Consider the following 143144-nt stretch of genomic DNA (forward strand, 5'->3'; position numbering starts at 1 on the left):
TGGGGACGGTTTGGATCCTCACATTTGTAATTAGATAGACACATTAATGGCACAAATAAAATTAAACAGGTACAATCTACAGCCAATATAGTGACATGGTTGCAATGAGACATGTGTTGAGAATTAAATATTCCAGGATACAGGCAGTCCCCAGGTTTCAACAGGAGAGCGAGCAGGTACGGGTAGAGTGGCCACCAGCCAGCCTCACTGACTCAGCGCTCCTAGCTCTGCTCGGCTCCACTCAGCCCCGGTTGCTGCAGCTCTGGGGGTGGGGAGAGAAGGCAGGCAGAAATGCCCCATTCCCACCCAGCAGGAGATGCCTACAGTCCCGCAGCAGCCAGCAGATCCACCCCCATCCATTCCGCTGGTTTCCCGACGCTCGCTTGTATTACGGGGTCCATGAGTTTGGTGTGGTTACCTGGGAGGACCTGGCCAAAGTCGTGGCCAAATGGTGAAGAATGAAGGGTAGTCTGAGGCTGGCCTGGGAGCCCTTACACACAGGTTACCAAAAGTTAACATGCAGCTACTGCAAGAAATTAGGAAGGCAAACAGTCTGTTGGTCTTATTGCAACTGAATTTGAGTGCAAGAGTAGAGACGTTTTGTTCCAGTGATATAGGACCCTAGTGAGACTGAATCTGGAACACTGTGCACAGGGATGGTCTCCCTTACCTAAGGCAGCATGTACTTGGGATCAGGGGCTTGTCCAATGAAGAAATACACTCCAGAGTTTTGAAATTAAGAGGTGATCTCATTAAATCAAAAAAATTCTTATATGGCTTGACTGGGTGGATGTTTACCCAGGAAGGGCCAACTCAGATGAGTCATAGTCTCAGCGAACAGCCGTTCAGGACTGACCTTTCTTCATCCATCGGGGGTGAATCATTGAAATTCTTCACCCAAGAGGGCCACAGAGGCTCAGTTACTGACTGCATTCAAGACAGAGATCGATTGATCTTTGGATATTAAGGAAATCCAGGGATATGGGATTAATGCAGGAATTGGTGCAAGATCAAAGTGAGGTAAAAGGTCAGTAGCGCAGGCACAAAGGGCCGAATGGCCTACTCCTGCTTTTACTTTTTAAATTCTTATCAATTGGATTAGGTGGGTGAAGTTGGGATTTCTTAGTGGAACTGGGATGGGTTTATGGAGCTGGCATCACCGGTTGCAGTTGTTGGTGTTTGAGTGAAGCTGAGATTAGTTGTTGGGGTTGGGACCACGGGTTGGTGTTGGGATTGTTGAATGACGTTGGGACTTTGGTGGGCTATAATGTCTGCGTGAAACCCACCACAGCTCCTCCTTTCGCTTCCACTCCAGCTAGGACCTACTGAACTATCTCAAACTATTGGTGCAATAAGATATCAATCTCACATTTAGCCTAGAGCTCAAGAACTGAGCAAAGTGCTCGGAGGTGGCATGTGGAACTGCATCCAAGACTAGTCAATGTGACACAGGCAGGAGGAGAAATGTGCAAGCAATTCCAAACAATGGATTTTAAAAGGCATAGAAGCAGACCATGTTCCTCAGTAGCACCCACCTTGGTGAGTTCTGCAGCCTGGACCAGTCTGTTTTTACTCCCAGCGTACATCACATGCTGTTGGGGATTACAGCCTGTAACTCAAGGTAAGAGCAGTTAATGGCGTGTTCCAGGATGGACGAATGTCTGGTGGGACATATTAGATACCCAGAGGCCATAAGAGTATTTGTTGGGGGTCACGCCAGCCTCCCAATGAATGAGAAGTGGCACCTCCCCAACTCAGTCACAATCCTCTCCTCCCCACCACTCAGATCCCCTCTTCCAGCAGCAGGTGACCAATGTCCCAATAGTTCCTCGAAAAAAGGCAAGTAACAGCTGCTCTCCGAGGCTACAATGGAAAGGAAGAATTTACAGGGCAAGTAGTCCTCAGGGTCTTAGCTCAGGGCTTCAATGAATTACAAAGAAAGTTCCTAAATTCTGGAACCCCCTTTCCAACAGAACTTGTGGAGACTCGGTCACTGAGAATATTCAAGGTAGAGATGAATGGATTTGTTTAATATTAGGAGTTTAAGGGATGTGAGGTTAGTGCAGGAAAGTGGTGCTGAGGTAAAAGGTTAGGCATGGTCTTATTGAATGGCAGACTCAAGCGGCCAAACTGCTGCTTCTAATTCTTACCTGGTCTTAGGCTTTGTAATATCTCACGCTTATTTTGGACCAACCACCCAATACCCAAAATTGGGTGCCAGGATCCCACAAATCCTCCCCCTCATGTGTAGAGTGGATGAGTAAGGGTTACAATCTGACAGTCACACACTGCCCTAGATGGCATTTGAGAAGAGGTACGCCATTGTAAATAGGAACTAATGAATGAAGGACGTGGATTTTGCGAGTTAATTCTAACTTTAAGGAGACGAGGTTTGGTGTACGGGAAATGGGGGTGGCACACTGACACACCCTGGCTTGGTCAGATGAGAGATGACATTCACAGACAGCATGAACATAGATCCTCATCTCTCTGTTGCTTTATCTTTCTCCGGACAGGAATCCCAACCAAGAGCCAACACAATTGCAAAGAGCACTGAACACAACATCCCAGTACACAGTGGCAAAGTGACAAGTATCATGAGATAAGCCTGATGAGACGGGGCTTCAATGAGGTAATAGTTGGACAAATGGCCCCCCTAACTCACCTTGTGGACTGCTGAAGATCAGACACATTGGGTAGGACACTCTCTTGTCCTGATGCACATACTTATAGCTGTAAACTATAAATCTGATCAGCTGTTAAGAAACATAAAGGTTTACCACTGTTTGAAATGCAGGGAATAATAACTGATAATTACGGAAAGTGAAATGATTGGAAATGAAATGATACTGGCAAGGGTTTCAACTAGTTTGGCAGGAGGGAGGGACCAGAGCACCGGGTCAGAAAGTGGAGGGGTTGAGAGGAAGGTGGATGTTAGGGCCAGTAAAACAGGCAGGAGCAAAGTAACAGACACGATGGGACGGACGGTGTGAAGTGTGTGCGTTTCAATGCTGGGAGTATTATGGGTAAGGGAGATGAACTTAGAGCATGGATCAGTACAGGGAACTGTGATGTTGTGGCCATAACAGAGACGTGGGTGAGAGAGACCAGGAATGGGTGCTTAATGTTCCAGGGTTTTGATGTTTTAGAAAAGACAGAGAGGGAGGTAAGAGGGGAGGGGGGGAGGAAGCTGCACTACTGATCAGGGACAATGTCACAGCTGCACTCAGAGGGGACATCATGGAGGCTCGTCCACGGACTCCATATGGGTAGAACTCAAAATAAGAAAGGTGCAATCACTCTGATGGGATTATACTACAGACCCCCCCCCCCACACACCCCCCCCCCCCCCCGATAACCACCGGGACATTGAGGAACAGATATGCAGGCAGATTAGGGAAAGGTATAAAACTAATAGGGTTTGTTGTCGTGGGGACTTCAACTTCCCTGATATAAACTGGGACCTCCTTAGTGTAAGATGTTTAGATGGGGCAGAATTTGTTAGGTGCATCCAGGAGGGTTTCTTAAATCAATATGTTGATAGTCCAACGAGAGGAGGGGTCGTACTGGACCTGGTGTTGGGTAACGAGCCTGGCCAGGTGACCAACCTTTCAGTGGGAGAACAGTTAGGGAACAGTGACCACAACTCCTGAAGTTTTAAGATAGCTATAGATAAGGATAAGTATGGACCTTGCGGGAGAGTATTAAATTGGAGCAGAGCAAATTATGGGAGGATTAGGCAGGAACTAAGGAGAATTAATTGGGAACAGCTGTTTTTAGGCAAGTCCACATCTGACATGTTGAGAGTGTTTAAAGACCAACTGCACAGAGTACAGGACAGGGATGTTCCAGTAAGGAGGAAGGACGAGGACGGCAGGGTGAGGGAACCTTGGATGTCGAGAGAGGTGGTGAATTTAGTCAAGAAGAAGAAGGAAAATTACGTAAAGCTGAGGAAGCTGGGATCAAACAGAGCACTTGAGGGTTATAAAGAAGCCAGAAAGAAACTCATGGGAATTAGGAAAGTCAAGAGGGGCCATGAAAAGTCCTTGGCAAGTAGGATTAAAGAGAATCCCAAGGCATTCTATATATACATCAAGAGCAAGAGGATAACTAGGGAGAGGGTAGCACCACTCAAGGATAAAGGAGGGACATGTGATTGGAAGCAGAGGATGTGGGTGAGGTCCTTAATGAGTACTTTGCATCAGTATTTACCAAGGAGAAGGATGTGGAGGACAGTGTGGAGCGTGCTAATATGCTGGGGCATTTCGAGATGGAGGAGATAGTGTCAAGTCTCTTAAAGAGCATTAAGGTGGATAAGTCCCCAGGGCCTGATGGGATATATCCCAGGTTATTGAGAGAGGCAAGAGATGAGATTGCTGGGGCCTTGACCAATATCTTCACGTCCTCTCTAGCCACAGGCGAGGTCCCGGAGGACTGGCGAGTAGCTAATGTTGTTCCATTATTCAAGAAGGGAAACAAGGATTATCCGGGTAACTATAGACTGGTGAGTTTCACATCAGTGGTAGGGAAGTTACTGGAGAGGGTCCTTTGGGATAGGATTTATGAGCATTTGGAAAACCATAGCCTAATTAGGGACAGTCAGCATGGCTTTGTGCAGGGCTAGATGTACCTTACTAACTTGATAGAGTTTTTTGACGAGGTGACGAGGGTGATTGATGAAGGTGGAGCTGTGGATTTTGTCTACATGGATTTTAGTAAGGCGTTTGACAAGGTCCCTCACGGGAGGCTCACCCAGAAGATTAAGATGCATGGGATCCACAGTGAATTGGCCATTTGGATTCAGAACTGGCTTGCCCGTAGAAGACAGGGTACTGGTCGAGGGGACTTATTCTAGCTGGAGGTCTGACTAGTGGTGTTCCTCAGGGATCCGTACTGAGACCTCTGCTGGCTGTGATGTATATAAATGACCTTGGTAAAAAAGTAAATTTGCGGATGAGGCAAAGACTGGTGGTGTTGTGGATAGTGCAGAAGACGGGCAAAGGATATAGCGGGACATAGATCAGCTGCAGATATGGGCGGAGAAACGGCAGATGGAGTTCAACCCGGCCAAATGTGAAGTGTTGCACCTCAGGAGTTCAAATGTCAAGAGACAGTGTACTATTAATGGCAAGACCCTTAATAGTGTTGATGAGCAGAGGGATCTTGGGGTCCAAGAAAGTGGCTACACAGGTTGATAGGGCTTTACAGAAGGCATTTGTCATGTTTGCCTTCATTAGTCGAGGCACTGAGTTCAAGAGTCAGGAAGTTATGTTGCAGCTTTATAAAACTGGTTAGGCCACATCTGGAGTATTGCATTCAGTTCTGGTCGCCCCATTACAGGAAGGATGTCGAGGCTTTGGAGAGGGTTCAGAAGAGGTTCACCAGGATGCTGCCTGGATTAGAGGACATGAGCTATGAGGATAGGTTGGACAAACTTGGGTTGTTTCTGGAGCAGTGGAGGCTGATTGAGGTTTATAAGATTATGAGAGGGATAGATAGAGCAGGCAGCCGGTATCTCTACCCCAGGGTTGAAATGTCTAATACCAGAGGGCATGCGTTTAAGGTGAGAGGGGGAAAGTTTAAAGGAGATGTGTGGCGCAAGTTTTTTTTACACAGCGAGTGGTGGGAGCCTGTAATGCACTGCCAGGGGTGGGGGTGGAGGCAGATACGATAGGCATGTTCAAGAAGCTCTTAGATGGGCACGTGAATACGGGGGAAATGGAGGGATATGAACATTGTGTCGGCAGAAGGGATTAGTTTAGTTGGACATTTTATTATGAATGTAATTGGTTCAGCACAACATTGTGGGCTGAAGGGCCTGTTGCTGCTGTACTGCTCTATGTTCTATGTTCTATGTTCTAATCAATAGAAGTCATAAACAAATCACAATCAGTAGGGGAGAATATTCAGAAAGAAAGGAAGGTTCTGAAGGACAGTAACCATTAATCAGAAGGAGGAAAATAACTTGTATTTTTACGATGATTTTTACATATTCAAGACACCCAAACAGAATAATTACTTTAGAATTCTGACCAAGAGGGGTTAATTTACAAACAGCTTGAGATAAAAAGCCAACGAATGCGTTTTTGTGCTGCAGTTTGAGAAAAGCCACACCATCTCCTCCCAGGACAGGGGCGGCAGGGCTTGGGTACAGAGCTCCCTCTGCACTGCCCACCACTCTCACGGCAGGTAGGGCATTACTCAGATACCGAGTTTCTTCCTGTCAGCATTCCCTAGATGAGCACAGCTCACATTAGCTGCAAATCTCCCTCTGAAATGTCTTACTGTCCTATCCCCGGAACAATATCCCTTACAGCACAGTCTGGTGTTTCTCCATTTCCCACGCCCTTTGCTGCTTTGGTCACTCTGACTCCGATGATTAATTTGTTCCCAACTTGGGGCCATGCTGTACACTGGTACCACACCCGCTGTGTAGTATGTGGAGAATTCTCAAACACTAAGGGCTTTTATAATCACCACAGAGAGAGTTTCAGCTTCTCTTTCTGAATTGGATTCAGTACCAGTACAGAGGAGTGAAAGAACTGGTTTAAGACCCATTGAGCTAGCAGCTTGCCTTAAAGAGACACTAATATCCAAAATAAATTCCATCAAGTTTACAAAGTGGGGAATTGAAGCTTTTACACTGGTGATACATCAGCCGTACACCTGGTGGTCAGATCTATTGCAATATTGGGACCTGCTAGGTGTCACAGTCACACAGCAGAGAAACAGGCCCTTCAGTCCACCACGTCCATGACAACCATCACATACCCATCCACACTGATCCCATTTACCAGCACTTGGTCCATAGCCTGCTATGCCTCGGTAATTCAAGTGTTCATCCAGACACTTCTTAAATGCCTCTTGGACTCTTTAGATGTTTGAATTCTTGAACTGTACTTTCTGGAGAGAATTGTTCTGGTCACTGAATGACCAACCTCCCCACAACCACAGGACAAACTGGTGGTCACCTGAGCCACACATCACAGGAGGTTCCTGGCTGCTCAGCAACTGCTCTCTTCCTCATTATGATAACGAGATACTCCGTGATGGCAGGAGGGGCTCATATCATCCAAGAGGGATAAGTGGCTTTCATTGGAGCATCATGGCAACATGTTCAACCTTGTCTCAGGATGGTGAAAGATTAACTAGAAACCACATTAATCAGAAGTGTTCATGTCCATCCCAAACACTGAATCTAATCCCACGAGCCTCCTCTATTCCTCAATGCCTCACTTCCATCCCTCTGCCCTTCTCAAACACCCTCAGAACCCATTCCCAAATGTTCTGTACTGCTGAGGGATCACAATCAGTCCCAGGCCTTGCGGATAATTGGTGGCTTGGCTCCATGTAAGATGTTGCTGTTGCTTAGCATCATAAGAACTGCGATAAGGATCTATACTCCCTCCACAGATGCTGCCTGACCTGCTGAGTAATTCAAGCATTTTCTGCTTTTATTTCAGATTTTCACCATCTGCATTTTTTCACTTCCTGATTAAAAAGGATTAACTGGTCCTTCTCACTTTGGTATCTGTGGGAGCTCGATATGTGCCAATTTGCTGACCACATCACATCATTGATGACATTTGATAAAGAACATCATTGTCTGTACGGCAGTTACCAAGTCCAGAGACTCTGAAAGCTACAGTTTTATAAATACCAATCTCTATCTCTAAGTAAAATTGTTTTACTAAAGGATATCGAGGTTGCCTGTCTGGTAGTTCGTTTCTAAGTGAATCTGGAGAAATGTCCTAGAAGGAAAGTACATTGGTTTAACAATGATTGGCACTCCGTACAGACTGAGAATAGGTCTGGTAAACTCTCCATTCTGCACCTATCCTTGCATTGCCAGCTTGCGCCAGCTTCATCCCCTATGAGTATCACCACCAATGCACACTTAGTTATGGGGCAGAGTGTGATCCTTGGTTCAACAGGCCATGTGACTGTCCTGTCAGTGAGTGGAGGCCCTGAGCACCACAGGATTGGGAAAATCCCCAAGTCTGATTCCCAATCTGTGCTCCTCTTGACCATTCCTGACAGACTCATCACCATGGGTAGGTGAGTCACTGACTGTCATTCAGCGACCTCTGTCCCAGTGGAATGTGACATTGGATTGAGAAGGGATGAGGTTCTGGGCTGTGGAGGAAGATCTATTATCTATATGGGAGTTGTAGTCAGGCAAAATTTGACACAAGCCAAATAAGGTGTTAGGGCAGGCGTCTGAAACTTGGTCAAAGGGACATCTTAAGGGAGGAGAGATAAACACAGAGAGGTCTCAGGAGGGAATTTTAGCAGTAGGCCACTCAGCCCATCAATCCTATCCCATCATCCAGTACGTTCATGGCTGATCAGAAAGATCCAGAGAGTTGAAGCAGAGCTACCAATAGTGGGCGGTTGTATTTAGTGGGAGGGTGTTGGGGGTGGGGAGAAGACCAAAACTGGAGGAATGCAGAGATCTCCAAGAGTTGTAGGACTGAAGTGGATTGCAGGGATATGGAGAGCCAGACTGTGGGGGGATCTGAAGAACAAAATTCATCACTGAGATTGTACTGTAAGGCAGGCCACATGCACAACTTGTCAGGAACCTGTCTGTGAGGGACTCACCTCATGCTCTTCCTCTATCACCATCTTCTGGCTTACTTTATCAACTTTAACTAGAAGATGAAAGACAAGTGAAATGTTAACGTTTGAAGAAAGGCGAGAGGTTCTTCCACAGGGCTCAATAATTAAAGACAACACTGGGCATGTTAATTCACTGTCGGAGTGTGACCCTCTCTGTCAGTCACCAGAGTGAGTCACCTCAGTGGTTATGGCTGCATCAGAGGGTCATACTTAGGTCCTGATGAAGGGACTTGACCCGAAATGTCAACTATTTCCCTCCATAGATGCTGCCTGACCCGCTGAGTTCCCCCAGCATTTTGTGTGTGTTGCTCTATCTGCAGAATCTCTTGTGTCATATGTAGAGCCTAGACTGGGTAAGGCCAGCATTGTTCCTTCCTTGCAGAAGGTGCATGAGCCATTAACTTACAGGAAACTTAAGTGCAGCCAATGATCTGGCATCGGTGAGGGGACAAGAGCAGTTTGGGACAAGCTCCTGTACAGGGAGGGGTGATTCACAGTCTGGGATGGTGGCAGATGTATGGTCTGATTTCCCGTCTCCACTCTCCCTCTGAGCCCACACCCCCTTCTGCCAGGAGCCAACTCAAGGGCTATTGGCCAAAGCCCACTGGGATTTTGGGGTCTCCCCCAGGATTTTGCCTCCTATTGAATCTGTCAATGTGTCCTGTTGAAGGGGTAGTGTCTGGATTACTCACCCACTCCTGTTACATTGGGTTAGAAGGATTGCGCTTGGGATCCATCCACCCACCAGCCCTTTCCATGGACGATGCAACAATGTCCCAATGCAAAGGGCAAGATTGTCAAAGACCAGTCTTCTGTCCCACTCCCTGGCACTGGGGATACCCAGGAATCTCCAGGGAGGTGAGGGCAATAGGAAAATGATCTCATGAAGGGAGGGGGGAGGGAGGGGCGTTCATCACTCAGCAGCCCCATTGCCACAGCTCTGGTTCCCTCACTCACTGATGATGGCAGCGTTGGTTGTCTCTTTGCGGAAGCGGAACTTCTTCAACCGGGCCAGGAGCTCAGAATCCACGTCACACACAACCAGCGAATCCGACTGCCCAGAGGTTGGAGGTTGGGGAATGGAGCAGGAGAAATAAAACACAGAGTCAGCAACGATGCATTGGAGTGGTGGGAGGGGTTATCTACTTTAATGGAAGCTACGGAGGAGGAGGCATTATTCACACTAAGCACAGACTACAGTCAGAACAACCCCATGTCAGTATGGAAGTGCTCGTTGAGTGAGGAACATTGGCCATGACAACCTTCTCTACCGACACCTTGGGATCATTAATGTCCACCTCCTCAACCAGAGGAACCACTCTGGGGCAGCCCCACATTCACCCAGGGAGTTCCTAAAATCAAGACAACTTTTACCAATATTCCAAGAATCATGGGGTGGAGGGGAAGTTTTCCTGAATCCTGTGGCCAATTCTGATCCTCAACTGATCACAAAATCAAACGATCTGGTCATCTTCAGGCTGCTGCCTGTGGAATCTTGCTGTGCACGGATTAACAGCTGAGTTTCCTGCAGCAGGGACCAGCAGGGAGGCGATGAAGCATTCTGGGCCGTCCTGAGATGGTGAAAGGTGCTGCAAAAATACTTTTAATTCTGACAGGAAATTCAGGAATAATGGATAGTTGGGAAGAGGAAGGGTCAGTGGTTGGTGGGAAGGGACCATAGTGGGAGAAGGCAGACATGGGTGGGGAGTAGGGGTCACTACTGGGACAGGGGTGAGAACTGGACAAACACCGATTAAAGGGACCGACATGAGGTGATTTCCCAGTGCCAGACACCACAACCTGCCCCATGGAAGAGTACAGCAAACGGTCAGCCATTATCTTATTGAAGCGGAGCAGACAGCAGTGGGCAGGTGGCATCTTCCTGCGCCTGTTTCTTGTAGGACCCCTAAAGCAGCCTCCACTTTCAACAGCATGGGCAGATGACATTCACAGCAGTGGAGTTTAAATGGGTTGTGAACTGCACAAAGCAACAACCCCTGAAGGGAAGTTACAGACTTTCTCTGATTTTCCATTTACACTAAAACTGATGCATTTCAAGCTCAATAAACTTGGCACTGCACAATCTGGTTTTGTAAATGGTGGGAAACTGTTAAACCCTAGTGTGTAGAGGGACCATTGGGAAGCAAATGGAGTATTGACCTTTGAAGGGACCCCGGGATGTTCAAACAAGGAACAAGGGTTTGGTCTGGCTCTGGGAAATGTGCGTGGATGAGTTGGTGTGACAGAGCTAAAACTAAGTAGTTGCACCCTTAGACAGCAAGGCTGTTGTACACTGCACCCTTCATACTTTAGTGTATTCAAGGCCTTCCTTTCACCAGTGCAGGTAAGGTCAGCTCTGGATCATAAGGAGGGGGATGTGGGACAGGAAGGCCCGGAAAGGGAGAGGTGGTTCACTACCTGGGAGTCAATAACGGGGCATTGGGACCTGGTGAATGGGGCTGGATATGGGAGAGGTGGTATGGCAGAAGGCTGCAGGGAGATGGTGAGGGTTGGGGTTCTGATCGAGGACAGGACAGAGGCTGATGGTTGGAGGGGGTCAGTTACCAACAGGTGGCAAAGAGGGTCTGGCGATGGAGGGGCAGCGCGGGAGGAGAGGGTTGAAGTCAGAGCACAGGGACATTGACTGGTGGGGAGGGTTGGGGGGTCTGCAAGGGAGAGTTGTGGCAAGGCCAAGTACTTAACCGAAATGTGGGACAGGATCCCAGTGGCAAAGGTGCCCATCCCCAGCTGCCCCTCATCCACAACACTCCTCCCGCTGGTTCCCCTCCCCACCTCCCTCCCTTTATTCTGCTCCACCTTCCTCTCCTATCAGATTCCACCATCGCGTCCACCTACCACCTCCCAGCCTCTGTCGCTAACTCCACCCTACCCTTCCCCATCTGCCTACCACCCCCTTCACCTGGATCCACCTACCACCCCTGCACCCTCCCCCTTTACACTGGCTCTCTCCCCTCTATCTTTCAGACCAGATGAAGGGTCGCGACCCGAAACATTGACTGTCCATCTCCCTCCACAGCTGCTGCCTGACCCGCTGAACTCCTCCAGCAGTTTGATTTTTGCCCCAGATTCCAGTATCTGCAGTCTCCGTGTCTCCAGGCTGCTCAGTCTGTTCCCTGTGAACTAACGCTGTGTGAGAGGGCTGCCTCAATCCCAGGCAACAAACACAGACCACAGTCATGCAAGGGGCATCCAGCTGTGCATTGCACACATCTGGACACCTCTGCCCACAGCTGGGCCGTGTATGAGTCCAAAACATGGAGAATCTGGGAGGAAAACTGCAAACATCGTGGAACATTACAACTCCCAACATCCAGCCCGTGGTGTCCAAGCTGGTTCACAGCAGAGCAATCGCAGAAGTCCTGTTCCCTCTTGTTTCGCTCTACCCCTGAAACTTATTCATTGTCATATCTACCCCCCCATCAATTCCCCTTTGATTATTTGGCCACTTAAAACAACACTTCGGATGTGAGAGGAGACCAGAACATCTGCTGGAAGCCCAGGTGGTCACAGGGAGAACGTGCAGACTCCACACAGACAGCACCCACACGGGTCCATGAAGCAATCAGGCAGCAGCACTACCTGCCGTGCCACCACTGTGTTCCAATTCACAGCAGGTCCCTGGTTTTACTATTCCGATTTTTGTTTCGCTGAGGTTGACTCAAGGATCACACAAAAAGGTTGCATCAGGTGGTAAAAGTTCTCGATCAGGGGGTCCTGCCGCAGTTCTACATGACTCTGGAGAGACCACATCTGCAACAGAGTGTCCAGTCTCTGTACCTACCCAAGGATTGCCTGCAAATTTATCCTGTGTTCATTGCAGTTCTGTGCCTTCAACAGCACTGAACTTTCAAGATGGAGACTTCACTGTAGTCTCCTTACAGCATACAGCATGACCAACTGGAATGAATTTTGAGCCAGGTATATGTACCTTGGACTTGGTGCAATAGGATTTATTCATGTTAACATAGAAGCAAGTGTAAGCCAAATAGCCTCTCAAGCCTCCACTGCCCTGCTAAATAACCAGATCATGGCTGATACAATTATAACCTGAACTCCACCTTCCCATCTATCCTGGGTAACCTTTCATTCCCTCACTTACCAAGAATCTATCCACCTCTGTCTTAAAAATATTCAAAGACTCTGCTTCCACTGCACCTTGAGAGAGTTCTGACAGAAAGAGTTTTATCTTAAATGAACTGTCCCTTATTCTAAAAGTGTGACCCCTTGTTCTAGATTCCAGATTGTTGTTCTAGATTCTTCTACACAAGAGAACATCCTCTCCAAATCCACCCTTTCAACATCCCTCAAGATCTTATATGTTTCAATCGTTGGTCAGCATGGACCAGTTGGGCCAAAGGGCCTGTTTCCGTGTTGTATAAACCTCTAAGTCTCTTCTCAGTCTTCTAAACTCCAGCAGTTACAAGGCAAGCCTCCCAAACCTCTCCTCATCAGACAATTCTCCCATTCCAGGTGCTTGCTTTCCCTGAACTGAGCCAAAGAGATTGAGTGAGGCTGGTCTGTCCTCGTTGAAGTTTAGGTGAGGCCTTCTCATTTCAACCATGTGGGATTCTGAGAGAAATGGACCAGGTGGAGGATAAGAGGCCATTTCCTCTGGCTGGGGATCCCCAGGGTGAGGGCTGGCCACATAGAACCAAGATCTTCACACTGAGGTTTGAGAATCTCTGTCCTGGAGGATAGCGGATGGTTGGTGGATCCAAGACTGAAACTGATGAGCGTTTGCACTCTAAGGAAATGAAAAGAAATGGAAGAGTGCAGCGAAAGGTCAGCCATCATCTTATTCAATGACAGAGCGGGTTCCAGGGAGCAAATGGCCTCCTCCTGCCCCGATTTCTTATAAGAAGAAGGAAAGTAAAAAGATTATAGAAGTAAAAGTAAAAAGATTATAGAAGCAACAAACTGAGTATGAGGGAGAGTGGATGGGGTGGGCTGTGGTGGAGTGTGACTGAACCGAGGCTGTAGAAGGAGGATGTTGTGAAAGTGAAGCCCAACTCTGCAGAACACACTCAAACCATGTAAGGAGATGAGAATGTTCAACAGGTCAGGCGGCATCTGTGCAGAGGGAAACAGCTGAGTATTTCCGAGATTTTCAGTTGGTGTGTGACTTTAGAGGAAAAGGAGTTAATTTCTCTCCCTCTCTCCCCCCCTCTCTTTCTCTGTCTCTCTCTCTGTCTCTCTCTGTCTCTGTCTCTCTCTCTCTCTCTCTCTCTCTGTCCCCCTCCCTCTCTCTTGTTCTTTCTGTCTGTCTGTGTGTGTGTCTCTCTCTCCCTCTCTTTCTCTGTCTCTCTCTCTCTCTCTCTGTCTGTCTGTCTCTCTCTCTCTCTCGCTCTCCATCCTCTCTCTCTCTTCCACTAAACACACTCAGTAACTGACTAGAACCAATTATGGACACAACATCAGTAAACCCCCCTATAGTTCAGCCACTCGTGGTCAGACGAGTCACAGGAGCAAGGTAGGGAAGGGTTGGTGCTCATGGGCTGAGTATAGCGAGGGTAATGGTTTGTGGATAGGCAGGGAAGCACAAGGACAGAGTTAACGACCGGAGTTTGTGATCAGAAACACATTGCCATTGAGGGGCAGAACCAGTCACTTCCGTTATTCACGGAGCCATGATCATCCCGGAAATACTGGAAGTAATTTTTCAGCAGTACGATAGACACAGATTGCAAACGTATTTAAAAATACAGGTTGTTTAGGATTAGAGTGCAGTTAATGAGCATTTCACTCTGCACGAGGTAAAAGGTCAGATTATAACATGGCATCTTACCACATTTTCTGCAACCGTGTCAGCCAGCAGCAATGACACAGATCTTCAGCGGGACAGTAAATTCAAAGCCTTGGATTTGCAAGTATCCCCCTCCTCAATCCCTGCCCCTCACTGCTGCACATAATACCGACATGGGTGTGAAGAAAAGCACATGAAATAACAAAGGCCTCAAGTTATTCCTGCCCAAGAGGGTAGTGTCAACACAAGGGGAATTGAGTGACACATTTTATTTCAAAACATGGAAGAAAATGTCAGATAAACCAACAATTTACAAAATGCAAATTGCTTACCATGATGATTCCTCCGTACAGCCGTAGTTAATCAAGCTCAGTCTGGTCTTGTGACAGGACGCTTGCACTGTTAGTTCCTCAATAATGATGACAGCAGATAATGTGTGCCAGAAATTTGCATAAAAACAAATTTTTAGCTAAAAACAAAATCTTAATGACAATCTTCCAAAACAATCCTATATTTAATGTCACTCGGGAACTTGCTCTTTGCACTCTGGAAGAACATATGGCTCCTGTCTGACCCTCCCTGGTGAGTGCTTCTGAAAGCAAGAACCAGGTACCAACATCCTGTTCAGCTCACCACAATGCCGCTTCGAAGAAATGCAACGGAACTCTTGCTGATCTAACTGCTGATGGGGAAGTCACTGCTCCTTTATGTCAAACTGAGTTTTAAAATGAAAGTTTCTCTTCAAACAAAGGAGGAGATCGGAGAGCAGGAACAAAATGCCTGTTGTCACTAGCAAAGGTCTTCCTCAGTTGACTTCTCATTTGATCAGAGTCTTCTCTATCCAAGGGGGGAGAACCAGAGAGGAGACTAATTCCCTGTCGTGACCAACAAAGAATTTCCTCAGTTGAACTAGAGAGGCTTCATCAAACTATGGTCTTTCATCCAAGTTGTCCTCATTTGAATTCATTTTGTGCTTCTCAACATGTGACACATTCCAGCCCTGCAATGTCAAGTAAACCCATGCTTTGGCAGGGAGGATGCAAGAGGAAATTAAAAAGAGTACAACACTGAAACAGATGTGGAAACAGAAAGCACGTGCATGAAGTTTTGAAAGTGGCAAGTCAGGTTGAGGAAGGGGTTAAAAAGGTATTTGAAATCCTGAGTTTCATAAATAGAGCCAGGTACAGTGTCAAGGAAATAGTGGTGAACCATAAAACACTGGTTGGGCCACAGCTTGAGTATAAAGTCCAATGTCGGTCACTTTATTTTAGGAAGGATCTTCAAGTAGAGGACATCTTATTTTCTCTGTATCTGTGCATGTGTTCAAAGTCAAAGTGGAGTTTATTGTCATGTGCACAAGTCCATGTGTGCACAGGTGCAATGAAAAACTTACTTGCAGCAGCATCACAGGCACAGAGCATCAAATAAGCAGCACTCACAAGAAAAACATAAATTATACACAATTTTTACAAGAAAGAACACAATTAGAACAAAAAAACAAGTCCATTTTAGTGCAAAATGATCAAAGAGGTCATAGTGTTGCTAAACTGTAGTGATCAGGGTTGTGCCGGTTGGTTCAAGAACCGAATGGTTGAAGGGAAGTAGCTGTCCTTGAACCTGGTGGTGTGGGACTTCAAGCTTTTGTACCTCCTGCCCGATGGTAGCTGTGAGAAGATGGCGCGACCCAGATGGTGGGGACCTTTGATGATGGGTATTCCCTTCTCCGAGGCAGCGCCTCCTGTAGATACTCCCGATGGTGGGAAGGGATGTGCCCGTGATGAATTGGGCAGAGTCCATGACTCTCTGCAGCTTCTTACGTCCCTGCACAGACAGCAGAGCTGTATAGCGTGCTCAAAATCTGTAAAGGTTTCACTGACAGTGTAGGATGTTCAGCTTGTACCAAGACCTTAGAGGCCCAATTATGTAATGCGTTAGGGTTAGAGTTTATCCTCTGTTTTTGAGTCTCAGTGCATTCATGCAGACAGCACAGATGTGAAGACCTTGGAAAGGACGCAGGAAAGGACTTACTGGAATGACTCCAGGAATGAGAGAGTTGTGTTAAAGGGAAAGTGGAGAAGCTGGGACTGGTCTCAGAAAGTTGAGGAGGTATTCAAGATAATAAGGATCTAGATAGAGGGAAACATGGAGTCTTTGAGCTGTACAGCACAGAAACTGGCCCTTCGGCCCACCGGGTGGGCTTGTTTGCCCATCTCGTCCCATTTATCTGCATTGACCATATCCTTCTATGCCTTGCCTGTTTAAGTGTCTGTCTAACTTTCTATTAAACGTAGTACTTGTATCTAATTCCACCACTGTTGTTTGTGATAGATAGAAATCATAGACAAAAATGTGGATGGGTCAGTTAGGAAGTTTGCAGATGACACAAAGGTTGGTGGAGTTGTGGGCAGTGAAGAGGACTGTCAAAGGATGCAGCAGGACATGGATCAGTTACAGATACGGGCAGAGAAATGGCAGATGGAAATCAATCTGGGCAAGTGTGAGCTGTTGCACTTTGGGACGTTTAATGTAAGGGGAAAGTATACAGTTAATGGCAGTATCCCTAAGAGCATTGATGTACAGAGGGATCTTGTGGTCCAAGTCCATACTTCCCTGAAAGTGGCAGTGTTAGTAGACAGAATGGTAAAGAAGGCATATGGCATGCTTGCCATCCTTGCTAGAGGCATTGAGTATAAGAGTCAGGAGGTCATGTTGCAGCTGTATAAAACTTTGGTTAGACAGCAGTTGAAGTATTGTGTGCAGTTCTGGTCACCCCATTACAGGAAGGTTGCAGAGGCTTTGGAGAGGGTATAGAAGAGGTTTACCAGGATGCTGCCTGAATTAGAGGGTGTCAGCTATAAGGAGAGGTTGGACAAACTTAGGTTGTTTTCTCCAGAGTGTCGGAGGCTGAGGGGAGACCTGATCGAGGTTTATAAAATTATGAGAGGCATAGATAGGGGAGACAGCTAAAATCACCTTTCCAAGGGTAGAGATGTTGAGTACTAGAGGGCATAGCTTTACAGTGAGAGAAGAAAAGTTTAAAACAAATGTCTTGGGCAAATTTTTTACCCAAGTGGGTGCCTGGAATGTGCTGCCAGGGGTGGTGGTAGCAGCAGATATGATAGTGGCGTTGAAGAGGCTTTTGGACAGACACATGAACAGGCAGGGACATGGATCGTGTGCAGAGAGAAGAGATTTAGTTTAATTTGGCATCATGCTCAGCACAGACATTGTGGGCTGAAGGGCCTGTTCCTGTGCTGTACTGTTCTATGTTCTGGCAGCACGTTCCAGATATCACCCACTGTGTAAAAAACTCACCCCTCAGATCCCCTTTAAAACTCCTTCCTCTCACCTTAAAGCTAGGCCATCTGGTTTTTGACACCCCTATTGTGGGAAACTGCTCCTTTGGTCAGGGAACAAGAGAAAACAGATGATTGACCAAAGGTGAAATAAGAAAGTTGAGTTTATTGTCATCTGCACAAGTCCGTGTGTGCACGGGTGCAATGAAAAACTTACCGCAACAGCATCACAGGCACAGAGCATCAGATAAGCAGCATTTGCGAGAAATACATAAAATAATCATAAATTCTACACAATTTTAACTAGAAAGAAACAATTAGAACAAAAAGGAACAAAGTCCATTTTAGTGCAAAGTGATCAAAGTGGTCATGTCGTGATTAGGATTTTGCCGGTGGTTCAAGAACCAGTTGGCATCTGCAATGTACTGCCTGCCTGGATGCAGATTCCCCATGGCTTGGAAAAGGGACTCAGAATGACACTTGAAAAAAAGGTCGCAGGGCTATGGGGAAAGGGTGTGGGTGGGACAGAGAGTGAGAGTGGACTGGACGGCCCAAATAGCCTCCCTTTGTGCTGCTATGATTTTATTCAATGATCCTAAAACGCCATGCCCACTGATCTCATACCCCAGGCTGTATTCTTCTCTCAACTGATCCCTGCCAGAAACAGATTAACAAGTAATTTGTCACAGCGTTTGTGGGATCTTGCTATGCACAGCATGTCAGTGGTATCACTCGATTCTGTGGTAACTATATTCCTGAAATATTCCCCAAACCAAACCAAATGGGTACATGAGGACTAATATTCTCTATTCAGTGAGTTTTAATGATCGGGGATGTGTTTGCTGAAGGGAGGTCCAACAAGAGCTTTCAAAAGAGGACTGGAAAGTTACCAGCCAGGACAACATTACTGGGTTCTCGGAAGGATTGGGGGAGTGGGCAAGTGACCTGAGTGGCCTGCTTCAGTGCTGCATTACTCTCTGGTTATCTTCAAGTGAAGTTGCTTGTGGCATTTCTCAGACATTTGGACAGATACATTGAGAGGAAAGATACAGAGGGATATGGGCCAAATGGGGGAAAATGGCTTAGATGGGCATCTTGGTCGGCATGGACCAGATGGGTCGAAGGGCCTGGTTCCACGTTGTGTGACTCAGGGAAGTGCTGTTGTGTCTGAAAGCATTTCTGTCCTAAAGCATAAAGTTATTCAGCAGAGAAACGGACCCTTCAGCCCCCGAATCTACATCGATCATTGCATATCCATTTCCACTAATTCCAGACTCATCCCATTTTGTTTTCCCCACTTCCTGCGGGAAGGCTGTTGGTGTCACAGGAAGAATTCCAGCATCTTTGGAACATAGGAGAATGAGGGGCAGGCTTATAGAAGTGTTTAAAATTACAAGAGGCATAGATAAGGTGGACGGTAACAGTCTTTTCCCCAGGGTAGGGGAGTCCAAAACTAGGGGGCATAGGTTTAGGGTGAGAGGGGTAAGATTTAAAAGGGACCTGAGGGGAAACCTTTTCACCAGAGGGTGGAACAAGCTGCCAGAGGAAGTGGTTGAGGCGGGTACAATAGTATCATTTAAGATGCACATGGAGGGGTGGGGCTTGGAGGGATGTGGGCCGAATGCAGGAAATTGGGACCAGCTGGGTGGACAATGTGGTTGGCATGGACTGGTTGGGCCGAAGGGCCTGTATCTGTGCTGTGTTGCTCTCTGATTCTATGTTGGAATGGCCACATGAACAGAGTAACTCAAAGACATCTCTCCCCAAGGCTTGAGTGGCAGACGCTGCTTTTACACTGTTTCCAATTTATCATCTCACCCTGCCACCTTGGGTAGTTAGTACCAACAGAAGTGCTCCAGCCAAAGGTTTGTTTGACATTCTGGAGGGTCGCGCAGGTCAACTAATCATTCTTGTCTACTTGACTCACACGGTGTTGCAAGCTACCTTTTTCATACACTCACTGTGTGTCGCAGTATTAAATAACAGCACTGGTTTAATCAGGAGAGAGCAAACACACACCCTACAGCAGATATATAACCCCCATTACAACCTTTAATTACAATCCCTGCTGTTTGTCACCTTCACTTCACTGCCACACCGCCGTTCCATTTACTTCCATGTGATTGGTTTTGTTTACAAGCCTCTGTGCTTTCCTTTTCTCTACCTATTCCTGTTCTGGAGCAACAAACAATCTGCTGGAGGAACTCAGCGGGTCGGGCAGCATCTGTGGAGGGAAATGGACAGTCAACATTTCGGGTCGAGACCCTTCAACTGGACCTGAAACATCAACCATCCAATTCCCTCCACAGATGCTGCCCGACCCGCTGAGTTCCTCCGGCGTTTTGTTGTTGCTTCATTTTCCAGCATCTGCACACCCTTGTGCCAGCTGTTTATGCTCTAGCTTCCTCAGCCACCAATCATTTTATAGAACATTGAACATAGAACAGCACAGCATAATACAGGCCCTTCGGCCCACAATGTTGTGCCGACCTTCAAACCTCGTCTAAGACTATCTATACAATTTCAATTATACAATTTCAATTTTCTCCTCAATTACATTTTCCAGGGCAACATATTCAGGTGAAGTCCAGGATCAGCAAGGCCAGACTGGGGACAAAAGTAGAATAAAGCAAAGGCTGCAGGAGAACCCACCACTGAGCACACACTGTCATAGAGTCATACAGCACAGAAACAGGACCTTTGGCCCAACTCGTCCATGCCAGCCAAGGAGCCCATCTAACCTCATCCCAGTTGCCCGTGTTTGGCCCATATCCCTCTAAACCTTTCCCATCCATGTACCTGTCCAAATATTCTTTAAGTGTTGTTATTGGACCCACCTCAACCATTTCCTCTGGCAGCTCGATCCACATGTGCACCACCCTCTGTGTGGAGAAGTTGCCCCTCAGGTCCCCTTTAAATCTTTCCCCTCTCACCTTGAACCTTTGCCCCCTAGTGTTTGGTTCCCTTTCCCTCTGTGCATTGCTGTGAGCCCGGTATAGAACGCAGAGGATCTGACTATGGAGATAGGGATTGGCACCAATTAGAGAGGGTGTGGAGCGAGCTTTACTCCAATTACTTTCTCAGTTTTTAAATAACTGCATTAAATGCAATATAGAACAAAACCTCAGTTTTGTGCCCAGGATATACTCCAGCCACTGTGGCACCCAACGGTGGTGAAGCAGCTTCCATTCCCCCCTCTCCCCTTTGTCCTGGGTGCACTGGAGCATAGAGCTAAATGCAGCCAAACCTTGAGGAGCAGCTCCCTTAACTATTCAAATGGGGGCTGCAGTGTCTCACATTCCACAGGTACATGGAATGTGGACTGATCCAGCCCAGGGAGATTACAGGCAGCCTGGGAATCCATCAAACTGTTTAATGATCTGTTGCTCCATGTGGAATCCCCATCGCATGTCCCCCTTGTACAGGGTGTAGGTTCCAGATAGAGGGACCCCCACTGGGACCCCCCCCCCTCCCTCCTCACTACCGGATGGTAAAGCAAGTCTGGGTGGCAAAGGAGAGTGAAGAAACGGACAGTGTGCAGGAGCAGCCCGTACAGGAACCCCTTCCATTTCAAACTGCATTGGGGCATTTTCAAAAGATAGCTTAATTTCTGTGGGACCAGCTCCTGAGGATGATTTCAGGGACCCAACGTTACCAGAAAAGAAATCAATTATTTTCTTCTGCTCTGCCCCTGAAACCAAAGTAACCAAAAGGGATCGCATTGTTGAGGCTACCATTTACTTTATGACCAGTGCTTGGTTAAGTACTCCGAACTCCCTGGCTGGGTGGTGCCTTTCACCTCCAGTTCCTGCCAGTTTCCCAGAGAGGCTTCATCTGATGAGGCTCAGGTAAACTCCCAGGAAGAGGAGATGCATGGTGATCCATGCAAAACATCTCATCACTTCCAGCAGAGAATCACTGACCAATCAGAAGTTGGGACTATTTCTCACAATTCATCCTTGTGGAGGATGGAAGTGGAGACCTACTAGTGCTCACACATCGTCACAAGTCGAGGAGCACGTCATCAGTGGAAACTGAGGACAACCTCCATCCTTAGCTCATCCAGAGACAAACTCATCAAACTCCTCTAAAGAAGAAACAAGAATAGCTCCATGCAGATGGAATATAATTGGCTGACACCAAGTATTCATCTCCCAAAGCAAAGGGGCACCACCAAGGACCGATAATTTAACCAGACATTCTTGTTTATTCACTTTTCTATGGTCTTGTCTCTTCCCTATCTCTGTGATCTCCTCCAGTCTTATAATCCTCAGAGATCTCTGTGCCTCTCTTGTTTTCACCTCTTGATCATCCCAGAATTTAATTGTTCAGCCATTGGCCGACATACATTCGGCTTCATGGTCTGGCATCTGGAATTCTATCCCTAACATTTAAACCTTCCTGTGGTCTCAACATAAGGCTGGTCATTCATGGCAGACATCACAAGTTCTTTACCCAGAGGTACAGAATCTTTCAAATTCTCAACCCAAGGTGGCTGTGGAGGTTCAGATGTGAGTCTATTTAAGATTAATAGATTTTTGGATATCAAGCAATTGAGTATAAAAGTCGAGAAATCACGTTGAAGATGCATAAAACTGTGGTCAGGTCACATATGGAGTATTGTATTCAGTTCTGCTCACCCCATTACAGGAAGGACGTGGAGGATTTGGAGAGGGTGCAGAAGGGGTTCACCAGGATGGCTGGATTGAAGAACAGGGAGACCTGATGGAAGTATATAAAATTGCAAGAGGCATAGATAGTGCAGAATGTGAGAGCCTTTTTTCCAGGGTGGGAATGTCAAGTACTGGAGTACTTTGCTTTAAATTGAAAGGGGTCAAGTTTAAAGGAGATTTACCAGGCAAGTTAATTAGACAGAGAGTGTCAGGTGCCTGGCATGTGCTGCCAGGGGAAATGGCAGAAGCACGTTCCAGGCACCTACCACTCCCTCCACTGGCTTCCCTCGACAGCAACAGTTAAGAGGCTTTTAGACAGACAGATGAGCAAGCAGGGAATGGAGGGATATAGACCATGTGTAGGAAGATGGGATCAGTTAAATTTGGCATCGTGGTCGGTACGGATATCAGGAGCCAAAAGGCCTGTTCTTGTGCTGTACAGTTCTATGATATATGAGTTAGTACATAAAAGTGACCCTGAGATAAGATGTCTGTTATGATTTTGTTGAATGATGGAGCAGTGTCGAGGGGTCAAATGTATTGGTATTGGCTTATTGTTATCACTTGCATGTCTTGCAATCCGTTCATACAGATCAATTCACTACACAGTGCATTGAGGCAGTACAGGGTAAAAACAATAACAGAATACAGAGTAAAGTGTGACAGCGACAGAGGAAGTGCAGTGCAGGTAGACAGTAAGGTGCCAAGGTCATAACAAGGTAGATCGTGAGGTCGAGTCCATCTCATCGTATAAGGGAACGGTTCAATAGTCTAATCACCGTGGGGTAGAAGCTGTCCTTGAGCCTGGTGGTACGTGCCCTCAGGCTCCTGTATCCTCTACCTGATGGGAGAGAGGGAATGAGCCGGGTGGGTGGGGTCTGTAATTATGACCTACTCTTGCTCCTATTCCCCATGTCCCTTAATTAATTTATTAATTCCTGTCTCTCTCATCAGACTTTTGATCTCCCGAAGTAATTATTTCCCTAAGCGGCTTTGTGCTTAATTATATCCGATAATACTTCGGTGAAAGGCCCTGAGAGCGTGTAATTATCTTAGGTCGCTAGATAAATGCACATGTTGTTGTCTCTGTCGCACCAGAGCACCATTCAAGGCAATGAACTACAACCCCCAGCATACATTGCGAAAATACCATCCTATATCCGGTATAATTCTATGTCATATCCTGTCTCTCCCATTCCAGTGCACCCACAACCGAACGTGCTGATGGGCCCTGTTAATTGACAGCGCAATGACCCAATTGGACAGGAGGGCAGGAGGGAGCGGCATGAGGCGGCCAATGAGCGGGCGAGCAGCGGCCGATCAAGTTAGTGGGGCTGGAGTTTTCCTCGGCGGATTTTCTGCCGCTGTCGCCGGGCCTTGGATCGGACCCCCTCCCCCCAGGTGAGGGAGATCGAGAAAATTCGACGGCGGGCGGGTATTTTGTCGTCCGCCGGGGGTCTGTGACTGGATGTCGGGAGCGGGCTGTCGAGTGGGGCCGGAGTCGGGCCGATTGGCTGACGTTTATTTTCCTGAGGGAAGCCAGTGGAGGGGGAGGTAGGCCTCGGCCGTCACCTGGGGGCGGGCGGCGAGGGCTGAGGGGTAGGGCCGGGGCCGGGGCCAGGGCCGGGTCCCGGGGGTGAGGGTGGTCGTGTGGAGGGAGGGAGAGGAGGAGGAGGAGGAGGGGGGCAGGAGGCAGCCCGAGGTGTGCCCGCCATTTGGGTGTAGGGGCGAGGTGAGGGGATTAGGATTAAAGCCATAACCCCTCCCCGTCGGACAGAGGGACGGGCAGAGCTTCTGCTTCGCGTCTCCCGATCTGTCTCCCACACACTCATCCCCGGGAGCCCAGCCCAGCCCCTCCACCTTGCCAGCACTGGTGTGTACCAGCTTCTCCTTTCTGTCTGCTCCCCTGCACTTTGTCTCCTGTCCCCTTTACTCACCGAAATCCCCGAAGATTGCAGTTGTTTCATGTTGTTTCTTCAAAAATTTGACATAATGGAGTGGAGTCTTCTGTGTGTGACAACCTGTTACAGGGATGACTCATTGGTTGAATTTCTGTAAATAGACTGTACGATATCCAAGACATTTAGTGAGTATGAATGCCAGCTTCCTGAGACTATTTTCTGTCAAATTTTATCTATATTTAATCTCCATTATGCTGTTCACCTTCTTTTGGTATATTTTCAGTCTTTGCTTTGATTTGATGTTTGTAATTTCTGCTACATCATGTCAGCCTCTTAAATATCAATATGGTGTGTTGTGAATACTTTTGGGGATTCTGCAAAGAATCTAAAAGTTGTACCTTTTAACCAAAATGTTGTGCAAGTGGGGTGTTAAATATGGTGATCTTGCATTGTAAGTGATAGGTTGATATTTGAGTTGAAGAGTAATGAAGAGAGAAAGCTATGGATGCGGTATCTTAAATAACATTTATGAACACTTGAATACTTTCTTTGACGTTGACTGAAGCTAGTGGGTTACCTGTTGCTATTGCCCACCGTTACCTACCTGTATGGATTGGACAGTTTGAGAAGTTACCACCTGAAGACTGTGTATGCTAGTTATGTTCAATGTTTGAATGTGTTGCAGGAAATACATTGTGAAATCATAATTATTCTGGAGTACTTAGTGACTTTGAAAGGAATTTTGGATCCACACCAAGGATGATGCTGGGTGATCCCATATCTTCTCATTTTGGTAATCGCATGTCAGTGTCAAGCAATTGGAGGTATATTGTAAGTCTTCCTCTGTACTGCCTGAACAGTGCCTGTCAGCCTCAGAAGCTGCTTGTCATTTTCCATTTCTCCGTACCAACTGTCCCATGGCACTCAAGCTAAGTTGAGTTGCTGTGAGTCCCTGGTTACTAAGAGTTGTTTGTATTGCCTTAAACTTCAGTTTGATGTGGAGTCCTTGCAGACAGTCATTTTCTGGCTTGTGTTTGAGCTGGAATTGCAGAAGAAACCTATTCCTATTTAATGATGGCAGAGGATTAATGTTTATTAACCTAGTGTATTTGTTGTGACTGATAACTTTTTTTGCTTATACCCCTATGTGATCTATCCCAATTGATATTGGGATAGGGTACATAGCTGTATTTTCTTTGGCCTAAACCAGGTCACCAAAATATCTGGAGGCAATGCCCCAAATTAGAGGGAGGGAAGTGTTACAAATGTCATTGGTTGTGAAATTAATGAGATTTTTGGATGATTAGTTGAGACATGGATGAAACTGATGAAATTCCTCTGACTTTTTCAGCATGGATGGGGGGGGGGGGGGCCTTGATGGTTGTGAATTATGGTGCTTGGCATCTTTTATGTTTACTGCTCTTCCACCCCTCATCTGAGGGATCAAAACTAGTTGCAGCATTTTTGTTAGCTGTATTGAGATCTATTCTTGAACAATTATAATCAAATCTTGAACACTGGCCTTTTATAGCTCAGTCGCATAACAGGCTAGTGTTGTAGTAGCTAACCGTGTGTGTGTTTTTGCTGAATATGTGGGGAGAGTTGATATTTATTCGGGGTTACATATAGATGAAGAGGTATTTGAAGAGTGACATCTTGCTCAAATTTTAATATCTAAGAACAGCAGAATTAAAAGTTAAAACTTTGAATCTGCAGTGGCTATTAGTGCAGACTGATTCATTGATATAGGTTAGTAATAAAAATGAGTAGAATGGTGGCAGGAGGACTGATGACTCTAACCAGTGATTCATAATGCACTGCTCCTGTGTCATTCACTAGATCATCCAGTCCTGAAGATCACTGGTTTGATTTTTTTCAGTCTGTGCTATTTGCAATGTGGGTACCACAGTTTGGTCATTGGAAGGGAAAATTCAGTCATGTTTTCTACTTGCATTCATGTCACTTGCCATTGCTGCAAAATGTGTACAGAAATATGCACAGTTTTGAATAATCTGTTCTCTGAGCTGGATAGCTGATGGTTGGGGATTGTATTGCAAAAGAACATTATCTAATCCCTTTCACAAATTTAACATCCCAAAACACTTTTTTCCATCAAATAATTTTTGAAGTGCAGTCACTGTTGTAAAGTGGTAGCCAGTTTGTGTGCACATTCTATGTGATCACATCTTGCTGATGTAGGTTGAGGGGTCGATGTTGACTGGGCCATTCATCTTTGAGTAATGCCATGAGAACTATTAACTAGTTAAGGAATTAGAGAGAGCCTTGGTTTAACATTTAAAATGAACAATGGTGCCGCCATCAACATGTTACCTCAGTACTGCATTGAGAACGTCTGCATTTAAGTCTTTAAAGTGGGATGGAGTCGTCTTAGGAGAGTGTTTTACCCAATGACCTTTGGCATTAAGAACAGACTAAAGAACTAGTTAAGGTTGAGCAACAGTATTGGTGTTGATCTGACTGTGGCTTTTTCGACTTCTGTCGTGATTAAAAATCCTGTATCTGAAGGCATGAAGTATGCTAATGGATGTACTGGGACAATAGAGAATTTTGCCTTTTCCAATTAGGAGCTTCACTTTGACTGCTGTCTTCATCCAGTTTGGTATTATACTTCTGGCACACTGGTATTATCATTTCCTTTTATAGCATCTGAATCAAGTCCAGTAGCTTCATTTTGTTAGTCACCCTGCTGTACAAAGAAATACCTGATGTCTGTTTTAAATCTGCATTTTGCAAATTTGAATTTGTTCTGCTATAGTGTGCAAATTCCACTTTTTCCCAAGTGGGCTTAACCTTGGATAGCCCACTCAGGATCCCTCTTGTACATTAAATTCATTCATGATCATGACTCTTGTGAAGCTGAGACTAGGCAGTTTTCTCTTGGGTCACAGTGTTTTTAAAAATGGGTATGAATATGCCAAAATAGATGTAAGTCAGCAATATGGACTAGGTAGGTGAGATAATTTGGATGTGAACCTCTTGTGTTTTGAAGGATTTTCACCCAGTATCTGTCTTCTGGTGCTCATCAGCAAAACCCAATGAGCATCTCTGTCTGTTATTTTCTGTCTAAAGAAGTAAATTAGTTGCATGCACCGTCTTCTGGTCTTTTGAAGCACCTTTTTGAAGATGTGTAGTTTCACAAGCACCAACACATAGAAACATTCCCAAATATGCCAGCAATGGTTAATGTTAGACTAATTAGCAATAGAAATACATGACAGTGTTGGAGAGGAGATCAGGCATGGCTCTATGTATTCTCCTGGACTGGATCCTCCTAGTGTTTTAATTGTTCTTGCTTTAATGGAGGATTATTGAGGCTGTCTGGGTAGCTGATGTCCATGCAAGCTTGTGCTGGCTCAATTCTTCATTGGTACTGTTAGATTTCTAGAAATAAATCCAGGAAGAGATTGGAAAGCAACTGTGAGACTACACTAAGCATTTATTGTCTTGTGCTGCCTTCCCTTTCCCTACCTCTGCCTCCAAAAATTCTGTGGCAGGAGAAGTTTGCATGTTTTTGATAGGTGAGCTGGTCTTTTCTCTCTTTGGATTAGGAGTTTTTATTAGCTATTAAATTTCTTTCTTCTTTTTCTGTATGACAACCATTACAACTTGATCTGTTGGGCAGATGATGCTTTGTTCCATTTTGGATATCTAACTCGGCCCCTACTGCAACTGTTGGGGGAGGTGTTCTAATGTCCAAAATTTAGTTTAGCCTGGTGTATCGCTTTGGAAATACTCTTTGGGTAGGAGAATGAGTGGTGTACATTCATCTGGTTCCCTTTTGTGAATTAGGGCTGCTGACCTTGATTACCACACTACACCAAGGAGGAGAAAATACACTAGTGTTCTTGTTGTAGCTCTCTTGTGAATTACAATGTGCCATCAAAGGGCTACAAACAAGTGTCTACTTATGAAGTCCATATCATCAGTTGCTGTGATTTTTGTTTTGTTCAGTGTAACAATTGGATTTTCCATACTTGGGACTTCCAGACACTTGGTTGGAGATGTATAATTCGTATTCATTTTGTTGCTTGGAAAGCCAGACACAAACTTGTGTAGCATTCCTACAAGTGCAGTAAGTCAAAGCATTGTACACTCAATTAATTTACTTCTGTAAATTTTCACTTGTTCAAATTTTCCATGATTCCTTAACATTGGGCATTCAGCCCATTGAGTCTTTGCCAGCTGTCAGAGCAGTCCTGTCAGTCCCATTTCCTCACATTTCCCTATAACCTATTTTCTTTCGAAGTGGCTCCCTCCAATCCCCCTGCAGTAGGTGTAATTTAGAGTAGCCATTTGACCTACCTACCAACTAACGCCCCTTTGGGATCTTGGAAGGAACAGGACCACCCAGGGGAAACTCACGGTGGCATGGAGAATAGGTGCTTCTTGGAGTTGACACGCAGTTAGGATCAAACCTAAGTCTCTCGAGCAGTGTTGCAGCATGACTAACTGCTGTGTCACCCATTTTTGAGTGGAGTTGAGCCATAAATGAATGTAGGCAATTCACTTCTCTTGATGAGATATGAGCATTGGTGGCACTTTTATTGCCCATCTCTAATTGCCCCTAAACTGAGTGGCAAACCAGACTGTTTCAGTCAGGAATCAGCCACGTTATTGGGTCTGGAATCTCATAGTTTCCTTCTGTGAATAACCTTGGTGAACTGGATTATTATAAAAAGCTATGTGGTAGTGTTATGGGCACCATTACTGAGACTACTTTTTATTCCAGAATTGAATTTGAGCTCCTTAGCTGTAGTGTTGGAATTCAGCATTTCTCTGGATCATTAGTCCGGGTCACTAGATCATTATTATGCCATGTTCTTAGAAGCATATACAGCAGAAGCCCAACTGACCTCTGTCCAAGGACTAAGTTAGAATTAGGTTTATTATCACTAACTTATTTGACATGAAATTTGTTGTTTTGCAGCAGCAGTACAGTGCAAACACAAAACTATAGATTACAAAATAAGTGCAAAGAAAAAGGAATAACAAGATAATTTTCAGGAATCTGATGGAAGAGGGGAAGAAACTTCCTAAATTGTTGAATGTGTGTCTTCAGGCTCCTATACCACCTCACCAATGGTAGTAATAAGAAGAGGGTGTGTCCTGATGAAGGGTCTTGACCTGAAATGTCAACTGTTTACTTCCCTCCTCGGATGCTGCCTGACCTGCTGAGTACCTCAAGCATTTTGTCTGTGTTCCAGATTCTAGCATCTGCAGAATGTCTCCTCTCCTGGATGGTGAGGGTCCTTGGTGATGGATGCTGCCTTCTTGAGGCACAGCCTCTTAAAGATGCCCTTAATGGTGGGGAGGGTTGGGCCTGTGATGGAGCTGGCTGAATCTACAACCCTGTGCAGCCTCTTGAAATCCTGTGCATTGGAGCCTCCATTCCGGGCTGTGATGCTACCAGTGAGAATGCTGTCCACTGTACATCTATAGAAATTTGCAAAAGTTAGAATCCAAGAATAAAAATCTAATGTCTGTGCATAGTGCAAGACTTGCAGCTAATTACAACTTTAATTGGTGCCATTTTCCCTTTGGGTCAGCATTATCTCATTTTTATTTGGCTTTCTTTGTAGGAATTTAGGAAGGTGGTCTTGAAATATTTTTCTGGAGCAATGTGGTGACTTCCACTTGGCTTTTCCCTCATGGATGGTATGGTCCTTATTGTCCTATGTGTAAAGTCATTGGAAACAGCCTTATTCCAATATTCAACAAGACATTATACACCACATTCCTTTGCATGTGCAGGCAATTTGTATTGGTGGTACTCATCCATTGTTGTGCAATGCCTGTGTTACTGTGCACCAATGGATGAATACCATCAATACAAATTGCCTGTACTGTCATACCCCAGTTCTGCATTGAAATGCTTTATCAGTCATGTTGAACCAAGGGTAGATGTTTGCTCTTACTTGGTTAAATGGTCCATCATTTATAATTACCTGGTGAGTCCTGATTTATTTCTAGTATTTCATCTCTACCAATGTCAAATTATTCACTACCAGTAGACCTGGCAGCCTAATGTGCTTTTGCCCTCGGCTGATGTATTTGAACACTTTTCTCAAACAGGATTTATGAATCTGAAGAAGAAACTCTGAAAATTTGTACTTATCTCATGGATACCCAGGCTGTTGGCTTAGCTTCCTTGTAAATTTCCCCATTCTGACTACCTAACTTGCCTCAAAGTAGGATTTAGCATCAACATTCCTAATCTGTGGTTTGGTACAACACTATGGTGCAATTGTGCTCTTGAAGCAATGTCTTTAAGTTACAGCTATATTGGTGATGTAAAGTGGTTTATCACTTATTAGACAGGCAGTATCTGTGTAGAAATGTCCAAGCATGTGTCACTGCAACTAACTTAGCAGTTTGTTTGCTGAGGGAGCAGTACTTTTGAGTCTCTACCTTCATAAAATTCTCTTTTGTATACAACTGTTTCAGGCTCTGTAGGTCAATAGAAATTCTTATTGTAGCATTGTTATTGACTAGTGAATCTGAAGGACAGACTTGCAGCATGGGAAGGTCTAAATAGACAGTTTATTCTTGAAGCCAGTATGGTTTTCATGTTCACAGAGATTCATCGTTCAATGAGACAATTTGAAGAGCTGTGGCCCATAAAGCAGGAAAGTTGTATGTGTTTTTTAAAGGTGGCTTTGTATGTTCTTCCACCCATACCGAAGTGCTTGCTTTGGAATGATGTAGTTGTCCACATAAATTGGCCAGTAGGAGTTATGCTGAGACACAAGAGATTCTGGAGCAACATGCACAAAATGCTGCAGGAACTCAGCAGGTCAGGCAGCATCTATGGAGGTAAATAAACAGTTGACATTTCAGGTCGAGACCCTTCATTAGGACTGAAAGGAAGAGGGCAGAAGTGAGAATTATGCTGAAGTGGTTTCAGGTAGTTCCTCTGTCAGGTGACTAAATTTGAGAGCTTCCATTGGAAACAACTATGGTCAGCCTGCTCTCTAGTTTCCTACATCCTTCCTTGTGCTACTGTCCGATTAGTACCAGACATCTACCTGGGCATGGCACTAAATGATGTCAGCTAGCTGCTTTGAGTGCAGAGCACTTCATAGTCAAGTCTGGTCCCTGTCTCATGCAATCCACCAACCCTGAGCCACTTCTTTGGACCATGAAGCCAGTTATAATACAGTACCTCAATTGTGACCAGGGGTCAAACATTGAATCTCCTGGACTATGTAGTTCAGTCTGTTGTCTGAGCAATTATGGAGTTATTGTAGTGTAGTTCAAAGTTCAAGTGAAATTCCTAATAACAATATAACTTTGAAATAGTCTTTTTCTGAATGGTCAGGTCCCTGATCAACTGTTCTGTTTCCTTTTGTGGAAACACTATTGAAATGATTTACATTTTGCAGATTTCTTTCTGTATCCAGTATGTGCCAGCACTGAGTGCTCTTTGAATGTTAATGAAGTCCAGATGTGGGTGGTTTTAGGAATGATGTCATGCATTGATGGAACTTCAGTTCTTGGCTTATTAACTGCTCCAGATGGGACTGGCTGGTGGATTTGGGGGTTGGGGGGGGCTGCTGCTGTGGCTTGGATTCTTTCTTGGGAAACATTCTGACTATCAAACTGTTATATCTGTAATCTGGGTAATGCTGGAAGTGGGTGGGGCAAGGGAGGCAGGCACAAACTGCACTGAATGACAGTGGACTAATTCACATTTTTTCACTCTAGTTCCCTATCCCAGACCCAATAATCTGAGAAAAGTGAGAGCATTTTCCAGGTTGTTAATAATTATTTAATGGTTTGTTCAGAATGGTATTTGCAGATGCCTGAAATCAGTGAAATAAAAACTGTCCCCAAGAGGATGGGGAAGGGAGAAAGATGTGGAAAATTTCTGGGAGTGTACTTAAATTGTATATTTGATATATTTATTTTGCCTTTCTTGTCTTTTTATTTTAGTGACAACATGAAGCCCTAACTGCAAGAAACAAGGAAAAAAACTAAGCAAGTGCTGAGTTTACAACGGTCTCCTGTCAGAAGTTGCCTGAAGTTGTTTCTCTGTTCAGTTTCCAGTGTTGAGAGTAGTTCTCACAGACTATTGTATCTGGGGGGAGGGGGTGGGTGGGTGGGGGTGTGAGGCAAAGAAAGGGGGGAAATATTTTGTAACCCCCTTATTAAAACAAAAATGTTTTGACAGGAAAGACACCAACTGTTTCAAAGACTATAATCTTGCTACCCAAACTGAAAACATGTGACGTTCTCCTCTTGGTGTTGGGTGCCCGAAGAAAACAGACAATCGTGCAGGCTTGCGATCATGATGTTTCGGGATCAAGTTGGTGTGTTAGCTGGGTGGTTTAAGGGGTGGAATGAATGTGAACAGACAGTAGCCTTGCTGTCTCTGCTGAAGAGGGTCAGCCGGACCCAGGCTCGATTTCTTCAGATTTGTTTGGAGCACTCGCTGGCCGATTGCACCGAAATCCACATACTGGAGGGAGAGGCCAATGATGCTGGTGAGTCAGTTGTACCAACCTCTCCTTGATGTAAAATTTGTGTCATTGAAAGTCTGATTTTTGTATTAATAGGTGAATTTTAATGAGCTGAGCACTTCCTTGTGTATTTTGCTGCAGGTATTACTAGATGATGATTGTCAGTGGGCCATTTACAAGGATATAGAATATTACTATTGTATAATATTACTAATTAAGAATAGCTAGCCTTCCTAGTACTTTCCATTAGTTTAAACATTGAGCTTTCTGACAAAACTGTACTGCACATGTCATTGGTAAGCAGGATTTGTCCATTACCCCTGAGCTTGCTGACCTACTGTGCTAACTTTTAAGTACCTTATTATTTTTAAATTGCTCCATAGCCTTGCTCCTCCCTTCACTACTACCTGTAGATCTGAGCTTCATTTGTGGGATCTTGTTCTTGGCTGAATTGTTCTTGGCCCAAACGCATAATTCCCTCAAATCTTTACCACTACTCTTTCCTCTTTTTAAGGTGCTCCTTTAAAACCTAACTTTGATTAGACTTTTGGTCACTTGCTTTGATTTTTTTTGTTAATCATTTCTGTGGAAGGCCTTAAGGTTTTATTTGCTTCAATAATTGTTACCTGTATAACAATCCTATTGAATTTGCAAAATCAATTTCTATATTGTAAAACTGTCCTGATTTGTAATGGATTGTGGAGTCTTTAGGTGGTTTATTTTTGCATTGATGAGTGTTTTTGTTCTATATTCTTACTGTACTATCCCTTTTGTTTGGGAGGGGGGAAGAAAATAACTTTAGGGTGGATTTTAAGTGGAGAGTTGATACAATGTGACTAAACATCCTAGTGAATTTTGAATATAATTCCTTGCCGAATTGAGATTCTTGTGGAAGGTGGATAGTCTTGGCCCTTTGCTTTCCTCTTGGATTCATCCAGTTCATGATTATTTTGGTGTCACATGCAAGGTATTCAACATTGCTTAATAAAATGGTGTTTTGAAGCATTGTCCAATTTCACCCTTAAAATCAGTCCTACTGGACACTGTAGAGCTTTAGTTTTTGCCATTCTTGGTAGAATTGGACAGAATTGCATAATGGTATGCTGTCTACTTCAGCTTGGTCTTTCATGCATATATTCCATCCAATCCCATTATTAAATAACTAAAGAAATTAATTTCTCAATTTAACTTATCCTTGCTGTAGTTTGCTTTTTGCCTAACTTTTCTACTGTTTATTTTGACATTTTCCTTTACTAGGTTGTTCCAGAGGTGCAATTTTCTTGAAGCAGTGGCCCCCTCTGAGGCTAGTTGAGATTTGTCAATTGGTACCCATGTTAATGATGTCAAACAGCATCATGTCATAAGTGGTTGAAGACCTCGGCATTGGGTACCTTGATCATGCCTCACTGTTTCCAGGCGTGCTTCTAAACTAATGTTTGGTTTTACAGGAGAACAAGGGTTCATGTAAATGAGGAATACATCTTTTCATACTGGGATTTAACATTCAACATTATGTATTGATATATAACTAGATACCTATTTATCAGCCATGTCACTGAAAAAACATTATTCTGTGCTGCAATAAGGGCATCATTCATCACATTTAAAGGTTTTAAGACCATGCATTACTATAGGAAAAATTACAGAAGATCTTGAAAACACTGAGCAAGGCAGAGTAGCAACCTAGGTAGCTTCCAGTGCATTTGATGGGAGGCAATGTGAAAGACTGTAGGGTCTAGACACTGTCAACACTTCTGTCATAGAGATACAATCTGCTCTATGAACCTACCCTACATTAATCCCACTTTTTATTATTCTCCCCACATTCTCATTACCTCCCCCAGATTCTACCACTCACCTACACACTAGGGGCAATTCACAGTGGCCAATGAACCTACTAACCTGCACACCTTTGGGATGTGGGAAGAAACTCGTGCAGTTAGAGAGAACATGCAAACTCCACAGTCAGCACTGATGGTCATGATTGAACCCAAGTCTCAGGTACTGTGAGGCAGCACAAGTTCTCAGTACAATGGTACATAGAGTGAATGGATGTATTTATTTTGGATTACATGAATACTCACAGGGATGTACTTTGGGCTGAAATCCTGCTCTATGGGCTACTGTTAAGTGGGGTGCCAGTGTACGAATACCTGGAAACTTGGGGGGAGGGGGAAGCGGAAGGCAGGCAGGCACATGGTGACTGTTCACCAGTTCCACGCTGTGCTGAAATGGCAAGCTGGGTTATGAGCTCAAATGTCCTAGAGTTGACTTGAACATTTGACCACCTGACTTGGGTAAAAGTAAAGCCATTGAACCATGGTTGATGCCCTTTTAGTCTTTATTTAGCCTGACTTTTTTTAAAATTCTCCTTTTAGAGTTTAAAAAAAAATTTAAAGTTGCTTTTTTAAAATGTTTTTAATTACTGTAGGGTTTGGTAATCTGGAAGTGCTCATCAGTAGATTTAATATCACACTTGATGACCTGGTAGTGGAAATGTCATGGTCCTCATAATTTAACTTTTCTTTCTCTTCCCATGGCTGCTTGCTCTAATCTTGTAGTGTAATAAAGTGGAAAAAATTCTCTCTTCAGTCAATGCTATGTTACCTGATCTCAACTTGGAAACACCTAGGATTAAAGGGCAGAAAAATAGGTCCAAATTCCAGTGCTTTGCCATCTGGTGATTTAAGACTAGGGGAAGAAAATAAACATGGATGTCAAACAACTCAAATCAATTTTTTTTCTCTAAACAAAACTTCTCATCCCTTCCTGTACGGTGAGCCAACTTGAAAAGTTATGATTAGCTTCTCAAATCTTAGTATAACTCTGATTCAGCATGCTTGCAACTTTGCCAGACTGGCAGATTTTCCAGACTAATGGATGTTGTTCTAATACCCCAATGTAGTTTTAATTTACCTTCCTAGATATTACACACTATTTCCCTGTGAGCCCAGTAAGTTTAAAATGCATGCAGGCCCTAGTAAGTTCCAGGGAGCGTGGGAATCATTGAGTTTTCCGAATAGTCGGGTGACAGATTATTCAAGTCTTAATCTTTTTTGAAATGGTAAACTGGTTTAGATCCAATGGGATTAATGCAGATGTCAAAAAAAACCTAGAATTTAAAGCCAAACATCCCTGTACAAACTTATTCAGAGCCTTGCTTGCTAATGAGATGATTGTATGTCAAAAGAGTGTTTGATGTGTTGTACCCCAGTTCCTTGTAAAATGATAAGTTCTTGCATATTACATTCTATTTCTTTTGATTATTCATTCTAATGATGAAGGCTTTGCTGCTTGATACAATGCAGTTCCTGGACAAGGCAATCTGTATGCAAAAGCCTCTGGGTGTCATTCATAAGCCTAATAATAGGATGACTTCATGTCGTCTCCTCTTCCTTTCTTTTATTGTGTCATTTAATGTTAAAAATTTATGCTGATGTTGAAACTAGCTTAATGTGCTTTAATGTGGTAAACAGATAATTTAGAATTGGGAGGTAGTAGTCAACTTGATGCAGGAAGTTTTCCAGATTCTGACAGGGTTCTGTTCCCAGGAACTGTTCATAAGCTGAATTGTTTAAGTCGGAAATGATCAAAATCAGTGTGTGGAAGAGAATCATAGAAATGGCTGAGGTGGGAGGGCGAGCAGGCATGGAAAGAGCAGCTGCCAGCTGGTGTCCCTGACTCAGTGAATGAGCGAGTGACTCTGCTCAGCAGACTTGGGTGGGGAGGGAAGGAATGCAGAAATGTGCTCTTCCCACCCAGCAGAAGATGCCTGCAGCCGACAGCAGCACTGGTCTGCTGATTTGCTTATTTGTGTGTATGTGGCATTCATAACCTGTGGAGGACTTGTACATTAACTGTCTATAATTCAAGTAGTGCCTTTTGGATATCAGTGGGTGTGATGTCCTCCTTGAAATGTAGCTGATATTGCCAAAATGACAGTCAATTTGGACACTACAGATTCCCAGAAGCAACTGCTTAAAGTTCAGGTAATCCTGCTTTGGTGATGTTGGTTGAAGGATGAATACTAGGCAGGTGGCTAGGTGAGCTGTTCTTCAAAATAGTGCTGCGGGATCTCTCTGGAGTGGAACAAAGACTTGTTGAAAATTGCTGTTGAGGCTGGGGGTTGTTTTGAGAAGGCTGGAATTTTGTTAGGCAGGGCCATTGAATATTACAGAACCAAAGAAGGTAGACAGATGCAGGGTATGGAGCAGCCATGATCTAATTAGTGACTGAAAGTGCTCAAGGCTGATTTTGCTTCAGTTGGAACATAAGAACTGGAGTTAGCCAGAGTGCTGCACTAAGCTCTGGCTGATGGCTGAAGAATTGCAAGGCCAACTATTTGAGTACGTTGTACTGGAAAAGACCATTGTGGCCTATCTGACATGTATTGTGTTTGTAGTAAGTTCACTTTGGTGTATGCTATTCAAGTGCAAACTGCACTAGTAAGTGTGTTTTGGCCTTGAGGGCCTTCATGATCAACCTTGACCCAGTCCACATATTTGCATGTGGAGATTGCTGAACAAAGATCAGGAGAGACATCCTAGCAATGGTGACATTAATTGGAGAACTCCCACCACATTACTGCTGCATTTAAGATCCCCATACTAATACAAGTAAATGATGAAACTTTTCTGATCTGTATTGTTTGGACAATCTTTGACAATTTAATCTAGCTACTGGAGTTTCTTCTGAAAATGGTTCTTGAACTTTAAATCTTGGGGAAATTGTAGTTCATACTTTGCTTATTAAATCCTTTTAACCTGTCATTGAGGCTGCACCCTAGAGGAAAGCAAGTGGGTAAATATTTAGTATGCAAAATGAATTCTAAATTGAGTTTCATAATTAAAGCCTAATATCCTGTGCCAACATCTGACAGCAAGTTGCTGTTTTAAGTGAAGAATATATTCTGATTCCTTTATTTCCTCTACCCCCCCCCCCCCCCCCCCACAGCCATTGGTAATAAATCTTTTTTTAAATGCTGACAGTTCAGCTATATAGTTCCAGACATCAATCTTTCTACTTGAGACTTTCATTATCTGCTGTCCTCCTCTTTCCAGGGTCTCTGTATATGGGATATGGTACTGAGGTAGATTAGTTATGAACTACAGAAATAGACTTCTGTAGATTATCTGGCTCAGAGCCAGATGGCCTCCTATTTTTGTCGTGTCTGGAGTGAGTTCATTCTGCTGTATGATGGGGAAATGCTTAAAATTATATTGAGTAACACACCAATTTTAATGCTATTTTTCCTATAATTGTATATGCTGAATTTGGCTTGTGGTTTTTTATGTGAATAAAAGCATTTAACAAGAATCAGAATTCAATTTTCATTCTTTTCAGTTGCTAGTTTTGTCTATGAACTATTGATGTCACAAGTTTTCCATCTCCTGATGTGGCACAACCTGGTTTTCAAAGATCAAAAATACTTAACCTATAATGTTGATTTTGAACATAATGTTGGAAAGGCAACAGAAATTTATGTAAAGTGAACCCACCTACACTTGGAGCTGAGAATTTGTGTTAGATCCCTGAGTAGTAAATGAAGCCTTTATTCCTGTTTGCCTAGTTTATACAAAGGATTTACAGCTTTCAAAACATCCTATTTGAGCTTGTGGCATTAGTATTTTTATTAGAGTTGTTTCTTGTATCAAAAGGTTCCTTCAGTAAAATCTGGACTGTCTTGTTGCATGTTACAAAGTGCAGTATTCAGCTACTTTAATACATTTTTACTCTGCAAGTTTAGCTCTGTACTTTGTAAGATGTACTTTATGAAGATTGTAACAATTTAATTCTCCTTTGCAGTTTGTAATTTTTTATTCTCTACTGCAGAGGACGAGATGAAAATTTTCAGATTGAATCAGTGGACAATGATTGTACTAACCTGCATACTGCAGATAGCTGCAGAGTTCTCAGTTGCTGACATGGGGGGGGGGGGGGGGGGGGCGGAGAGATTTTGCAGAATAGAACAGTATGAATTTTCATGCAGTGTAGAATTGTCAGGCATTTTGTAACCTCCTGGATACAGAGAGTTGTCATTCTTGCCATTGAATGGACTGATGCTTATAAATGGATCACTCAACATCTAAAAAGGGAAAAGCCCTTATGTCTCAGTTAAGATTTTATCAAATTTTGGTTGAATCACTCTCTCTCCTTTGCCCCACTTCAACACTTAATGTTGTCTGATGGAAGTAGAGCTCTACTGTCAAAGGTATTTGCATTCAAGTGAAATGGTAAACTAAGACTTTGTCTGCCCAGTGTCAGTGTCACTAGAAGACTGAATGGGACTGTTTTGAGAGACAGTTTTTCTGGTCAACAACTTTTTTCACTGAAAGTACCAAGGAGACCAACCTGATTCAAAGCTTAATTTTTTTCTGAGTCTTCTCTCAGAATGGCACATTTATTGTGTGACAGTCTTAGTATTCTATGGGCCAAATAACACTAGCTGGAATTCATCTGTCTGTTGAATATTTGTTCCATTTCTTTTTTCAAAAAAAGCACCAATATCTCAAGTATTAACACTAATTACTTACTGTTCCCAGCCATGATGGTGAAAAACTGATACTTATGCCAGCATTTCCTCAATACACACAATCACTCTGTTTTCCATATTTCCTCGCAACATGGGGATCTCTTCAGCACATCAAGTCCATGCTGGCTTGCAGAACAATCCCATTTTCCCTTTTAATTTTCCCTATAACCTCCCCAAATTCCCTTCTTGCTCTTTCAGTTTCTACCATTCGCCTAAGGCAATTTAGTGGCCAATTAGCATACCACCCCACACATCTGAAATGTAGGAAGATACCAGAGTGCATGGAATAAACCCTCATGGCCACAGGAAGAATGTGCAAACTGAATTCAGCACCAAAGGATAAGATTGACCTGGGGTGCTGGATCTGTGAGGCAACAGTTCTACTACCTGTGCCACCCAGTGTAACAGTAGGTGCATATTCTGGGCAGCTCGAGCATCAAAACAATAGAAAACCATATACAGGAAAATGTAGTGTTTGGTATAATCCATGGCTTACTCAGGGAACACTTTCTTTTTCCCTGAGTTTTGTTGTAGGATCAATGCCTCCACTTCCAGGGACATCTGTGCAAAAGAAGATCTAGGCTGAGATTGCATGGTTGGTGAGATACTAAATCAAAGGTCTTTGTCTTTCCCTCTGGGCTTTGAATGATCTTCAGCTGTTTCAGAGGATCAAGAGGTTTCTGTGACCCAGACCAGTATTAATTCTCTGGTCATTGTCACCGTCTGGTAATGTTGCTGTTTGTTTGCAATTTTAAAAAATTGTAGAAAATAAAGCAACACTAACTGCATTTCAAAAGTACTCCATTGGATGTCCAGCAGTAGTTAAGTGCACTGGAAATAAAATCTTATGGGAGATTTCTCCCACTCCCCACTTTCTGTGGCAGAGGTAGTGAAGTCCATTGTAACTTCCTCTGCCCAACTCTTCCTTGCTGCTGACCCTTGTAACCCTCCTTAAAACCTCCCCATCCCCCATTTCCCCCATCTCAATTAGGTTCTTGATCCTATATGTTGTCATTCAAATCACCAAAAGAAGTTTAAATGAGTGGGGGGGGGGGGGGGAGAATAGGGGAGGAAGAACCTGTATACACTGAAAAGAATAGTCAGCAGGGCTGTTTTTGTTGTACATTGTTCAGAAATGTACAGTAGCTATCCCCAGTAGTTCGGCTCTGAGAATTTTTTCCCAGCAAGGCCATGTTTCTGTATGCTGACAATGTGTGCACGTACTATATCACAATAGTCACAATGATTCAAAAGCCTCTTCAGTTTTGAAAATACTAGTACAAATTGGGTGCTCTCCCATTCCATTCTGTAAAACTGCCTGGATTGCAGAGTAACTTTTTTTGCCTCAATGTACAACAATGTATTGATACAAAGACAAAATGCTGGAAGTGCTCAGGTCAAGCAGCATCCATTGGTTTACAGTTGAGAGAAATTGTCTGTTTCACATAAATGATGAAAGGTGCTTGACCTGAAACTTTTTTTTCCCTCTTGCCTTGAAGCTTGCAGCATTTTGTTTTTGGATTTCCAGCATCAGCAGTTTTTTCTTCTAACAGTGTATACTGTTATGAATACTCTGCCTTGAATACTCACCAACTTGTCAAGTCCTCAAATATTGTCACAATAGTATTACCTATCATTCTTCCAGACCTCCATGAATATTAGACCCATTCCACTTTCTGTCTGCCTCTGTGTTCATTTAATTACTCCCATCCCAGACAGATCCTTGTGATCCTTTGATGCCAAAACTGAACCAACAGCAACCTATGTGTGGACTTGCCAAAGCCCTACGAAATTGGCAACAAAACTCAGTAATTTTGCACTTCAGCTTTTGTGATGGAGGCTAATAAACAATTTGCCTTCATGATTACTTATTAACTGCTATTAGCTTGTTAACTATTTGATATGTACAAGGGCCCCAGATCCCCTGGAACTTCAATTACCAGTCTCATTCCTTGTACTGAAGAGGATAATCGTACACTTCTTCACTATTCATCACTCCCTTTTTGACCAACAGGATTTTTTTATATATACGAAAGAAGAAATTTGGTAGGTTGTAACAAATATTTAAGTGGTCATCCATCAGTGATCTGTAGGATTGCAGGTTCTTATTGTGAAGGTGGTTGAATTTTTTTTTTACATGACTGCTCTTTTCCATGAATGGTTTTCATAGTTGGAGTTTCTCATTGCAGTTGCAACTTATGAGTGAGAATAATAATAAAAGATTCTAAATTCTCTAGTGACACGAGTTGTAAGATGCCAGCAGTCATTTATTGGATATTTTGTAGACACAAGGTTGTTCAAACAACAAAAGAGGCTCAGGAAACTTGGTCTCATCTCAAAATGTTGACTGTTCATTTCCCTCCGTAGGTGTTGCCTGATCCACTGAGTTCCTCCAGTATTTTGTGTGTTGTCAGGACTTTGCAGAATTTTGTCCTCATCCTTGGGCATGTATTGCAACAAAAGCAGGAATCCTTGAATTTTGTACTTCCCTAGCCTAAAGCCTTGAGTCCAATGGCAATATCCTAAGCTGATGGATAACTTGTCACAGGCCTGATTTTTATGAAATTACCTTGTATTGTTTAGTATAGAATATGATGGACTGTTATATTGAGTTCAGTGTAATTTTAAAATTGGTTATGGACCTCCAATTTGACTTTTAAGTCAAAGATCCAGCTGCTTTGGTATTGACGATATTTTCAGAACATCTTTTTTGGGAAAATTGGATAATAGATATGTGGGTTTCTGTTAACTGGCTAATGCAAGAGGAAAACTTAAGCTGAATATCCCAAGTAGGATGTTCTCTTTCCTAGAATATCTTTGTCCTTAAAACAAGTAAGCAACTTGGTTGGTACTGAGGTGCAAAAGTACGACATTCCACTACTATCCAGAAAGAAAAGTTGCAGATCCTGAGTGGATTGTGTCATGCAATTTACAGCTGAGCTTATTTACAGAAGAACTCAAATAGCAGGAAATTTCCATTTGGACCTTCGTGCCTGCTTTGCCATTCAGTAAGGTCATGGGTGATCTTTGACTGCTCGTCTTATCTTGGGTATCATAGTGCTTTTTAACATTATGGGAACCATTCTGTCTTGAACATGCTCGGTAATTCTCCACAGCCCTTTTGGGTACTAAATTCCAAAGACTATCTTCTCTCCCTCATCTTTTCTGAATGGCTGACCCTCTTTTTAGAGACTGACTCCTGGTTCTAGACTCCTCAGCCAAGTGCTGCCAACCATCAAAGAACTTTGTGCGCTTCTATTTTTATTTTTCTGAATGCGAGTACAGGCTAATCTCTCATGGATGAAAGAATGATAAAGGGGTATGTGGGAGGGAATGGTTAGATTGATCTTAGAGTAGGATAAAAGGTCGGCACAACATCGTGGGCCGAAGGGCCTGTACTGTGCTGTAGTGTTCTGTTTTCCTTGTGACAAGCCTGCCATCCCAAGAATCAGTCTGGTGAACCTTTGCTGCACTTCCCACAATTGCAAGAGTAATCCTTCCTCTGGTAGGGAGACCAGGTTTGTAGTCAATATTCCGGATGTAGTCTCACCTGGGCTCTATATAATTGAAGCATGGTGTCTCTGCTCCTGTACTTGAATCCTCCTGAAATAAAGGCCAAGATGCTGTTTGCCTTCCAAATCACTTGTTGAACCTGCATATTCATGTTGGAAGGGCATCTAGGACTCTGAAAGCAAACACCTTTCAATCTCTTGCTGTTTCTTCTTTGGTAGAAAAAATTTTAAAAAAAAAGTTGATAATCTCCATTTTTCCATATTGTATCCATTTCCCATGTCTTTGCCCCCGATAAATTTAATCCCCACCCCCCCATCACACCTGCATTTGTCTCCCAGCTAGCATTGCCACCTAGCTGTATCAGCAAACTCTATTGATCTCTCCCCAAATCATTGATGTAGATTGTGAGCAGCTGGACCCCCAACTTTGATTCCTGCAGTAGCCCATTGGTCATGGCTTCCCCTAAACTGTATGTGAACCATTTATTTCATAATTGTTTCCTCCCTGTTAGCCAATCTGTGGTTACACCACTGTCCCCTCTAATGCAGTGCACTCTAACTTTGTTTAATTTCTTGTTTGGCATCTTTTCAAGGGCACTTTTAGGTCCAGAAATGCCACAGTAACTGGTTAGCCCTGATCTATTCAGTTAGTGACAGCCTCAAATTCTGAACCTGTCAAATGATTTTCCTGTGTAATCCACTCTGTCTAGTCCTGTGATTTTTCCAAGTACCCTTTTGTGACAATTTTTGTGGAACTCCACTGTCAGCTTGTCAGCTAGAAAGCTGATAGTGTTTATTCACACTCTGTTGTTCTAGAATATAGAACTTTGAAAGAAAATGATCAATGTCTCCACCATTTCATACCTCCACCCTCAAGACTCCTGGATGCAGGTTGTCTGGTCCAGTCCTAGGGATTTGTCAGTTTTCAATCCCATAATCTGTTGATACAGATTCTCTTCCTTAACCCCTCACCCTCCCCACCCCCCATTCCCCCAACTTCTAGGTTCTTTTGAGCTCATTTACTTCAGATCTGCAGACCTCTTCTTGCAAAATTTTCTGCCTTCCTGATGACCTGCAAAATATTTGTTTAATTTCTGTGCCATTTCCTTATTTCCCTTGTATAATTTCTTTAGTCCATAGGGACATTAGCTAGCTAATCTTTAACTGTTTTTAAACATATCTATGAAACCTTTTACAAGCAGAGATTCAGAGGATGTTGCCTGGAATGGAGGACTTTAGTTACAAGGAAGGATTGGATGAGGTGGGATTGTTCATACTGGAGTGCAGGAGGCTGAGGGGTGACCTTGTAGAAGTTTGTAAAATTGAGTACAGATTGGGTAGATAGACTTTGCCCAAGGGTAGAGGAGTCTAAAACTGGAAGACATGGGGTGAGAAGGGAAATATTTCAAGGAGATATTGAGGGGCAAGTTTTTCTGCACAGGGTGATGGGTATATGGAACGGTGATGGTAGAGGCAGGTACAATCAGTGGGTTTTTTTTAAAGCATTTGGACAGGTACATGGATAGAAAAGGAATAGAGGAATATGGGCCAAATGCAGGAAAATGGGATTAACATTGATGGGCATCTTCATCGACATGGATAAGCTGGTCAAGGGGCCTGTTCTCATGCTCTGACTATAACTTTTTGTACTAGCCTACTAATCTATTTCAGTTTTATGCTCTGGCTTGAAATTGAATTGTTTTCTATTGAAGTCTGTTTTCTCAATTGATCTTCTTGCAGTGTTGTATCCATTTCCCCTTTGATCTAATATTTTTACCTTGTTTGCAATGACTGGACCACTCTAACTTTTTTGCTTGGTGATATAAGCAATATATATTGCAGACTTCGTAGTCTGCAGATGCTCTAATCTGCAGCAAGAAACAAACTGCTGGAGGGACTCAGTGGGTCAGGCAACTTCTGTGGAGGGAAATGGGCAGATGGTGCTTTGGGTCCAGATCTTTCATCTGGACTAAGAGTAGAGGGAAGATGGCCGGTATAAAAGGGTGAAGCAAGATCTGGCAAGTAGTAAGTGGAGGAAATAAAGGGCTGCAGATGTCATCTAATAGGAAAGGAAGATGAAACAAACAGGTGGAGTGGACAGATGGGAACAGTGGGGAGGAGGGGACCCAGAGGGAGGAATGTGAGAGTGATGGGCAGATGGAGGGGAAAGAAACAGTGATGGGTGTTTGAGGGGGGGGAAGCTGAGTAGACCAGGGGGAGCAGGTTACCTGAAACTGGAGAATCCCATGTCTATGGGGTGCTGTTCCTTGACTTTGCATTTAGCCTCGCCCTGGCAGTGCAGGAGGCTGAGGACAGACCGGACTGTGTAGGAATGGGGGAGGGGATTTAAAATGGCTTGCAACTGGGAGTTCCAGATGTCAATGTGGACCGAGCCAAGATGCTCGGTAAAGCGGTCGCCTAGTCTGCACTTGGTCTCACTGATGTAGAGGAGGTCACATTGAGAGCACCAAATGTAATAAACAAGGTTGAAGGAGGTGCATATGAATTTATGCCTTGGCTGGAAAGGGTATTTAGGTCCCTGGATGGTGTGAGGAAATAGGTGTAGGGACAGGTTTTGTACCTTCTACAGCTGCAGGGAAAGGGGCCTGGGAAGGTGGAGGGATGGGTGGGGAGAGGTAGTGAACCACTGAGTCACAGAGAGAGTGGCCTCTGTGGAAAGGGGTAAGATGTGGTAGATCACATTGTAGCTGGCGAAGAATGCACATGTTGAAGAATGATGTACTGGATGTGGAGGCTGGTGGGATGAAGGGCAAGGACCAAGGGAACGCTATCCCTTCTCTGTCTGGGGGAAGGTGAGGTTAGAGCAAAAGTGCAGGAAGTAGAGCAGTGAGTGTGGGGGGAGGGGGTGGAAGGAGGAATGTACAGTTTTCTGGGGGGAAGAAAAGGACATGTCTGATGTCCTGGAGTGGAAGGGCTCATCTTAAACAGATGCAGCAGAGACAAGGAAACAAAGGAATGGTGTCCTTGCAAGAGACAGGGTTGGAGGAGGTGTGGTCTAGGTAGCTGTGGGAGTCGGTGGGTTTGTAGTAAATGTCAGTGGATAATTGGTCTCCTGAGATGGAGACAGATCAAAAAGGGGGAAAGAAGGGCAGGGTGGAAGTTGGTAGTGGAGCTGATGAAATTGAGTTCTGCACAGGTGCAGGGGGCAGCACCAATTCAGTCTTTGATATAGCAGAGAAAGAGTTGGGGAGTGGTGTCTGAGTAGGTTTGCAACGGATTGCTCAATGTAGCCAACAAAAAGGCAGGCATAGCTGGGTCCATGCAAGTGCCCATGGCTACATCTTTGATTTGTAGAAAGTGAGAGTAATCGAAAGAGAATTTGTTCAGGGTAAGCACAAGTTCTGCCAGGCGGAGGAGAGTGTTAGTGGAGGGAAACTGGTTGGCTCTGTTTATAGAAAGTAACAGCCCTAAGGCCTTCCTGATGTGGAATGAAAGCATATAGAGACTGGCATTCATGGTGAAGATGAGGCTATAGGGGCCAAGGAATTGAAAGTTCCAGGGAATTGTTTAGTATATTGGTACCAATAAGTCATGAGGCGAATTACTTCAGCCATTCTTGCAGCTGAAATTTCTGCCGGCATTTCCATTGTGAAAGATAGAGCAAGTACTTGATAGAAATCAAATTACACCATGTATGAGCTAACCCTAAAGGTTTGGTAAATTGGAGGCGTGAGGAAATCTACTTGAAGGCAAAGGGCATGACTGAGGTACTAAATGAGTACTTTGCTTCTTTCCAAAGATGACATTGTTGTAATCTTGACAAAGGAAGATGCAATTGAAACTCTGGATAGACTAAAATTTGATGATAGTAGTTACTAGAAAGTTTAACTACAGCATGGCTAAATTGCCTAGGCTGCATGGGATGTATCCTAGACTACTGAAGGAAAATGTAAAGACTCTAGTCATAATCTTCCAAACATTTGTAAGTTTGGAGAAGTGCTTAAGGATTGGAAAATTGCACAAGTGACTTCTGCAAAATAAGTTTAGTAGGTTAAACCAAGTAGCAATGAATCAATCAGTTTAGCAATGGTGATGGGAAAACTCTGCAAATCAGTGACAATTAGCAGTCACTTGGACGAACATTAGCTGCTTAGAGGGTTTGTTAGAGGCAAAATCTCTTAATTTAACAGTTTTTGGTGAAGTAAGAAGGGTGATGAAGGGAAATGCTGTTGGTGTGCATATGGACTACCAGAAAACACTTGATACAGAGCTGCATTTAGGCATGTCCTCAAAACTGAAGCATGTAACTGTACCTTATTTACAGATTAAAGTCTATGCCCTAGTTACAAACACACAGACTGGTTGCAGAGGAGCTGTAGCTTCCATCCTTATGGATTATAATTTGTGATTGACACCTAGGTTAGCCACTGAAGCCTGCTGTGGCATTGTTAGATCATGGTTGATCTGTATCTTGATTCCATTTGTCCACAAGTTTTGTGTGCCTGGGTATTTTAGAAACAAAATCTATCCTCTAAATTTTAAATTCATTCAGTACTGTCACTGCCTCTAAATGCTATTAGCTAAGGGAGTATCTAATCTGTAGATTAAAATAGATTGGTCTGTAGATTAATTTGAGTTGTTTCAACCAGTATGAAAGCTGTATAGGGGTTCCCCAGAGATGTGGGGGGGGGGGGGGGGTGGGCGGGGGTTGTTTTGGATTTTGTCAAAGGTTGTGCATTAAGGTGATTTATTGTGCAAAATAATTAATTCACTCAAGCCTTTGAGACCATTATTAAAATGTAGAAGCAAGTGACCCAATGTATTGAGATGGTTAAATGGATTTTACTGAAGCTAGTCTTAAACTTTGATCATGGAAGTAGATGATTTTTGTTTGTGGAAGAGGAAAGTTGCAGGTTGAATAAAGTTGGATATTATAGTCACTTTGCTAACACTTGATTGATGAATAGTGTTAAAGTATTCCTGCATTTTTTTTCAGTAAAAGGTACAATCTTCTTGCACAATAGCAATGCTAGTGGAAAAAAAACTACAGGTACTAGAAGTCTGAAACAAAAGCAGAAAATGCTGGAAACAAGGATCTTAAACCTGAAATGTTAACTGTTCCTATTCACCTAACCTGAGTGTTTTCTGCATTTCTGCTAAACTTGTGTCAGTACTTTTGAGACTTTCATAAGTGATTTTGTTTTGCACTATCACTGAATCTTTTCTAGTCCTGTTGCAGTAACTTTTGTATCATCATGCTTAAAATGAAATGTAAATCTCCAATTTGCACTATCCACTCTCCAGAATGTCTTTTAAAACTTGTCCATTGAATAAAATGTAATTGCTTTTCACTCAAGCACACGCCTGTGCCACATGCACTTGATTTCAGTTATTTTTTATCTTTTGACCTTGGCATATGACACATTGATGTTTTTTAAATACTATTTTTACTGATACCTGCTTCATTGTGGCAATCACTTTTCTTTTAATTTGTATTCAATGAGTTACCACTTACAGCAAGTGATTTATGGTAACATTTGATTTCTTGTATGTTTTCAACCAGAAATATTTTGTTTTATAGAGGACCCTCTCCATATCATTGGTTGCTGTAACTCCTAGACATCCTTTTGGTTTTGCTGGAGATGTACCTGAGTCCAAGGGAGGGCAGACTTTATAGTAAGGTTGTCAAGGAATTTGGAACAATCCTACAACAAGAAGTCGGGCAAGGAATGTGATTTGTTGATTTTCAATGCAACTTTGAAAAGGAAGTGGTGTTCAAAAGTTCCACCTGAGGGTTTTTAGGGACTGACAAGATTCATGAAGGGAAACCAATGTGTATTTGGATTTTTAGAAGTCCATTCGCGATGTGTCTTATGAGATTGTTACATGAGATTAGGACTTGGGGGATTGGGTGGGGTTTAATATTAGCATAAATAAAATATTAGCTGATCTTGATCAGCTGAGTAAGTGGGCTGAGGAATGGCAAATGGAGTTTAATTAGGATACAAGGTGTTCCACTCCTTAAGGTAATCAAGGTAGGACTTTCTTGGTGAATGGCAGGACTCTGGGGGATGTTGTAGAACAGAAGGATCTTTTGACTACAAGTACATGCTCCACTGTAAGTGGAGTCAGGTAGACAATGTGGTGAAGAAGCCTTTTAGCATGCTGGCCTTCATAAGTCAGGGCAGTGAGTATAAAAGTTGGGAGGTCATGGTGTGGTTGTACAGGATGCTGGTAAGGCTGCACTTGGAGTGTTGTGTTCAGTTTTGGTCACCCTGCTATAGGAAAGACATTATTAAATTGGAAAGAGTGCAGAGAAGATTTACAAGGATGCTGCCAGGGCTTGAGGCACTGAGTTATAGGGAGAGGTTGGACAGGCTAGGACCTTATTCCTTGGAGCGTACGAGACTAAGAGGTGATCTTGTAGAGGTCTATAAAATCATGAGGGGCATAGATGGAGTGAATGCACTTGGTCTTTTTCCCAGAGTTGGGGTATCAAGAACTAGAGGGCGCAGGATTATGGTGAGGGGGAAAGATTTAAGAAGGACATGAGGAGTAACTTTTTTTTTGCACAAAGGGTGGCATCCATGTGGAATGAGCTGCCAGAGGAAGTGGTTGAGGCAGGTGCAATAACAACTTTTAGACAGTTGGACGGGTTCATGGATTGGAAAGGTTTAAAAAGTTTATGGGCCAAATGCTGGCAAATAAGGCATCTTGGTCAGCAGGGACCAGTTAGGCCGAAGGGCCTGTTTCTGTGCTGTTTGACTCTGACTCTATCTATGACTCTATTGGTTAATGAAATGGGAGTAACCTGGTCTCTTGGGATGGCAGATTGTATAAATAGAGGATTGCTGCAAAGATCAGGTCTTGACTGTTTCTAATTTTTCTCGGTGACTTAGTTGAGGAGAACATGTTTTCTTCCAAGTGGGAATGTAACAATGAGGTGCCTGGGTAAGATGGTGGTAGGTGAAGTATTGTGAGGAAGTGTGCACATTCACTTTGGAAGGAAGTAGGAACAAGAATCCTTCCTCTGGAAAAAGTGGCTGGTTTCTTTGCATTATTATAGACCTCCTGAAATACTGTGTGCAGTTTTTGCCTTGAAAGATGATGCCTTGGGATACAACAAAAGAAATTCCTCAGCAGAGGTGGCTATTCAATGTTAACTGTTTAGAAAGTGGAACCATTAGAACATGGAACATTACAGCACAGTACAGGCCCTTTGGCCCATGATGTTATGCCAATATTTTATCCTGCTCTGAGATCTATCTAACCCTTCCCTCTCACATAGCCCTCCATTTCTCTATCATTCATGTGTCTAAGTCTCAAATGTCCCTAATGTATCTGCCCCCACAACCTCTGGCTGCAGTTGCGTTCCATGCACCCACCACTCTCGTGGGGTGGGGGGGTGGGTGCGGATGGAAATAACTTGCCTCTGACATCCTTCTTTTCCCCCCCCCCCCCCCCCCCCCCCCCCCCCCCCCGATACCAAATACCATCCTCCAATCACCTTAACATGTTGGCCATTTTCACCCTGGGATAAAGTATCTGACTGTCCACTCGCTCTCCATGCCTCTTATCTTGTACACCTCCCAAGAACTTGGTCTGGGTGAGGGTGTGTGTTGGAGTTTGCTGTGGGGTTTTAAAAAGTGGCTGTCTTGTTTCCTACATTAAGTTCTTTTGAAAAGTCCATTGGCTGTATGGTGCTTTGGGATGTCCTGAAGGGAAAGCGAAATGCAAATATTTTGTTGTTGCATTCTGGCCTGTACAGCTTGCACTGTGTTCTTTTACCTTTTCTACTCTGGCAGACCTTTCTGCATTGATACAGTCAAGATCACTGCTTTACAAGAAACACATTGTCTCACACCATGACATTGTATCACCTTGTTTAAATTCAAACTGTTGAGCTGCTCGATACTAAGTTATGTATTTGAAACAATTTGGCCAATGTGTTCAGAGATGTGCATGTTCTGACCTTGACCATGCTGATGTGATTCGGGGGGGGGGGGGGGGGGGGTGGGTTGCTACAAAGATTGGGTTTGATATTTGGATACAGAATTTCTATTCGTACTTGCCCAGAACAATCTTTGCCCTTTCTATGTCCCTATTTTAAATGTGAAATTTGTCTGATTGAAACCTTGCAGCATAAGATCTTTGAATGGAAGTGCAGAATCAGGATTTAGTTAAGCTTGAATCATAAGTTACTGCTGAGAAAGACATTTGACCTCTTCAGCTTGCACTTAGTTTATGAAAGGGAACAGTCATGCTTAGTCACACACATTTTGTCCGTTACACTCTCATCCTTCAGGATTTGCTGAACTCTGGAATTTTTTTATAACAAATTACAAATCGACTATTCCAGATTCTAAAATTGGTATGGCCATGTTGCTTTACAAACCTTCTCCACTGTGTAAATCAGTTGCATGTCTGCATTCCAAAGCACAGAATGATTTGTTTGAGAAGTGGCACTCAGTAGTTCCAAGCTGTATTGTAAAGTCTGCTATGTTTGTAAATTCTTTTTCTGTACACTTCCCCACTATAGAAAATAGTGACTCTCGAAGTGCAGTTCCAATGATGAAAGCAGCACTTGTTTCTATAGCATCTTTCCTGTACCTTTTTTAGAATACCCTAGAGTGATTTGCAACCAAAAAATATTTTTAAAGTAGAAAATGCTAGGGATTCTCATAAATCAAGCAATCTCTGGGGAGAGAGGTGCTCAACATTTCAGGGTACTGAACTGTAAACCTTCAATACCCTTCCTCTTCTCCAGATGAAGGGTCTTAACCCAAAACATGAACTGTCCATTTTCTTCCTTCCTCCCCCACCCCAAATGCTGCCTGACCCATTGAGTTCCTCCAGCAGTTTGATTTTTTTTGTTCCAGCATCTTGTCTCTCATAGATGATGCCACCTATACCAAGTGTTTTGTTTTCATGTTTCCAGCATTTGCAGTTGTTTTTTTCTTTTCTGAGTACTTTAAAATCCAGTCACTGTTCTAATGATGGAAACCTGGATGCTAATTTGTAAACAACAATCCCACAAATAACTGTGAGATACAGAATTGACATGGAAATTGAGTGAGTGGTTAAATATATTTCACCAGTTCATTGTTATATTTAACTGTACTGATTTGAATGCAATTTTCTTGCCATGTGTTGATAATAGAATGTACAAAGGTGGCCAAGCGTGGGGTGGAGTAGAGGAAGGTTGTTGCAGAATCTATAGTGCTCCAATGGTTGTAGAAGCCAGTGGCCTGATTTGGCTTGGTGTTAAATAGACCTGATGGCAATGCTTCAAGTGCCAGTAGGGATCCAGTAAAATTTGTTTAATGCATGTGCCAGTTCCAAGGCATTTAGTACATCTCACCATTGTATCTTGAGACACGAGACTGCAGGGGCTGGAATCTGGAGCAAAAAATAAACTGCTGGAGGAACTCAGGCAGTATCTGTGGAGGGAAAAGGATGGTTGATGTTTTGTGGTCAAGACCCTGCATCAGGACTGAGTGTAAAGGGGAGATGGCCAGTATAAAGGGGGAGGCAGGAGCTGGCAAGTGATGTGGATCTAGGTGAGGAGGGCTTGATGGGCAGATGGAGCCAGCTGGCAGAGGGTGGGTGGAGGCAGTGGCAGAGACTGGGAGGTGATTGGTGGAGACGAGGCAGATTATGGAATCTGATGATAAAAGGTGATGAGTGATCCCAGATAAAGGAGGGGTGCTGGGCATTTAGGAACAGTGGCGGGGGGGAAATAAAGAATGTGGGTGATGGGTAGATGGAACCAGCAGGGGAGGGGAAACATTGGATAACATGAGGCTGGATGAGGGAGAGAAGGGGTTGTGGGTGTGGGTGGATCAGAAGAGAGGAACAAACGGTGCAAGTTACCTAAAACTTGAGAATTGTGTTCATGTCATTGGGTTGTAGACTACCCACGTGGAATAAAAGGTGCTGTTCCTCCAGTTTGTGTTTGGCCTCTTCCTGGCAGTGGGGGAGGCAGAGTACAGACAAGTTGGTGTGGGAATGGGGAGGGCAGTTGAAATGGTTTGCAACCCGGAGCTCAGGATGGCTATTGCAAACAGCACAGGTGCTCTGCAAAGCGGTCGCCCAGTCTGCGCTTGCTCTCACCGATGTAGGGGAGGGCACATCAAGAGCACTGGATGCAATAAACAAAGTTGGAGGAGGTGCTTGTGAATCTCTGCCTCACCTACAAGGGCTATTTAGGTATTTGATGGTTGGTACAAATGTTACATCTGCAGTTGCAGGTGAAGTGTCTGGGGGTGAGAAGGGATGGGTCTGGAGGGAGAACCAGGGAGTCATGGAGAGTGGTCCCTGAGGTAAGCAGAAAGGGCTGGGGAGGGGAAGATGTGACTGGTGGGATCGAATTACAGCTGGAAGAAATGACAAACTGCCTACCACCCACACAGTCTATCCACTTTCGCCCCTTCCCCCTGCACCCCCCTCCCCCCATTTCTGCCCACCACCCCCCCCCCCCTTATCTGGTTTCACTCATCAGATTCCACAATCTGCAGCACCTGTCTCCACCAATATCACCCAGCCTCTGTCAATTTTCCCCCTCACCTCTTTATACTGGCTATCTCCCCTTTACACACTCAGTCTTGATGAAAGGTCTTAACCTGAAACATCAACAATCCCTTTGCCTCCACAGATGCTGCCTGACCCTCAGAGTTCCTCCAGCAGTTTGGTTTTTGCGCAAATGTATGTTTAAATTACATTGAATATAGTGGAGTAAGCCTGCTGGGCCTTGTGACCCATTCTTCACTAAAGTTGTTGTTGTATTGAATCTTGATTCTTAAGTTGCACTAGATTCTGAGTCTGTTTTTACCCCTGTGCTAGCTGTTTGGTGAACATTGATGTGAAGTGCAACCAAGTTGAACATTTCTTGCCTGCCAACCTTCCCTAATAAGAAACTGGATACTAACCTTTCCCTCAACAGGATTTAAAGGTTTGAGTTCACAAGGTAACCACTGACCATTAATCACTCACCTGGGTTGATGTATTTAATTTATGAAGGTAAATGAATGGAAGCATAAACTTGTTGAATGGGAAATGTTTTTTTTCTCCAGAAATTTTACTAAGTGTTTTTTATTTTTCAGCTTTCATCAGTCAATGGCATCAAGACCCTAAGGAAAAGGTTGTTTTACAATTGCTTTCCCATCTTCCTCTACTTCAGCCTGGAAATGTAGAGGCAAAGTCTGAGTACATGAAGCTGCTGCAGAAGGTGCTGGCTTACTCCATTGATAGCAATCTGTTCATAGAAGAGAGTAGGCAGCTCCTATCCTATGCACTAATCCATCCTGCAACCTCACTGGATGATCGGAGTTCTCTGGCCTTATGGCTAACTCATTTGGAGGAGCGCATGTCGAGCAACTACACTTCACAGAGCGTGGGCCGGGCAGACTCTATTTACACAGGAGCATACAACCAAAATCAAAGACAAAACGTTGAAGACAAGCTAAATGAATGGCAGAACCGAGCGGATAGTGGCATGTGTGTCACTGTTCCTGCTTGGCAGGACAAGCCAATGACATGTGAGAATGGACATCTGCCTCTGCATACATCTGTGTCTGTGCCATCTGCAATGAACAACATTGGAAGCAATACTAGTACAGGTAAGGTAGACATTTAACTATCAAGTTTGGACAGAAAAGTATTATGCCCAAGTCCCTGTGATTTGTTTCTGGCATTGTTGAAGGAGTTTGTTGCAATAAATTTGTTAATTGGAGTGCTAGTTAACAAAAGTGAACTTTGCATTTATTTCTTGTCCAAATGTGCTGTCATAATTACCCAATCCTGAAGCTTTAAAGGATCAAGTGCAAGTCTGTTGATGTTACCTTGACTTGCACATAAAGAGCTGGGCAGGTTCTACAGGGTGATGGTACCTCAATGAAACAGTTAATGCTTTTAGGAAAGGAAGGAAAAATGGTGTGTTTGCTTAGCTTGAATAATCTCAAGGCAGCCTGTTTGTGAAGAGTAACAAAAAGCTAGAAATGTCTGACAGCTGTGCCATGATTTTAAGAACTGTTCACTTGTTCCATCAATTCCTCCTGAGGTATTTTAGCAGTAGAAATATTTAGTAAGTGCAGTAAACTAACAAATAGTGTCAAAATAGGTTAGAAATTTGCACCACACATTTCTGAACCTGGCTACGTCATTTGTGATGGGGGAAGGGCAGAGAAAGGAAGAACAGAACTTCCTCGGAAAGATAAATGGTCTAGAAAATCACCACAGAATGATGCATTTGATTTTAGTTCTAGTGTGGCAGTAATAGAGGTGTGAGAGCATCTCAATCACCCAGCTTCTTGCTGAAGAGCAATGCGTGCATGGCTCAGGAAGGGGGGTTCAAAAGGAGGGAGAAAATAACATCTCAAAATGTCTGTTGCAGATGTTGCATAATAGAAAAACATGTGCATTATAAAGCTACAAAGAACATTCAGTACTCAACCATGCCAGTGGCGTCAGTCTATATATAGACAGGAACAAAATGTCTGAAGGCAGTACAAATCTACAGCTGTTTTTCTCCTTTGTGCATTCAATTAAAATTATACATAGAGGCCTATCTGTGAATGTGAAGCCAATAGAATAAATGATGGACTTCAGTTGGGTATGGTCAGGTGTCACTGTCAAATTCATTGGCAGCAGCCCAGTTCTGATTAGGCATTAGTCTGGGAAATAATGACTTCTCATTTATACATTGAAGTATGGCCCCTCAGGGTGGCTTTGCTCCCTTCTAAAGATATGTGGCAATAGGAAGTGACAGCTGACATCTGTCTGCCATTTTATTCTTGCTGTGGACAGGCCATAATTTAATTTTCATGTTGCTTTCTTTATGACTAGGTCAAGAGTCACAAATATTGTAGCTCATTGTTAGAAAATTCACATTATTAGCAAATTCACTGAATATTATAAACCAAGCAGATTTAGTGATAAATCATCTTACTGGCATTATGATATACAAATGTAGATTAAAGGTACATATGGAGGGGTCTAACTACCATGAGAATAGTCTCTGTATGTTCACACTATTTAATTTTCACTAACGATGGTAGGAAATATGGAGCAGAGATCCAGTTGTTTTGCTGCTGTCTTTCCTAAAGTTTCACTGGATATTCAGTGAAACATCAACTAATATGAAGTAAATAGCCTATTTCAGTACTGTAAATGAATATTAATCTTGCATTCAGAACTTGGTATTTTCCTTATTAAATGCAGATATGTAGAGTCACAATGCATGTTTGTTACTCGTTATTTCTCCCCTCTTCAGTTTTTCATTCTGGAAAGTAATTCATCCCTTGTGTTCTTCCCTAGTTGAGAATTCACCCATTCAACTGGTGCTCCTTTGGGAATCCACCTCCCTTTTCAACAGCATGCTCCTGACTGACTTGTCAGACATGACGTGATCTTTTGCTGTGATTAGGGGATGAGATGCACGAGCACTCTCATTACTTTGCCGTTACTGAAGCTGTGCTGGATTGCACTCTTATCCAAATGTATTTTTTTTTAGGAAATGTGTACTAGGTGGTTGTAAATTTTTTTTGAATAAGCAAGTCATGTCGGGGAAGCTTGATGGTAACAGACAAACCATTCTAGGCATGGCAATCTTATCTGGAGATTTTATTTGGTGCCCCTCTCCAATCTGAACTATTTTAATGATTCTCCTGAACAGCTGTGCATGTTGCAATAGACTTTGTCATGTTCATCTGTTTTCAGTAACTGGGTTTTTGTGAAGAATTTGACTTGGCTATGTATTTACATTTGTAATATTTAGTGATTTGTCCTTAAACTTCATTTGCACACCTTCCAAAAAAAAATGCTGTATTAGGTTAGCTGGTCCTTCAGGGCTGCTTAATATGCTGTGTTCTCTAGAAATAGAGGTGGTTGGACATTCTTGCTAGTGAAAATGCTTCCCTTCAGAGGCAATCAGTTGGGATATATAAATGAAAATGCTGCTTGGGGAATCTTTCAGTAATTGAAATGGTTAGCTCTCTAACACTATTTTTGAGTTTTCCCACCATCCCTCTGAAAGAATTAACAGTACAGTTTATAAAATTTCAATAAAAGGGAGCAAACTCAACCTCAATTTGGGAAGGGTTGAAAGTGAGACAAATATATGCCCTCACACAACCCCTTTATTAGGATTATTTAATCTGTTCTATTTACTTGTAGGTTTTTATTATAAAGCATTTACATTTCTGCTAGTTGGGAAATTGTTCAGCTGCTGCTTTGGAGTAGTATGGCTATTTTTGGTTATGAGTGGGAGGACATTTGCTGTTAAATTGGGGGTAGGCTGGAATTCAGTGGGAGGCATGCAATACTGAATCAGCAGATTCACTGAAAAGCTGTAGTCATGCCCTTGCCCAACTCCAACATAAGGGCAAGAACAAGAGACGGAAGGCAAAGCAATGACAAACAACGCCACCTCTGAGTCTCAGTATAACCTCCTTGAAATCCCGAAATTTGTTGTGCCAGAAACCTGCCTCGGCCTTGTGATGTTTTAATTTGAAGTTTTATTAGTTGGAAAAAGTGCAGATTTAATTTTTGGAGTCTTTCATTACTGAAGAAATGATCTCCTTATTTCATCTTGGCATTATATGTGGGGTTTCATTACTGACACATTTAAATACCTGCAACAAATTGATAATTTACACATTTTACCAGCATGAGTGATTGCAAACAGAACACCCCAAACCAAATACTTAAAGAACCTGGGGAGAAAACAGTGCTATTGCAGTTTTGAACTAATGTGAACTAAGATGGGGAAACCATGCTCTTTTTTTTGGTAAAAGATATGATTTTACTACAATGTCCAGGCAAACTCCTCTTGCATGATTAATGTTAACATTTCTCACAGTTTACTTTTCTGTCTTCCTGCCCAAATCTTGCCATCATTGAACAAAATATTCACATTTGAAAAATAATTGAAATTATTAACATTGGGACAGGATGACAAAAATATTCAACAATGAAATGCCTCTGGGTAGTATGTTTTTCTTTGCTATTGTGATGGAAGCCCATTCAGTTCTGCTGTGTCATTATTAGCTCTGACCCCTTCAGCAGGTTGCGGATGTAGTACCTCTTACCAACAGACTAACAATATTTCTTAAAGAGATCAATTCCTGACCCAAACAGTAGTCAGACGTAGCCACGAGCTTGTTCTGGGAAAACATCTGGTCCAGTGCCACTAGAAACATGGTGGCACAGGATGGTCTGCGCTAAACTTCTCCCCTCCATGTAGGAAACCTCAAAAACCAATATTCAGAGGATGCTGGAATTTTGAAATAAAAACAAAATGCTGGAAATACTCTGGTTATGTGGCAGCTGTGTGGGACAAAAGTTAATGTTTCAAGTTGATGACTTTTTGGACCCTCTAGCACATTGATCAACTGAGACTATTGCAGGGTGAATCTTGATCACTATCTGCTTCAGTGTCAGTGTTCCATGAAATGGTATTTGATGGTAAAACCAAGGTACCATGTGCAGATCATCTAAAAGCATTTATTGTGATCACATCTTCAATTAATTAAACATTATTTAAAGGGAATGCCAGGAAATGTCCTGGATTCCTGTAAGCATGTATAGTCCATGTGCTTTTACAATTGAATTTGGAGCAAGAATAGCTCTGAAATAGTACCCACAGCCTCTGGAACACCATATGATTTGTGCCTCCCAGTAGCTTGGTTAATTGTTACTACTCAGTATGAAACTATAATGCAGACAAACAAGGTCACCTGTATTGAGTTATCAATCCAAGTCCATAGCTTACTGAAAGTGGCTACACAAGTAGATGGTGTGGTAAAAATGGTACATGGCATACTTGCCTTCATTGGTCGGGGCATAGAGTATAAGATTAAGGAAGTAATATTGCAGCTATATAAAACTGGTTAGGCCACACCTTGGAATATTGTGTGAAATTCTGGCCATCCCATTACAAGAAGGATGCAAAGGCTTTGGAAAGGGTACAGAAGAGGTTTACCAGGATGCTACTGGGATTAGAGGGTATGAGCTACAAGGAGAGAGTGGACAAACTCAGATTGTTTTCTTGAGAGCATCAGAGTCCAAGTGACCTGGTATAAATTTTATAAACTTCTGAGAGGCATAGACTAGATGCCTGGAACAGGCTGCAGAGGTGGTGGTGGAAGCAGATATGATGGTGGCTGCTGGATAGGTGCATGAATATGCAGGGAATGGAGGAATATGGATTATGTACAGCCAGAAGAGACTTGGTTTAATTCGGCATAGTGTTTGGTGCAGACATTTCAGGCTGAAGGGCCTGTGCTGTACTGTTCCTGTCCTGCACAGGAACAGGCCCTTCAGCCCACAATAACCTAACTAAGGGAATTACAATTGACCTCTGCTCGTGGGGTGGTGCTGTGGGAAATAATAAATCAACCAGGATTACTGCTCTCATCTTGTTGCCAGCATTCATTAAGTAGTGCAGTTTAGGTGACATGCTGTTGCCAGTGCAGGTTGTGGAGCATCTTGCACCCAAGTTTTTGAAACTTGTGCCTCCTTAACTGCACATGTTATCCCATCAAGCATTTAAACAATCTGAGTTCCTTGAGTGATGAATCAGTCTATTGTGGCATGTGAGGTTTAGTACTTGGATGATCTACATCATAGAGGTAGTGTTGCCTAAAAATAAAGGGAAGAAACATTAGAAGGAGGATGATCCAAATTATAACTGTGCAAATGACTTGAGGGACACTGGAGTTGGCAGCTGGGCTTATGTCTGTTGTCTACCAGGTGATGAGTGGGTAAGACCTGGCAAGAAAGGTGGGGGGGGGGGGGTGGGTGTATGTGTTAATTTCAGGAAATGTAATATGAAATGTGATGTTTCTCTCTCTCCTTCCTTCTCTTTCTTCCCACCCCACCTCCCCACCCACCCCAGATTTGTACATCATAAGTGATATGGTATGATGTTGGTCCTGGCTAATCCTGGGAGAAGCATTGGTTTTTCTCTAAGCCAACCAGGGTTCTTGTTTCCAATGAGTTATCCATTAATCTTTGCACATTTGTTCTCTGAAGGCAATTTGTCAGCTCTTCGCCACAAAAAGTAATGTTGTTGTGGGTGATGTAGACTGGATGGACAACATCCATTGAAATGTCTGACTGGAAGAGTTGGAGAAAAGATGGGAATGAGTTTTGTGCAACTAAGGTATAATGGTTGCTATTTGAAAGCTAATAATGTCAATTTACTCCCTATGGAAGGTTTGTAGTCTTCAGAATCATAATTCTACAAGATTTAAATAATAAATTATTGATGTACTTTATTCTTAAAGTTTTTGTGTAAATGTTTTTCACTTGAGTCTATATCTTTCAAATCTCGGAGCCAGTTATTGTCAATTCCTCTGTTTTAATTTGCACTCTGCACAAATTGAGATTGCTTGGCTAAAGCTGATGAATGTTTGGAGAATATTGGAGTAGGAGCGTATAATCTGGCCTTTAGTTGGAAGGAGTAGAGGTGGTGGAGGGGGCCTTTGTACCATTCATTCTCCAACTGTAATAGCTCATTTAGATCATTGAGGCCCTTCAATGTTCACTCAATATATAACTTTTTTTTCAGAACAACTGGAGATGCACAAGGATATCAATTAACTGGGGAGCTGATGATTCTTTTTGCATGTCTTGACCAGGTCTAAATACCTGAATCAACTTTTCCACATCTTTTGTTTTCCCACTTGTTGCAGGAGGGGATGGGTTTCTTCACTTGTACTTTACAGGCACATTAATATACCATTTTTAACTTTCAGTTCTCCAAAGCCAAACTCAAACCAACCACAGCCCTCTGAAGCGCTCAGTTTCTCTCACTCCACCGATCAATATGACAAACCAATCTGTGGTCAGCGAGTGGATGTCTCCAGATGACCTGCGCACCCGAGCAGTCTACGCCCCATCAGACCATGCACCACTCTCCCCGCAGAGCAGCATAGCCTCCTCTGGAAGTGGTGGCAGTGAGCAGACAGAGGAACAGGGATCAAGTCGCAACACATTTCAGGAGGAGGGGAGTGGAATGAAAGGTAAGATGTTGTAACCAGACTATTGGCTCAAATGTGTTTAAACCAGATGGACATTAGAATAAAATCTACATTAAGATCAGGAAGTTAGCAGCCAGGTAAGGTAGGTGACCTTTTCATCCAGATTTGTGGACATTATTATAAAGGAGGTGTTGTCCAGAGTTAAAATGAGTTTAAAATCTGATGGTTAGTCTTTGCATCAAGGTTGATGCTTGTTGCCTTGTTGGGAGCCACTTGTGCAAACCATATATGGTCATATAAAGGCAGCTATAATAAGGTGGATTATTTGACTTTGATATGAAGTCAAAGTTGAGTTTACTGTCATATGCACTGGTGCAATGAAAAACTTACTTCCAACAGCATCATATGGCAGCATTAACAAAAAAATCTAAGTTAAACAAATTATACACAATTTTTGGAAGAGAACACAATTAGAACAGAAAAGTCCATTTTAGTGCAAAGTGATCATAATGATACTAAACTAGTCACTAGAGTTGTACCAGTTGGTTCAAGAACCAAATGGTTGAAGGGAAGTAGTTGTTCTAGGACCTGGTGGTGTGGGACTTCAGGCTTCTGTACTTCCTGCCAGATGGTAGCTGTGAGAAGATGGCATGGCCTGGATGGCAGGGATCTTTGGATGTTGCTGCCTTAAGGCAGCACCTGTAGATGCTACCGATAGTGGGGAGGGATATGCCTGTGATGTATTGAGCTGAGTCCACTACTCTCTGCAGCTTCTTGCATTCCTGTGCATTCAAATTGCTGTACCAGACCACAATGCAACCAGTCTGGATACTGGTTGTTGGAGTGTTCGGCAAAAAGCTGAACCTTCTCAACCTCAGATGCTGGTGTGCCTTCCCTGTGATTGCATCTATATGCTGGGCCCAGGACAGGTCATCTGATGTGTTAACATACAGGAATTTTAAAGCTGCTGACTCTCTCTCCACTACCATTTTTCCCCCAGTGTAGACTGGTACATGTTTGTCCTCCATTCCCCTTCCTGCCATAGCTGTATGGAATATATTTCACTTGTTCTGAGATGGGTACACATTGGCACTGAATTTGTTATATTGATGAAATTGCCCTCATTTTTCTATTATCACTCTCTGAACCAGAACTTGGACTTCCTGCATGTGTGGTTTAATGTGGAAATTTGAGTTGCTTGCTCCGATTCAAATGCTAAATTGTTTTACCTGTTTGTCATTTGAGGGAAATCACTTCACAATAGCCTCACTGCAAAACTGTCTGAATAAAGCTTTGAGATCTGAAGTGTGAATGGTGTACTAAGCCATAATAGCTGATCACCAGACTATTTGGGCTTTACAGAATTACAATAAATATCTTTAATGTGTCAAAATACAAAGGATTTTAAAAACAAGGGCTTTTAAATTTGGTGTTTATTCTGATTGGCTATTTAGTCAGCTTGATGACATCACTGCTGCTGGATGCCTGGAATGTCCTGGAACTAATGCCTGACAGCTGCAGAAGTTGAAAATCGGAACATTCTTTCTGTGGAGATGACTAGATCTTTGTGGGGAGCTTTTGCTTTTCCCAAGGTTGGGACAAGTCCCATGTGTTATCGCTGACTGCAAGTTCTGGATCTTATTGAGCACATATCATGATCAGTCTTTCACTAAGAACATAACATTAACAGCAGGATGAGGCCCTATAGCCCCTTGAATACATTGTTCCATTAAACATGACCATAGTGATCCTGTGCTTCAAGGTCACTTGGCTGCCAGCACCCCCATATCCTCCCATTCCCTTAGTGTCCAAAAATCTATTGGTCTCAGCCACAAATGTATTCAATGACTGAGCATACACAATCCTGAGAGAATTCCAAAGATTAGCAACTCCCTGTATTTTTTTTAAAGTATATTTTCCCATAGCCCTTGTGCCTTTTTATTTGTCTTGCATTTTATTTCATTGTGTAAGAAAGATGCTAATACAAACTCATTTTGATCAACAGCTAGTAAAATGTATTGGAATAAACCAGTGATTTTAAACACTGACATTTTTGTGTATTTTAAGTTTTATTTGATAGCAGGAACTTTTTTGAAAAGCTTTCTTCCTCTAAGCAGTAACAAACCTCAGTGCTGAGTGTTTGTAGCATGTACTCTACATTCTGAGAAATCTCTTACTCCAGTTTTTCATTCCTCAAGTGAGCTCTTCAGCTACTTCTATCACTTTCCATAACATTTCCCAAATGTTTTTGCACTTGCCAGTGAATTAGAATTACAATACCATTCTATAGACAAAAAATGGTTGTCACCTTGTGCACACAAAATCCTGCAGTTAGTGGATGAGCTGAGTGAAATGGTCTATATAGGGAGGCATTGGCAGAGAGAGGAAAATTGCTTGGTTCCTCAAATATTCTTCTGGAATTGGCAGGTGTGGTCTATTGTTTAATCTGTAAGAATGCCCTTTTAAATTCTATACCTTGCAGTTTGTGGTTTATATAATGGTTACCCTCTGGTGCCATGCTTGAGTGGTTATTTGTGTATGTATGGGCCTTGCTAATTTTCAAAGGGAAAAGATACCACTGCACAGCCAGATCCTTGACTTGCCTTTCTGCTGGTTATTAAATAATAAGCAGTATTCATGTGATTTCAGTCTCTTAAGTTTGCACTCGGTATTTAAGAAAGTTGTAAAGTTATATCCATGCTCTTAACTTTTACTTTGCCTTCCTATTTGACTCTTACCATTTTTTTTGTTTTGATGTTTAATGCTGTGGCTTCTGTATTTTAAGAGCTGGGGATAATAGTTTGCAATCTTTCTATTTTAAGGCTGCCTTTTATTCCCCTCCCCCACACACCAAATAAGATAAATGGGTGAATACTATTGTTTTCTCAACCAAGTCCCATTCTTTCTTGGGTACTGCCCAAGTATTGGGAATGTAGTGGGGGCATTGTTTAAAGATTCTCCCCAATATTTGTAACATTTTTCTGATTAACCTAAACTGTCCCCAGTTAAAATTTACATTTCTATTTATATCCCTTCATCCAAATGTCTTCCTCATTGTTAATTTGTCTAGCATTGTATATATGTAAATGCTTAGAGGCATGTTACAAAGTGGTAACCTAGATGTGTTTAAAACTTCATTCATAAACTGTTACAACTCTGCATGCATATGACATAATTTAAAGCTCCTATTGTGGTGTGTGATCTAGGAATTGGTGCTTCTGATATGGATACATGCCAGCATCCTGTGACTTCTTTAATCCTGTGCTCCATGAATTCTATATAGTGTCAAGCCTATACAACTTGATGTTACCACTGATGCTATAAGGTTTTGTGAAACAAAGTTAAATTAAGTGTTAGGCTTGCTCTAAACCTAATTACTCCATTGAAAATTTCAGGATTTTATTTGTGACACTCCTTAAGCAAACTGCTGAATGTGTTGAATCTGAATGGAGTTGTGTCCCACTGCAGTAGAAATGTAACCCATCCACTCCTAGCATTTCTTTTCTCTCTTTCCCCCCTTCCCCCCCTCCCACCACCACCATCCCCCTGCACCCCCAAGGGATTAAGCTACAGATACTCTTTAAACTCAATCTATTAGTATGATTGTATTTTATTTATAGTCAAGAGTCTAGAGTTTTCATCCTACAAGTTCAAAGTGATATTTTAAAAAAAAAAATGGATGCTTCTGAAACTTCAGTGGTCATTTTGCTTTCCCTAGCATGAGGCATATACTTAGTATAAAAACTGATTAAAGGTTTCTTTGTGCTGTTTTACTCTGTGCTTTAGTTTCCATTTACTCTCCAGGCTGGTATTGGACTTCTGACAGAATTCTGTTGTTGCTTCTGTCTGGCCAGTGGTAGCTGGTGTATAAGTGGTCTGTGTGGTTTACTGTCAAAATTTTTTCCTGTATATGGGAATGCAGTACAGTTTAAACTCAGCAATGATTCTGCTCAATAATTTGGCAATTGTTTTCTGGTTCAAGTCTGATGGTCAGCCTCAGCTTCTGAGACTTGCAGCAGACACCTTTTTAATGTCAGCCAAGTTTGAATATCAGTGTTTTGCAGTCATTGGAGGATGTATTTCTCTCTTTGGAGTGACCACTCCAGAGAGAAAAATGCATCCTCCAATGGCTGCAAAATGATATTCAAATTTGACTGGTGTTTGAAAAGGTCTGCTGCAAGTGGGTAGAAGGTGTTGCATTTGCAGGATAAAACAGAAGCCCTTTGTGGATTGATAGACAGCAGTTTCATTATCTTGGATCCAAAATAGAGGTTCATCTGCCAGTTTTACACTCTTGCTCAATTTGTCAGTAATCCTTCCTTCATAAAAGGTTTCTTGCACTCATTCATAAAGCTTTAGTGATGGTCATCTACTTTTTTTATTTCAAAGTATATGCACTATTTTATCTTGGGTAAGATATGACAGTTAAAGAATATTAGTGTATTGTGAGTAAAATGTGTAGTGTTCTGTTATAAAAGCAATGGAAGGCATTGAAAGGAGTATTGTGCTCTAGTAATTAGTAATGATGCCTTGTCAAAGATTTAAAGTAAAGAATATTAAAAAAATTCTGAACTTTTTGAAGGAGAGTTTAAATTTTTGTGACCAAGCCAGTTGACTTAAATGGTCAAATGAAATGAGGGAAGTAGAAGGGAATTTTTTTGTGAAATGGGGTTTGTTTTAAATTCACTTGTATTATCAACGGTAAAGAACCATAATGTTCTGAACACTGAAGGAAAAACATGCAGAGTTAGCCCACCTAAAAGGGTTTGGTTTATTTAGGCCCAATAAGCTTTTTCTTAAAATATTGAATAGTACCAGGGTCTTGGTAGATTGAAAAATGTTCTCTCTCCTGACTCCCAAATGTTTGTGCTGTTTATTGAAGCTGCCCATGATTGCAGGATAAGGGTGTGGTAAAAAATCAAAAGTAATAACATTTAGTTTAAATAAAACCTCAGTGTGCAAAAAAAAATTAAGTTCAGGAAGTGGTTCTCTAAATGTGACTGAGCATAAAAGTTGAGCCTGATCTCTCTGACATTCCAATGTTTGCAAGGTGGCCCTGGTGAGATCATATGTCCAGTAGCTATCCTCAAACAATGGGTGGATCCCTCCTGAAGTTGCAAAATCTCTTGTAACATGGAAAAATGAAAAACACAACCTTGTTAACTGCTGACTTGGTTGTGGGTTTCCAGGTAGCTCATTCACCTTCAGCCCCCATAGGAAGCTGCTCCATCACCCTGATGCCCAACACTGAGCTGCTTATGGGTGGTTGCAGATTTTTTTGTTGCTTGGAAGCTCCTGTGTGACTGAGTATTGGGCTGCTGCGGAGTGAGCATGGAAAAGATGGTATTTTGGAGTTTTTGTGGTTCTTTGGGTTTCTGGTGGTATTTCAACAAGATTGTGATTACAGTATGTTTAAGTTGCTTGGCCTAAGGTGTCCTGTGATTCAAGTGCCAACAACATTCATTTTCTCTTTTGTGAATGGTAAATTCTCATACTAAGCAAGTTGTCTTGGTGCTGGAGTGTCACTGGTTGAGTGTGGAGGTCCTGATCATGGCTGGATGTGCTCCCTGCTTTAAGTTTGCAAGCTTGAAGATAATGCTTCCTGCACAGACTTTCCCTTTTAAGAATATGATCACCACTCTGAGGTAATCTAGCTTAGTGCAGGTCAAATGATTAGTACCTTGAACTGTCTTTAAAGCATAAAACTGAAGTCTTAAAGCTCTGGAATAAATCAAGAGGTAGTTAAATACTATGATAGGAATTGTTGGCTTGCATTAAGTTACATCATTGCTTCCCTCATCTGTTCTGTCTTGATATCTGTGCTTTTGTAACTGGTCTTTGCTTCAGTACACTAGAGTTTCCCAACAAAATCAGAGGTAATTACCAACTTACTTTGCCTTGCTTCAAATTCTCATCACTTGTTCTGACATTTTCTTGTTTCCTGTATATGCCATGCTAAGCCATGTGTTTTTTTTTGTCTGTGAAAGGTGGTCATTCGGACCATGACCTTGCTGGCAAGTATGAACTATCTACCCTGACCCTAATCTTTCAGTCTTGGTTTTTTTTTGGAAATATCAGTCTCCAAATTGCTGGGCAGGTGTGCAGCAGTCAGGTTTTGTTTTGTGTTCTGATACACATGGATACATTCTGGCCATGGATGATGCTGATAGCTAAATTGAGATGTGATTGGACAGTAGGTGGATGATTGACTCCCAAGCTTGAGTATCCATTTTGGTGTAACTGTAATTGCCATTATACAATGGAAATACTCATTATAAAACATCTGTCAGAGGAATATGTACTATAAATAGTTAGCCAAAAGTAGTTTACCTCCATGTTTCTGAAGTAAGATTTTGGTTTCTCATTTTTATCACAGATGTGCCCACTTGGTTAAAAAGTCTTCGACTACACAAATATGCATCACTATTCTCGCAGCTAACATATGAAGAGATGATGACTCTGACTGAACACCAGTTGGAATCTCAGGTTTGTTGATAATGTGGAAATTCATTCTCTCCCTTAATGGGTTATCAAAATTGTTTGCTTATTGACTGTCTACATTAAGTTTAATGAACTGAAATATGGTGTAAAGTTTTTATTATAAACCAGGAGGATATAATGAGTGAATTCCAGATATGTACCTGGAGTTTTATTAGTAAGCATTTGTATCATTCATTTTGAAGTGTTTAAGATGTTTTCAGGTATCTTCATCTTCAAAAGAAGTGTAGTTTCTGTAAGTGATATTGTGTGCTGTTTTAGTTCCCTCTCCCTTATCCACCAAAGGTAACATTGTGGTGCATAGTTCTACAGCTGCCTATAGCCCTCCAGAATATCAGTGACCATTCTGTGTGATCCTGGCTGCTGCTGGGGGTGGGATGAGGTGCCCCACACAAGCCCATGTCTGACTTCCATCCAGGCTTGTTATTTCCCTTTTTGTGGAGGGCTCTCAGCCTATGGAGTCTGCTGGCTCAGAGATCAATCCCATTTCTCTGCAACTTAATCTCTTCACATTCCTACATATCACTTACTAGCGACAATTTACAGTGGCCATTTAACATACACCTTTATGTGGTAGGAAGCTAGAGTACCTGGAGGAAATCTGTGCAGTCACAGGGAGAATGTGCCAGCTCCTTCCAGACAACACTGGAGGTTAGGATTTGAGCCACTGTGTCACCCAATGGATAAGGCTGGGAATTGGTAGCAAGACATCTTAATCCTTTTCTTCTCTCATTTTCTCCATGGTCCCTCATCTTTGCTTCTCTACTGCAACATCTCACTCAGTGTGTTCTTATGCAGAATGTCACAAAGGGAGCACGGCACAAAATAGCTCTGAGCATTCAGAAGTTGCGTGAACGACAAGGTGTGCTGAAGTCATTAGAAAAGGTGAGTTGAGGATTTTTTTTTCCTCCTGGTCCTGCAGATAAAATCACCAATGCAAACTGGCTTTCAGCTTCTTGCTTATAAGATCATCAGATGCTAGCCCAGGTTGTGAATATTGCCTACTTGACTGTGAATGTTTCTGTTGCTCCTGCTCCCTATTCATGTCATAGTTATACAGACGGAAACAGCCCCAACTTGTCCACGCTGAACAAGTTGGCTACCTGAGCTAATGTCATTTGCCTGCATTTGGCCCATATCTCTAAACCTTTCCTATCCATGTACAAATGTGTTTTAAATGTTGTAACATTTTACACTTTCCTCTGGCACGTTCCATGTACCACTAACCTCTGGAAAAAGTTGCCCCTCAGGTCCCCTTTAAATCTTTCCTCTCCTAGTTTTAGACTACTATACCCTGAGGATAAAAGACTGACCATTACTTAGGTAATGCCTCTGATGATTTTATGTACCTCTTTTAAGGTCACCCCTCAGCCTTCTATGCTCCAGGGAAAAAAGCCCACCCTGTGCAGTCTATCCTTTATAACTTGGGCCCTCCAGTCCTGGTAACATCCTTGTGAATCTTCTCTGCACTCTTTCAAGCTTAATAACTTCCTTCCTAAAGCTATGTGACCAGACTGCACACAGTACTCCCAAGTGTGGTCTCGCCAGCATCTTGTACAGCTGTAACATGACATCTCAACTCTTATAACTATGTACTTGTGCCCCAGATCTCTCTGTTCGACAACACTTTCCAGTCTTGCCATTTACTGTGCAGGTCTTTCCCTTGTTTAACTTTACAAACTGCAACACTTCACACTGGTCTAAGTTAAACTCTATCTGCCATTCCTTAGTCCACTTTCCCAGTTGATCTACATCCTGTTGTAATATTAGACTACCTTCACTGTTCACTATACCACCAATTTTGGTATCATCTGCAAACTTGTAACAATGTCATCTACATTCTTATCCAAAACATTAATATAAATGCCAAATCACAGTGGACCCAGTACTGATCCCTGCAGTACACTGCTGGTCACGAGCCTCCAATCTAGAAAAACAACCCTCCACTACTGTAATTCCTACCCTTAAGAAAATTTTGTATCCAGTTCGCTAACTCATCCTGGAACCCATGTGATCTAACCTTCCAGAGCAGCCTACTATGTGGGACTTTGTCAAAGACCTTGCTGTGTAGATGACATCTACCACCCTGCCCTCTAATCCTATTGGTCACCTCGTCAAAAACAAATTCAGTCGAGTTCACAAGACACACAATTTCCCATGTGTAGTCATGCTGACTATCCCTAATCAGTCCTTGCCTTTCCAAATGAAAGTAGATCTTATTTCTCAATCCCCTCCAGTAACTTTCCCATCACTGTTAAACTCACTAGCCTGTAGTTCCCTGGCTTGTCTTTGCAGCCTTTCTTAAATAAAGGCACAACATTAGCTATCTTCCAGTCTTCTGGTACCTCACCTGTGGCTAACCATGATACAAATATCTCTGCCAGGGCCCATGCAATATCTTCCCTACCTTCCCACAATGTTCTTGCCTAGGCCCTGGGGATTTATCTACCTTTATTTGCTTTAAGACCACTAGCACCCCTTTTTGTAATATAGATATGTTTCACGACATCACTATTTTTTTCCCTGAATTTGCTGGCTTCCATGACCACCACCTCCATAGTAAATAAAGATGAGAAATATTAACCTTGCCTGTCTTATGGCTCCACACAGACGACCACAATGATCCTTATAAGGACCTATTCTCTCCTAATTACCCTCTTGTTCTTAATATAGAATCTCTTGGTATTCTCCTTTACCTTGTCTGCCAAAGCTACCTCATGTCCTCTTTGCCCTCCTGATTTCCCTCTTATGTGTATTCCTATGTCCCTTGTACTCAAAGGATTTGCTTGATCCTAGCTGTCTATACCTGACATATGCCTCTTTTTCCTGACCAGAGTGTCAAATATCCCTCATCAACAAGGGTTCCCTAACCCTGCCAGCCTTGCCCTTCACATTAGCAGGAATGTGTTGGCCCTGAATTCTCCCTATCTCACTTCTAAAAGCCATCCACTTGCCAGATGTCCATTTACCTGCAAACAGCCTCTCCCAATCAACCTTTGCAAGTTCTTGTCTAATACCATCAAAATTAGCCTTGCCCCAGTTTAGGACTTCAACTTGTGGATCAGTCCTATCTTTTTCCACAACTATTTTTAAAATTAATAGCATTATGGTCACTGGTCCCAAAGTGCTCCCCAAATGACACTACAGTCACTTGCCCTGCCTTATTTCCCAATAGGAGGTTGTGTTCTCCCTTTAGTAGGGCCATCTACATATTGCAGGAGAACTTTCCTGGACATAACAAATTCCAGCCCCACCAAGCCCTTGGTACTATGCCAGTCCCAGTCAAATTATCTACTATTACAACCCTATTATTCTTATAGCTATCTGTGATCTCTCAATATTTGCTTCTAATTCCTGCTATTAGGAGGCCTATGGTAAAATCCCATCAGTGATCATCCCCTTATTTCTAGGTTCCACCCATATAGCCTCACTGGATGATCCACTACTCAACTATTAAATTGGCCCTTTGCCCACCATGTCCATGCTGACCATCAAATAATCATCCATACCAATCCCATTTACTAGCACTTGGTTTTGCAGCCTTAGAGTCCAACCACGAGTGGAGAGAAATTCATTATCTAATCACTTCAAACCTCTTGCCAAACCCTATACCTAGTTTTAGACACCTTTTGCTGTGTTGGGGAAGGTGAACTGGCCCTCATAATTTTGTGTACCCCTCAATCTCCTCTGCACCAAGGAAAACAAACCCAGCTTCTCCAGTCTCCTCATAACTGAAACAGTGTCTTCGTGAATCTCTTCTTCACCCTCTTCAATGCAGTTATGTCCTTCCTATGGTGTAGTGACCAGAACGGCACACAGTAGTACATGTTTTGTATAGTTGCAGCATTACCACCACCCCCCCCCCCCCCCCCCCCCCCGAGTCATACTGTGTGGAAATGGGTCCTTCGATCCACTGAGTCTGTACTGACCATCAACCACCCCTTAAAACTAATTGTACATTAACCCCATATTTTATTCTCCCCACATTATCATCAACTCCTTCCCTGTGCCCCCTCAGATTCTGCCACCTACACACTAGGGCAATTTAAGTGGTCAATCAACTTGCCAATTTGCACATTTTTGGGATGTGATGCAGTGATAGTCATACAGCATGGAAACAGCCCTTTGACCCAACTGGTCAACGCTGACCAAGATGCCCCATCGAGCCAACATGTCCCATTTGCCAGTGTTTGGCCCATAACCTTCTAAACCTTTCATGAAGAGTGTGTAAATTTCATACAGGCAGGACCTGAGGTTAGGATTGAACACTGGTCTCTGGCACTGTGAAACAGTGGTTCTGCTGGTTGATCCACTATGCTGCCATATGCCCCAGCTAATAAAAGCTGCCTTCAGATCCTTGGGACCTGTACACGAAGTCCCTCTGTTCCTCAATATTCACTGGGACCCTACCATTTATTAGTCCTCCCACAGTGCATTACTTTGCACTTATCAGAATTAAATTCCATCTACCATTGCTCTGCCCTTATTACCAACTAACCAATATCATCCTGTAGCCTAAGACTATCCTCCTCACTACCAACCACATCAGTTTTCATATCACTTACAAATTTACTAATTGTACCTTGTACATAATTTGGATGTAAATGTAGGTAGCTTAGCAGTGATCTATATGGAACATCACTAGTCACAGACCCAGTTAAAAAAATAACAGTCCACCATCATGCTCTGCATCCTATTGCCAGCAGATTTTGGATTCAATTTGCTAACTTGCCATGGATCCCATGGGCTCTGACTTTCAGGGCTAGTTTACCACATGAATGAGACCTTGTCAAAGGTCTCACTGGTCCACTGCTGTCATCAGTGCACTTTGTTACTTCTGGAAAAACTCAATCACATTGGTAATATGGGATCTTCCTTTAATAAAGGTGTGCCTATTATCTCTGATTAACCCCTACTTTTCCAGGTGTAGATTAATTCTGTCCCTCACAATTTTCTAATAACGTCCTTACCACTGATAGATTTGCAACCCTGAAATTTCCTCTCTTATCCTTTCCTTGGTGGGCTAAACATTTCACATTTTCTGTCCTTCAGTTATCTAGCACTGCATCTGCAGCCAGCAAAAGTTTAAATATCTCAGGGCCCCTGGCATTCACCTCCTTTCTCTCCCACAGTAGCCTAGGAAACATCAGGCCTGGGGGGGTCATCTACTTTGTAGACCTGCCAAGATTTCTGACTCCACTTTTTATTAATACTAAAATGTTCTAGAATTTTAATGTCCTCCTTCCAGAATTCTCCAGATACAATGTCCTTCTCTGTGAATATAGATGAGAAGTATTCATTTAAGATATCGCCTACATCCTCTGGCTCTACTCACAGCTTGCCACTTTAACCTATAATGGGTCCTACTGTTTGGGATTTTCCTTAACTTTGCCAGTAATATTTCATGCCCCCCCCCTTCCCTCTTTGCCCTCCAATCGTTATTTTTGTGTGTTCTTCCTCCTTTCCTCCCAACATCTCCTTCCCTTCTCCTCCCCCACCCCCTCCCCAAATAAAACAATTCTATTCTGCCTATTGGACTGATAGTTTCCTTCTGTATTTGACTCTGCCTCCCCTGCAACTGTACATCAACTGTGTATTTTTCCCCTACAAAATTAGCTTAAACCTTCCCAGCAGCTGTGGCTAACCTCCCTGAAAATTTCAGTTCTGATGCAACCTGTCCAGCTTGTATAGGTCTCTCCTTTCTCAGAAATTGCCCAGTTGTCCAGAAATCAAAAGCCCTCTCCCTTGCATCCTTTTAGCCATGCATTCATCTGACTTATCCTCCCATATGTGGACTCAGCTAACTGATAATTCTCTACCAAATCATGACTAGCTATCAGTGGAATCTGGCCCAGTGTTTTTCCTGCAGTTAGACGGCTGACATGAATTCAAAATGTAAGATGTTAACAAACAGAAAATGATTATAGTGCATCATGCAAGGAATCTAGTGGGCACTGGGTTGAACTGCTTACTCTTAACAGGATATTCTCGAAGGAGGAAACCTGCGAAATGCCCTTCAGGAGCTACAACAAATAATTATAACTCCTATCAAAGCCTATACCCCACCTCAAATGACCCTTAAAGAGGGACATGACACAGATTCCAATAACTCCAACAACGCAACTGGACTGGGAACAGACAGCCGAACAACCAAAGCACCTGCCGAGAAGGAATCGACATCTGATGGCTTTCAGTCCCAGAGTCCCTCGACGTGTGATGGAGAGTCCGCAGCAGCCCCTGTATCTGAAGGTGACATTCCTGGACAGTTCACCAGAGTCATGGGGAAAGGTTAGTTCCTAACTTCTACATTAGTGGAAAGTTGAATATGATTAACATTGCTCCTGAATTTCCAAAAGCATCAGGGAACAAAAATGCCGAGACTGAAAGTTTTGAAGCTGTTCTAGTTGGATTTTGAATTGTAGTTGTGTTTTGCTTTCTTTTTCTCCACCCTAAGATTCTTGGCATTGGTCCCTCATCTTGTACCCTCTCCATGTTGGTGCCCAGATGTAGTGGGGCTAGCTTTTCCAATTTGTTGTGGGGATCACAGATCAATTAGCATGCTGGGTTGGTTTCTCCATTATTAACAGTTTGCATTTGGGCTATTTAAGCCATCAGTCCTCAAAAGGGCTTCGGTACATGCCTGAGCATTTGCAAACAGAAACTGGCATTTTTTTCATGGAGAGTAATAGTTGAATGAAGTGGGATTTTGATCCATGTTTGTCTTATCAATTGAAGTTTTATGATTACCTCCTTTTTGGGGGGTGGAGGAGAAGCCTTAACTTTTGGTTTTGAAAACAATTAAATGTTCTTAGTACAAACATGGTCACAGACTCTGGAAGCTATCCATCCTTTAATTAATGGGCTAAATTGTATTTCATGCTGTTGTGTTGAAATCGAGACTCCTTGCTCTGACTTGAACACTGGTTATTTCTTAGAACCTCCCCAGCTCATCCTACTTTTCCATTCTTGCAATCTAAGCTATTAGTCATTATTTCATTTACTTAGTCCTCTGATCTTGTATTTTTCCCCACCCAGTTCTCTCAGTAACAATGGAATTCAAGAAACATGGAATACTTTTAAATGTAGGTCAAAGGCAATTGATCTTGTATTTGGTAATAAAAACACAAAGCAGGTCAGCCAGTATCTGTGGGGAGAGAAAGTTAATGTTTCAGGTTGATGACTTTTCATCAGGGCAGAAAAGTAAGATAAAACGAGGGTTAAGTTGCAGCAAAAGGCAAGGAGGGATGGAAAGAGAGCAAAGGTTTGATGGTAAGGGAGAGCAGGAGAGTCGAGTGGTGGTGGTAGAGGTGTGAGCTGGGGGCAACATAAGTAGATTGAATCTGAAATTACCCATAGAGGAGGGAAAGCAGTGATGGGGGATGTGCAGCACAAAACTGGAATGTCTGATCATCGAAAATTGTGTACAGCACTGAGTCCAGAAAACTGAAATGTGCTCAGTCAGAAGATCGGGAGTGGTTCCTTGAGCTTCTGCTGAGCTGCTTTGGAACAGTGTAGGAGGATGGAGAATTAAAGTGTGTGCTAAAAAATGTGGGGGAGAGAAATGGAAATGTTTTCTGTGTTGGTTCAAGGGAGCAGAGATTCTAACATGTTGTAATTTTTTCCTCAAGTTTGCACTCAGCTGCTAGTGTCCAGGCCAGATGAAGAAAATATAAGCTCTTACTTGCAGCTCCTAGAGAAGTGCCTGGCACATGAGGTGGGTACTTGTATGTTATGGAGATCACTGTCGTGTGGTAATGGTGTATGGTTTTTCTGTTCCACCTGGTCAAATGATTCTCCTGAAACCAAAGTGAAAAGGGCATTGATCCTGTATCTAAACACCTTTTTCCACCTGTAGCAATTGAGATGGAGGAGGGAGGAAAAAATCTGCAATTTTGTTGCATCTTTCTGTACCTCCTAAAATGATTGCAGCCAAGGAACCATTTTTTTTTGAAGTAACCAATTCGCACACAACACTAAAATTACTAAATCTGTTGTTGATGGATTTGACAGGGATGTTGGCCAAGGTATTGGGAACACGCACTCATTTTTTTAAAATGCCCGTTTGAACAACTGGAGAGAGCATTGAATTAATGCATCATCAGTTAGTCATAGAATGGAAAACAGATGGAAACAGGCCCATTGGCCCAACTTGTCCATGCCAGCCAAGGTGGCCACCTAAGCTGGTTTCATTTGCCTGTGATTGGCCCATATCCTTGTAAACCTTTCCCCTCCACGTATTTATCCTAATGTCTTTTAAATTTTGTTGTCGTACCTGCCTCGACCACTTTCTTTTGCATCTCGTTCCACATTCCCCACCCTCTGCACAAAAGTTGCCCCTTGGGTCCCTTTTTAGATCTTTCCCCTCTCAGATTAAACCTATGGCCTCTAGTTTTTGGTTCCCTTTTCCTGGGGAAAAAGACTGTTCATCTACCCTTTCTATGCCTCATGATTTTGTACACCTCTATAAGGTCACCCTTCAGTCTCCTGCATTCCAAGGAATAAAGTCCTAGCCTGCCCAATCACTCCCTATAACTTGGCCCCTTGAGTCCTGGCAACATTCTTGTAAATCTCCTTTGTGCTCTTTCCAGCTTAATGATGTCTTTCCTGTAACAAAACTATACACAAGACTCCAAGTGCAGCCTCACCAACATCTTGTACAACTGCTGCGTTAGGTTGCAACTCAATACCATGACTGAAGGCCAGCTTGCCAAACTCCTTCACCACCCTGTCTACCTGTGACACTACTTTCAGTGAACTATGTCCCTCTTCCACAACATTTCCCAGGGCTCATCTTTGTGTATTTGGTTCCAGGCATTTACTGAAACACAGAAGAAAAGACTCTTCTCGTGGAAGCAGCAGGTATTTAAGCTGCTGAGGTCTTTTCCTAGAAAAGCCTTATTGGAGATGCCAGGTGTTCGCCAGAGAAGGTGAGTTTTCTATGCTACTGAAATCTCTGGTGCTAATCTGAAAGCAACTCCAGGTAACTAATAAAACAATGGCATTCTTGGAGTTCTTGCAGCAGTTTGTTTTTTTTTTCTTCGCGGGAGACAAAGCCAACTAGCCTGACGTCTGTGATTGGGGGGGAAAATGCTGAAATCCATTGAGATGAAGCAAGACATTTAGAAAATAAGACAATCAAGCAGAGATAATGGAAAGTGTTTGATAGACTTGGAGTAGTTTGAGGATGCTTTGGGGGGAGTGATGGCATGGGGGTGAAGATGACTGAACAATGGATGTGGATTCCAGAGTGTTTGATAAGGTGCCGTGTAAAAGATTACCCCACAAGATGGGATAATATATCAGCATGGCTAGAAGATTGGCTGACTCACTGAAAACTGTCAGGGCAAATGGATCGTTTTCAGACTCGGTCATTGTGGGGTGCTGGGCCTCGTCTTTGTATCAGCAATAAGTCTGGCTAGAGTACATAGCTGAGTGGAATAGCAAGTTGTGGAAAGGACATGAAGAGGATATAAATTAAGTGAATGACAAGAAGCTGGCAGCTGTGCTGGGTACTGAGGATTCACCTGGAGTACAGTATTCCATAATTTCATCTCCATATGTTATTAGAATGGATGTACGGTCTGCCCCAGTTTATGAAGGCCCAATTTATGAAAGACCTGTACTTGCCACGTACAGATGGTTCACTGGGTTGATTCCTGCAGTGAAAGAATTGAAGTGTGAAGAAAAGTAGAGCAGATTGGGACTACATTCATTGGAGATAAGAAAAATGAGAGGATGTTGTTGAAATATATGGGATTATAAGAGGAATTGCCAAGGTGGATGCTGAGAGGATGTTTCCCCTAGTAGTTGTATCTAAAAGCAGGGGAAGCAGTTGTAAGGAGATGGAAACACAAGACTGCAGACACTGGAATCTGGGACAACAAGCAATCTGCTAGAAGAACTCCGCAGGTTGTTCAGCATTTGTGTGGGGGAGAGGAATTAACTTTGACCTGATGCAAGGTTTTGACCTGAAACATTAACTGTTCCCCACCCCCTCCCCAGAGATGCTTATTGACCCACTGAGCTCCTCCAGCAGATTGTTGGTCCATTTAAAACAAGTGAGGAGAAATTTCTTGAAGGTTGTACATCTTTGGGGAAACTGCCCCAGAAAGCTCTGGTGGTAGAATCATTGAATATATTCAAGGTGACAATTGACAAATATTTTAATTAAAAGGGAGTTGGAGTATGGGGAGATCATAGGAAGGGGAGACACAGATTGCATCAGCCACAATCTTATTGAATGTTAGAGTAGCTTGAGGGCCCTACTGGCATCCTGAATCAGTGCTTGTATGACACTAGCTTTCAGTTGGATTTTTACACCTCTGCTTCATTAATGACTCCATGTCTTGGATTTCCCAATCTCTTCCAGTAAGTGCAAATTCTGATTAGAAAACATCAATAGACTGGTATGTCTGTGATAAGCTGGAACTAATCAGAAATATTAATTTTTGCATTAATTTGCTCCATTTAAAACTAATGGAAAGGGATAAGTGGGCAATATAAACTATAATTTAGTCATTAATCTGGATCCTGTATAATACTCTGGCGCTACATGTCAAATTTCAAAAATATTTATGATCTAAAGGTTGGTTGTAACAGACTGGAACTGTATCCTACAGCAGCATATGATTGAATCTGTGCCATCTGTTGGGCTTTCTGTGAAATCCAGGCACACCCAAGCCATGCATTACCTGACTCTTGAAATTAATGAATACTATAGTTTGTTACTATTTATAGGATAATTGATTGGCAGTGAGAACAAATGACATTTTTATGAGCGGAAGTGAGTTTCAATTACTACATTAAGCTCACTGCCATTAAATTTATTGTAATTAAAATGTAAGAGTCTAAAGCACTTATACCAGATCTATCTATGCCAGCTTTTATTTATCTGGAAGGCTTCCTCAGCAGAGAGATTCAATCCATGTTTTATGGAAGTAGAATGCCTCTACTGTCTCACCACTGAGATTGAGATTATGATGAATATCAGGAGTATGTGAAATGCATTGGGAGACTCGCTGAAAAATGGGATCTGGTTCTCTGCTTGCCATTTTTAAAGAACCCAGAGCTAGAAGATTGTCTTTCTATCTCAGACTAATGCAAGTTTGTTTTCTAAACAGTTTGTTGAAACAAACAGCAGTGCAAAAGTGAGTTTTAAGCCTTTGTTTCTGTTGCACTTCAGTGACTAAATTGTTTCAAAGTTCAAATATGCCATCTCTGCTGCAAGTAGTGAATAATGAAGGAAAGTTTATACAGCACCTGTCATTACCTTGGTATAACAAATGACATCGTACAAATGTATAACTTTGGAGTATAGTCATTTTATACTGTTGAGTTACCATGGACAATTTGTACGCAGTAAGCTCCATCTAATAGAAATTTGCCATTAACTAGAATAGGACATAAAACAGTACAGCATAGGAACAGGCCCTTCGTGTACAACCATGATGTCAAAACTCATGCCATCTGCCTGCATGTGATCCATATCCCTGTCCCTCCATGTTCGTGTGCCTGGCTAAATGCCTCTTGCATGTTGCTGTGGTATCTGCTTCACCTCCCTTGACACCCTGTTCCAGGCATCTCCCACTGTGTATGGGGAGAGGGAAGGGGTGGGGGGGCAGAGAGGGGAGCACAACTACAACAACAACTTGTATTGCATATCTCCTTTTAAACTCTCCTTAAACGTATGCCCTCTAGTATTTGACATTTCCACCCTGGGGAAAAGACTCTGACACAGATAAGGTAGATGGTCATAATTTTATATACTTTTATCTGGTTGTCCCTCAGCCTCCAGTGTTCTAGAAGAAACAACTCCTCCTTGTAGCTAATACTCTCTAATCCAAGCAATGACCTGTTTCAGAGTATTATTGTAAAGAACCCCAGAGTGATTTCATTCCTGACCATGTCACCCCCTTCCTCTGCCCCCCCCCCCCCCACACTGCAAAAACCATGGGATCATATACACCTACCTGAAAGGACCAACAAAGTGTCATTTCAATGTCTCATTGGGGGAAAAAAAAATGTCACCATGTGGTGCAGCCTCTAATCAGTACCACACTGGGATTGCTGGCCTAGGTTTTGTGCTCTGTCTCAAATGGGAATTTGACACCCAGCTCTCTGGCCCATGAAGGTCCACAGCTGACACGTAATTCATTTAGAAACAGCATAGTCATTCTGACTTTCAATTTTATAGCTGTGTTAATGTGAACTCTTGAAGCAGGTGAAAGTGTCCCTCCATGAAGTGGGAATGATGTATTTCAAGTGAGTTTTAAAATCTGGTTTGCATTTGAGTTGACTGGTCATACTTGGAGCAGCCATCCAAGTCATCCGTTCTCCACTGACAGGAAATCGCTCACTAATCCTGAGATGGTAGCATGTACATGTGAGGGAGCTTTGCAGGAGAGGATTCGGCTCAGAAATTTGGGGCACCTGTTGCGCCAGCAAAAGTCAACAGCTGCAGGAGCTTTTTAAAAAAAACCTCTTAAGAGGTGTAAAGATGTCTTGATAAATTTTGGCTTTGACAATGCTACTCCTGACCAGAGAAGTATTGCCATTCATTGCACTCATCAATTTTATGCTTGTATTCAAAAACTTTTTCTGCACTTTTTTTCCAGCTGGGGTTTTGGTCAGTCCAGTTCCCTTCCCACAGCCGGTTCTGTGGTTGGTGGCCTGAGCCGACGAGGCCAGCGGCCGTTCCAGGTACCTCCACGGGGTCTCTCTGCAAGCCGCATGGGTCTGATCGGCACGTCTGCTGCTAACCTGGGTGGTGTTTCTCCAAGGCACACACTTAATCCACTAGCAAGCCAAGGCAGGCAGGTCAGTACATATTCCCCATAAAGTAGCGTTTGTGTGCAAAAGCAATAAGTTTGGGAGGTCTGTTTCGTTTCAATGCAGTTACTTTCAGAATTGGGTGGGCCGTTCAGGAAGTTCATCTCATGTACCCCAAATTTCAATCTGGGTTGTACTGACGGAATCATTTTTGTCATGATTATTAGGATCTTCTATGCAATGAGTATGGGCATCTTCTATTCAGCAGCTTTAATGATCATGGGCACAGAATGTAATGATTGAGTCCACTGGTGGGTTGGTATGAGATGTGAATAATGCATGTACAGTGTTAAAACTTCTTGTGGGGTATCTGAAACAACATTTCATTCCCCAGTGTTGCTGGAAGCTGTGGGGACGAAGCTGTTTGACAGCTACTAGTGCAGAGAAGGGGGTATTAGTATATTTCTCCTGGCCATGAGTAAAATTTGTGGGAACCTGCAAAGTGAAAAGGTCTTGATGTACACTGGTTCTACTGTCTGGAAAGTGCTTATGGTGTTCAGCATAAGTTAGTTCAAACAGTGCTTTAGTGTAGCCAATTCTGGCTAAAGTCTAATGGGATCTGTACCCTAATCGTTTGAGTAGTGCTCAGCTGGAGACTGATTGAGAAAGCTCCATTGAGCTCTACTGTCATTTATTCCACCAACATCCATTGTTTAACCTTGCATTGAGTAGAATGAAATACCAAAGAGCTGGATGTATCCACGGACAGAAAGGAATTCAAGTATTGGTGTTGTAGATGCCAGCATTAAGGAAGCTATGGCAACTAAGTTCTATCATTAATAACACTGCTTTGTGTGACTGCTAAAATGTAAGAAGGCAAATGGATTATGGTCTTTCAGCTGATAATTTCTAGGCATCTATTAAGAGGAAATTCATCAGTGCTGTGAGATAAACATGTCTTCTCTATTCCCACAGAACCTATGGTTTGCAAACCCTGGTGGCAGTAATAGCATGCCGAGTCAAAGTCGCAGCTCTGTGCAACGGACATACTCTCTCCCTGTGCACACCTCTCCTCAAGCCATCCTGATGTTCCAGCAGTCAGGTTTGTAGTTTTTCAGCTTCTGATCACTTCTTCCATTGCGTGACACTTTTCCTGAAACACGTCATCTGTGGAAAGAGAAACAGTCAATGTCTAAGAGAAATAAAGGATGCTATAAGTATTTTTAAATTTACCATTTAACTGTTAGTAAGTTTAAGTTAAACAGAGCTTTTCTTTTGCGACCACTCCTCTGACTTTGGGAGGGGGAGAACTCTAGATGCTGAAAATCTGCGATATAACACAATGCAGATATTCAACATGCAAGACATCTGCAGAGATAAGCAGGTCATTGACCTGGAATGTTAGCAAAACTTGTTTTTATTCCTCACACCCTGATTCAGCAAATGAATGGTCACCACTTGGGTGACCTGCTACACAGCTCTGTATCACAATGTAGGGAGTCTACTGAGGAATAAATTGCTTATAATTTACTGGCCTAGGCGAAATGAGCCAAGTTCTGAGGGAGACTTACAAGATGGATGCTAAGAGTCAAGAACTGGAGAATGTAATCTTAGAATAAGCAGTCAGCTATTGAAGACAAGGAGTAAGAAATTTGTTTATACCAAGAGTTGTGAATCTTGGGAATTCTGTATCCCAGAGGGATGGAGATGTTCTGTTGGTGAGTTTTGAGAGACTTGTTTGGATACTCTGGGAATCTGAGGATATGCAGATCAGGTGAAAATCTGGACCAAAAAGCTGTGGGATTGAATAGGGGAGCAGCTATGTGTATCTGCTGTGGGATTGAATAGGGGAGCAGGTCTGAACTGCCTTTTGAATTATTCTGTAATTCCCATTCAGCTGGAAAAGTTGTTGGATTTTTGTAACTGATCATGAGCCACAATCTCAGAGCATAAAGATAGCTAGGAATAGAGCAAAGTAAAATTGTTCGGGGTTACCACATCTAATCACTTTTCAAAGGTGTTCTGTTGCATGATTAGGCTGTATTTAAGCATTCCAAGTGACTGAGTGCCCTCAGTTTTCCTTCCATCCAGAAAAGATGGCTGTTAATATCACTGGAAGAAGAAATCCCAGAGCTATCAGCAGCCTTTGACCGAAGAAACTAAAGGACAGGATGGTTTTGGCATTGTGTTTTGGTTTACTGAGGCTTTGTGCTATTTTACCAGAATGTCAAGTGCCAGTGACTGAACCAGAGATTAACACAAGACTGGAGTCTCTTTGCCTCAGTATGACGGAGCATGCCTTAGGAGGTAAGTGTCTTCCACCATCGCTTCCACTTTGAATTTTAAGGACCAAGTGGAAAGTGCTCTGGGAAGGGAGGTATATTCTTGCAGCAGATAGAATTTGGGATTACACTTTTGTATGTCCCTGTCATTGGCCAGAAACTTGACTGGACCAGCCATATAAGTACAGTGGCTAAAGGAGCAAGTCAGAAGCTGGGTATCTTACACAAAATGGCTCACCAAATCACTCCTCAGTCTCTCCATCTACAATACACAAGTGATGAGTGTAGTTGGGAGAAAACTCCATACACCTGGAGAGTTACTTGACAACAACACGTTTGGTACCATCCAGGGCAAAAAAAGGCCCACTTGATTGGTGCCCTTTCACCCTAAATATTTGCTTCCTCCAGCACCAGAGCACTGTGCCACCTACAAAATACACTTCAGTTATGTCTAGGCCTCTGACAGCACCTCCCAAACCTACTGAGGAGCAGGGTAAGGGTAGCAAGTGCAAGGAAGTCTTGTACCTGCAGCTTCAGCTTCAGGTTTCCTGCTTGGGAATATTGGCATTCCTTCATTGGTTTGGAGACTAAATCCTAGAGCACCGTTCCTTTGCCAGAAGGCTGTGAAGGTTCAAAAATCTGGTTTATTACCACCACCTTGGCACTTGGGCAATAAATGTTGCCCTTGCCAGTGATGGTCATATCCTGTATATCTAAAAAAACGCTAGTTTTGGTGTAACATCACCCTGATGAAGATGTAAAAGTCCTAAGGGGAAATTTTAATAACTGCATGACAAGTGGGTTTTATCTATAACTCCTGTTTGGGGAGATTGTTACAATACCTTGGGTATTCTAGAGATATTCAACAACAAGGATTGTATCTGAATGTATTCGACATATCCTAAGTTAAGTGACAACAAAATAGTTTCCCCCACCATTGAGGCATGGATGGAATTCTCCAAAGGGCCTGTCAGAAGCCATATTTTGAAAATATTGAAATCTATTTTGTAGCAAGTGTGTGTGCTGAACAATAAAAGCTTCCTCTGCACACAACCCACCAGCTGAGAAATCCTGAATACCAAGGCATGCAATGAGGTTTTTTTCTCAAACTAAACATCAAAATTTGTTAATTTGTAAAAAAAAATAAATTTCCCTTCAGTCAGCTGGAGTAAGACAATGATAAATTGATTAAATCTTTGCCATTGAGCTCTTAACTCGTGGTTGAGTGAGTGTGAATTGTGATTTATAATGACGTGGATTTTATGCAATATTTATGCTTTGATTTGGGTTACCCAATGTCTGCAAATGGCTTCTCAATATAGGTTAAATGCAGGACACTTAAGACTAAAAAATGTATGAAGGAACATTATGATATGCTGTGCTTTAACTCAAGCTTTGAGAATGTGTTACGAGGAGTGTCGTAGATCTCGCTAAGAGTTGACGCTCCATTTCAACAAAGGGAATGTGAGCCGTAAATCTGTAGTGTGCTCAGATTTGGTGGAGGCGAGCTTAGACAAGAACCAATGGTTATGGCAATGTCATTTATTGATACCACTGAAATCATTTCCTTTCACTTTAACAGATGGAGTGGACAAGACGTCAACTATTTAGTACGCTGTACTTCGCTTGTGAACACTCATTGAGAGACTGACATTACACAACAGCTGCAGGAAATGCCACTGATGTTTGATGGGGTCACTACACCTTACAATGTATATTTTCGCTGATCTTTATTTAACCTCAGGGGAATCAGACTGATACCCAAAGTAGTTTCAGTCTGCTTTCCATTATATTTTTTATTTTAACTTTTTCTCAGTATCCATCTGGTTAAAGGTTCAGCACCGGTACAAAACTCATTTAGCTCAACTTAATTTAAAAGAAAACTGGGAACTAACATGAAATTAGTGATTGACAGTGTGGTGCTGAGCAGTGCTCATGACGGAGGAGAGACGGGAACTCTTGGGCTGACGTTACAATGGTCTTAACAGAAACCTGTATGCTTTAGTTACTGTATCATTCAGGTCTGGTACCGGTGCATACAGTACTTGGCAATAGTGCAGGTCTGGTGTTTATCTGTCTATCACTAATTTAACCTAAAATCTCTGGTCAAAGTGATGAAAGCAAGTTAACCATTTAAGAAAGTTTAAACTATATAAGAGATGTTCTGTTCTGAAGCACACATTACTAGATAAAACACAATGGTTGCATTAGCAAAACTGCTCCAGCATATTCATTGAGGAGCTGCAGAGAATGGGAAATTAACTGACATTTTTCTAGGGTTATATCTGTGCAGTTGTGTTTGTATTGATGGCAAAAATACATCTACACAACTCCAAGTTAGCACTGTTTGGACTGAATTTACTCTTGTGCTTTGTGGTTAATACTGTTTGTCCAATTTTCTACATTGTGGATCTGTAACAGGAGGCAATGGTTTCCACTTCTCCCCACCAATAGAATCTCTGAAGTACCACCCTCTCCTCTCTACTTCCCCACCCACTTGCCCTGGTTGAGTTGACAACTGGGATTCTAAAGGAGCCTCTGACACTTATCCCATGGACTGTTAGAGCATTTGGTTTACTTTCAAATTTCATGAAGGCTACCTTGATCTTTTGGAAAAGGTTGGCTGATTCTTAGAACACTGAGAAAAGATGGAAACTCCATGGTGGTGTAAATTTTGGAAAGAAAGTCCTGCATCTGGTTGGCTGGTGAAGTTTTAAGCAGCAACATCTGGGAGTTGATAAACAATGCAAGGATTGTCAGGTGACTAATCTCCAGTGGTTGAACTTCAACCAGCTGACGGTGTTTCACTTCAATCCTGTTAAAGCATAAACCAGGCCAATATATACTCCATTCCACACCACCGACTCCCCCCCCTTCCAGTGCCTTTTCACCTGTGTCTGGCCATCTCCCTCAATTTGGAGCTTGTCATTGCATATTAACCTTGTGAAACTGAGAGTAGAACTTTTTTTTACTTCCCTGAACTCTTGGTCTTGTACCAGAGCAGCAGAAAATCTTGCTACCTTGGTCCTGCAAAAGTACCTGCAATGCATCCAACCTGCAAAAGTACCTGCAATGCATCCAACCTAGAAGGTTTTCCTCCAACTTGTAGGACTGAAATGAATGTACATTTATGACCATTGCACCTGTGGTGAATTCTGCTGATTTGGAGCTGCCAGACCAGGTTTTGCGTAGCTCTGGGCAAGGTAGGAGAATGCAAACACTGGCTTATTGAACAGTGATGTGGCAGGGAAAGACTTGCAGCTGCTGGTTCATTCTGGCACCCAGCAAGTGGCCATGAAGAGAGTGTTCACCAAATTATTTCAAGCTGATAGTTTCCACTTTCAGTGTTTGCTACCTGAATACAGAACTGTTTTGTAGTCCAGTGGGCATGGATATTTTGTATTTACAGGCATTGTTCCTCTTTGTGCCTTTCTCATTTGCTAACGTTGAAATAATTATCAATGGGATTGTAGGCTAATTATGGCAAAATCAGTCCTGCTTCTATCCAGAGGTACAGCATCTCCTGTCATTGAACAAAATGCAACTTCTGTACCAACGACAAACTACCGAGGAGTTCTTCTGTAGTGATGGTGCTTTCAGAACATGATATTTCTTTGAAATGATGTAAGGAAAGAATCTTTCTTTTTTGTTGAAAAAGTTAACAGAGCAAGGTATTGGGGAGTCGTGTATTTGTAACTCTCCCAGTTGCTTAGTTACATTTAAGAGTTCATGGGTCATAATTTTCTAGCATGAGGCACAGAATGGGGGAGGGGGGAAATGTGTATGTTCAAAGAAAAATGGTTTCATGTATATAGTAAATGTATGTATGGAAAAGTGAGAATAATTCTTGAAAGGGTTTCAGTGCTATAAGGGCCTGTTTATATGAATCACATTTTTTGCCTGGAGTCTTGTGGCTTCAGTAAAGGACTTTTATGTGTTTACATTTTAAGAGGGGAGAGGGGGCATATATAACACGAGCATGACTTTAAATGACTTTGGATTTTAATGGTTCTGTCACTCTGGTCAAGGGAATTATTCTAAATTTCTTCATCTGGTAAGAAATTACTTTCAAGCTGTCGTCTTGAAGAGGCGTGTACAAGGGTAGGATGACCAGCTCAAACAATTGGACACTTTTTAATGAACTTGATCAGTGATGTTTGTACCAAAGGTGGGAAAGGACTACCCTGAACCTGCTGGTGGAAATTCACTTGAGGAAAAAGTAGCTGCAGGATTGGAAAACCACAAATCTATTTCTGTCTATTTCTCAAATAATCCACTCTAATGGGATGCCATATCATCCTATACATGGTCATGCTTTCCGGTTGCCAGGTTCCTGCTCTAGGTTTAGCAAAACTATTTGCTTTGCTAACTTCCAAAATCAGCAAAGTGAGAGATTTAATTGAGTTTCTTTCCTTGACATATTGAACCAAAAATATAATTTTGTATAAAATTCTGCAGAGCATGAAGAATCCCAGTTGAGGTTTCTACCTTCAGATTTAGAATGAGCACAAAATATTTCTTTGCAACAACTCCTCTTCTACCCACCCCCATTGTAGAGCTGTAGGAATTGTATTCTTGATAATGTTTATATAACAAATGCCAGGGGCACATTTTTAAACCAGGGTGGATGCCCGATAGTTTGACAAAGAGTTGGGCTCTGTTACACCAGTCAGAATGCAGAGTTCACAGATGCTTGTCTTTTAATTTCCTTGTGGTTTATCTTGCCTTCGAGGTGTATTCAAAGGGCCTTTTCTTGTCCATCCAAAAACCACTGGAAATTGAGCTATCCTCTATAAGCAAAGAATGTAAGAGATGGTGTTCCCACTTCATTTGCCTTTTTTTTGGTATTAAACTCCTGTCATTCCATGAAAGTGAGACACCCTCACTGTTTTGGTTGCAGTGCTCCAGTGCATTAGTTGGAGAGGGGTGTCTTTTTTTGTTTTGCTTGCTTTATGGCAAAAGATCTCTTGCTGTTTTCTGTGCTACCTCTACCAATGATGGTCCAGGGCTGCAGTTGGGTACTGAAGTCATTTCTTTGCACTGTTTGGTACTGGGAATGCTACATCAGCTATGCAAGAGCATGCCTACACTTGGGTTTGTTTAAATGTGCAACTTGATAAATTTATAAATTTTAGGCATGTGTTTAGCTTCTGTCAGCCTTTGCTGAACTAGTGCATTTGGCATAGATTTCTGTTAATGCTGTGTGAAATTGGAAGTGTAGCTGGTTCCTGTAAGAATGCAAGTCCAGTGTACATCCTCCAAAACATAACTAGATGTTACAAACTGCATGAAGGGGCTTTACAGTTCAGTTGGATTTATTTTCCTCCCTCTTAAATTAGCTGTAACTCTCATCCTGTGCCACAGCCCCTACATTGTAAATGTGCCAGAACAGTGAGGTTATCTGGAGCTTGATCTTTGAAGTCATGGTCTTCATACTTTCTCAACTCCATCCAGTTCTGCCCCTCTTCCTACACAACTGAACTCTGCATGAAGTTGGACTCCTGCCGCTCATTGCTGGCTAGTCAACAAAGTAGCCCCCGACAGATTTGTCTGCTGCCTTCTTAAGGTCTGACTTGTGACCAGCTGGGGAAGAAGGACACAGGGCTGTGTTATGTAACGTCTTTAGCTGAATTAAAAGGTAGAAAAATAAGAACTGCTACCCATGTCACTAATTTAACCCTTCCCACCCTGGGTAAAATGCTTTGTTCATTTTGATCTATTGACAGGGTTGTTAATGCTACAGGTCATGACCAAACCTCAAGTACGTTTAATACCATTTTAATAGTTTCTCTGTCACGGTTTTTTGTTTTTGGAAGATATAAAAACATAAGGCCATAGTGATTTGTGGTTTTGTCACAGGGCTGCCAGTGAACAGCTTGGGGAATATCTTGCCCTCAATAATGCAAGGTAATGCCAAATGTTAGTATGTCCCATGACACTGCTTATTTATGTGTTTAGCCAAAAACAGAAATATTGCACCTTTTGGTTAAAGTTGGAGTCTGATGAAAGATGGGCTGCCTCCTATCTTGAGAATTCCAGTTTTAAGTAACCTTGAATCACTCGTTTCACTGAGAAATCCTGTAGCTATGTCTGAAATTAGAACACAGTTACCTTGCTAATTTCAAGGCAGTCTGGGACTAAACCGCACAAATAGTATCACACTTCTGCTGCTTAAGTTTCAAGACTTGCTGGCTTCGTCCTATTGTAGTCAGTTAGTATTGACCAGCGGTATTAAGGAATCTTCCCTTCTCCCTCTCCACAGACTAAGCAAAATAAGGACTAGGTTTATAAATAGCCCACTTCACCACCTTGGGTGTATTGGTGAGTTTGGGTCTTTTTGGGTATCAACTGCTGTACAGCTGATGAGGATGCTACCATGGCAACAGTTTCCTGTTTTAGTATAACATGAAATTAGAGACTTGAGCTGGGTGTAGAGGGGCAGGCCCCCCTGTGTGGTTCAATCCTGTTTAAACATCTGTACAGCATATGTTGTAGCCTGTGTGCTCGGGGGGCTAGTGTGTACAGGCCTCTTAAGGCAAGTGGTGCATGGCTTTAAGTAACTTGTCAACCTGAACAATCACTTGAGTCTGTTTCCATTTCATACCTTGTGAATCAAAAATGTGGCAACATTTAGATCATTTACCTGATCAATTGAAACAATAAACTGTGCTAAAGTAAATCTCTCATTAGAGTGCAGGGTTTCCTGATTCCTGTTAGCATTTTCCAATCTTGTGTTGCTAAAATACTGTCTGGCTTGAAAATCAATGCATGGGCATTTTGGTGCTTTAAACAGTTCAAACATTTTAAACCTCCTAAAGACGGTAATTAAATGTATGAAGTTTGGGGTTTTTGATTTCATTCAACTCTAACACCAAGTTGGAGGTTTGTCTGAACCGGAGAAATGAATTCAAAGTCTATCAACATAACTCGGATTGAATGAAATTTTGTGACTTGCATTCAGTGGATCCTGAGCTGGGCCTGAATGAACTTGGTGCTGAGATGGACAAAGGTGTACACACTTTTTCCACGACTGGACTGGGAAGTGAATTACTCTAAAAACCAGAAATATCCTTTTAAAAATGAAGGTCAAAAGAATTTTCCTGTTCTGACTGTTTCGAGGTGTGACCAGGTTGTGTGTCTTTTGTACCTTGCTGAAGTGTGGTGCAGGTAATGCAGGGCATCTGGTGAACTTGGTCACTATTTTTGGGCTGAAGATCTGGAATGGATCAAAGTGGATGGACATCTAAACCAAAGTCATTTAAAGTTTGTTGTGTTTAAAGCTTCACCCTTTTTTACAAGCTACGATACATGTTTAAAACACAAGTTAAGTAACCCATTTTTCTATTACACAATTATTATTTTTAAATGCCTTTGCAGCAGGTTTGCTTCCTCGTGTAAAAGGGAAGTTGTACTTCTCAAGACAGAATTGGAGGGGTTTTGGGGAGGGGGGAGGGTTTGATGTATAAAGAAATAGTGGAATGTTGAAGCAACGTTGGAGCTGGTGTTGAAAAGTTTTAGATCTGTAGCAGCTAGGTGTTTGCTGCTGGGCAGGGGAGGGAGGGGAAATTTAATAGCCAAACTTTGGAATATGCCTGTTCCTTAAATATTTGCTTTCCCAGGACCGGAACGGACTCATTCCTGGTTTCTAAGGTTTCACTTGTTCTTTCTCTCAGCACCTTGGCAATTAAATGTGTTGGAAAATATCCATTTCAAGGAGGGCATCACTGAACTGTGGGGCCCTTTTTCTCCTGCACATAACTTCAAGTCCTGGGTAATGGATGGCAGGTCGTTTAGTTCTGGTATAGCCATTCACTTACCTCTGACCACTCATCTTGGCATCAGATAAGGATATAAGAGGCCTGATTTTAAAGCTGCATGATTCTGTCTTGTTCAAGAAGCATCAAAGTACCACCAGTAACTGCACCTCACCCATGGCAACCTTGGCTGTCCATGAGCTGGCATTAGTTCCTAGTTGAGCAATTAACAACAGGCTTCCTACACTTCCCAATCAATCTGTTTTCTGCTTTCCTGGTAAGAGCCAGTCTGGGTGTTGGGTGTGAATAGAATTGGGCCTAGCTGTGCTACCAACTATGTTCAGCCCATGTGTTGACATTTGCCATCTTGGTTGTCTGAAATGGCTGCTTAAGAGGGGAGAGAAATACAACAGGACTGTCCCAGACATTTACTTTTGTTGTTGTGTTTATGGGGGGGGGGGGGGGGGGGAGAGAAAGTTCAATTTTCACCAGTTAAAATGGAATTTGGATTAAAAGGCTTCTGTAGAATAAAATTTGAAAGGCACTCCACACACCTGTTCATTTGGGTAAAAAAGATTTGAGACAAATTGGGAACCTTTTTGTCCTTCTAGTTTCTGGAATTTGACTCCATTTGCTAAACTTCAAAGAAATCCACCCGTATGCAGGCTGAGGCTCTTAAAGAAACCAGGAATCTCTGCTCTGGTGTAACGTTCTGACATCCCTTTGTGTTCTGTCTGATGCCACGAAAATAATTTTCTTACTAAACAATAAATATCCAAAAGTGCACAAGTGTTGCAGTTTTTTTTCCCACTTGCATTGTCCTGTTTTATGTTCATGTAAGTAATTACTTATAGGCCACAGCTGCAAGTTTGGTCAGTTTTAAATCACAGCCTAAATTTTGGGTGCTTGCTGGTTTCTGATCCTGATCAAAAAAAGAAGCTTGTCTCCTCTTCAACTGCTACCCTCTCGCAAGCACATTGAGCACAGAATGGGAGATTAGATATGCACTTTATCACTGGCATCTACAGATTTAAAACTATGAAGAGGTTCATTAAATTTGTAAACAAATTGCAAAAGATTCATTTAGATGCTCTTTATAAATGCAAATTGTTGAAATTTGCATCTGCTATGTTGTGCATGAGTGTTTAAGCATTGAGTGGAGATGGATGCTGATCTCTGGCAGGGGTGGGAGGGGAACCGAAAATCCAATAGCTTCTGCAATGGGGAGGAATGGAAACCTTTTACGCAAACATGAAAATTGATTTTTCTTAAATGATTCGAGGCTTTTAATTTAAGAAAAATTTGGCATTGTGGATATCCTGCAATTATCTACCAAATAGTATTGGACATCTGGTGCTTTGCCCACTTTGTTCACCAATCTTCAAATCTTTTGGGGTCATTCCTGCTGTAGCTCTTTATTGAGATGTTTGATTTCTGTATGCATGATCATATTAACTCAGTTAACAGAATGTGCTTTCTCAGATTTAACAAACCTGTTTTTAAAGTGGGATCCATCTCCATAAAGTAAATGCTTATTGGAGAGAGCTCCTTTTGGCAAATGAGCATTCTAGAAGATGCCATTTTCTTCACCCTGATCTCCAAACCCAATCAATGTTTCTAGCACTGTATTTTCTGTAATACCTATAGCCTAACTAGATCTGGGAATCTCTCCCTCCACCAACTGCAGTTTATGGCCTCTACTCCGGAAGAGGTGGAGCAATAAGCCAAACCCAACCCAGTGCGTGTACTGGGTTAGTTGATCTGAGTTGTTGACCTCTACCCAGGTGGTGGTGTTGGTTGTCTTTGGTCTCTGCATTCCAGGGTAAGGGAAAGCCATGGGGGTTTCTGCTTCTGATTTCTGTCGGTGGTATTGCCATATTGGGTTTTCTGAATCAGTGAGAACTCTATTGACCTTTGGTCTTTGCAGTTGAATAACTTGCCACCATTCAGCTTGAGATTTGGCCACCTGAGAAGTAAAGACGTAAGGAGACAGCACAGACGGCTGTTCAGTCCACAGCGTCTGTGCTGACTGTCAGCCACTCATCCACATTAATCCTACACTAATCCCATTGATTCCCCCACATTCTATTACTCACCTACTCTAGGGGTCATTAATAGTTAACTAGCCTATCAACCTGTACACCTTTGGGACATGGGAGGAAATCAGAGCATCCAGGAAATCCCACCTGGTCACGGAGAACATGCAAACCCCCCACAGACAGCATCTGAAGTCAGGATTGAATCCCAATCTCTCGCACTGAGGCAGCAGCTCTGCTTGCTGTGCCACAGTCACTGCAGCAACCTGCTTTACCTGGTGCTTCGAGAACAAATTTTACTCCCTTGCTGTTGATCGAGTTTCCAACAGGCTGTCTTGTTCCCTTTGCAGTGGAGACCTACATCTGTGTGTTTCTTCAGAGCCAAGATCAGCCCCTGGATTTATTTTCTATCAGAGGGAGAAGGATGCCACGTAGAAGTGCAGAAAGGGGAGGGTGTGGATGGGGGGGAAGATGGGGAGACCATGGGCTGGAATCGCTCTGAAGTGACTGAACAAATATTTATCGGGCAATATTCTGGTTCTCCAGCTGGCTGTACAGATTTTATTCCGAACTAGTGTTGCTCTGTGAAAGGACAGTGTAATGTGAGACTGGAAAATATTTCAGCAGTAACCTTTTGTTCTGCCAAGACCAAATTCTTGTGGTGATTGAAAACTGCTGCTTAATAGGTTTGTTTCATTTTAAATATTTATCTTTCATATGATACATAAGGCCACAAGGAAAGTGGCAGGCTTTAATATTTATTACAGCAAACTGAAATATTTGGACTTCCCAGATTGGAAACTCTCCAGAGGTAGGTTTGATGCCTTCTGCCATTAGAAATGTTAGTGACAGCATTCATACTCCCGACTGACTAGCATGTAGTTAGCAGACTGTGGAATCATTGTTATTTCATCTGTAGTTTTCGGCCCAAATCTTGTGGTAGTCAACAATTTTGTTTAAATTTGTTTGGAGCATTAATAAGTAGTCTTTTAAACCAAGTCAGCATGGGTAGTGTGTCAGGAAAATGTTGCTCTTTAAACTGATGCAAGGGTAGACAAGAACCGAAGGTTTTGTGCAGTCAGGCTGCAGTTCTTTGGAAGAGGATGTATATGTTGTCACTCAGATGTTGTAATTGGATTACAATCCTAAACTTCTGTTGTCACTATTTTGAGGAAGAAGCAGATGAAGGAAGCTCTCCATCACCTGGTGTTCTTTCTGAAATTGACCTTTCTTAAAGTCAAGTTTATTGTCATATGCACAAGTACAGGTATGTGCAGGTGCAATGGAAAACTTACTTGCAGCAGCATCACAGGCACATAGTATTAGAGACGCAATGTTCACAAGAAAAACAAATTAAACATAAATTATACAAAGTCTATTGTAGTATAAAGATAATTCTTGTACAAAAATCATTCTTTTCCCAAAAAGTCCACAATAATTTGGACAGTGAAAGTAACAGGACAAAAAAATGCCTTAATCCCTGCTGCAGTGACATCTAGTTATTTACCCTGGAACGGTGGCTATATGTTTGTAGTTTTCGAGGGCAATGCTCTTGGATCTGTACCATAACTGAATAACTTCCTAAAGCTGGGTTCTCTCTGCACTTTCATTCCCCCATTTCTGGCAGACAGCAAATTCAAAACTATCTCCAGGATGAGTTCTGATTTAAATGTACGAGGCATGGTTAGTCTGTTTGAAGATGACAAATATTGGTGGTGATGGTGAAGAAGGTTATCAAAAAATTGCAAGAGAATCTTGATCAGGTGGGTCGAGGAATGGCGTTCAATCCAGGTAAGTGTGAGGTGCTGAATTTTGGAAAATCAAACCACAGTATTTAGTGAACTGTAGGGCCCTAGGAACTGTTGTAGAACGGGGGACCTGGGAGTACAAGTACATAATTCTCAAAGTGGCATCACAAGTAGACAGGGTGGTGAAGAAGGCATTTGCTGCACTGACAAACACTATGCTGAAGGACGGATTCCTGACACAGTATGTTGACAGGCCAACTAGAGAGAGTGCCATATTAGATCTAGTTTTAGGTAATGAACCAGGACAAGTGACAGATCTATCGGTGGGTGAGCATTTGGGGGACAGTGGCCATTGTTCCATAACCTTTAGAATTGTCATGGACAGGGATAGGAGCAAAGAGGACGGGAAGATATTTAGTTGGGGAAAGGTGATTTATGAGGCTATAAGGCGAGAACTTGGGAGTGTAAATTGGGATGACATTTTTGAAGGGAAATGTACTATGGAGATGTCTATGTTCAGGGATCTTTTGCAGGATGTTAGGGATAAATTTGTCCCGGTGAGGCAGAGAAGGAATGGCAGGGTGAAGGAACCGTGGGTGACGAGAGAGGTGGAACGACTAGTTAGGAAGAAGAAGGCAGCATACATAAGGTGTATGCAGCAAGGGTCGGACAGGGCTCCTGAGGAATATAGAGTAGCAAGGAGGGAACTTAAAGGGCTGAGGAAAATGAGAAGGGGACATAAAAAGGCTTTGGCGAGTAGGGTTAAGGAGAATCCCAAGGCTTTTATCTCGTACATGAAGAGCAGAAGAGTAAAGGTAGGTCCAATTAAAGACAAAGGTGGGAGGATGTGCCTGGAAGCTGTGGAAGTGGGTGAGGTTCTCAATGAATACTTCTCTTCAGTATTCACCAAGGAGAGGGGTCTTGATGCTGAGGACAGTGTTGGTGAGTATGTAGATATTAAGAGAGGATGTGTTGGACAGATAAGTCCCCGGGGCCTGATGGAATATTCCCCAGGCTGCTTCGTGAGGCGAGGGAGGAGATTGCTGAACCGTTGGTTAGGATCTTTGAGTCCTCATTGTCCATGGGGATGGTGCTGGAGGATTGGAGGGTGGCGAATGTTGTCCCCTTATTCAAAAAAAGGTAGTAGGGATAGTCCAGGGAATTACAGACCGGTGAGCCTTACATCTGTGGTGGGTAAGCTGTTAGAAAGGATTCTAAGAGATAGGATCTATGAGCATTTAGAGAATCATGGACTGATTAGGGGCAGCCAGCATGGCTTTGTGAAGGGAAGATCTTGCCTCACAAGCCTGATAGGGTTCTTTGAGGAAGTGACCAGGAAGATTGATGAGGGTAGTGCAGTGGATGTGGTCTACATGGGTTTTAGTAAGGCGTTTGACGAGGTTCCGCATGGTAGGCTTCTTCAGAAGGTCAGGGGCCAAGGGATCCAGGGAGGCTTGGCAGGGAGAATTGGCTTGCCTGTAGAAAGCGGAGGGTTGTGGTGGAGGGAGTGCACTTGTGGGAGGGCTGTGACTAGTGGTGTCCCACAGGGATTGGTTCTGGGACCTCTACTTTTTGTGATATTTATTAATGACTTAGATGAGGGGGTGGAAGGGTGGGTCAGCAAGTTTGCAGATGACACAAAGGTCGGTGGTGTTGTGGATAGTGTGGAGGGCTGTCAAAGCTTACAGAGGGATATTGATAGGATGCAGAGCTGGGCTGACAAGTGGCAGATGGAGTTCAATCCAGAGAAGTGTGGGGTGGTACACTTTGGAAGGACAAACTCCGAGGCGGAGTACAAGGTAAATGGCAGGATTCTGGGCAGTGTGGAGGAGCAGAGGGATCTGGGGGTTCATATCCACAGATCACTGAAAGTCCCCTCACAGGTAGATAGGGTAGTTATGAAAGCTAACATCCCATAAACTTTCTTAAGTCAGGGGATCAAGTTTAAGAGCTGAGAAGTGATGATGCAGCTTTACAAAACTCTGGTTAGACCACACTTAAAGTACTGTGTCCAGTTCTGGTCGCCTCATTATAGGAAGGATGTGGAGGCGTTGGAGAGGGTGCAGAGGAGATTTACCAGGATGCTGCCTGGATTAGAGAGTGTGGATTATGAGGAGAGACTAAAGGAGCTAGGGCTGTTCTCGTTGGAGAGGAGGAGGATGAGGGGAGACATGATAGAGGTATACAAGATATTGAGAGGAATAGATAGAGTGGACAGCCAGCACCTCTTTCCCAGGGCACCAATGCTCAATACAAGAGGACGTGTCTTTAAGGTAATGGGGGGGAAGTTGAAGGGAGATGTCAGAGGGAGGTTTTTCACCCAGAGTGGTTGGTGCATGGAATGTGCTGCCTAGGGTGGTGGTGGAGGCTGATACGTTGGACAGTTCAAGAGATTGTTAGATAAGCATATGGAGGAATTTAAGTTAGAGGGATATGTGGGAGGAAGGGGTTAGATAGTCTCAGGTGTGGTTTGAAGGGCGGCACAACATGGTGGGCCGAAGGGCCTGTATTGTGCAGTATGGTTCTAACTCGGCATGTCAGGCAGCATCTATTTAACCAAATAAACAGTCGACGTTTACTGCTTATTTCCCTCCATAGACACTGCCTGACCTGTCATTTTGTGTGTTGCTCCAGATTCCAGCATCTGCAGAATCTCATGTCTCTGATTTGATGCACTAGTTTTCTGTTAGGGCATCGAGTATAGGAATTGGGATGTTATGTTGCAGTTGTACAAGAAATTAGTCAAGTTTTGTCACATGCACAAGTCCGTGTGCACAGGTGCAATGAAAAACTTACTTGCAGCAGCATCACAGGCACAGAGCATTAAAGATGCAACATTCACAAGAAAAACAAATTATACAAAGGACACAAGTAAAACAAAAGAACAGTCCATGGTAGTGGTCATAGTGTTGCTCTACTGATGTTGGTTGGGGTTGTGCTGGTTGGTTCAAGAAAATGGTTGAAGGGAAGTAGCTGTTCCTGAACCTGGTGGTGTGGAGCTGTGAGAAGATGGCACAGCCTGGATTATGGGGATCTTTTGGATGCTGCTTTGAAGCAGCGGCTTGTCTAGATGCCTTTGGTTGGAGTGATGTGCCACTGATGTCGAGGTGCACTCATCTCTGCAACTTGCATTCAAATTGCCTTACCAGACCACGTTGCAACCAGTCAGGATGCTTTCAAAATTACATCTGTAAAAGTTTGTTCAAATGTTCGGCAACAAGCCAAACCTACTTAACCTTCTAAGAAAGACACTGGCGCACCTTCCTTGTGATTGTATCTATGTGCTGGGCCCAGGGCAGTTCATCCGACATGTTAACGTCCAGTGGTGAGGCCACACCTGGAGTGTTGTGTACAGTTTTGGTTACCTTCTTATAGGAAAGATGTCATTAAGCTGGAAGGAGTGCAGAGAAGATTTGAGGATGTTGCCAGGACTTGAGGGCTGAGTTATAGGGAGAGGTTGGGCAGGTGAGGACTTTATTCCTCAGAGCATAGACTGAGAGGTGACCATGGGGGTGTATAAAATTGAGGGGCATAAATAGGGTGAATGCAGTCAGGGAAAGGAATCAAAAACTGGTTTTAAGGTGAGAGGGGAGAGAACTTCACACAGAGAGTGGTCTGTATATGGAACGAGCTGCCAGAGGAAGTGGTTGCGGCAGGTACATTAACTACACTTTAAAGTTATTTGGAGAGGTACATCGGATAGGAAAGGTTTAGAATGATATGGGACTAGCTTAGATGAGCATCGTGGTCAGCATGGACCAGTTGGGTCAAAGGGCTGCCTCTATGAAAAGCATTTGCTGCCTTGACCTCCTCACCACCTCCTTTGTGTTTTAATCTCTGGGGTGGGGCTGACTAATCTGTAGCTGACACAACCTGCATTGGGGGTTAGAAGGACTTGTATTGATTTCTCTGGAGGTTTGGAGGTTGAAGGGTGGGTGACCTGATACGTGTGTGTGTGTGTGTATATGTATATATATGTGTGTATATATATATATATATAAAATATATATATATATACTTATATAAAATAAAAATATATATAAATATATAAAATAAAAAAAAATTATGTGATAGGGTAGATGGTCTTTCTCCCAGAGTGGAAATGTCACATACTAGAGGACATAGCTTTAAGGTGAGAGGGAGAAAGTTTAAAGGAGATTTGCAAGGCAATTTTTTTTTACATAGGATGGTAGGTGCCTGGGAAGTGCTACCAGGGGTAGTAGTTGAGGCAGATATGCTAACATTTAAGAGGCAGTTAGACAGACACATTAAACATTTAGGAAATGGAGGGATATGGACCACATGCAGGCAGATGGGATTAGTTTGGGTTGGCATAATTGTCAGCACAGGCATGGTAGGCTGAAGGACCCGTTCCTGTGCTGTACTCTGTATTGAAGATGCTGCAGTCACCCAGATTCTTCAGTTTAGATTTTGTGAAGAAATAAGTAATGATCTTGGAATAAAACACTTTGACAGGAATTTTAATTTGGCCTTAATTACCTGAGCCCAAGCACATAAGGGATTTCATTTCTTTCCCTTGATTACTGTTTTTTTTTATTAGAAAGAAAAATTCCTATTGGGATTTGAATTTCTTCAGTGAAGGATCAAAGCACAATAATAAATTCAAAAGTAATGCATCCACTTGAGTATTTTAACCCATTTGGAGCACAGAGTATGAGAGAGGAACCAAACTTGGATTCAACAAGTATTCCAGTTCAGAACCTGATGAGTCCTGTTAGTAAGGATGGTTTAACATTGATTGCTAATCAGATCCAAGCCTCGGGATATGAGTCACTCATGTCTTTCATTTATTTTTGACTTTCCAGGATTTGACAGTCAGGCTTTTCTCATCTGGTCCTGGAGGCAAGACAATCTACTCCAACTAAACATTGGGGAGACTGACACCTTGGTCTTGGTGGTTTGCATGTGTGGTCTGAGGATCATTTTGGGGTTAACAGACACCAAGGTTGCATTCAGTCTAATTAAGTCACATGTTATTGCTAAACCCTAATTACTGACTTAACCCCAGTAATAATGTGAGACTGAAATGGACTGTTTGCAATCTTGGGTCTGTTAACACCAAACTGAACTTTGGGCAGGCTTGGTGACAGTTTGGAATGTGTGGTCTATCTCCAGCTTCCATAGTGTTGACTCTGCCTGTCTTTGACTGGTCTGTTGCTGAAACTTTCACCCACACTTGGATATTTCCAAGGCAGTTAGAGTTGAGCTCCTTCGTTCTACTCCCTAAAACTGGTCTATCCTTGTCCTGACTTTCTCTGGTTCCAAGTCCCTGAACACAATTCTGTCCCTTTTTTTTTAATTGAGAAAGCATACCTCCTCTCTAACCACCTCCACCCCAACAACCTTCCAAGCTTCCTGCTTTCCTCCAATTCACTGATTTTTAATTTCTCTATTGGTGCCTGGGCCCTGACCCCCATAATGCTCTCTGAACCTGTATTGTGGATTAGGCTTTTGGACACTTATCTTTATGAATCAGGACTAGTTTTTGATCATGCACTTAAACTCCTTGGTATGTTATACTAAAGTATTATATAAATAGTTAACTGGGTCATGAGGTGGGATGCTGCTCAAGCAGGGAATGGACTGCAATGTTTGTATAACTCGTCCCCTGACCATTGTTCATGTTGGGTGAGGGCTGGATCAGGTTCATTGTAACTTCAGCCCACAGTGGCCTTTGCACAGTAGAAATGGTGAGTGGTTGTAGACCGTAAGACATAGCAAGATTAGGCCATTTGGCCCATTGAGTCTGCTCTGCAACTTGACCTTTTCTCCCTCAGCCCCATTCTCCTGTTGTCTTCCTGTAACCTTCAACACCCCTTACTAATCATCAACCTCTGCTTTAAATATACCCAGTGACGGCCTCCACAGCCATCTGTGGCAATGTATTCCAGATTCACCACCCTCTGGCTAAATTCCTCCTCATCTCAGTTTTAAAGGGATGTCCTCTTTATTCTGAGGCTGTGCCCTCTGGTCCTGGACTCTCCCATGACTGGAAACATCCTCTCCGCATCCACTCTATCCAAGCCTTTCAATGTTTGGTATGTTGTAAGAGAAGGTTCTCACAGCCAACATCAGCATCCTTGTCACAGGAGAAAAGCTAAGTTTCTGAGGTTCCATCACACGTCAGGTGGTCTGTGCCAGGACTACAGCCAGGCACAGACCACAGCATGACCCACAGCCAGGTAGAGGAAATATTGGAGGTAAGGGAATATGATCAACATGTTCTACGGCATGAAAACAAGTCATTGCCCCAACTGGCTTGTGCTTCACACAAGTGTCAACCCAATCCCCTCTAAGACAGTCAGCACACCCTCTAAGCCCAAGCTTGTTAAATCAGCCGCAAGCCCTGCACGTGGGGTGGTAATTGCAACAATCCATTTAGTTATTTTCATTACCTAATACTTCAGATTACATTAATTAGGCACTTTTTTACTGTTCATATTTAACTAAAGCTGGCAACCATAAAGTCCAACTGTTTATTTCTGCCTAGCTTTACAAAGGCAGATTACTACTTCAAGGAGCCTTTGCCTCTGCCTTTTGTTTCATTATACCTTTGTCCATTTTTGTTTAACTTGCACCAGAGTTGTGCAATTCAGTTCAGTAAAAAGAATGGGACCTCCTGAGGGATTGTGTACGAGTGGGTTAGCCATTGAATCCTGCTGCAAATATTGTGGCAGTTTGATTCCTTCAGAAGCTGGATGTCTTTAACTAGAACTGGGCTTGGATATCCAACACTACCCTACTGCTCCATGTTATAGAGTGACAAATCCACCCTCTGGTGTACCCCACTGTTAAACTCTGACAAAGACATGCACTAGTAGTACACCCTAGTTAGTGACAGACCAGTGCACAATCTGTATCAGTGATGCTCACACATGGGTATATTTACCACTGGGCATAGTAGCAAGGTAGTTAGTTACTGCAGTAGGACTGATGATCTGAAGATGGGTCAAGTCACTCAATAGTAACTGGGGCATTTAAACTTTTAACTAAATAAGCTGGACTAAAATGCTAATCTCAGCAAATGTAGTAACCTGAATCTCATAAAACACCTGGGTCACTGATGCATAGCTACAGTGCTGGTGTGGTCTCTACGTCCACATACATCCCTGATGTCCAGATAAGTGTCTGCACAGAGGACTGGGTGCAGCACAGGAAGAGGGGCCAAAAAAATTGGCTTTATAGTTTTCCCCATTTCCATGCCATTGACAGTGGGAGAGCATCACAGAAATCTGTCTGTGGTCTGTCAGTGGTGATGGTCATACAGTTGCGCAGCGCAACCCATCAGCCCACTGAAATGGCCGGTGCGCAGCGCAACCCATCAGCCCACTGAAATGGCCGGTGCGCAGCGCAACCCATCAGCCCACTGAAATGGCCGGTGCGCAGCGCAACCCATCAGCCCACTGAAATGGCCGGTGCGCACACACTAACACTGATCCCACTGTATTCTTCCCATGTTGCCACCAACTCTGTTCTTCCAGCTTTCCCACCACATCCCCAATGTCTCCCCTCAGTTCCCAAAACCTGTTGGGCACGCTAGTGGTTTAAGGGGATTTACTGTGAAAATTAAATGCACGGCCTTGGAATGTGGGAGGAAACTGGAACACTGGGGAAAGCCCATGCAGTCACAGGGAGAATGTCCAACTCCACACAGACAAGACCTGAGGTCCGGATTGAACCTGGGTCACAAGCTGTGTCGCCCTGCTACCATGGTTACGTCAGTCTTGATCCTTTCTGAGCTAGTGTGACTGAGTGGAACGTGGCCCTCTAGACCCAATGCTCTCCCGTTCCATCAGCAGCACTGAAAGTATTCACAAGCTGGTGGGCAGAATCCGTGCAGATTAAGGCTGATCCACCTGAGTAAGTGGCACAAGAAACAGTGAAAGGAAGCAGCTGTTTCCATTGTAAATACAAACACCATTTAATGTCCACGTACAGTCCCGGTTCCAGCGATAGGACGGACAAACTACTTCTTCTTTTGCACGTGGGCACAGTCATACTTCCCACGCACAACCTTGAGCTTGACCCCTGGCAAGTCCTGTGTCCTGCCTCCCTCCACCAGCACGATGTTGTGCTCCTGGAGATTGTGGCCTTCTCCAGGAATGAAGCAGATCACCTCCTTGCCGTTGCTGAGCCTGACGCGGGCGCACTTGCGGTTGGCCGAATTGGGCTTCTTGGGTTTGCGGATCATGGTTTTCAGCACCACCCCCTTCAGCTGGGGCCGACCAAAGGTGGGGCCCAGCTTGGGAGGTGCCTTCTTGGGCTTGCCTGCCTTGTGCATCTGGTGGAGGGTGCTCATGGACTGGCCATTCTGCCAGTGAACAACAGGAGGTGGCGTAAACCCTGGTAGGATCACTCGCTGGAAGAGGGCAGCTGGTGAGGAAGCTGTCAGCCTTGCTGCGCCTAGAAGGAACCACAGTGGTGTTACTGGCTGCTCAGACATCTCGGTCACTGAATTATGACTGAGGATCTGAAGGCGGGCCAAATCACTCCACAACTGGGGAATTTAAATTCCATTAACTAAATAAGCTGGAAATAAAATGCTCATCTCAGCAACTTCCCAACTAAACCTCTCACCTGTGGACAATAATGATACCCAAGTCCGAATCGCACCCACAGGAAACATCTCTTTGGGTCCACACGAGGAAGCTACACGTTTTCAGTCCTGCACAGAAGGTAAAAGGATAGAATGAGAGGCTGGGTTGCTGCCATCAGAGCAGAGGTGGTTCCAGGGAGACGGAAGGGTTTAAAATCATGGTGGGTTTTCAGAGTTGCCATGTGGACTTCTCTTCCACAGAAGGCAGCTGAGGCCAAATTATTAAATATAATCAGGGAGTAAAACTCTGATAATCCAGTGCTGAGGACTGACAGATTTTCCAAACTATTGGATATTACTCCTAATAATACAACACAGTTAATTCACTTTTTTAAGATGCTACACAGTGGTATAATAAATTTTCCAGTGAGTTTAAAGAAACTGCAGGAAACAGGGCCCCGGTGTGTTTAAAAGGAGCATGGAAACTGGCCCCAGCGCTTTAAAGGAAGCGCAGGAAACAGAACCTGGTGACCCAGATGCCAAACCAGCAGGATTCCTGAAAAATTCAGTGTTTCTGTAGTTCTGATAACTAAAGAGATGAAGGGATATGAAAAGAAAGCAGGAATGGGGGACTGAATTTGAATGATCAGCCATGATCATATTGAATAGTGCAGCAGGTAACTAGAAGACATGATCTGACAGTGAGCAGTAGATGGACCAGAGGGAGATGTTTTTAATACAGTAAGTGGCTAAGATCTGGGATGTGCTACTGAGTGGACAGTGAAAACCTTTCAGTCTGAGCTTGTCCTGTTTTTGCAAGTAACTGTTGTGGATGTTGATGGCAAGGCCAACATTTGTTTCACCTTTGTATTTGAGATGTTTGTGTTGAGTCACCGAATTGTGTCTTACAACACAGAAACAGGCCCTTCGGCCCATCAGGTCTATGCTGACCTTTTTGTCCATCTGCACCAATCCCATTTGCCCTAATTAGGTCCCTATCCTTCTATACCTTGCCTATTTAAGTACCTATCTCAAATCTCTTTTTAAACGCAGTGATTGTATCTGATACCACCACCACCACCACCACCACCACCACCACCGGCAGTGAGTTCCAGATAGCAACTGCTTGCTGTGTACATATATAAAAAAAAACTTTCCCTTCAGATTCCCTTTAAAAGTTGCAGCACAAAGTCCCAACTCTAGATACAACAAAGGTGTTTAAGAGGCTGTCACATAGACACAAAAATATGCAGGGATACAGATCACTTGGAGACAGAAGAGAATTAGTTTAATTCGGCATAATGTTCAGTGCAGACATTGTGGGCTGAAGGGCCTGTTCCTGTGCTGTTCTGTGCCTGAACCTATGAAGGCAGGTATACTATATGCTTTCCTCACCATCCTAATGACCCGTGCTGCCACTTTTATGGAAGTTTAGACTTGCACCTTAGGTCATTGACAGTCCATAGCACCCTACCGCTTAGTGCATATGTTCTACCCCTATTTCATGTCCCAAAGTGCATCTCCTCCTACTTGGAGACACCAGATGCTGGAATCTGGAGCAAAAACCAATCTGCTGGAGGAACTCAGCGGGTTGAGCAGCATCTGAAGTGGGGATAGGAAGTGCTGACAGTTCACAGATAAATTCCTCTAACCCCCTCCCCCACCCTGCGCCCCCCACCCCAATCGCCACCACAGGTGCTGCTCAACCCGCTGAGGTCCTCTGGCAGATGGTTTGTTGCATCACCTCGCGTTTGTTGGGATTATCTTCCAACCGCCAACACTCTGCCCAACTTTCCATCTGATCCATCTCCGTGGGCAACCCCCCACCCTCCCCTTGGGCAGCCCACCCCCCTCGCTCTCCCCTCGGGCAGCATTCCCACCAACCCCCCAGCAACTCCACCAACTTCGGTGTCATCCACAAACTAACTGACCAAACCTCGCCATTCACGTCCCAGTGAAGATCCTCACCCCTTACCCCCCCTCACCCCCCCCCACCCCCACCGCTTCCCCCCACCCCTTACCCCCACCGCTTCCCCCCACCCCTTACCCTCCCCCCCACCCCCACCGCTTCCCCCCACCCCTTACCCCCCCTCACCCCCCCCACCCCCACCGCTTCCCCTCCCTCACCCCCCCCCACTGCTACCCCCCACCCCTTACCCTCCCTCACCCCCCACCGCTTCCCCTCCCTCACCCCCCCCACTGCTACCCCCCACCCCTTACCCCTCACCCTCCCCCCCCCTCCCTCCCCCCCCCCTCAACCACCGGGATCACTCTGGTTCCAAGCAGCGGGCTCCCGTGTCTCTCCCGGCCCGGCCCACGGGCCCCACCGTCGGCGGGTCCTTCCCCCCACAGACGCCGCTCGGCCGCCGGCTCCTGCAGCAGATCGTCGGCTGTCACCGGCGGCCCCGACCCTCCCCGCCCGTCAGGGGAGCAGCAGCCACGCAGCCCCCCCCCCCCCCGGCTCATTCTAAAACCCCCTCCGTTATAACCCCGGGAGACCAACCGCTAGTCGACCCCGAGGCCTGCTCCGGCGGCACCCACGAGTAGGCCGCGTTGCGATGGCGACGGGCGGACGGCGGCGGCGGGCGGACAAGAGGCGGGGCGGCCGGGCGCGTTTTCAAAACGCGGTCCCGCTGAGCGCGGGCGGGGCGCCGGCACTCGGGAGCCGCCGGTCGCCGCCGCTGCAGCCTGGGCTCGGCCCCCGCGGGCCCCCCGCTCCCCCGGCCCGGCCCGGCCCGGCCCGGCCCGGCCTGTGAGCAGCGCGGTGACCGCCGTCCGTCCGTCGGGGCGGCCGCAGCGCAGAGTCCGGGCCCGCAGTGTAGGTAGGGCCGCCCACCCCCGCAAACAGGAGGGAGGGAGGGAGGGAGGGAGGGGATGAGGGAGGGAGGGGTGAGGGAGGGAGGGGATGAGGGAGGGAGGGGTGGGGGGTGAGGGAGGGAGAGGATGAGGGGGATGAGGGAGGGGATGAGGGGGTGAGGGAGGGGATGAGGGAGGGGATGAGGGGGTGAGGGAGGGGATGAGGGAGGGGATGAGGGGGTGAGGGAGGGAGGGGATGAGGGAGGGAGGGAGGGGATGAGGGAGGGAGGGGATGGGGATGAGGGAGGGAGGGGATGAGGGAGGGAGGGAGGGGATGAGGGAGGGAGGGGATGGGGATGAGGGAGGGGATGAGGGAGGGAGGGAGGGGATGAGGGAGGGGATGAGGGAGGGAGGGAGGGGATGAGGGAGGGAATGGGGATGAGGGAGGGAGGGAGGATGGAGGGGAGGAGGGTGACAGGATTAGGGAAGAGGGTGAAGGGGTGGAGGAAATGAGGAAGGGAGTTAGAGGATGAGGAATGTCGATGAGGGGAACGAGATAGGACAGAGAAAGAGGGATGAGTGGAGGGACTAAGGGAGATGGATAATGAATGAGGGAATGATGAGGATGGAGAGAACGGGGGAGTGATGGTGTAAGAGTTCATGAGGACGATGGGAGTGAGTGAGGTGGAGCAATTGGAGTAGGGTTGAGGGAAAGGAGGGATGGAAGGAATCTGGTAAAAGTGAAGTAGGCAGATGGAGGGAATGAGGCAGGCTTAGAGAAGGGGTAGAGGGACGTATATGGAGTAACGAGGCATGGGGGAGTGAGGTAAGGCCAGAGGAGAAGGGATGTAGGGGAAGGGATGGAGTTATGAGAGGTAAATGGAAGGAAGATGGAGAGTTTGAGGGAACCAGATCAAGGGAACCATCAAGGAGCGAGGAGGGTGAAAAGACGTGGGAAGCATGACGGAGGGAGAGGAGGCGGATGGAGGGATTGGGGAGGAAGAGAATGGAGGCAAGGAAGGGACAGAAGTGGGAGGGTGAGGAAGGAGGGAATGTGGAGAGAGCTGACGAAGCAGTGGCTGAAGGGTTGTGTTGTCGCCGGATGTACACCAGGGGAATGTGACGGGATTGCCCTCTTTCAGTGATGCGGCTGTTTGGTCGGTGCTGATGTGGAGTCACAGATGGAGAGCCATGCCCCCCATTAGCGAGGTCTGGAAGTACGTCACCCGGAGAGATGATAAGACCATTGTGTGCAACATGTGCGGCTCACAGCTGGCCTGTTCGGGCAGTGCCACTGTGCTGCGGTTACATCTGCAACGCAACCATCGCATTCACTTCACAGAAGAGACTGATTGCAGTAACCTGCAGGGAGCCGACAGCACCACAGAGAAGATTCCCTGTGCCAAGGAGCGGACTCCGAAGATCACTGAACTTATTGGCATTGATAGTCCTGTGAGTCATTATCCCAAATATATATGTGTGTGTATAGAGTGCATTCAGATGCACTGCACCAGTGGGGCAGCTCATGGACAGGAGGGCATTTAGTTTCCTTTCTCTTCTTCCCAGTTAGTAAATTTGAAGACGACACAAAGTTTGATGGCATTGTGGATGATGTGGTAGAGTGCCAAATGATGCAGTAAGGTATAGATCAGTTGCGGATGTGGGTGGAGAAATGGCAGATGGAGTTTAATCCAGGCAAGTATGAGGTATTGCACTTTGGGAGATCAAATGTAAAGGGACACAGTTAATAGCAAGACCCTTAACAGTGTTGATGTACAGCGGGATCGGAATCAGGTTTATTATCACTGACTTGTATGTTGTGAAATGTGTTGTTTTGCAGCAGCAGTACTGTGCAAAGAGATAAAACTACTATCGATTACAAAATAAATAAATAGTGCCAAGAAAAGCAGTAAAGAGGCAGTGATCATGGGTTCATGGACCGTTCAGAAATCTGATGGGAAGAAGCTGTTGCTGAATCGTTGTGGGTCTTCAGGCTCCTGTACCTCCTCCCCAATGGTAGTAATGAGAAGAGGGTGTGGCCTGTATGGTGAGGGTCCTTAGTGATGGATGCTGCCTTTTGAGGCACCACCTCTTGAAGATGTCCTCAATGGTGGGGAAGGTTGTGCCTGTGATGGAGCTGGCAGGTAAACCTCCACCCCTCGGAGACGGGGGTCCACAGCCCCAACGTCCCTTTTCTCCCCATCCCAGGACACGAGAGGAAAGTATTGATATTCTTTCATTCATTCTCTCTGGGTAACCCACACATCTCAGGGCAGTAAGAGGGTTTCCAATACAATCAGTTCCTTTGTCTGGCTGACGTTGAGTGTGAGGTTGTTGTTGCGACACCACTCAACCAGCCGATCTACCTCACTCCTGTACACCTCCTCGTCATCATCTGAGATTCTGCCAACAACAGTGGCAAATTTATAGATGGTATTTGAGCTGATCTTGGGGTCCAAGTCCATAGCTCGCTGAAAGTGGCTGCACACCGATGGGACGGTAAAAAAGGCGTTCGGCATACTTGCCTTTATTAGTTGAGGCATTGAGTTCAAGAGTCAGGAAGTTATGTTGCAGCTTTATAAAACTCTGGTTAGGCCGCATCTGGAGTATTGTATTCAGTTCTCATCACCCCATTATAGGAAGGATGTGGAGGCTTTGGAGAGGGTGCAGAAGAGGTTCACCAGGATGCTGCCTGGATTAGAGACTATGAGCTATAAGGAGAGGTTGGACAAACTTGAGTTGTTTTCTCCGGAGCGGCGGAAGCTGACGGGAAATCTGATAGAAGTTTATGGAATTATGAGAGACATAGATAGGGTAGCCAGCCAATATCTTTTTCCCAGAGTTGAAATATCTAATACTAGAGGGGGAAAATTCAAAGGAGATGGGTGGGGCAAGATTTTCTGTTACACAAAGGGTGGTGGGTTCCTCGAATGTGCTGCCAGGGGTGGTGGAAGCAGATACGATAGAGGCAATTAGGAGGCTCTTAGACAGGCACGTGGATGTGCAGGGACATGAACCGTGTGCAGGCAGAAGACATTCGTTTAATTAGGTGTCATTAGCTTAATTAGTTTGTCACAACATCGTGGGCCGGAGGGCCTGTTCCTGTGCTGTTCCTGTTCAGCCCCTCCTGTTGTTCAATTGGCCGTTGCTTCAGTGGGTCGCTGTGTCCCTTCCCCCATCCCTGCCACACCTCAAACCCCAACCCAATGGGAGGAAGGCACCTGACATTGTGGCCTCAACTCTTTTACCCCAAGGTCCAACTCCACTGGTGCTCAAGGTTCAGCTCACGGTGAATCTGACACCTCCAGTCTGTGCAGGTAAACTAGCCCTAACCTCCACCCCTCAGTGTCCCTGTTTTCCCCATCCCCAGGACTCGAGGGGAAGGTACTGATATTCTTCTGTTCATTCTCTCCAGGTAACCCGCACATCTCAAAGCAGTAAGAGGATTTCTGACATGCTGCGGGAGTGTGCAGCCCGGCTGGAGGAGGGTGAGGAGTTGGAACAACACTCCATCCTGGGAGTTGAAGATGCCCACACTGCATTAACTGAAGGTACAGTATGGTTCAGTGTGTCCCCTACAGTTGCCAGCTCTCAGTACACTGGGGGGAGTCTAAAATACTCAGCAAGTCAGGCTGCATCTGTGGAGAGAGGAGCAGAGTTAACACTTCTGGTCGAAGACCCTTCGTCAGAACTGGGAAGGAGACAAAAGAAGCTGCAGGGAGGGTGGGGAGGAGATGTCTCTGATGGGGCAAAACCATGGTGACCATGGGGATGAGCTGTTAACAAGGTGATCTGGTCAGTGGGTGAATGGGAGCAGTTAGAGAGGAGAACATAGACAAAAGAATGTGGGAGTTGTGAAATGCAGAGCAGGAGGACATGCCCGGCAGGTCAGTCGGGGCACGTCCACCAGTCCCAGAGGGTAAAAAGGAAAACAAACAAGCTGAGCCAAAATCACATATGGACAACTGATACAGACCGAGAAATCAAGGTATTGCTATTGGTTTATTATTGTCACTTGTACCGAGGTCCAGTGAAAAACTTGTCTTGCACACCGATCGTACAGGTCAGTTCATTACACAGTGCAGTTACATTGAGGTAGTACAGGGTGCATTGAGGTAGCACAGGGTGCATTGAGGTAGCACAGGTTAAAACAATAACAGTACAGGGTAAAGTGTCACAGCTACAGAGAAAGTGCATTGCAGGTAGACAATAAGGTGGAAGGTCACAACAAGGTAGATCATGAGGTCAGAGTCCGTAAAGGTGCAGACACAAGAGATTCTGCAGATGCTGGGAATCTGGAGCCACAGGAACTCAGTAGGTCAGGCAGCATCCGTGGAGGGGAATGAACAGTTGACGGTTCGGATCGAGATTGAGGTGTAGAATTCAATATTGAGTCCAGAATGCTGCAAAGTGACCTGCTGAGTATTTCCAGCATTTCTGGTTTTTATTTTAGATTCCCAGCATCAAACAAACTTGAAAGAATGTTGGCTGTTGAGGAGAGAGTTCCAGGGCCGAACTCAGGAACGGCAACACACATCCAGGTTGGGCTGTGGTTTAGGAGATGACTACAGCACAGGTACAGGCCCTTCGGCCCACTCAGTCTGTGCCAACCACGAATCACCCATTTTTACACTGTGCTAACCCATTCTATTCTCCCCACATTTCCCATCAACTCCCCCAGTTTCTACCCCACGGCCCACACACTGGGGGCAATTTACAGTGGCCAATTAACCCACCGACCCGCAGGTTTTTGGGATGTGGGAGCATCCAGAAGAGACCCACACGGTCACAGGGAGAACATGCAAACGCCACACAGACAGCGTCAGAGGTTGGGATTGAACTTGGGTCTCTGGGGGTGTGAGGCTGTACCACAGTGTAGCGTTGTCCTGAGCTTCTCAAGAGTTGTGCTGGTCCCATCCAGGCATGTGGAGAGTTTTCTGTAGCTCTGGGGTGACTGGAGGTGAGTCCCTCACGGCCCCAGTGTCCGCCTCTGCTCCAATCCAGCCCCAGCCCGTTTCTGAGGGGTGACCTGGGAGCTTCGAACGTTGACAGGTGGACTCAGGGAATGTGTCTCTGTTTGTGGGTGAGATTGGGTAGAGGAGTCAGCAGTATCGGACAGTGGCCGGCAGGTTTGGCAAGGAGGTTGAGAAGGACCTTCCTCCCGAGAGGCTGGTGGGGAAAAATGTGGAACCGACTCCCATGGGGAATGATTCAGGTGAAGCATGGAGACGGGTTTCAGGGGGAAACGGGAAACCCGTGAGGGAGAGGGGATGAAAGGGTCTGATGGGGGGGTGAGATGGAGAGGGATGTGAGGAGGTCAGTGTAGGGCAGAAGGAAGCAGAGTCACACAACATGGAAACAGGCCCTTCGGCCCATCCAGTCACTGCTGACCAAGATTCCCATCTAAGCCAGACCTGTATTTGGCCCATATCCCTCCAAACCTTTCCTATCTGTGTTCCTGTCCAAGTGTTACTGTACCTGCCTCACCCACTTCCTCTGGCAGCTCGTTCCACACACCCACCACCCTCTGGGTGAAAATGTTGCCCCTCAGGTTCCTATTAAATGTCCCCTCTCACCTCAAACCTGTGCCCTCTAGTTCTTGGTTTCCCAACCCTGGGTAAAAAGACAGTGCGCATTAAAGAGGGACCGAATGGCCTTTTAACTGTAGACTCAATCTTCTTCCTGATCTTTGGTTCCTTCATCATGTTCTCTCTCTTCCTCCCTCCCCCTCCCTCTCCCCCCCCCCTCCCTCCCTCCCTCTCCCTGTCCCTCTCTCCCTCCCACTCTCCCTCCCCCTCCCTCCCTCTCCCTGTCCCTCTCTCCCTCCCTCCCACCCCCCTCCCTCTCTCCCTCCCTCTCTCCCTCCCTCCCACTCCCTACTCCTCCCTCTCTCCCCCCTCTCTCCCTCCCTCCCCCTCCCCCTCCCTCCCTCTCCCTGTCCCTCCCTCCCTCTCCCTGTCCCTCCCTCCCTCCCTCCCTCTCCCTGTCCCTCTCTCCCTCCCACTCCCCCTCCCTCTCTCCCTCCCTCCCACTCTCTACTCCTCCCTCTCTCCCCCTCTCTCCCTCCCTCTCCCTGTCCCTCACTCTCCCTCTCTCTGTCTCCCTCCAGACGAGCTCTCCATGGTGCTGCGCTCCTACCAGGTGTCCGGCGGGGGGAGGCGCCGAGCGGCCGAGCTGAGCCTGCAGCGGGCGGCGCCGGCGAGCTGCCCGGACCGGGAGCGGGACCGGGCGCAGACCTGGGACTTCTTCAAGAAGCTGAACCAGCGGTGCGTGCAGTGCAGCCTGTGCCGCAAGCAGCTGTGCTACCACAACAGCACGGCCAGCCTGCGGGAGCACCTGCGGCGCCGGCACCAGCTCGGGGAGCTGGAGGCGCGGCAACTCCCGGACGACGGCTCCTCGTCCTCCGAGTCGCTGGGGCAGGAGCCCGAGGTGAAGCGGGCGGCGGTGGGCGGCTCGGAGCCGGCGCTGCCGGGCGCCAGGGCGGGCGCCGAGAAGCGGGAGGAGCTGCTGGACGACCTGATCGCGGGCATGGTGTTCCGGGACCTGCAGCCGCTGTCTCTGGTCACCGAGGACGGCTTCAGGCGGCTGCTGCGCTTCCTGCAGCCCGACTACCGGGTGCCGTCGGTGGCGCAGCTGTCGGCCCAACTCCGGCACCAGTACACCCTCTGCAAGGTGCGGCTGGAGCGCCAGCTCCGCTCCGTGCCCTCGCTGGCGCTCTCCACCCACGGCTGGAGCACGCCCGCCCGCCACGGCTACCTCACCGTCTTCGCCCACTTCATCGACGGCGGCTGGAGCCCGGCGCGCTGCGTGTTGCGGACCGGCCGGGCGGGCGCGGGCGCCTCCCGGGAGCTGCTGCGCTCCGCCCTCGCCGACTTCGGGCTGCCCGGCCGGGCGGTCAGCTGCGTGGTGCATGAGGGTGCGCCGGGCGCTGCGGGCGGCGGGGAGCGGCTGGCGCCCGGCTGCCGGCACCTGTGCTGCGCCGGGCGGACCCTGCAGCAGTGCGTCCGGCACGGGCTGCAGCTGGAGGCGGTGCAGCGGGCGCTGGCCGCCGCCCGCCGCCTGGTCGCCCACTTCCAGCGGAGCGGGCGCGCCTCCGCCCGCCTGGCGCAGGGCGGCGGGGAGGCGCCGGAGCCGCTAGTGCTGGACACCGCCTCCCGCTGGGACACCACGGCGGAGATGTGCCGGCGGCTGGTGAGGGCGCGCCGGGCGGTGCGGGCGGCGCTGGAGGAGGAGCGGGCGGAGCAGGGCGAGGAGGAGCCGCCGGTCGCCAACCTGACCGAGCCGCAGTGGGAGCTGCTGGGCGCCCTGCTGCCCGTCCTCAAGCCGCTGCAGGTGGCCCTGAGCTTCCTGGGCGAGCGGCAGAACGCGGCCGCCTCCGCCCTGCTGCCCTGCCTGCACGGCGTGGTCTCCGCCCTCGCTCAGCACCCGGCCGAGCCCGGCTGCCCGGCCGGCGCCGTGGGCGCCCGCATCCGCGCCGAGATCAGCCAGCGCTGGCACCTGCAGGAGGAGGGCGAGCTGCTCGCCCACCCCGCCGCCCTCGCCTCCTTCCTCGACCCCCGCTTCAAGGACCTGCGCTTCCTGGGCGCCCGCGCCCGCGACCAGCTGCAGCGGCGGGTCAAGGCGCTGCTGTCGGCCGGTGTGCCCGAGCCGGGCTCCCCGGCGGGCGAGCGGCGCCCGGAGCCGGGCTCCCCGGCGGGCGAGCGGCGCCCGGAGCCGGGCTCCCGGCGGACCAGCGGCGCCCGGAGCCGGGCTCCCCGGCGGGCCAGCGGCGCCCGGAGCGGGCGCACCCCCAGCCCAGTGAATACGACCTGCTGTTTGGCGAGGACCTGGTGCACCGGCTCCCGGAGGTGGACCAGCAGCTGGACGGTTACCTGGCGGAGCCGCTCCGCCGGCGGGACACCGACCCCTTCCTCTGGTGGCGGGACAACGCGCACCGCTTCCCCGCCCTCGCCGGGCTGGCCCGCCGCTACCTGGCCGTACCGGCCACCGCCGTGCCCGCCGGCCGCCCGTTCCTGGGCTCCGGCCGGCTGCCCGACGACGGGCACGACGCGCTGGAGCCCGACGACATGGACCGCATCATCTTCCTGCACAAGAACTTCGACTACATCGAGCTGCTGAAGTGAGGGCGGGGACCGGGTGTCCGCGCCCCCTCCCCACAGGCAGGCCCTTCGGCCCCCCAGTCCGGACTGACCCACTTCATTCTCCACACGTTCTCCACCAACTCCCCCCGAGACTCTGCCCCTCAGTCCTACACTGGGGGGGGGGGGGGGGCGATTTACACCGACCCCGCACGTCGTTGGGATGTGGGAGGGAACCGGAGCCCCCGGGGGAGCCCACCCGGACACAGGGAGAGCGTGCAAACCCCACACAGACAGCGCCGGAGGTCGGGATCGAACCGGGGTCTCTGGAGCTGTGGGGCAGCGGCTCTACCCGCTGTGCTGCCCCAACCTGTGGTAATGTGTTCGGGAGGAGATGGAGCAGTGATTGGGAGTCCCGGGGCAGGTGGGCAGCGACTGTGGGTCCCGGAGCAGTGACTGAGGGTCCCCGGGGCAGTGACTGAGGGTCTCGGAAAGGCTGGCCGGGAGTGGGGGATGCTGGAGGAAGTGGGGTCCCAAGGGAGGCAGATGAGGTAGGGTTCCAGCAGAGACAGCGAGTGCGGGGTCCCACGGGGCGGGAGGGCAGTGGGTGCTGGCACTGGGAGGGGTTGGGGGGAGGGCGGAGGTGGACCCTGGCCCATTCAAGCCATGCTGATCTCTTAAAGCAACACACGCAGCGCTGGAGGAACTCAGGGGGTCAGGCAGCATCCGTGGAAGGAGGTGGACAGTCGATGTTTTGGGTCGAGACCCTTCATCAGGACTGGAAGTGTGGAGGGGAGAGAGCCGGCAGGTGATGGGTGGATCCTGGTGGGGGGAGGGAGTGATGGTGAGAGATGAGGTGGTACTGCCAGTCTCCCGCCAGACTGAAGCACTTTGCAGAAAATTAAGTCCTGAGTGTCATCTTCGTTGTAGGAAATGTTAAATCCAGTCGTGTACAGCAAGATCCCACAAACAGCAATGGCCAAATCATCTGCTTTGGGGAATAATGATTAAGGTGTAAACACTTACCCAGGACACCCTGCAGGACCTCTGCCCTTCATGGGATTTTTTTTACCAGCACTTGAGTGAAGACAGCCTGGTCTGACAGTGCGGCATTCCCTCAGGGCTGCAGCGGGAACACCAGCCTGGAGTTTGTGCTAAACCCTCTCGGGTGAGGTTTGAACCCACAACTTTCTGACTTACTGCATTGTGATACACAGTAGCTCACCCCCAAACAGGGATGCAGAAGAATGTCTCATTGCAAAAACGTCCTTCGTTCAGTGAACCTTAGTGCCTGACTTTGCATTAATCTCGGTGAAAAACTGCATTTTTGCGGCGCCTATCAACTCCTGGTGTTCCACTGTGCTTGGCAACTAGTGAAGTAGCTTTTGTAGTGCAGTCACTCCTGTAACATGTGCCATTGTGATCAAGCCAAGGTATGCACAATGTGATCCTACAAACTGTGGTGAGGTCACTGCTGGCTGGGTCGACGTCTGGACAGGGTGCTCGAAGTCTGCAGCAAACAATCTGCTGGAGGAATTCACTGAGTTCCTGCAGCAGATTGTGTGTTGCTCCAGATTCCAGTGTCTGCCGTCTCCGGTGTCTTCAAAGTCTACAATATGGTACCTGCCCAGCTGGAGAGCTATATGTTCCAGGTTGAGAGGGATTTCCAGGGTCTCGCACACTTGGAAACCCGCTGTTCCTTGTGCTTGAAAAGCCAGGTTCAGGGCAGGCGTTGTGGTCAACCAGATGTCAACAACAGCTGGAGCTGAGGCCATTTAGAGAAAGATTTTCGTGAGGTCCCAAAATATTTGCAGCCTACGAAGTTGGATCAGAGAGGTGATGGATTGTAGAACTCGGAAGAAGGTCATTCAGATCATCATCTCTGTTCCGGTCAGAAAGAAGCTACCCAGCCTAATCCCACCTTCCAGCACTGGGTTTGTACCCCAGCAGGTCACAGCTCCAAGCTCACGCCCCACGTGCTTTTTGAACAGTGATGAAAGTTTTGCCTCTGCTGCTCTTTCAGGCAGGGAGTTCAAGGTTCCCACCACTCCCTGGTTAAGGTTTCCTCATCTCCTTCCACCAATTATTTTAACTCTCTGCCTCCTAGTTTTGGACCACTCTGCGAAGGAGTGCAGGTCCTTCCAGTTTCTCTGGCTGGGCTCCTCGTAACATCCTCATAAACCTTGGCCCTTTCCAGTGTAATCACGTCTCTTCCGTAATGTGAACAGAATTATCTGTACGGAGTACTCAAGTTGTGATCTAACTGGTGTTGTACACATAACCTCCAATGCTTTGGCTAATGGGATTAGTGCAGCAAAGTGGTGTTTAGGTAAAAAATCAACAGTGGCCTTTCCGAAGGGCGGAGGAGGCACGAGGTGCTGGTTAAGCCTAATCCTGCCTCTATTTTTATGTTCTAATAATGAAAAATCCTCCATGCACCCTTTGACCATTCTATTGATGTCCTGCTAGCTTTAAACATAAACCTTATGGTCCACCTGTTGTTCCACACCTCTCAATATCGTTTTTAGCTCTATATTCCCTCGCCTTACTACGTCTCCAAATGCATTACCTTGCACTTCTCTAGATTCAATTGCACTTGCTATTTTTCTGCCCAAATTACCAGATTATCGGTCTCTTCCCACAGTCTGAAGCTATTCTGACTGTCGATCCCATGGACAGTTTTTGTTTCATCTTCAAACTTCTTTCTTGTGCCGATACATTTAGCTTAAAGTTGTTAAGGTAATTTACAAAAAGCAAGGTCCCACATTACTGAGTCCCATGGAATCCTGCTGGTAGCTGCCTTCCAGTCACATAAACACCCACCAACCCTTCCCTCTGGGCCAACTTTGGATCCAGTTTGCCCTCTCCTTTGGTTCCATGGGTTTATACTTTATTGACCAGATGAGGCAGACAAGACCTCAGTTTAACCTCTGACTCCAGAGAGAGCACCACTCTCTCAGTACTGAACTGAAAGGTGTATTCTGCACATCTCTGGAATGGGACTTGAACTGACAGCCTTCTGACTCAGAGAGGTGAGTGTAGCGCACTGAGCCACAGCTGGATAGCCTCATGAACCGATGGGACTCAACAAGTGAGGCCAAAAAACCCTTTTGTTCATCCAGCTGCAGCTTGTGAATATTCTTGGGGGACAGGTGGTAGAAATACTAAGCTCTAGTCAACTCATCAAGTGGAGTTTATTGTCAAGTCAAATCTAGTCAAAGTATAATGAAAGCTGCTGCATTAATGGGGAAAATCCCAACCCTGCAAATGCAAGTTGGCTCAGCTCCAGATAGATGTCAATGTGGGCATCGCTCTGCAGTCCATTAAAGATGCTGTTTCTGAGTGTTTAATTGCCTTGTGAAACTCATTCAAGTGGATTTAAAAGCAGACCATGGTGGAAATACTCAGCTGGTCAGGCAGCGTCTGTGGAGGGAGAATCAGAGTTAATATTTCTGATCCGAGACCCTTCAGAATTGACCACCAGGACTCCGTCAACTCTGATAACGGGTCGGTCTCCCCCACAGACGCTGAGTATTTGCAGCATTTTCCGTTTTACTGCAGATTTCCAGTGTTGGTTTTTGTGATTTTCATTTAAGTGGATTTAATGGATGAATTTTTTTAATAAACTGCAGATGCTGGAAATCTGAAACAAAAATTTGGAAACACTCAGCAGGTCAGGCAGCATCTGTGGACAGAGAAGCAGCGTTAACGTTTCAAGTCCAGGATTTTTCCTTGGAACTGAGCTAACTGGTGTGACCTCTCTTTCCCAGTTCTGATGAAGGGTCTCGACCTGATTCTCTCTCCACAGATACTGCCTGACCTGCTGAGTTTGCATTTTCTGGATTTAATAGACCATTATTCCAGGAGTTGGTGGAAATAGTTTTATGAGCAAAGTGTTCATTAGACCTGGTTCCTGCAAACAGAAAGAGCTTATGTCAAGCTCCTCCTGAGTGATTCACCCACCAGGTGTGAGTAATCTGCCCTCATACCTTTCCTTGTTGGTCATTAGCTCAGCTGAGCTGTAGTTGAAACATAGTTTGTGGAGAATGAGAGGAACAGTCAGTAGACATGGTGTGCCTTCCACCAGACCCATGCTCTTTACCAGAAGTGGGATGGTTCAAACCTGTGTTATTGCAAGTTAAACCAGGGCTCGGGGCTGAGAGGTTCAGTTTTCCAAGAGTGGGGGTGAATGTTAATTTGAGGTTAATGGCTGACTGGGTTGAGGTGTTTACAATAATGAAGGCACCGGGTATCCTGTCCACCAGTGGCTAGAAGTGAATGCAGGAGAAAGAGGCACCAGAGAACTTGAAGTGCATCGTCTTAAAAATCCGTTCAAACAGGATTTGTCCTTAAGGAAGTTGGAGACATTTGGAAAAGGGTACAAGAAGACAGGCTGGAGAACTGGGATTTAAAAATAAAGAAGATGGTGGAAGAGCTTCATTGGGAAGAATGGATAACTCTGTCCCAATGGAATACTGCGCTGCCTGATCCCTAGACCCAGCACTGAAACTTGGAAGTAATGACAGAGCAGCAGCAGGATCTGCAGGTACATCCCCCTTTTGTTCTTCCGTCAATTTAATGAGCATGAGAAAGGGTGTTCACAAAAATGTGGTAATGACTCTGATGTTGTATCACCTAACACAGTGGTGACCTGTGCTTGAAGCTGGAACTGGTGCCAGCTGTTTAATCCTCCCACTGGATATTGCACCATACCTGTTTGGACAGCCTTGGTTATTGTCAATAAACAGAAATGGATATGTGGATTAATGCTGAATTTTCCCTTTATTTCCATTACTGATTAAACTGCTGCCTCCCTGAAAAACTGCTTTAAAACAAGTCTTTGTTAAAAGAACAACCCATCATTGTAGCATATGCACCTTGCAGAGCATTTAGATATGGTTGCTATCACAGGACAAACAGCAGCCAGTTTTCACACAGTAACCTCCCACAAACAGCGTTATGCCTCCCCTCCCACCCTTCCTCCCCTCCCCTCCCTCCCTTCCTCCCCTCCCTCCCTTCCTCCCCTATACAGAATGTTTTAGTGATGTCAACTATGAGACAAATCTTATTGAGGACACCACAGAGAATATCCCTGATGTAGGAATTGGATGGAATGTTGCAGATGAAACCTTTCCAATGTTTTATTAAGGTTTAGCCCAGGACCATATATGAGATTTTGCCTGTTGCATTTCAAGATTTGTCTGAGAATTCCCAGATTCTCTGCCTCCTTTGAAATATCTTTATTAGTCACATAGAAACACGTCGTGAAATGCATCTTTTGCGTAGTGTTGTGGGGGCAGCCCGCAAGTGAAATGGTACGACTCCTAATACCTCCCACCAGACTTCACAGTATCCTCTACATTAGATTCCACCAGCCATAAGAGTACTGTATTGACACCCGATGTATCACCTCACTACTCCTTAGGTCTCCAGGTTTCATGTTATCTGCAGTCTGTCAGAGTAAACCTTGTTTGCCCAAGTTGAATCAGATTCAACTGCAACATTCGTAGAAGAATGAGAAATTCTAACAGGGGTAAAGGGGCAGGTGGCAGTGAGACATGCATTGAAGCAGGGCAGCAGGTTGCTTGGGTGGATACAGCTATTGTTGAGCACCTTCACAAATCTGATTCCTGCATCAGCTGCTTTCAACATTGTTGTTCAATCAACGAGCTCGATCGAGGTTAAACGCTCATCACCCTCGACAGATGCGAGATCCGCTTTATTACTTTCCGTGTGTTCGGTTTCACTGTGTGTGCGCACCCCCGCTGCCGCCGCCTCACTGCCCCTGAGGAGGGGGCGGACGCTGCAGTCCCGGTGCCGGGATCACTCGGGGGTGGGGGAGGGAAGGGGTGGGGGAGGGAGGGGGAGGGGTGGGGGAGGGAAGGGGTGGGGGAGGGAGGAGGGGGTGGGGAGGGAAGGGGTGGGGGAGGGAGGAGGGGGTGGGGAGGGAAGGAGGGAGGGAAGGGGTGGGGGAGGGAGGGGGAGGGGTGGGGGAGGGAAGGGGTGGGGGAGGGAGGGAAGGGGTGGGGGAGGGAGGGGGAGGGGTGGGGGTGAGGGGGGGGGGTTCGGACCGCACTCAGGCTGCGTCTCCCTTCGCTCCCAGTGATTCTGCTGCTGCCCCCCCCCACCGTCCCGGGACCCCCCCCCCACCCACCGACCCGGGACCCCCCCCCCCCCCCCCACCGTCCCGGGACCCTCCCCCCCCCCACCCCCCACCGTCCCGGGACCCTCCCCCCCCCCCCCACCGTCCCGGGACCCCCCCGACCAACGGAGACAAAAGTTTTTGTCACGGAGGGAACTTTCAGCCAATCACAGCCCGGAGTGGCTGGAGTGGCGCGGCGTGACGTCACGGATGTTCCGGGTGGAAGGTCAGGCCGAGCTGTTTCCGGTTTCCATTTCTGTTCCAGTCGGGGCTCGAGAGGGAAAATGGTGAAAGTTGTTGTTGTTGTTGTAGCGGGAGGGGGGAGGGGGGAGGGGGGGAGGGGGGGAGGGGGGAGGGGGAGGGGGAGGGGGAGGGAGGGGGAGGGGAGGGGGGGAGGGAGGGGGAGGGGAGGGGAGGAGGGGAGGGGAGGAGGGAGGGGGGGAGGGGAGGGGGTGGAGGAGGGGAGGGAGGGGGGTGGAGGGGAGGGGGAGGGGAGGGGAGGAGGGGAGGGGGTGGAGGAGGGGAGGGAGGGGAGGGGGGTGGGAGGAGGGGAGGGAGGGGGTGGAGGAGGGGAGGGAGGGAGGGGAGGGGGGGGGGAGGGGGGTGGGGGAGGGGGGTGGAGGAGGGGAGGGAGGGAGGGGAGGGAGGGAGGGGAGGGGGGTGGGGGAGGGGAGGGGGGTGGAGGAGGGGAGGGAGGGGGAGGGGGGGAGGAGGGAGGGGAGGGGGGGGAGGGGAGGGGGGGGAGGAGGGGAGGAGGGAGGGAGGGGGGGGGAGGAGGGGAGGGAGGGAGGGGGGGAGGGGTGGAGGAGGGGAGGGAGGGGGTGGAGGGGGAGGGAGGGAGGGGAGAGGGAGGGGGTGGAGGAGGAGGGGCGTGGAGGGAGGGGGGAGGGAGGGGGGGTGGAGGGGGAGGGGCGTGGAGGGAGGGGGAGCGGGGGGGAGGGAGGGAGGGGAGAGGGAGCAGGGGGGAGGGGAGAGGGGGGAGAAGTTTCAGCGACAACCCGCCTGTGAGACAGGGCTGGGGGCGGAGAGCGTTTCGCCGGGTCGGGGGACGGAATCGGTGACTGAGGGCTGAGCCGAAGTTTACTCCCGCACTCTGTCACCTTCCTGTCACAGTCACACACCATCCTGCTGGTGCAGCCCACAAAACGGCCAGAGGGCAGGACCTATGCAGACTACGAGTCCGTCAACGAATGTATGGAAGGTAGGATGCCAGACGCGGGAGGTGCTTCACTGAGGAACCGTAACTGTGGGCTGGGTCAGTCGATGGTCCCACCACCGTGGCCATTTCTGACTTTCACCTGAGCCCAGCGAACTGCTGAGGGACTCGACAGGTTGAGCAAAGGAGGGGAAAGGGAATTGTCGACACTTCAGACCGAAACCCTGCATCAGGACATCAGGATAGATTTATACAGCACGTAACTTTAAGATACCCTAAACCACTTTAGGTCCTATGTTGAGGCAAGTTATTTAAGTCACTGAGCACCACATACCGTCCTGATGCAGGATTGCAACCCAAAACATTAACAATTCCTCCTGCCCATAGATGCATCTGCAGTCTCTTGTGTCCCCTCTGCTTTGTTTTTAACCTTCTCTCTGCGAGGACGCTCTTCTGTGCTGTCACTGGCGGCTCGTCCATTCTTGTCTTAGCCCTTGTCGCACAGCAGGCCCCCGAATCTACAGAGTCTACAGTGCTGGTTATCCTCTGCTGGGGCTGTTCATACCGTTTCTCTCTGATGTTTGGAGTGTGATCAGACCCTAATTATTGAAAGAGCAACAAAGAAAAATCTCCTTGGATGCTGGAAATCCTTTAAATTGGGCAGCCTCTGTGGAGGGAAGCTATCATTTCCAGATAGCTGGTACCTACAGCCCCACATTTACAGCCGGTATCTTTTTCCCCAGAGTCAAAATGTCTAATACTGGAAGGCATACATTTAAGGTGAGAGGGGGAAAGTTTAAAGGAGATGTACGGGACAAGTCTTTTCACACAGAGAGTGGTGGGTGCTTGGAATGTGCTGCCAGGAGTGGTGGTGGAGGCAGATATGATAGAAGCATTTAAGAAGCTGTTTGATAGACACAGGGAGTGGAGGGATGTGGACGTCGTGCAGGCAGAAGGGACTAGGTGAATTAGGCTTTTAATCACTAGTTTAATTAGTTTCGCACAACACTGTGGGCCGAAGGGCCTGTTCCTGTGCTGTACTGTTCCACATTCTGTAGCTGGTCCTATACTGGATCTATACTGGTCATCAACCAGAAATGCTTCCCTTCAGATTTGCTGCCTGACCAGCTGAGTATTTCCAGCATTTTTTTAACTGACTTTTGGACACTCTTTAAGCAGAGTTTAATAGACCCTTGAACAAATGTCATACTCCCTTATAGCATGAAGTTTGTTTGATAATGTTCCTGGTCACCTTGCTGTTTGCGCAGTGATATTTCTGCTGCTGTGTTTGCTCTGCATTATTTTTTCTCCCTCCCGGTGGTTTCCCCTTCGAGAAAACGAATAAGCTGGGAAGGGCGGCTAACTCTGATGTAACTTGTTCTATGGAGGGGGAGGAGCATTTGGCAGTTTAACCTGACGTTCAGAGGCAGCCCTTTGCTAGCGCATTAGAGGCTTCGCTTAACGTGCAGACTTCAGACTAGATTTAAAATGCGTTAAGTTTGCATTTGTTCTTCCTCAGGTGTCTGCAAAATGTTTGAAGAACATTTGAAGAGGATGAACCCCAACAGCCCGTCCATCACATACGACATCAGCCAGCTCTTCGACTTCATCGATGACCTTGCTGACCTGAGCTGCCTTGTGTAAGTCTTGTCATTAGTTTCTCAGCAGGAGGGGGCCTTCCAGCCGCTTGCCCCTGGAGCAGCGCACAATCTGCCAGAAGAACTCAGCAGGTCAAGCAACATCTGTGGGAAGAAAGGAACTGAAAAAGCATCAGGACTTGGGTTTCGACCTGAAACGTCGAGAGTTCCTCTCCCCCCACCGATGCTACTCAACCCGCTGAGTTCCTCCAGCAGACTTGCTCCAGATTGCAGTGTCTGCAGTCCCTGGTGTCTTCAGCCCCTCGAATGAACCTGTTCCATCATTGTTAAAGGCTGATCTGAATTCCTTTGCGACACCTCGGTTAACGTTCTCCCGAGGAAAGTCTGTCGTCTCAGTTTTTGACTCTTCGATTTGACTCTCAGTCTCTGTGGCTTTTACTGGTGGTGCTACAGGTCTCATCCATTGCTGTCGTCTCAACTTCACCTCTCAGCAGCCTGCCTTTGAGATTCAGGTTTCTGCTTCCTTGTTCTGCATTTCACCTTCCCCATTATAAGACTTGCACCAAGTTCATTACACAGGAACTTTTCATTTAGCACGGGTTCCTGAGGCCACCAGATACAAACCCAGTTGTTGAATTGTTAGCACATGGCACCGGTTTGTGCAGTTAATCTTTCAGGTTAGGGCTAATTGAGTATCTCTGTCATAGAGCCAGCAAATGTAGGGGGGGCCAAATGGCTTCCTCTGACTATAAGACTTGGAACTGATTAGCCCTGGCAGTGATTCCCACACAGGTGTGGATGGGTTTTTCTTGGTAAGTGTAGTCACTGGAAAACAGTTTGACAAGATCCTGTTTAAATCAAGCCCCTAATAATTCCCACTCTTAGCAGGGTGCTGAATAGAGGAGCTGGGGACGGAGTGCCTCACTGAACACGAGGACTTGTATCGGGAATATGTTCGTCAGCATTTGTCCCTAAAGGCAAACTAGGGACTCTGGTTCAGTTCTGACCTCCAGTGCTGTCTGTGTGGAGTTTGCACATTCTCCCTGTGGATTTCCCCGTGTGCTGCTCCTGGGTGATAATTCAGTGTAAGCTGCTGGGAACCTGAGATGTTCAGGTTGGACGGATTCAACATCTGAACCAGCTGTTAAACCTCACGGGGGAGCCTGAACCAAGTATCCAAGGGCCAAGTCTGACGAACCTATTCCCGATACCAGTCCTTGTGTTCAGTGAGGCATTCCGGTTTCCTCCCACATCCCAAAGACGTGCGGGTCGGTGGGTGAATTGGCTGCTGTAAATTGTGTGGGTGAGGTAGAATCTGGGGCCGTTGATGGGAATGTGGGGGGAATATATTAAAAACACACAAACTGGATTAAGGTAGGATTGGTGGAAATGGGTCATCGTGAGGAGCTGCTGCTTTTAATATGATAATGTAAACTCTGTGTGTAAAATATGTTCCTGCCCCTCTCACCAGGAAATGTCCTGACAGTCAAAACAAATGTAAATGTTGTAAATCGGAAATTCACAGCGTCAGTGGGAAAGAGAAGCTGATTCAGGACCAAGTCCTGATGAAGGGTCTGAGACTGGAACGTGGGATTTCTTTCCAGAAGATTCTGAATTCTTGACATTTTGTTAATCGATTTTTTGGACCTGGGCTTTGTTGGAAAGGCTGGCATTTATTGCCTATCCCTAATTGCCTCTGAGAATTGGGGGGGGGGGGGGGTGGAGCGTGAGCTGCCTACTTGAACTGCTGTAGTCCGTGTGGTGGAGCTCCCATGGCACTGTTGGGGAGGGAGTTCCATACTTAGACCCAGCAATCATGTATTTAAGGGCCGGTGATGTATTTCCAAATCACAATTGGGTGTGACTGGGGGGAGCCTGCAGATGCCCTGCTGCTCTTGCCCAAAAATGTCAGGGTTGGAGGAGCTGCTGTTGTAGCTGCGGCGAGCAGCCTCGGTGAATTTTGTTGGTGGCACTCTGCTGGTGGTGGGGGTGAATTTTCAGTGTGGTGGATGGGTACCAATCACAGAGGCTGCTCTGTCCTGTTTTCTCAGGAGGCGAGTCACTTGCTGCTGCTGACCTACTGTTGTGGACAAGCCTTGTGGCTGGTTCAGATCCCGTCAGGGTTGCAATGTCATTGAATGTTAAGATTGGATTGTTAGAATCTCTCTTGTTGATGATATAGGGTATTCAATGTTTGTGGGGATCAGGTGGAAAGTGGCACTGGGGGCCAGTAATCAAGCCAGTCACAATACTGAGTGGTGGAGCTGGCTCACAGATCCACACCACCAACCCTCTTTCTTATTATGCTGAAGTATTTAAACTAACCACATTTTTGTTTGTTTTCCAGTTATCGAGCAGACACACAGACGTACCAGCCTTACAACAAAGACTGGCTAAAGGAGAAGATCTACATCCTCCTTCGCCGGCAGGCCCAGCAGGCGGGGAAGTAGTCGCTGTCCTGACCCTGCCCATCAGCGCTCAAGGAGCGTGGTTGCACCAACCTTTGTTTTTTGTAGTTCACAGATGTTCCTCTTCAGGTCTGGGTGCACCTGAGTGTGCTGGTTCTAGATCTGCAGTATTTTTGTAGAAATAATTTTTGATTTTTTCTCCCTGCCCACCCCCCTCCCCCTCCCCAAACCATTCATTAGAAGCTTTTATTTTTAGAAAATCATGCATTGCCGTTTTGAAACAGAACCTGTATTGAATGCAATGAAGAGCCTGCCTTGTTCCTGTGGCATCCTGGATGCAAGTAATGACATCTGAAACATTTGATGTTTTTGTCTTTATGGGGAGGACCTTGACACAATTTTACTCGTCTGTTCAGACCTGCGATTTTCTTGCATGCAGGAAAATTAGTTGTTAGTGGTTTTGCAAACACTCTTTTCTGTAATGTTCTGTTTGTAGAGCAGCAAGATGCTAAGTGTGGCTTGTTTTGAAAGAAATGCTCTGTGGGTTAAATGCGCTTCCTAGAACACTGAGACTTCTTCAGGGGCGCACCGTGTGTCTGCCAGGCCACGGTCTGGTTAGCCAGCAGTTTTTGGTTTTGCTTTCTCTGGTTGCGTTTTTGATTTTTGCAGATTAAAGATGTTTTAATATTAAAACTTTTCATTTAACTGGCTTCAATTGTACATAGATATGAGAAAGGGAAGTTGCTGGAGTCTGGGGTGAGGCAGGCACCTTGTCTCTGCCATAAGTTCCTCCCTAGAGACAGAACATAGCCTCTGCAATTCACCCTGTTCTACAGGAGGATTGAAAGGTGGTCATAGCTGATGTTTCTTCTACACACCTTACCATTCAGTCTTTGCTAGAGACAGGAGTGTGGCTACAGTTTGGTTAATGGGTGAAAGCTCCTTTGGGCCCCACTGAAGTGGCATCAGATGTGAGGGAGATTGGATCAGAGCATTTGCAGTATCTTATTTCCACACCTGGGCGTGTCTGCCTCAACTGGTTGAGTGTATTTCTTCAGGGATTGAAATTAGTTGCACCCCATTCTCAGGCAGACTTGCATCACAACACAAACAATACTCTCAAACAGTCAACATCATATTTATTCAAACAATCCTGGATATTTTCAAAGAAAGCTAACTGCAGGGCTTTGTGCTTACAGCAGCAGTGGGTTTTCACCTAATGATTGTTGAAAAGACTTTTTACCCACAAACAAAACCACAACTCTGTAAAGTTGCAGCACATTAGTGCTTATGAATAACTCTTGTACCATTGCTTTCAGGCAGAACTGAGGTAATCAATCAGATCAGAGAGGGACCTCCACTCCCTTGTATTACAATTCTCCAACATAAACGTAGAAACACATTGTGTGTGTAGTACAAATACTGATATACAAATGAAAGCTGAACTTAGCGGCAAAAAAAGTTAAAAATACATCCATTCTTATTGGAATTTTCTGGAAACCTATGAACTACCTTTTGGATTTGTAGTCAAACAAAATATACAACAGTGTACAAATGCAAAATTAAGAGGTGACTGGTGCATAAAACGCTTCCAATTTTAGATCTGAGTTATGAAATCGTTTGGATTTATGCAACAGCAGAGATTTATTAATTTGGGTGAATTTGTGAACAAAGACTTTATGTTCAACAGATGGATTGAATTCGATACGTGCTGCACCCACTGATTTTTATCATGCTGTTTAACAGGCATTTGTATTTCACTACAAATCATGGCTACAATCAAACGAGTCTGAGAAAGAACACACAGCTGCTCTCATGCCTAAATGTATTTCCAATCTCATATGGCCTTACCTTTAGCCAGTGTGAACAACTGAAATGCTAATCTGCACTGTCTGATTGGAGGATCATAACTTACAGATCATGCTGGATTTGCACAGCCTCGTTAAACACCTACAGGGTTAGTGTCATGCAGGTAGGCACATCAACAGAAATGGACAGAAGCTGACTGGTTGTATTTCCAGCATGAACTGATATTATTTCAGATTTTCTTCGTTGTTTACTTATGTTTCAGAGTTCTGATTTGGATGTGTCCAGGGCATCTTGGGGCTAGTTCCTATGGACATCAGGCTTAATAGCACAAAATATTCTGTAAATCATTGTTGAATTCTCTAGTTTCTCAGAGAATTGAATAGAAGGGGCAAAAATAAAACCACAGGACATAATGCTCAGTTGGACTTCTGTGAAGGTAAACACAAGGTTATATTTAATATTTCTTACTGTAAAAACAATTGATAAAATGCCCCCTTTTTGATTTTGTTTTGTATTCACTTTGTTTACTGTTATGCAGCACACGCCCATGTGCTGTTCTCCAAGTATAAAAGGTTAGTTTCAGCTGGTTGCACATTGAGGAGTCCATCCCTCTCCTAACTGCAAACCTAGTGCTAGGGCCACTCTTAAACACTTTAAAATAGTCTGTAAACCCAACACAGAGATTTGGCCAAGGAATCTCAGTGATTGTCCTTGGTTAAAAAGCATCTGCTGTCAGAAGCGACCTGAAAGTTGACCAGATGCGGAGGCACAGCAGGGGTACACCCTCACACCGGCCAGGGTCCACTTGCTGTTTAAAACAATTCAAACTTTCTCCAAAGATCCATCTTAAAACACTCTATAAAATGGTTCGATTGAATGCCTCCAGCAATTATCATTATTACCCACAGGTAAAACAATGAAAATATGACCAATCTGTCAAAAACGCTTGTTTAAAAAAACATGCAAAACTAGATATAAAGACATTTTCTGGCCAGTTAAAACCAGAATGCTATGGCTATGCTTGGTATCCCCGACTAAAAAATAGTAAAGTATTGGCTTTAATTCCTGGTATCTAGACTCTTATTGGAATATATTGGGGTGTGCCATTGGTGCAGGGTCTAGACCGTACAAGTCAACACTGAGCAGCAATGGACATCATCCCTAACCTTGAGTCAAAATACCTGGAACCAGATATTTATATCCCAGAGAGTGTCTTCAGCCCACAGTGTCCATCAGTACAATCCAAACTCAAGACAACCGTGCTGCTCGCCCCTCCACAGCCTCGCATCTACCTCTGGCAGCTGGTGGTAAGCTCCTTATGGTGTGGTGATGTTCTGCAGATTGTTTGGGTTGAAGACAACAACAGTCTCCTCTGGTTCCTCCTTTATCTCAACCTTAAAGCGTATCCTCGATCGTTTCATCTCTGCCTGCCTTTCTTGCTCCTCCTGTTGTCTGTGGCATTTCATGTGAGCGTTTCGACTTTTCACTTTAGCAAATACTCTGCAATAGATGTGTGCACAGTTAGGATAAATATCCACGGGGTATTAGAGTTATTACTCTATAGCCAATTATTGTCACAATATCAAAATACCAGAATGCTACTCCACAGATAAGGTCACAAGCCAATCTTAGTTTTCAGTCCTCCAGGTGAGCGAGTTCCACAGGATGGTACATAGTGTAACAGTGCAAGCTACTTTGTCACTAAGTCTCTGCTCATGCAGTAACCATTGATGGTGTTCGTTCATAGAAAGACAGATTGATGCCCAACTTTATTCTATAGTTTTTCCATCATAGTGCTGCTGTTCACCGGGTAGGGCAAGATACATTCAGTGACAAATATCGAGACCCACAGTGGAACAAAGTAAATCCAGTTGTTCACACTCTGGGCAACTAGCAGAAGAATTTGTTGTTTTCCATGTAAAAGCGATTCAAACTCCAACTGAATCACATAATCAGGTGCTACTGAAAGGAACAAGCTCAAAGGCCATAGATCACCACTGAATTAGTCTCTAGAGAGCTGTGCAGCCAGCCAAAGGGGCAGACAGCAGCTTCCATCACCACCAACAGGAAGCGAGGGGAGAGAGACTAGGTCCGAGTGATCTGTCCCCAGCAATGGCCCACACTCACTGTACCCACGAGGGTAGACCCTGAGCCCCACACTTCGGCACAGAGCAGCCACCCAGCTCATCCCATCCTGTCCAACACCAGTCCTGTAATTACCCTTTAGCACTGATTCCTGGGTGAGTGCTAAGCCATGTACCAATGTCGTACGATCCATTCCAGATGTACCCTAACACATGGTTCAATGGGTGAAATTCGGTTACATTTTACCATCAAAATAACCCAAGCAGACAGTTCAAATGTTTAGCATTCATTTGGCAAGTATTCCAGTTATATAAGCATGCAGCAATATAACTAGCACCAAGAAAGTTGTGATGCAATGTTCACTATGGCTACCATATTTATCAGCTCAACTTTCCTGAAATCAAGTGAATCTTGACTGGTTGAACACATTGGGGAGGTCTGTAGGTAACTGGATGGAAAATTCAGAAATATTGTACAATGTACTGCACAGTGTTAACACTGACATGGCTTCTCTCAGCTGAAAATGAATGTAGAAAAGTCTCAAAAAGCTTATGACTTTCAAATTCAGTTAACATAGCTTAAAAAGAACAGCCACTTTGGGCATAACAAGATCCCACAAGCTAATGAGATGCTTGACAAATTACGTTTAACTCGAAATTGGGTGAAGAAAGAAAATTGGCCGAGGAACATAAGTTAATTACTGGAGGCAGACATGGTGCACAGTCTACAGCTTGGAATTGGACTCTCATACATCTCGGAGATGCCACATCTCTTTGTTGCTGTTGGGACTAAATCCTGAAGCACCCTACCCAACAGCATTTGGGAGTACCTTCACTGGAAGGCTGCACAGGCTCAAGAGCATTTGGGCATGGAGAATAAATGCTGGTCTTTTCGGTGCTTCCTACATCCCCTGATATAACATCACCCAAGCACAGGGAAACATCACCAGTTTCCTCTTGGTCACTTGCCATCCCGACTTGGAAATATAGTCTTTCCTTCATTGTTTCTGAGATTCAACCCTGGGTCTCACTACACCAGCTTGTGGGAGCATCTTCAGCAGAATTGCAGTGGTTCAAGGTGGCAGTGCAACCTTCGAGGGGCGAACCTGCCCTGTCAGTGCTAGCCACATCCCATGGACCGTTACAGAAGGAAATAATGGGAGGAAAACATTCCATCTTTTAATAATGTAAAATTATCCAAATTAGCCAACCAGTTTTCAAGTCAGGAGTTTGTCCCATTGCTAGACAGAATTCATGTCAGGAGGGAGATATGGGCTGAGAAATTCTATGTGACAGTCACACTGCCTTTACACTGAGGAAAATGAGTTCTGCAGCTGTGGATGGGTATGGGGGCGTTTTCAGCAGTACCTCTGTATCTCCACTGGAGAACAGACTGCCATAATAGGTGCACAAAGGTTGGTTACACACCGGACAAAGTGCCAAATGACAATGGCAGCAGCAGGTTCAGGTCAGTCTCTGACCTCCAACAGTGAAAGCGCTGTACAACCAAGCCTCTGCAATGTACTCTGGTTAAAGAGCAAATTCAACTAATCCTTGGAGTCGTACAGCATAGAAACTGGCCCTTTGCCCCACTGCATCTCTGCCGACCATCAGGCCTGTCTATACCAATCCCACTTGGCTGCATTAATTCCATCTCCCTCCACGCCTGCTCATTCCAGTAGCTGTCCTGGTGCCTCTTAAATGTTACTGTTCCAGCCACCACCACTTACCCCTCGATCCTCCCTCTCACCTTAAACCCACGCCCTCTTGTTTCGACACCCCTACCGTGGGAAACAGACACTGGCTATCTACCCTATCTATGCCTCTCATAATTTTATAAACCTTTATCGTGTCACCTCTCAGCCTCCTTTACTCCAGGGGAAACAGTCCCAGCCTGTCCATCTCTCCTGATAACTCCAGCCCTCCAGTCCTGGCAACAATCTTGTGAATCTTTGCTGCACCTTCTTCAGAATCACGTTCTTCATGTAGTGTGGCGACCAGAACTGCACACAGTACTCTGGATGCAGCCTGCACAATGTTATGTACAACTGCAACATGACAGCCCATACATCCCACCTCACTGCAGCTACTACCAGGTGCAATCCACTACTTCAACAGAGGTGAGAATGCTGGACCACAGTTCCCCAACCTGAAACCTCCCAAGCCTCACAATTTTGCTGCAGGTGATGAGTTCAGAGCCAAGTTTCTGACGGGAATTAGGGAACTGAGGAACCAGATCTATCCTTCCCCTGGATTAGGTTAATGTTTTCTCTGACCCAGAAAATGTACAGACTGCTGATGGGAGGAGGGAATAGTGGGAGTCTCCAAGAGCTTGATGGTGTGTTTCTATGAACTTGGGAGGTGTGTACATGTAAAACTTTTCAAGTTCTCTTGGACGGGCTCAATGGGATACTTGTTATTTCCCTTTCTGTCTTTTCATTTGCTTGCAGAGTTACAGCAAGCGGAGGACCCAGGAGATGGTATCAGGTGATAACAAGAGTGGAAAAGTGGCTGAAAACATACCAGCATTTTTGAGCAGAGGCTAAACAGAAGGTTGTCCATAACTTAGAGTGAAAGTTGGGCCCAAAGCTGAGAGGTACTCACCTAAAGAGAAGGAGATTTGAGGAATGTTGCTGTGCACAAACTGGCTGCTGTTTTCTACATTTCAAAAACACTTCATTAACTGTAAAATACTTAGGGGATTCCTGAAATCATGAAAGCTACTTTATAAATGAGTTATTTCTTCAACAATTAGTCACAATTACAGCTGTTGCACAGATGAAAGCAGTGCACTGCCCTTTCAGGCAGACCCCACCACTCACACTTGTACCTACTTGGTGCATTCTTTACACGGGAAATTAGCCATGCTGAGTTTTTTCTCGCTCTTGTCCTGGACTCCTGCCTGACAGTGAATGGAGGGGGAGGCGCTGGACTTAGCTCGGACTACTTTCTTCTTCAGGTTTTCCCGGTTGGCACTGCTCTGGGAAGGAACGCTCATGTTCTGTGAAGCCAAGAATAACTAAGGATGGAAATAACAGATGAAAGTATCTGGCTACAGTTTTTCAATAAACTATTACTACTAATCATCAATGTTACTCCAGCTACTTTCATGTACAGGAAGTGGGAAAGTACAAGGCCTGAAAGGCCTTTGCATCTACCCGGCCAGTCCCAGAAACACGATCCTTTCAATTACTTGCTCACTCAAGTGCAATCGAGTCACACAGCACAGAAACAGGCCCTTCGGCCCAACTCATCCATTCCAACCAAGTTGCCTACCTGAGCTATTCCCATTTCCCTGTGTTTGGCCCATATCCCTCTAAACCTTTCCCATCCATGTACCTGTCACAGACTCAGAGTAATGCAGGGCGGAAACAGGCCCTTCAGCCCAACTGGTCCATTCTGACCACAGCATCCTCCCTGCTAGTCCCAGTTGCCCGTGATCAGCCCATATCCCTCCAAGCCCCTCCCCTCCATGGACCTATCCAAATGCCTCTTAAATGGTGCAATTATACCCACCTCGACCACTTCCTCTGGCAGCTCATTCCAGGCACTCACCCCCCTCTGTGTAAAGAAGTTACCTCTCAGGTCTCTTTTCAATCTCTCCCCTCATCTTGTATCTGTGCCCTCTGGTTATGGACTCCCCAACCCTGGGGAAAAGAGTTTGATCATCCAAATGCCTTTTAAATGTTGCAAATGTACCCGCTGTCACTTCCCCTGGCAGCTCGTTCCATGTACCCAGCAGTCTTTGAGAGGAAAAGTTTCCCTTTAGATCCCTTTTAAATCTCTCCCCTCTCACCTTTAACCTGTGCCCCCTAGTCTTAGACTCCCCCACCTTGGGGAAAGACTGTGACCGTTCCCCTTACCCACACCCCTCATGATGTTATAAACCTCTACAAGGTCACCCCTCAGCCTCCTTCGCTCCAGGGAAAACAGTCCCAGCCCGTCCACTCTCTCTTATAACTCCAGCCCCAGTAACATCCTTGTGTCTCTCCAGTTCTCCACATTATTTGCCCCCACTGTCTCTCCGGATGGCTGTCTCTTCCACACCTCATTCTTCCAGCATCTTCCCTCATAATATTCAGCTCTACAAACATCTCACTGGAGAGGCAGAAGGTCTATCAATGCAGCATCTATTGATACTGTACTGTAGCCTTGAGTGATACGGCACAGAAACAAACCCTTCAGCTCACCACATCCACACCAACTCTTGTACCTACCTATACTAATCACAACTGCCTGCATTAGGTCCGTAACCTCTATGCCAAGGTTATTCATGCCAGTTTAGGTACCAACCTGGATTATAAACCAACTCTTGAGAAGGGCTTTCACCCAGAGGTGAGTGGTACCCACACAGAGTTGAACAGAAACCCTAATGTGCCATCAAATCCACGTAGGGGAAACTGTAAAAGAACTGACGGCCTGCAAGCGGAGAGGCAACACAAGTATTAAAAAGTTTCCAGTGTCGTCAAGTAGCTGGCGGATGGAGGAAGCAGCCGTTAGAATATATAGCTTTGAAGATACTCAATCTGCACCCGCTGATCTCAGCTAAGACAGCAGGGACAATACAATGGACCTCAATCCCCCCCACCTGCTCTCCCAGAGGAAGGGTTCCTCTTCAGTGTCTCCTTCTGGACATGGATATCTGTGCGAGTTCAGGAGTTTAATGGAGATTGTTTTAAAGTTACTTTGTCAATCTGGTGTGAGATTAACAATCCCTGTCTTGTGACGAATGCATAGATTGGACCATCTGCAGGCGGCACAAGTTAGAGATTCCAACAGGGAGATGGGATGAATCAGTTGTTTCAGCCCATTCAACAGGAAGGTTCTTTTCTAATCATTTGACATACTGAAGGAGAGGAGAAATATTTGTTGATTAAGTCCATCTGGTGATGCATTGTGAGTACCTGTGACTGCTTTTTAGATGAACTGCTGCTGTTTTACAGCAGTTGGAGAGTGTTCCATGGTGGATAGTGGATATGGAAAGTACAGATTCTTTTCACAACCCCTCGTTTTGTGTAGTGTGGGCACGTGTGTGAAGAACATGTACTTGAGCAGGACACCACGATACCAGCACAAATCAGACAGCTTGTAAAATTCAGAAGGCAATGTAAATGGGCTGTTCCAAAGGTATGTGTCTTCAAAGTGTTTGGACTCCACACTGCATTGTGAGCTAATTAAATTGATTGCCTCTTTCATCACATGGTCATGTACAACGCTTGACTAAGGAGGGTTTAAGGTCCCACCAATACCATAGTGTAAACAGTCATGGGATATATTGGATCAATTTCAAATCCCTCCCTGTCTGTACTGAAGCACGAAGCATTTGTTCAGTTAGTGGTATTGCTTCAATGTGCTGCACTGCTGTTGACCACAGCATCTATCGCTGACAAAAAATAACCAACTTGTGGATTACAACTAAAGATGCTTTAAACACGCAGATGTATCAGCTTTTTTGCTGAGAATTGTCTGCACAAAACTGCTAACCTGTTCACAGAAGCCGACGGACCTTCTGCGTACTTCCAGCACCTTGTTTTGACAGTTTAGATTGCCCTCCCACTAGGCTGAAGTAAGAGTATTTCTATGCAAGTAACAGTATTTCTAACCAGCTTTTTAAATTCTTTTCCATCTCTGGCACTGTCTGCTTCATGTTTTATCTCCTCCTCCAGCAGGTGTGTTCTTTTCCACTCAAATTTTAGTTGTTTCTTCCAGGTGTAGTAATATTCTACACATTGAGCCACAGTCTTGTGTTTTATCTGTAAAACAGCAGTTCCCATGAATGTAATAACCGTGATTTGTAGCAGGGCTGATTTTCTGATGGGCCATCTGGGGATTAATACAAATAGGGCAATGTGGATATTTCCTAACCAGACCGCTGCATTTCATGATTTATGCAGTGGACAGTAATGTAGTGGTTAGGGTACTGAGCCATTAATATTGTGATTTCCAATTCCCTTGTTGGAATTAATTCAGCACATGGTTATCCACTGTCCATTTTCAGCCATTTGCTTACGATGGCAGTGATTAGTAAAATCGGCCCTGTAATCTGTACCAAGATCACTTATCAACATTTAATATTACCTCTAAAATAAAATGTTTTAGCTCTTCAGATCAAGGCTTAATGTCAGTGTCAGATGGCCCCGGTGGATTTTAAACTGAAAAGGCTGCGTCCCGGTGGTATGTCATTACTTCATCTTAATGTAAGTTATTCTGTAATTAGTCACAGAGAGAGAGAACATGGAAACAGACCCTTCAGCTCACAAATCCACACTTACCAGCAACTACCCATTTAAACTAATCCCTTCTATTTATATTCTCATTAACTCCTCCCTCCACCACCTTCACATTAAGGGCAATTAACCATCTTTGGGATGTGGGAGGAAACCGGAGCACCCGGGGGAAACCCACGTGGTCACAGGGAGAACGTGCAAACTCCACACAGACAGCACCGAGATCAGGATTGAACCCGGGTCTCTGAGAGGCAGAAGCTCTAGTAACCGTGCTACTGCACTGCCCTACCCTACGTCAACATTCAGCAGCTGGTCTATAATGACCAACCATGCCCATACTCTCTGCCTGGTTAATCCCAATGCCAAAACAACAAATACAGCTGCCGCAAAACAACAAATTTTACAACACACAAGTCAGTGGTAATAAACCTGATTCTGATTAGGGACTTCAACTTTCAAAACTGTTAGATGTAGAATTAAATTGCACCTACACCGTTCTGTTGCCCAAGCTGAAGACACATCAGCCCTCCTAACAACTGTTTTAAGAACACCAGTGTGTGCTTGGAGTTCCCAGTCACAGGAAATGGATTGGGGCAATCACATTCATTTTATCAAGGAACTTCCAACTATTAGAAAGTCAGGAGATAGAGTTTATTTAAGAACTGGCTACACCTTGGAATGAGAAAGCTGCTGTGCCAGAAGAATAAAGTAAACCAAACATGGTCCAAACCCGTATTGTGTCCAGACTCTCAATCCATCAGCCTGGGCTGCTTCCAAGCCCAACCTTCACAGAAGTACAGTCATTCTGTATCTGTGTTACTCCCATCACTTCAGTGCTGCTCTCTTTGGTCACTAGGTGGTAGCAGCAAACCATATCTTAACATGAAGGCAATTCTCAGTAAACCCAGCATCTCAAATTATAGAGTAACATCAGACCAACAGCTGCAATGTTGTGACTGTCTTTACAAGTAGGGAAACTTATCCCAAGTATTTTCCCTTTGAGCCATTTACAGGAAGAAAAATATTGCATTTTATTTACTGACAATCCTGTTCCCTCTCAGTCCTGATGCAGGGTCTTGACCCGAAACATCGAGCACGTATACCCACGTAAGGATGTCAGCAGCTGTGTGTTCTCACCTCTGCACATTGAAAGGGCACGCATGAAGCACAGCCAGAGCCTACCCAGTTAGTGCTGGTGACCAAAGACAAATTTCTCTGCCTTAAATACAACTGTCTAGAAATCCATCCTGTTGTTGTGCCAACTGCTCTGTACAGTCAATGGTCCACAACTGTTGTCAATGAAATGAATTTCAGAGGAACAGGACAGTGTTACTATACTGTATACTCTCGAGGGATGAATTTCCAGGCAAATATCTTATTTTAAAACTTTTGATTCCACAGTCCTGTGATAAATAGAATTCACACTGGTAATTAATCAGATTAGTGGTGTTGGATGGGAAATGTTTCTATAGCAGGGACTGGTACTGCTAATCAGTCAGAGCAAGGTTCTCTCTCCTGGGACCTAGATTTTCATTTTGTCAAGATCGATAGGATCAGAGTTTCCTCTTAATAGAGTCATACAGCACAGAAACAGGCTCTTTGGCCCACCGTGTTAATGCTGACTTTTTTACCCATCTATAAATAATCTCATTATACCGTAGATGAAGGAAAAAATTACCCTGCAAAATGTTAATACTGTGCACAGTGTTAATTTTGACCAAAATTAAAGAACAGAATTTTTAACTGCTTTTTATAGAGTGCTACCAGAGTATCACTTACCATCTTTTGCATCAGGAAGAAATCCTTGTTGTAAAGGCAAATTGCCTTATTGAACATCTTTTTCTCTGCTGTAGTCCAGTTCTCAGTCCCTAAATTGAAAATACATACTGAAAAAGTCACAGCACAGAAATAAACCCATGAACGCTACTTTGTTATTCCTCTTTTGCAATATTTATTTATTGTAATTTTTATGTCTTGCACTGTACTGCTGCTGCAAAACAACAGATTTCACGACTTATGTCAATGATAATAAACCTGATTCTGATAAAACGTACAACTAGAAGTCTGCAGCAGAGGTGGAGGCTCTCATAAATCTCACTCACACTGACCCATCGTATCACAGTGCTACTTCCACTGCACATTCCTTACATGCACTTTTCCCTTTCTGTTTCGCCCTGTGGAATACTTGCACATAATTTCATAGGAAGCCTGTCCTTTAGGGTCCAGTATTAAACCTTTATCACCTGCAGCATGGAGCATCTGTCAGACGAAGGATGCACACGGTCTCCTTGTTCGTTCATTTGTTGCTGCTGAGTAGATCAGGTGCTGGGAATGTTGTCAGCACTTCGTTAGCGCACGGGGGGGGGGGGTCGCCAGGAGGCTGCAGTAAACCTGTGTGTAACGCTCATTTGATGCCACATATACAAAATTCTACTCATACCAGGCTCCCAACAACACTGAAACAGGATCTAACCCAAGGGTTGAGGTCTGCACTGACATTCATTAAAGGGTCGACCCCATCAGATTGCTGTCAGAGTCTGACATATCCATGCTCTTCTAGATAGGTGCATTCTTTAACTTTTCATTGTTATTGATCAGCAAACTCCCCCCATTACTGCCACCTCCGGCCCTCTTCCCACCTCTTTCTCTATTCCTTTCAAGAGCAGGTGAGTGAAGAGGACAGAGAGGATATTCTGTGCCATATGATACCTTAGGGTCCGAGTGCAGTACAGCATCACAGCTTCCCCTCAGCATACATCCCTTCAGAGAACCAAGCCAAGAAAAACCACAAGCAATGTCTGGCATGTGAGCCATTATTTATGTTTATTCCTTCCCAACAGGTTTCGATCCAGTCCCTCAGTAAAACAGTAATTGATATCAAATTTTTTAAGCTGAAAGCTTTTCCCTCACCATCTCTGGCTAATTACAAACTAAATTTCAGGTTTATTTAGATAATAGCAAAGTCTATGACCTTCTGTGTAATAGCACTGGAGACAGTGGACCACTTTGAAGCTGAAATGGTTTTCTGTGTTGGTGGTTTTGCTCTTACCTGTGTAGTGATAATCTCCCGGTGGGTGTGCAGCATCCTGCCTTGCACCTTTCATTAATAATATGTCCAAAGCAGCCTGCAAAGAAATGGTGCTGGAAATAATATGAAGCCGGAAACTGTGGTGTATTAATACATGTGATTCCAATTACTCCAGAATTATTTTAAAGAGGTTAAATGCACCATAAAAGTATCAGATGAAGAAATTTGATAAAAATGACTTAAGCCTCTTTACGATTAATACCAGGCAATTTCCAAGCTGAAATTACAAAATACAACTGAATCTTGCTACGTCCACACACTTTGCTGTGCAGCAGGAGTTATATCTATCAGGGAGGAGTGAGGACGTTTCCTCAGGCATGCTGAGTTAGAAATTAGTCCAGATGTGTCTGTGGTTCACAATGCAACAATCAATGGCCCATGCAAGAGGTTGAAGGCTAGAGGGGCCAAAGTAGTTGGGTGGGGTGGCAAGAGATCTGCAACTATTATACTGTCAAGGCAGTACTCCAGAGAAACAGGGGCATCTTTGCATCCAGCATTATTAACAAAATATAGGTGTACAACGTGTCCAATTGTATATCCACCCATATTTATTACAGATATTTCTCTTCTACTTCATTTATTTCACGATGGTCCTACGTCTATTTTGATTAACTTTGATTACTAATGTAACCTCAGGAAGCCTTTTTACTGCCCTTCATGTGTTAGTCCTCAGCCTGCTGTCACTGTCTATCCTAATGAGGTTTTCGGGAGGGTAGATGTGAACAGTGCTGGGTGCAGCTGATCCATGACAAGGAATGCGACAAAACCTTCGAACGAACGTTGTGCACTTTCAAAACACAATGACCAGTTACCAAAATATCTCCACGAGTGTCATGTAGACAATGCAGGGCCAGTTCCAGATTGGTACCTCCTCCTGGCAGCACACTGGAACAAGCTAGGTTCAAGAGGTCTGTCACTGCAGGAAGAGAAGGAATATGAAGTAAGGACTTCTCAGTGCTAGCATACACAAACACCTCGCTTTCCCATATATATCATTGAATGATAGAGCAAAAAAACAAGTCTCTGGAGGAACAAAGTGGGTCACGATGCATCTATGGAAACAAAGGAATAGTTGAAACACGGACCATGCCTTTGCCTCCGCAGACGCTGCCTGACCCATTGAGTTCCTCCAGCAGTTTGTTTTTTGCTCCAGATTTCAGCATCTGCAGTCTCCTGAATGATAACCAGCAGCAGGGTGACATCCATCCTCCTGAAGCTGCTTGTAGTTGACAATTTTACACTTTCTCTGATTGAAGAAGATACTCATTGTTCATATGACATAGGAAGCCATTCGGCCCATTGAGTCAGTAGCAGCCCTCACACCAACCCCATTCTCCCACTTACTTCCCAGTAACCTGCAGTCTCTCACATGCCCATCAGCCCTCCCCCCCCCCCAATTGTCCTACCCCTCACTCACACACTGGGGGCAATTTACAGCAGCCAGTTAACCCACTGACACGCACATCTTTGGGATGCTGGGGGAAACCCACAAAATCACAAACAGCACCCAAGATCAGGATCAAACCCAGGTCCCTGGAGCCATGAGGCAGCAGCACGAACCAGTGCACCACCTTCACACCCACGGGATGATTTTCTTTTCTAAAGTGACAAGAAACAGGTGGGAAAATGGAATCCCATTTTAAAGAGCAGACTTTCCCAGTCCAAAGCCAGATATGCATCATTCCTAGCAGAACAAAATGGATGGGGATAAATCTCCGAAAGAAGCAAAATTCTGAATTCTCTTTCCTCTGTATTTCTTAATTCTCCAAACTTTTTCCTTTGCAACATTAGATGGTGGATTTCCTCTATAGATGAATATTCTACCAAAGTCTCTCGTGGCATGAATTAACCTTTATGGATATTATTAAATCACGACACACACGTGAACTATAATTGACCTCTTAAAATGCATACCCTGTTTGAAATTACAGGTGTGGCATTGCACTGTGTTTAAAGCTGTTGATGGTAGAAATGGCAATGGACTGGCTCCAAAACACCTACAAGTTTTGCCCCAAGTAATTTAATTACAATGATATTGCAAAGAACAACAAAATTTGTTCAGTCCAGCTTGTTCAAGCTTCCATGCAAACCTATCTAATTACCTTTTGAATGATCTTTCCTTCCATTTTTCTATTTTCTGCAAATACTTAAGAAAAATCTTGATGCAATAACTGTACAAGATTAGAAATGCTCATACACAAACTAACCTCTTGCTTGTGTGACTTTATTGGTTTCAATGTCATCCCATGGTTTCCAGACCAGGTCTGCTTGGTGGACACTGTCTTCAACTAATGACTTGTCTTGCAGCAGTGGAATCTCAGCCTGGAACCGTGTCCCAATGTTAATATGCCTAAAGCAAGTCACACATATTGCTCGGGAGTCATGACTAACACAAGGTATTCAGTGTACAATTTCTTAAAAGCAGAGAGCCAAATCCCTCATGCACAACATTCTTAAACACAACTGGGCAGAGGTACCAAGGGAAGGAAAGATTCAAGACCATACATTTGGAGAGGGTGTATATTTAATTCTCTAAAAATCTAACCATTCTTTAATGTAATTAGTATAGGATGTTGCAATCTGAGCTAATCACACCTACATTTGACCCTGCTTTAACATTATTCACATACACACATTATAAGGCAAATACAACATAATCACTAGGAAGCCACAGCCATTTTTTCACTCTCATAACCGACAATTATATTTCTGTACAACTGATGTCCATGTTCCACAGGAAAAAAGTCATACGAGGATAATCAATACTAACAGAGGGAAACATTTTAACTTACGGTTGTATGGTGATTATAGAGTCGTCTTTAACCACAGAGAGACCACAAATTCCATTGACACCATCTAGAAAGGACAGAATTGTATGTAGGGCTGTAGAAAACGTATCGCTGTACCAACAACATTCCACAAGAGGATGGACTCTTGCTCCTGATATCCAACATGTGGATCATCAGGTTACCACAATTACTTTCTAGAAGTTATTATTTTGCATACATTTGTCAGTTCTACTGAGTGGAATACATTTCTGTTTAGAACATCATGCCTCAGCATCGAGTTTCTGGAGCTCTAGTGTAGCAGTTTTGGCCCAAAATTCTCACTCCCCTGGCACAAGAAGTGCTCCAAGCCCCAGACCCATTAGATGTCCCCTAGTCTTCGGTAATATTTTTGCATTTCCCACAACATACAGGCTTCTGTCACTGTAGAATTATGGACAAGCGCAATGGTAACTGAGGCAAGTCTCCAAAATTTTATTTCAGTTCAGCCACTTAATCAACGAAGATTATGAGAGTCTTTTGGACAATTCTCTCAGGATGGAGGATGACGTTAGACTACATAGCCTAACACTCTGTAATCTATCTGAAACACGAAATATTTCTCATAAATTACGAATGGTAGCCTGGGTTGATGGTACTATTGGGATTAAGACATATTTTGTGAGGCCTTGCAGAGGGCACAATTAGTTGGTCTAGCTGTATGGAAAGTGAAGACTGCTTCCAGTGCAGGGAAACACCATTCCCCTTTAGAACACTGGAGCATTGTCTGGTAAATTACACTGCACTGTTGTAAGAAGTGGCCATCATCAGTCAATCCCAAAACAATCATCCTTTCATAGTACTGCTCTCCCCACAGACAACCTGTTGACTCCCAACAAACAGATACACCCAGTGTCCACAGCATCTGGGTTACATAGAATCCACCATAACTAACACCTGTGAAGAGACTCTTGGTTTTTCTATCAACATTCATCACTTTTTATTTCTAAAATATACTCAAGGATAACATTTGGAACTCCTATTTTTCCTAAATAGTGTTGCACAATAGCTGGCAAGACCTCAGAAGCAGCAGCTAAGGATGTAAGCCTCTTGTGGGTACCGCTTTTGTTTATTGTTCCTTTGTCTCTCATTCTATTGCAGTTGTTCAATGTTAATATCATTATCATTCAACTTAAACAAGTTAACTGTATTAAAGTACAATCAATGAATTTTACATAAAAATCTTAAGCAGTGTATAAGTTACTGCATCAGAGGAAATTAATTGGTTGGAGCACAACTTCAAATTTCTTGTAAAGAAAAAATGAATAAAACATTAAAACGAGAGCTTACCTACTACACTGCCTGGGATTCCTTTCGGAATGTATGCACTGTATGGTGCCCTGCTCCCTGGCTGAGAACAGATCCTGTTAAAGTAAAGTCCTGAGCCGTGACGGATGGGACTCAGCATTGGGGGGGGCGTGTAGGAGGGAGGCTGGAAGTTCTCCAAAAGGTGATCAGCTAAGCAAACCGGAGAACGCATGTGACTCTGGTACAATACCATCCCTGGCGGGACCCCAGTCTGACTGGAAGATGGGGATGGGATAAACAGCGGCTCTGGACGACATCGCTTTCTCCGCTGTTTTTTGGAGGGGCCTCTGCAGTTTACACTCACCGGTTTGCCAGTTTCAAGGACCTGTGAAATATACAATGTTGAAGTAATGAACATTTCAAAATATTAATTTCTGAAGCCATGTACCTTTTAGTGTAGTGCCTAAGGAGTGCTGTGATGTGAGAAAGTGCTTTCTTCAGAAGTCTTATCCCAGTGTATCCTTAGACTAAGACTACCAAAAACAGACTGAATGGAGTTGTGGGAGCTTTCTGAACATAAACTAACTGCAATATATTCCTAGGTTATGACAGTGAATACACTTAACTTTCATTTGCTTATCTCTTAGGACCTTCAGCACTATCTGTGTATATTTAAGGCACAATGCAAATATAAACAGCTAAAAAATCATAATAACTACTTTAATAACATACAAACAAGTTAAGCCATCTCTGTGAGATGTGTAAACCGTTCCTTACTTCGGTCTAATTCCAGCCCCTTCCCTCTTTTTTGAGTGACCTTTGGACCCACTTCAGTAGAAGAAAGAAAATTTGTCATAAAGCCACACACTGCAGAGACAGGACCTTCAGCCCACCAAGTATGTGCTGCCCATCAAGTAGCCATTTACTACTTGGAATAGAGAACGCAGCAAATGTTCAGCAGATTGATTCCTGCGATGGAAGGTCTAAAGTAGACTAGTCCTGCGCGCTAGACGAATAAGATATCCACAAACTTTTTAAGGGGCTTGATGGATTAGATACAGAGTTGATGCTTTCCTTGGCTGGCAGGGTTCACAGTCTCAAAAAACATGAGTCAGCCATTGAGGACCAAGATGAGAAAATGTTTCCATCCAGGTGGTGAATCTTTGGAATTCACTCCCTTTAGGGCTGTGGAGGCTCAGTCACTGAGTGCACCAAAGGTACATGAAGAGATTGATAGCTTTCTAGATCTTAAGAGATTCAGAGGATATGGGGTTAGTGCAGAAAAGTGGAGCTGAGGTCAAAGATCAGCCGCAATCTTAT

The 143144-nt window shown here is 44.8% G+C and overlaps 6 protein-coding genes across 11 annotated transcripts in view; 3 read left to right on the forward strand and 3 right to left on the reverse strand.

Annotated features, from left to right (window-relative positions):
* LOC127586416 (glia maturation factor gamma-like) overlaps window positions 1–15352 on the reverse strand; it is a 17577-nt gene extending 2225 nt beyond the window's left edge. Inside the window, exons 1-6 of the mRNA XM_052044366.1 lie at window positions 14719–15352; window positions 9580–9676; window positions 8605–8654; window positions 7700–7751; window positions 2666–2746; window positions 1536–1609 (exon numbers count right to left, since the gene is read on the reverse strand). Of these exons, the coding sequence (XP_051900326.1) occupies window positions 1536–1609; window positions 2666–2746; window positions 7700–7751; window positions 8605–8654; window positions 9580–9676; window positions 14719–14721 (357 nt within the window). The 5' untranslated portion in view covers window positions 14722–15352. The remainder of the gene's footprint in view (window positions 1–1535; window positions 1610–2665; window positions 2747–7699; window positions 7752–8604; window positions 8655–9579; window positions 9677–14718) is intronic.
* An 8299-nt stretch (window positions 15353–23651) lies between these two features.
* LOC127586415 (protein Smaug homolog 1-like) lies at window positions 23652–90813 on the forward strand. 5 transcript variants are annotated; one of them, XM_052044363.1, is made up of 14 exons: window positions 23682–23909; window positions 24942–25087; window positions 32210–32760; window positions 53844–54359; window positions 60498–60764; window positions 67099–67208; window positions 68019–68105; window positions 73202–73508; window positions 74849–74934; window positions 76032–76147; window positions 79835–80036; window positions 80964–81090; window positions 82212–82295; window positions 83853–90813. In XM_052044363.1, the coding sequence occupies exons 3-14, from the start codon at window positions 32565–32567 to the stop codon at window positions 83879–83881; spliced, it is 2127 nt and encodes a 708-aa protein (XP_051900323.1). In that variant the 5' UTR covers window positions 23682–23909; window positions 24942–25087; window positions 32210–32564; the 3' UTR covers window positions 83882–90813. The 5 variants fall into 5 exon arrangements, with proteins under 5 accessions (XP_051900321.1, XP_051900323.1, XP_051900322.1 ...); XM_052044361.1 differs by lacking the exon at window positions 24942–25087 and having other exon boundaries at window positions 23652–23756; XM_052044362.1 differs by lacking the exon at window positions 24942–25087.
* Window positions 90814–93567: 2754 nt separating this feature from the next.
* Window positions 93568–113413, forward strand: LOC127586413 (E3 SUMO-protein ligase ZBED1-like). Of its 2 annotated transcripts, none has more exons than XM_052044357.1 (4): window positions 93568–93851; window positions 106304–106613; window positions 108577–108712; window positions 111271–113413. In XM_052044357.1, exons 2-4 carry the CDS (start codon window positions 106329–106331, stop codon window positions 113277–113279), a joined length of 2430 nt encoding a protein of 809 aa, XP_051900317.1. In that variant the 5' UTR covers window positions 93568–93851; window positions 106304–106328; the 3' UTR covers window positions 113280–113413. The 2 variants fall into 2 exon arrangements, with proteins under 2 accessions (XP_051900317.1, XP_051900316.1); XM_052044356.1 differs by lacking the exon at window positions 93568–93851 and adding an exon at window positions 105050–105187.
* mrps12 (mitochondrial ribosomal protein S12) lies at window positions 101726–105199 on the reverse strand (the record flags this gene model as incomplete). The annotated part of the gene is made up of 2 exons (XM_052044035.1): window positions 101726–102232; window positions 104869–105199. Coding segments are annotated over 2 exons (768 nt in total), but the record flags the coding sequence as incomplete, so codon positions are not given.
* A 6156-nt stretch (window positions 113414–119569) lies between the features above and the next one.
* Window positions 119570–125252, forward strand: LOC127586340 (enhancer of rudimentary homolog). Its single transcript, XM_052044203.1, has 4 exons — window positions 119570–119668; window positions 120495–120582; window positions 122057–122177; window positions 124483–125252. Exons 1-4 carry the CDS (start codon window positions 119666–119668, stop codon window positions 124583–124585), a joined length of 315 nt encoding a protein of 104 aa, XP_051900163.1. The 5' UTR covers window positions 119570–119665; the 3' UTR covers window positions 124586–125252.
* Window positions 125253–125386: 134 nt separating this feature from the next.
* The window catches only part of LOC127586233 (zinc finger protein 541-like), a 33266-nt gene continuing 15508 nt past the window's right edge, over window positions 125387–143144 (reverse strand). Inside the window, exons 8-16 of the mRNA XM_052044036.1 lie at window positions 141867–142209; window positions 140544–140607; window positions 139959–140101; window positions 138564–138667; window positions 137713–137788; window positions 136443–136531; window positions 134040–134189; window positions 131271–131455; window positions 125387–127852 (exon numbers count right to left, since the gene is read on the reverse strand). Of these exons, the coding sequence (XP_051899996.1) occupies window positions 127669–127852; window positions 131271–131455; window positions 134040–134189; window positions 136443–136531; window positions 137713–137788; window positions 138564–138667; window positions 139959–140101; window positions 140544–140607; window positions 141867–142209 (1338 nt within the window). The 3' untranslated portion in view covers window positions 125387–127668. The remainder of the gene's footprint in view (window positions 127853–131270; window positions 131456–134039; window positions 134190–136442; window positions 136532–137712; window positions 137789–138563; window positions 138668–139958; window positions 140102–140543; window positions 140608–141866; window positions 142210–143144) is intronic.

Source organism: Pristis pectinata, chromosome 35 (genome assembly GCF_009764475.1).
Source record: "Pristis pectinata isolate sPriPec2 chromosome 35, sPriPec2.1.pri, whole genome shotgun sequence".
In the NCBI taxonomy this organism is placed as follows: Eukaryota; Metazoa; Chordata; class Chondrichthyes; order Rhinopristiformes; family Pristidae; genus Pristis; species Pristis pectinata.

Coding starts and splice junctions, on each gene's coding strand:
- LOC127586415 (XM_052044361.1), top strand. CDS start 32,565: ATGATGTTTCGGGATCAAGTTGGTGTGTTAGCTGGGTGGTTTAAGGGG. Junction 76,148..79,834: donor CCAGGTGTTCGCCAGAGAAG/GTGAGTTTTCTA, acceptor CTTTTTTTCCAG/CTGGGGTTTTGGTCAGTCCA. Junction 80,037..80,963: donor TAGCAAGCCAAGGCAGGCAG/GTCAGTACATAT, acceptor CTATTCCCACAG/AACCTATGGTTTGCAAACCC.
- LOC127586413 (XM_052044357.1), top strand. CDS start 106,329: ATGTGGAGTCACAGATGGAGAGCCATGCCCCCCATTAGCGAGGTCTGG. Junction 106,614..108,576: donor TTATTGGCATTGATAGTCCT/GTGAGTCATTAT, acceptor CATTCTCTCCAG/GTAACCCGCACATCTCAAAG. Junction 108,713..111,270: donor CCACACTGCATTAACTGAAG/GTACAGTATGGT, acceptor GTCTCCCTCCAG/ACGAGCTCTCCATGGTGCTG.
- LOC127586340 (XM_052044203.1), top strand. Junction 120,583..122,056: donor CGTCAACGAATGTATGGAAG/GTAGGATGCCAG, acceptor GTTCTTCCTCAG/GTGTCTGCAAAATGTTTGAA. Junction 122,178..124,482: donor GCTGACCTGAGCTGCCTTGT/GTAAGTCTTGTC, acceptor TTTGTTTTCCAG/TTATCGAGCAGACACACAGA.